Source organism: Lactuca sativa, chromosome 3 (genome assembly GCF_002870075.4).
Source record: "Lactuca sativa cultivar Salinas chromosome 3, Lsat_Salinas_v11, whole genome shotgun sequence".
Lineage (NCBI taxonomy): Eukaryota > Viridiplantae > Streptophyta > Magnoliopsida > Asterales > Asteraceae > Lactuca > Lactuca sativa.
The window spans coordinates 313,715,205-313,859,383 of record NC_056625.2 but is presented as its reverse complement, the minus strand read 5'-3'; the positions used below and the strand labels follow the sequence as shown (position 1 = coordinate 313,859,383).

General features: G+C 40.5%; 1 protein-coding gene across 1 annotated transcript; it reads right to left on the bottom strand.

Annotated features, from left to right (window-relative positions):
- Positions 1–64,129: 64,129 nt before the first annotated feature.
- On the bottom strand, positions 64,130–67,160 carry LOC128132967 (uncharacterized). The gene is made up of 5 exons (XM_052769988.1): positions 66,760–67,160; positions 66,242–66,378; positions 65,130–66,106; positions 64,803–64,996; positions 64,130–64,625 (listed from the first exon to the last, which is right to left on the bottom strand). The coding sequence occupies exons 1-5, from the start codon at positions 67,158–67,160 to the stop codon at positions 64,130–64,132; spliced, it is 2,205 nt and encodes a 734-aa protein (XP_052625948.1).
- Positions 67,161–144,179: the final 77,019 nt, after the last annotated feature.

Genomic DNA, 144,179 nt, shown 5'->3' with positions numbered 1-144,179 from the left:
GCGGGATGAAAAGGAGAGATTGGCTCGGGAGTTCCTTGAGCTAAAGCAGGATTTGGAGTCGGTGACTGAGATCACCAGGATGTTTATTGAGAGGGCGATGTTTTGCCCTGAGTTCGCTTCGGAGCAGGCTCAGATGTCCCGATATCTGAGTATGCTCAAGGGGGATATCAGACAGTTCGTGTCTGCGCAGAGGTGCGAGACCTTGTTGGTGTTGCAGGAGGCCGCCATGCGGCGTGAGTTAGAGGTTGATTTGCAATTGTGTGAGCTGAGGCAGGCTCCGATGCAGTCGCAGCCAGCGCCGAAACGGTCCAGTACCGTCGATGTTAGAGTGGGGGATCGGAGCGGCCACACTTGTGGGAAGTGTGGGAGGGGTCACACCGGAGTTTGCTGGTCCGGTGGTGCATGCCGCAAGTGCGGAAAGGAGAGGCACTATACACGGGATTGTCGGCAGTCAGTGCCGATTCGGGATTTGAGGAATTGTTATCATTGTCGACAGGTTGGACATTTGAGGGTCAACTGTCCACAGCTTTCTGCAGGACCGGTGCAGGCTTTAGCACCGCCACCTTGAGGAGTTCAGGAGGAGGACAGGATGGAGTGGAGCCCCAAGGGCTCAGGGTCGTGCTTATCAGCTTGCGGCAGAGGGAGACGGAGCAGTGCCGGAGGCAGCTGCGGGTATGATGATTTCTTGATGTTTTGATTATCTTGCGTTGATTGTGGCGTATTGTCTGTGCTGGTATCTGGTGTGGATTTCGATGCGGTATTCGTTGTTTCGCAGGTTTGGCATGGTTATGGATTGGTGTTTCAGGTTTTCGCTTTGGCATTCGTTGTTCCCTGATGGTTTGGTATGGTTATAGTTTGGTGTTTTGGTGCCGGTAGCCTTGTGCGGTTTTCGATGCGGTATTCATCCTTTTGCAGGTTGTGGGTTTGGTTACGGGTTATTGTTTGGGAATTCCGTTGGTTATCGTTCGTGAGGGTTGATAGTAGAGATGCGGCACTGGGTTGAATGTCGGGTAGCATCTGCAGTCGTGGAGTGGATAATTGAAAGACCGGATTCTTTTGAGCGGATTGATCAGGGAAGAGATGTGTTCTGCTGAGGGTTGCTTATGCTTGTGGGAAGCAGTCAATGTGTAAATGTTCTCTTTGTGCAGGATTGTTCTGAAAGGTCGTTAATGGCGATCGGTGGCTGTTAGTCAGTGCTTTAAGTGGGGGAGGATTGGAGAATTCTCCGGGAGATCGATGAGTATGTGAGGGTGCTTAGCTGTTGAGATTCAGCAGTGTTCTGTCAGCTCAGAGTATAGGCTGACAAGAGCGAGTGTTGGGTATGCGGGGTAGGATACAGACCTAGGGCATTTGATTATGGAGGCCTGGGAGCAGGCCGGGATCAAGCTTGAGTAAGTAACCGGGGTTACGTGATCAGAGTATTTGTATGCTTGAGGTACGTGACGGGTTGTACTGCATTAATCCAACGGGATTTATGTTGTGCATGTTTCTAGAGTTGGAACCGGAAGGTTCCCAGAGTTAGAACCTGAGGGTTCACAGAGTTTGGGTGTACGGACCCACAGAGATATAGCCCCGAGTGGCTAGTGTGTGTTATGAGAGTCGGTCCAATCATGCTGGGGACTCTGATGGTATTGTTGGATCGGTTTGAGATTTCGGATTGTGTATGTTGCGATGTGATTACATTGGAAGGTCTGGCCCCGGGTTAGTGATCTTGTTTAGCTGAGACAGTGTTTTTGATGAGTGGAGAGAATGCATGAGATTGAGAGCCCCTGCAATGAGAGCCAGAGTATGTGAATAGCGGTTACGCAAAAAGGGTGGTGTCGCTTGGGGTGAGCACCGTGACACTGGTTGGAGTGGCATTATGGCCAAGAGGGTTCCTTGGAAAAAGGAAAAGAGAAAGGTGTGTAACTCCGAAGGGGAGTGCAAGTTCACGAAAGTGAAAGCTGCGGAGCAGAAGTTATGGTTAGAGTATTTCGAGTATGGCTTTGAGCATCGTGTTCGCGGCAGCGAAGTAGGAAACCATCCGGTTTGGGATGTCTGTCGAGGCAGAAGGGATGCAGGGGGAGAGAGAATCTTGAATTCTCTGTGTGATTCCGATCAGGGTATAGGGTGGATATTAGTGGTTCATCCTGGGAGATGTTCGAGGATATCAGCAGTGTATCGGGTCTTCCAACCTACGGGTGTTGGGGGCTAGTTCGGCAGGTGTATGTGATTGCAAGAGGAGAACTCGTGAGAGTTGCTCTGAGAATGAGAATGGGTCCCTCAGTCGGTCCGGAATGGACAAAGTGGGCTTTGGATCGGGGATCCGGTGATTCATGGTTTCCTAACCCTTATGGGTCGAGTGATTGTTGAGATTTAGAGCAGAGTTGCATCTTGGGTAATTCTCGGTTACAGAGAGTGATGGGTAGTACAGAGATCGTGCTTCAGTCGACAAAGCAAATTCAACAGATGAGACAGAGGTTGTTGACCGCGTTTGGAGTTGCGGTATATTGGGCCTTTTCATGTGATGGGCCCCGGTATATTGGGCTTTTCATGTGATTGCGGGGGTAGGCCGGGTGGCCTACCGTTTGGAGTTGCCCACGGATTTGAGACAAATCCACGACATTTTTCATGTGTCGCAGTTGAGAAAGTATATAGCCGATGAGTCGGCAGTGGTCCCATTAGAAGACATTCAGGTGGATGCGAGCCTGAATTATGCCGAGAGACCAGTGGTCATCAGGGATCGGAAGGTCGAGGTTCTGAGGTATAAGGAGATACCTCTGGTGTTAGTTCGGTGGCAGCACCGGAGGGGATCGGAAAATGACCTGTGAACTGGAACATGAGATGTGGGAGCAGCATCCGGGGCTATTTTCAGAGTGAGACTTCGAGGGCGAAGTCTAGTTCTAGTGGGGGAGAGTTGTAACAGCCCGGAATTTCAGATATTGCTATAATTATGATTTTGGGTATTTTAAGAGGGGACTCGGTGAGTCGGAGCTCAGACTCGCCGAGTAGGATCGCAGACCTGGTCGCGGATTCGCGACTGGACTCGATGAGTCCAGATATGGACTCGGCGAGTCTGCGCTGTTTAGCGAAAACCCTAACCGTTCAGGTTTGGGACGTATAAAAGGGACTTATTGGCCGTCATTGTTCATTTTAGCTTTCTGAGAGGAACCCTAAATCGATTGTGTGCATCTGGAGCAAGATCAAAGGCCATCGGTGATTTTGAAGGAGTTGTTGTGTAAGGAAGAGAAGGGCTTGGCTAAAGGAACAGCAAGGGAGTCACATTCTGAGGATTGGGGACACAGAGAGTACATCATCCAGGTAAGAATTCGAGTATACTCTGCTATGTTGATGTGTTTATGGAATTAGGGTTTATGGAACCCTTTTGTGGCAAGATTGAATGTTACCCTAGTCCCCCAAACGATTGTAACCCTGTATTGGGACCTTTGGAGGTCCAGAATGTCCCATGCCTGAGCATTTCGGGAATTGATGGAGGTTTTGGATTGGAATCCTTATGCCTTAGGTCAAAATGTAAATTAGGAGTCATGGGGTGTATTATGAGCACCGAAATGAGGACCTTACATGATGAATCAGATTAGGAAGGCCAGACCTATGAATGGTCGGAGCAGTTCTGACCTTAGGAAGCAGTTTGAGTGGTTGCATGGCATGGACTCGCCGAGTCCGAGGAACAGACTCGGCAAGTAGCTTGAAGAATAACTGGGACTCGTCGAGTTGTTCTTCAGACTCGGCGAGTTGAGTCGGGGTGGCCCCGCGATTCTTCCAGGAGGAACTCGTTGAGTAAAAAGGGGATACTCGACGTGTAGAAAGGGAGTCTTAAGGAATCGGTGAGTTAAGGGCGAGTGGACTCAGAGTCGTTGAACTCGGCGAGTCTTGGGGTGACTCGGCGAGTTAGATCGCGGGTTGAGTGAAGTTCTGAGTATGGGGACTCGGCGAGTCATAGGATTGACTCGGCGAGTAGGGTCAGTCAGGGGTTGACTTTGACCTTGTCCTTGACCAAGGATTGACCAGTGGTTCCAGGGGTATTTTGGTAATTGTTGTTTATTGTTTGAGTTCAGTGCATTGGTGGCTATCCAGAGGTGGAGATCGTATCAGTGATCGGAGCAGCTTGAGCTATCAGTTCAGTCGGCAGTTCGAGGTGAGTTATCCTCACTATATCACTAGGGTTTATGGCACCAATGCCAACCCTTTTATCGGATGGAAATCCGGGTAGTTGTCAGTTGTTATATGTTATGGGCCGGAAGGCAATACATGTTATGGGCCGGAAGGCATTACTATGTGGACCGGAAGGTCATGGCCTGGAAAGGCGTATGTGTGTAATTAGTATATTGACTGATTCCTATGATTATGTTATGTTAGTGACGGGTTAGTCCGATATCTTGATTAGAGTAATGCTACGTTATGTGATTTGTTGACCAATTGCTAACTGTGAACTGTTATATGATCATGTGTTATGCGTATGATTGCTAGATCTGGGGTGTGACCCGGTATGCAGGGTCGTTCTATGATTTGTTATGTTATGTATGCGTTTTATGCTATGGGCCGGAAGGCAATATGTTATGGGCCGGAAGGCAATATGCTATGGGCCGGAAGGCGATATGAATGGACCGGAAGGCCGTGGCCTGGAAGGGCGTATATGTGGTTGGTATTCCGGGGGTATCTCACTAAGCTTTCGGGCTTACAGTTGTGGTTTTATGTTTCAGGTTCTCAAGAGTCTGTGGCAACGCAAAGGCGTGATCGTACTGTTCCTCGCGTTGATGTTTTATGATATGAACCTGGGAAATTACTCTGTTTAACAATGTATTGAAAACCTTTTTGTAACAACGTTAATAAAATGGGTGATTTTGAAAAGTTTTAATTGTTTTGAAATTTTGGACGTTACATGTTGGTGGTGAACTTGGGAAGGTGGAGCCACAAGCAGGAACAACCACCTCCTTACAATGGGGACCGAAGCTTCTACAACATGAATGTGGGAGGATCAACAGACAGAGTCCTTCCTATGATGGTTCGTCGTGTTGATTGCAATGCTGAGCATGGAAGAGCAAACCTCGACCAAGTCATGGAGATCCGTGCTAACTCCGAAGCCAACACAGCTCGCCTTCATTATATGACCGATGACTAGAACTTTGAAAGGTCTCGAACTGATGCCCTATAGGTGGAGCTGAATGCTTGTCGATCTGAAACTAGGGATCTTCATCAAAACCAAGTGGTACTACAAAGGCATGTGTGGGAAACAGAACAATAGCTGGCTGAGTCCAGGGCTTAATCAAGTACCAACCAGAACAACTCCCCTTACGAGTAAAGCATACACTACTCTATATTTTGGATATAAATTAGGTCTATGTATAGACTCTATTATTAATTTCCGGCTTATGTTAAGACCTTGAACTTTCAGTATGTTAGGTCTTTGTGCTGTCAAAATTTTCTCATTTCTGGTATGATGTAAGACCTACTCCAAGGTCATTTTCCCGAACTTGCTACATCTTTAATACCAATGATATTGACAGACATCTAATCTCATGGGGAAATCCTTATCCAAATGCTTTCATCCTTCTATTCTTAGATCTCTGTTGCAATCACACTCTCATATATTTGTTGAACTATGTCGAGTTAGTTCATGGATCACTCTCGTTACTCATACTATTGAATGCTTACTATCATCTACATCTTAGTAGACTTTCAGTTGAAAGATGCCTCCCTATTGATCAAAGAGACACAATCCTCTGATAACTTTAACTCAACCACCACCTCCTCCACAATATGATCTTGCAGCTTTCCAAGTTGCGGTGGATGTGGTTGTTACAACAACCATAGCCCAATTCAGCGGTAGCGGTACTAGCGGGAGTGGAACAGCTGTACATTCTACTCAAGGTGATGCTCCCGTATACTCTAGGGAGTGTTTGTATAAGGAATTCACCAACTGCAAACCCAAAACCTTTAACGGGACTAGGGGAATCATTTCTCTCTCGCAATAGTTTGAGAAAATGTCACACCCCCAAAACAAGGATGGCAGAAACGTCCGGGGGTGGAGGACTTCATGTATAGTATAACAAAAAAGAGTATAATAGTGCTCAAAGTAAAAACAACCAACATAAATATAATTGAAAAAGTTACACCATAGTATGAGTTTACATGTTTCTAAATAAATTACATTATGTTGACAACAATGAAATGTTTAGCACCATAGCATTCCATCCTCAAAAGCCGCTGATTTCCTATTTTATTGATTCCCTGAGAATACAAGTAGTTTTGAAATGGTGTCAACAATTAAGTTGGTGAGTTCATAAGAGTTTTATTTGATAAAGGTGTCATTTTCCTTGTAAAAGCGAATGAATATGGTTCCAGAAAATCCAACATTGTCTTTATAAAATGTGTAATGAAAACTCCTATGTTATACAATAATGTACCCTAGAAAGACCCACAGTTTTCCTCTATAATCACCAAGTGTATATAAGTTATATAAAATTTAAGTTAAATAAACCATCGAATATAATGGGTCTACCCTAAGTCCACAACCAAACAAGGAACAGGAAGTAAGGCGGGCCCACCAATTCTAAGTTGATCGCGACTAAATTCTTATATAACTCAAACATATACACTTAGCAATTATAGCCAGAATCTAACAAATTCTAGATGAATTGTATTTCTAATATCAGAAAACCATTTTGTGTAAACCCGGTACTTTGTAATGTACCCCTTTAGTTATGAAAACCCGGTACTTTGTAATGTACCCCTTTAGTATGAAAACCCGGTACTTTGTAGTGTACTCCTTTAGTATGAACTAGTACTTTGTAATGAACCTATTTAGTTATGAAAACCCGGTACTTTGTAATGTACCCCTTTAGTATGAACATCCGGTACTTTGTGATGTACCCCTTTAGTATGAAAACCCGGTACTTTGTAATGTAGCCTTTTAGTATGGAAACCTTTATGTAATGTTTTCGAGAAGTAAATGAAACAAAAACTATACCTATTATAGTTTATCTTAATTGTGTGTGATGTATAATAGACTCAACCATACTCATTATAATTTATTATAAGTGTTTGTAGTGATAGTACATCTTTATATATGATTCATACCTTTAAAATATGTAAATAATAAGTACTATCAATGATGTGTATTCAAATAAAACTACACACCTTGCTCAGCAAGTTACTGTTAGATATAGTGTCTAAGTCCATAACTATATTTGGTATGTACTTCACCCGACCCGGCATGGTCCATTTGGGTTGCACTTCACCCGAACAATTTATGGATAATCTTTTGAGAATAGTACAAGTTATGATTTATTAATATATTATAAGTTGTAATATATTAATATAAGATCATATTATTTAATTAGTATTGATCTATAATTAATCTAGGATTAATTTAGAGATCAAAGATATTACTAATTAAATATGGGCTTCTATATTTATATAGCGAGGGCTAATGCTTATTTGGAATGGGCTAGGCTTGCATGGAAAGTCCATGGATACTCCATGGAGCTTTAACCCATGGATCTCATGGAAATGAAGAGACATGGGTATTAGGGTTTACATGGATGTAACCCTAATCCACCACACTATATAAAGGAGGCTTTGGTTCTTGAAATAAACTAGTGGACACTAGTTGAGTGATGAAAAACAAGAGGGCCAATTTCATGATAGTAGTGACTATTCTATCAAAGTTCCAAGTTTGTGGTGATTTGTGATTTCCATTTGAGGCATCCACACTATTGGTGCTAGGCTCTAAAACTTCAAGGAATCAACTACTACTTCAAGGTAAGTATTTCTACTAGCTTTATTTGATTCATGTTCCCCATGCCATGCTAGTTAGGATATGAACCTTGGAAAATTAATTATTTGCATGTATCTTAGACAAACATAGATCCAAGGTTTATTAGGGTTGCATGTACACTTAGGAAGTGTTAGAATGCTCAAAACCGTCAGTGGTATCAGAGCCTAGGCTTGTTTGTTTGATACTTGATGCAAGATATTGAAAAAAGTCAAAAAACTTGTTGTCTGCCTGATGAACTCGCCGAGTCCATGGGGGACTCGCCGAGTTCATGTGTATCGTCAACCTACTCGCCGAGTAGGTTCATGCACTCAGCGAGTAGGAGCCACAGAGTGCAGATTTTTGTCTTTAGTTGCTAGAAATGGACTAGAAACATTACCGTAAACTGTTTTGGTAGTTGAAAACTTGTTTTAGATGGTGTAATGTCTTTGCTAATCCATTTACAACAACTTGTTATCAAAATTACAAAGTTTTATGTGTAATTTTTGATTCATGAAAATGTTCATATTCATGTTCTTGATCTTATGATGTTTAGATGATCAGAGGAATTATTTGTAACCTATGTGGTAGATTAATTCATGATCATTATGTGTTTTAATGGAGTCCATAACTTGTCCTCAAGTTATGGAAAACCAAAAGTCACTTGAATTAAAACCATTAAAAGAACACAAGAGTTAGAAAAATGAAGAGTCTTCATTTTTATTACTCTATTAAACTCATAAGTTACAAGAAATGAAAAGTTTTGAAAGTTTACAAAAGTTGCCCTCAAGTTTTGGAACAAGTAAAGTCATATTAAAAACTTAGTTCCAACCCTTAGAATTTTAAAAGTTAAAATTCAACCCTTATACTTATAATATTATAAGTTAATAATATATATATATATATATATATATATATATATATATATATATATATATATATATATATATATATATATATGTATATGATTAAAGTCATCTTACCGCTAGTACGCCTCATTCACGAAGCCGGTCTATAAGGTGGGTATAAGGTTGTTGCCTATAAAATGGCAACTTAATGGGTGTCCACTCTCACCCACAGCTTGCTTGACTGGTGGCGGGTCGTTAGCCGAACGGGTAAGACAAGGACTTATAAATTCTCATTAAAAGTATGATGAATATTATAAAGTAACTAAATGTTTTATTAAATTCCCTATCTTAGTTACTTTAGGAAATATGTGAATAAGGTGCTAATCCATGAAATTACACTTTACACTTTGTCTACGTCGTTAGTGGAGCGTGTATGGTAACCGGCACAATAACTTGGACTTAACAAGGTAGGTAAAGGGTGACTTAATATTTATCATAGTATCGATGGAGCGTGTGTGGTTAACCGGCACATCGATTGAGAGGGGTAATTTATTAAGCGTACCAAGTAATTTGCATGGTTACTTCACACCTCGTTTTGTGATCCTCGGCATCCCAGTCACAAAAATTGGAGGGCACACTCAAGATTGAAACATGCCTTTGAAAAGTTCATTAAATCTCAAAAGAATCTAGGAGTTTCTAAAAACCAAATTAAATATTTTTAATATTTCGACTTTGGTGGAAATTAGTGAATCGTCATTCACCTACCTTTCAAATATGTTATTACTTAGATTATGGCATACCTCTTCTAAGTATAATATATTGTGATTGGGTCCTAGCCTTAATATTACATTTGGGTGTTTTATTAAGGTCTATCTCTATATCTAAACTAATTCTTTCTTTCTTCTCTTACTAGATGTCTGCAAACAACGCTGCTTCTGGCTCTAATCCTAGTGGCTCCTTTTCTCTTATGAACTTGTGTGGGAAAGTCACTTTTGATGGATCCAACTTTAATGAATGGATCAGAAACATCAGAATGATTACTCGCTATGAGGACAAGGAATATGTCCTCGATAAGGAGCTTAAGGAGATTGATGAGACAGTTGCTACTCCTCAAGAGATCGCTAAGTTTAGGTCACATGAAAGGGATGCCAGCAAAGTGGCATGCATCATGAAGGCCACTATGACCGCGGATCTCCAAAAATCCTATGAGGATTTCTACCCCTATGAGATGCATCAAGACTTGATGGAAAGATACCTTCAAAGTGCTCGTCAAGAGAGGTATGAAATCATCTCCTCCATGATAACAACTCGCATGAAGGATGGTGAACCCATCACGGGCCACATGCAGAAAATGCAAAGATTTGTCGACCGTTTGCTGAAGCTTAATGTGAACTTCCTCGAGGAGCTAGCAATAGATATTATTTTGCACTCCTTACCTTTATGTTATGATTAATTCTGCATGACATACCACATGAACAAGGAAGAGGTCACTCTCAGCAAACTTCAAGGACTCTTAAAGACCGTGGAAAGTGGTCTTAAGGGTAAGGCGGTTGTTACTAATCCTACTCCTACCAACTCTGCCCCTGTCTTGGCAATAGGGAAAGGACGAGTGAAGAAGAGAAAGAGTTCTTCGAAGGGTACCAAGGTTAGGACCATTGATGGCTCTTCTTCAAGTGGAACCAAGAAAGGTTTCATCACTGCTTCTTCTGACCCAAAAGAGGCTGAATGCTTCTATTTCCATGAAAAGGCACATTGGAAGCGGAACTGCCCAAAGTACCAGAAAGATGTGAAGAATGGGAAAGTTATACCCAACCATGCAGGTATTTACACTATCTTATCTAATAACTCACCCCATTCTAATTCTTGGGTCCTTGATACCGGTTGTGGTATTCATATCTTTTCTAATTTACAGGGACTAAGAAGAAGTGAGGATGTGGAGCAAGGAAGAATAAACTTGATCATGGGAAACAAGAAAGTTTCACCTGTCACCAAGATTGGAGTTTATACTTTATCACTAAGTAGTGGGTTTAGTTTAGATTTGAATAAGTGTTGTTATTCGCCAGAAATGGCATGAAATATTATTTCCTTTCATGCAATGTATAAACAAGGTTTCACCTTTTCATTTGATAATGAAGTTGGTTCGATTAATGCTTTCTTTAATAATGTTCATTATTTTAAAGAATTACCTTGTGATGGCGTGTATGAAACAGTATCTGTGGTTGATAACTTAGGAAATAATGTATTGTGTATTGATTCTGTTAATAATAATAACTTGGATAAAGCATCATTATGGCATTGTTGACTTGGACATATAAGCAAGAAACGCATAGGCCAACTCCAAAAGGATGGATTATTGGAGTTTGTTTGACCTAAAGTCAGATGATAGTTGCGAATCATGCTTACTTGGAAAAATGACAAGCTCACCCTTCACAGGCTCTTGTGAGAGGGGTGAAGGTTTATTGGACCTTGTACACACGGATGTGTGTAGACCATTCAAACATGCCACAAGGGATGCTAATCATTATTATTTGACTTTTACTGATGATTACTGTAGATATGGATATGTCTACTTAATCAAGCATAAGTCAGAGACTTTCGAAAGGTTTAAGGAATTTAAACCGGAAGTCGAGAATCAATTGGGCAGGAACATTAAGATGCTACGGTCCGATCGAGGTGGTGAGTATCTTAGTTCAGAGTTCCTCGACTATCTTAAGGAATGTGGGATTGTCTCACAATTGACACCTCCCAGGACACCGCAGTTGAACAATGTGGCTGAGAGGCGTAATCGAACCTTGTTTGATATGGTTCGTTCCATGATGAGTCGAGCTTCGCTACCAATCTCATTTTGGGGGTATGCCTTAGAGACCGCCGCCCATATTCTAAATCTAGTCCCTACAAAGAAAGTTGCCAAAACTTATCACGAGATGTGGACTGGTAAACTACCCAACCTAGACCACATCAAGATTTGGGGTTGCGAGGATTTTGTGAGGCATGAGACTCATGATTAGCTAGAACCCCGAAGCGAGAGGTGTATTTTCATCAGCTTCCCACAAAGACCTAGTGATAATGTGGTCTTTGTAGCAAGAAGAGGAGTCTTTTGAGAGAGAGAGAGAGAGAGAGAGAGAGTTTATAAGCCAAGGAGACAGTGGGAGGCAAATTGATCTTGAAGAAATTCAAGAGTCAAGCAGTGAAGGAACTTCAAACCATAGCCCTCAACTTGAGGAGGAAACTCCTGTTGAGCCAATTGACGAGTCTGTACCTATGAGGCGTTCCACGAGAGTTAGGAATGCACCTGAGCATTACTATGGTTTCCATATTACTATGGAAGGTAAGACACTTATTAGTGATGAGATACTAGTAGGTCTGGAAGAACCTAACAGCTACACGGAAGCCATGGCAGGCCCTGAGTCTTCTAAATGGAAAGAGGCTATGGATAGCGAGATACAATCCATGTATGACAATCAAGTTTCGAACTTGGTTGAGAATGTACTAGGTCGTAAGACTGTAGGGTGCAAATGGATCTTCAAGGAGAAGACCGACATGGATGGTAATGTACACACTTATAAGGCTCGGCTAGTTGCAAAGGGATTTTCTCAAATTCCTGGAGTGGATTATGATGAGACCTTTTCTCCGGTAGCCAAGATTAAGTCTATTAGGGTTATGTTAGCCATAGCTGCATTTCATGACTATGAAATTTGGCAAATGGATGTCAAAACCACTTTCCTTAATGAAAAGTTGACTAAAGATGTTTACATGAGTCAGCCAGAAGGTTTTGTCAGCAACGAGTACCCTAATAGAGTGTGTAAGCTTGAGAAATCCATTTATGGATTAAAGCAAGCACGTCGTAGATGGAATCATTGCTTCGATGAAAAGATCAAGGAATTTGGCTTTTCTAGGAGTGAAGATGAATCTTGTGTGTATGTCAAGGCTAGTGGGAGTATAGTTAGCTTTTTGGTGTTGTATGTGGATGACATACTACTCATAGGAAATGACATCCCAACTCTGCACGAAGTTAAGTCCTGGCTTGGGAAGTGTTTTGCTATGAAGGAACTTGGTGAAGCTGCCTATATCCTAGGGATAAGGATTTTGAGAAACAGGAGTAAAAGACTAATTCGACTTATTCAAAGCACGTATGTGCACAAAGTGTTGAAAAGATTCGACATGCATAACTCCAAGAAAGGTGAGTTACCCATTTAGAGTAATGCTAGATTGAGTAAGACACAAAGCCCTAGTACTGAGGTTGAGATAGCAGAAATGAGTCGACTACCTTATGCTTCAGCTATAGGATCGATCATGTATGCTATGACGTGTACTCGACCTGATGTATCCTTTGATTTGAGCATGGTTAGCAGGTACCAGGGGAACCCTAGCAAGGCACACTGGACTGCGGTAAAGAATATCCTCAAGTACCTGCGGAGGACTAAGGACTGGGTCCTTACCCTCGGCGGGAGTGATGATTTGAGAGTTGTAGGGTATATTGATGCTAGCTTCCAGACTGATAGGGATAATTTCCGCTCTCAGTCAGGCTGGGTCTTTACCTTAAACGGAGGAGCGATCACTTGGAAGAGTTCCAAGCAGGAGACAGTGGCTGATTCCACTTGTGAATCAGACTATATAACAGCAAGCGAGGCAGCAAAGGAGGCTATATGGCTAAAGAACTTCATTGGAGACCTTGGAGTTATACTAGCTATAACAGAGCCAATGGAGATTTTCTGTGACAACAATAGTGCGGTTGCCTTAGCCAAGGAACCAGGAGATCATGGGAGATCCAGACACATTGACAGAAAATATCACTTCATCAGACATCGAATAGAAGAAGGAATCCTCGTGGCAAAGAGGGTATCATCGGATGAGAACCCAACAGATCCCCTCACGAAGGGACTGAGTAAGGTTAAGCATCTCCAACATGTTCGGAGCATAGGGTTGAAGGATGAGATAAGTTTTAGTAGTTAGATAAATTATGAAATTTGTAAAGTGTAATTGACATTAGATGATGAATAAAAGGTGTTTTATTTATGAATAAAGTGTTGCTATCTCTTGTCGATCATTTACTATATTTTGTTTGCATGTTTTGACTTGCAGAATAATTATGTTTGGTACATCATATTATTCAAACCTCCAAAGTCGGTCATATGTCGGAAGTAGGTATGAATAAAGACTGTCATGATTGGTTGCATATGTCTAAGGTGTTGGACATGGCTACAACAATCATGAGTGCTCATAAGTTCTGAGCATTGGACTCAACCCACGCTCACTAGAATCACTTCATGGAATTTTATCTCGAGTGATCGTGAGACGGTAATATCATATAAGTCTTCAAACCTAGAGATATGATTTGTTACTTACGAGTTGGTTATGCATTGATTGTATGAAAACGCATTGGTAACTCGATGTTATAAAACGTGCCCTTGTGTATAATTCAATGAGTGGTAGAACAAACATATGAGTCGAAGTTTATGTGTTCCTTCTAGGATTAGAAGCGATATCTGGGCCCCTCGATGATTTTGTTTAGACCTATGTACCGGCCCGGTCAGAACTAAGTTGATGTGTTCAATTAAGTTCTTTGTCAAACAAATCGGAAATCAGGAAACACATGTTGGACAATAAGTAAGACCATGTTCCATATATTTGTCCGGATGATATCTAGAACAGAGGATTATATGATCACTTATCTTAAATGGCGCGTTCTAGTTCAACAGAGTTTAAAGAGCTACGATTGCTGATCGGTTCCTAAATTCATACTTCCAACTATAGTTATTAGACTTATCTAAGTGGGAGACTGTTGGATATAGTGTCTAAATCCATAACTATATTTGGTATGTACTTGACCCGACCCAGCATGGTCCATTTAGGTTGCACTTCACCCGAACAATTTATGGATAACCTTTTGAAAATAGTACATGTTATGATTTATTAATATATTATAAGTTGTAATATATTAATATAAGATCATATTATTTAATTAGTATTGATCTATAATTAATCTAGGATTAATTTAGAGATCAAAGGTATTACTAATTAAATATGGGCTTCTATATTTATATAGCGAGGGCTAATGCTTATTTGGAATGGGCTAGGCTTGCATGGAAAGTCCATGGATACTCCATGGAGCTTTAACCCTTGGATCTTATGGAAATGAATAGACATGGGTATCAGGGTTTACATGGATGTAACCCTAATCCACCACACTATATAAAGGAGGCTTTGGTTCTTGAAATAAACTAGTGGACACTAGTTGAGTGAGGAAAAACAAGAGGGCCAATTTCAAGACAGTAGTGACTATTCTCTCAAAATTCCAAGTTTGTGGTGATTTGTGATTTCCATTTGAGGCATCCACACTATTGGTGCTAGGCTCTAAAACTTCAAGGAATCAACTACTACTACAAGGTAAGTATTTCTACTAGCTTTATTTGATTCATGTTCCCCATGCCATGCTAGTTAGGATATGAACCTTGGAAAATTAATTATTTACATGTATCTTAGACAAACATAGATCCAAGGTATATTAGGGTTTCATGTACACTTAGGAAGTGTTAGAACGCTCAAAACCCATCAATTACAAGGTGTAAATATGATTGTTAAATATTTTATAGTTTTTAAGCTTTCTGATCCTGCTATTGGAAAATTTATAAAAAAATCATCCGAGGTCAAAATTTAGATCCATAAACTCTGAAGGCTTAGAAAAGTTGTCTATTTTATTCATAATTTTTATCATGATTTTTAGTTACCTTAAACTTGTGTAAAAATGTCCAACTTCACAGACTGGTCCGAAGTGGTTGCTGAAATGATAGGTTGTTTTGTAAAAATCGCCATAAATTGTAGAAAAATCTTGTGGAGATGTTCAACTAGTCATTTTAAAGGTATTAACCTTAACTATTTGAATATTAAACAGTTTTGGAAAGTAAAAAGTTTTAGAAGGTCAAAACAGTCTGTGAATGGGACTTAGTTTTCCTATTGAAAGCTGATGATAGAGTTTAAGTTATATTATGGTGATTTAACTTTTATTCACCTCCTAAAACTTGAAGAAAACATGAAAATGTAGGGGTATGAACTCACATTGAGTGATTTTAGAAGATGGATGATGAAGGAAAGGAGTTTCCAAGTCAAGAACACTTGGGAGGTGCTTGAGGATTCGAAGATCCTATGAACAAATATGATGATATTTGTGTAAGGAATCCGTAATTTGAGTGCAAGGATGTAAGATAATCAAGTGTAGGATGAAGTTACTTACCAAACTTGGAGGGAAATTCTCAAGAATAGCATTGAATTTCGAGTTTTAGAGAGAAAAAGTGAGGGAGAAATGGGTTTGATTCTTCTTCAGAAAGAGTGAATAATGTGGGAGGAGAGACAATAATTTCCAGCCTTTAATCAAGATTATGAGCTGGAGAAAGAGAATGAAAGGACAAATAGTTGACTAGGTATGGGTGAATAGTGACTGAGTACGGCCCTGGAGTGGGTGTGGTGGGTTGCTTGTGTCATAACTTAAAGATAAAGTCAACACTCCACCTCAAAATCTCACCCACTAGATTTTATTCTTAAGTAAATATTTCCCTAAAAATATGTTTAAATTATGAATATATAGTTTGTTATATGTCAAATATGAGTTTGGGTGAATGAACCGTGTTAAAATAATCAAAAACGGGCTGAAAACGGAGGTGGGGTAACAAGCCTGGAAGAAAATGGAAAAATATGAAGTCTGGCCGAAGACTTGGTCCTGGGAGGGTTAGAATCGAAGGCCGGTTCAGATGGTGTATTGGAACCGAGAGGGGGAGGTTCGGTCCGAGCAATCTCGCATGCGAACTCATCAGAAGGGACCGAAGGCGAAGTAGGCTAGCAGTTCGGTCCGAAGGGACCTTCGGGTTCGGTTCATAAGAAGCTTCGGGTTCGGCTCAGCAGGAGCTTCGGGTTCGGTTCCAGCCAACTTCGGTCCTGTAGCACTTCGGTCCATGGCAGTTCGGTTCCAAGAGGGTTCAGTTCCAATAGAGATGTTTCGGTCCTTTAAGGCTATTTTTTTGTATAAACTTCGTGTTTTGAGCGGTTTTTCACCAAGTTAAGTGTCGGGATGCCATGAATGATTATAAAAAGTTAAAAGAGATTTTGAGGAAGATTTGGGAGAGATTTAGGAGAGATTAAGATTGATAAAGAGAGATTGAAAGAGACTTTGTTTGTGACCTTTTTGAGTGTTTAACTTCGTAAGGCAATGTTCGTAAACCCCGTTAAGCCATGTTTAAGAGTCTTACATACCCCCAAAGGGTATGTAATTGTGTTTTATCGTTTTGATACCTTACTTATCCCGTTTAGGGTTTAAGAATTTCAATCATATGAACTTTTCAAGTGATAACTTATTATTAAAATAGCGAGTTGTACAATAGATAACATATTGTAAACCCTAATATACCAGGGTTAACGGAGTTGACCGGTTTGACTTGTTGACTTTATTTGACTTTTACTTGACCGGAAATTGACGGTTGTCACATCATCCCCCCGTTAGAAAGAATTTCGTCCTGAAATTAACGTTTTGACTAGGACTTCAAGAATTTGGGGATAACATGGGGGGGGGGGGGTATTTTTTGTAATATATGACATTGATATGGTAAGGACCAAGCTAACTTATGTTTACACTAGCCATCAAAAGCTCACCAATACAAATCTTATGTTTTTATATAAGTGATACGACTTCTTCATATTTTGTCGTGTTCTCTAGACCCATTGTTAGTAAATCCTAGATTGACACTAGTCTTACTAAGGATTTAAAACCTACATGCGGCTGTTAGAAGCACGTACCACTATTCACGGGTGGTTCAGGCGGAGTTTCTCCCGCGGTGATCATAAGCACCCTTCCATCATCATCAAAATTTCTTGCTCTTGAGAAGTCCCTTTTAAATTGTCCCGTTGCGTCGCAATTGTAGCAGGGTGGGCTTACTCCAGTGCCGGGGACCTGAGTGATGGGTTGTGCCGGTGCTATACAGAAACGGACAGTGTGCACCTTCCTGTTGCAATTCTTGCAATGCATCTCCCGACAAACCCCAGTATGATGGAAGTTACACTTGTTGCGTTTCAGAAGGTTTCCAACGTATCGATTTATGGGTGCTGGAGTAGCAATAGTTGTGGCAGAATGAACAACAATAGTCTGTTGCTTCTTGGTGGAGTCCTAGGCTGGTTGGTCCTTCTTGTTGTTCCAGAACTTCCTTTTGTTGCTTCTGATGGGTTTTGGACATAAGATATTTCCTATGTGCAAATACAACCCTATAGCTTGGATCTAGGTTTCTCTAATTGAACATTCAATATATCCAAGACTTTCATGGCTAGATCTAATGTAAACTAACAATTAAAACATATGAAAACAGATCTAGAATAATACCTTGAGTTACTTGCTTGAAACCTTCTTCTTCTTGGAGCTTAGAGTCACAATTGTCACTCCTCTAATGGATTACAAACACCAACTAGCAAGAAGATGATTTGGGAGAGGTAAGGAAGAAGGAAATTGGCTCTAGGGTTACTCTAATAACAAGGGCGGTCGATTTCCACAACCCTAAGTATCTATTTATATTGTGAGCTCCTAGGGTTTCACCCTAAAACCCTAATTCGATAACTTATCCTCAAAGCAATCCAATATCCCTTCTAGATAAGGCCTTGGACGATTTCTAGGTGATCCATATCCCTAAAATCGTCCACCCCATATCCATAAGGATTCTTAGCTCAAAATACAACTATCACACATTTGACAGTTTGTACCCATTTCTTCAATTAATCGCTTTAAGTCACCAAATTAATTCCTAATTAATTTATGACTTATATTAATCAAATAATATTATTATTCCTTTAACATATTATTCTTATAATACATTAATAATAATATCTCTTCTCTCTATATAAATCACCCTTTCAAGTTGCTATGGTGAAGGCAACCCAAAAGGACCCTACACAATCGGGTCAAGTACTTACCAAATATAGTTACATCCTTAGACACTAATCCAACAGTCTCCCACTTGGATAAGTCTAGTAACTATAAACGCAAACACAATTCGATTAGCAATCGTAGCTCTCAAAGATGCTGTCAACTCTGATCGTATCAGTAACTTGTCCTTTAGATAAGGGATCGTACAGTCCTCTGTTTTGATATCGTGCAGACAATTTCATGAAACATTGTCATACTTATTGTCCAGCAACTATTTTCTCGATCTTAGATTTATTTGAAATAGAACTTAATTGAACACATCAATTCAGTCCTGACCGGGCCCAGCACATAAGTCAAATAAAATCATCGAGCGGCCGTGATATCGCTTTTACCATCATAGGATAAAAGTAACAGATAAACTTTGACTTATATGCATTTACTTATCGACTAATCAACTATACACAACAATGCGTTTTATGACATCAATTTACTGATGCGGTTTCGCATTATCAATGTACAACCAATTAGTAAATAATAAACCATATATCTGGGTTTTAAGACCGTATGATATTATCGTCTTGCGATCACCCCAAAGTGATTCCAGCAAGCACGGGTTTATTCCAATGTTCAAAACTTGTTCATAAGCACTCATGAACGTAGTAGCAAACCTTTGCTATGTCTAATACCATTTAGACAATCTACACACCAATTCATGACAATCTTTATTCATACCTACTTCCAACATATGAACGATTGTGGACAGTTTGAATAATTCGATTATTCTTAATAAACTCAATTATTCTGGAAGTCAAAACATCCAAAGTGAAACAATAGCTAAACAATTAACATAAGATAGTCACTTTACTTATAAACAATACTCTTTTATTTAATCATCAAATGCCAATTACATTTACCTATTACATGTTTCTAAAACTAACTAACCTAAACTAATAGCATCCTTCAGCCCAATACTCCTAGCATGCTGCGGGTGCTTAACCCTGCTCAGTCCCTTCGTAAGTAGATCTGCTGGGTTATCTTCTGATGATATCCTCTTAACCATGAGGTGTCGCTGTTCTACTCGATGTCTAATAAAGTGATATTTTCTGTCGATATGCCGAGATCTACCATGATCCCTCGGTTCCTTGGTCAAGGCAACCGCTCCTTCATTATCAAAGAAAATTTCCATGGGCTCCTTTATAGTAGGCACAGCTCCAAGATCGCCAATGAATTTCTTCAACCATATTTCCTCCTTTAACGCTTCACTCGCTCCAATGCGCTCTTCCAGGATTCCCTTGATATCTACTGACCATGCTCAAAGCAAAGGCCACATCAGGACGAGTACAAGTCATAGCATACATGATTGAGCCAACTGCGGAAGCTTAAGGTACTCGGCTCATCTCAGCTATCTCGGCTTCGGTACCTGGACTTTGAGTCTTACTCAACTTTGTATTACTTTGTATCGGTAGTTCTCCCTTCTTCGAGTTCTCCATACTAAAACGTTTTAGTACTTTATCTAAGTAACAATTCTAACTAATTCCTATTAGCCTCTTACTTCTTTCTCTCACTATCCTTATTCCCAAAATATAGGAAGCCTCTCCGAGGTCCTTCATAACGAAGCACTTCCCGAGCCAGGACTTTACCTCCTGCAGAGTTGGGATGTCGTTTCCTATGAGCAGTATGTCATCGACATACAAAACGAGAAAGCTAATTATGCTACCACTGGCTTTGACATATACACATGATTCATCTTTGCTTCGTACAAATCCAAACTCTTTGACTTTCTCATCAAAGCAAAGATTCCGTCTGCGAGATGCTTTCTTAAGTCCATAAACCGACTTCTCAAGCTTGCACACTCTATTTCGATGCTTGGGATCGACAAAACCCTCTGGCTGAGCCATGTAAACATCCTCAGCCAACTTCCAATTAAGGAAAGTGGTCTTGACATCCATTTGCCATATCTCATAATCATGAAATACTACAATGGCTAGCATCACCCTAATAGATTTTATCTTAGCAACTGGTGAGAAGTTCTCATCATAGTCAACTCCGGGAGTTTGAGTAAAGCCCTTCGCCACCAGTCGTGCCTTATACGTGTGCACATTCCCATCCACGCCGGTCTTCTTCTTGAAGATCCATTTGCACCCAATTGTCTTACGTCCGGGCACATTGTCAACCAAATTCCAAACTTGGTTTTCATACATGGATTGAATCTCGTTGTCCATCGCCTCTTTCCATTTTCCAGACTCCGGTCCTGCCATGGCTTCCTTACAGCAATTAGGTTCATCTAGATTTATTAGTGTACTATCACTAATATACATGTCCCTTTCGGTAGTAATATGAAAACCATACAACTAGGGTTGAACTCTAACTCTTTCGGAACGTCTAAGAGGTAATGACTCGTCAATTGGTTCAACCGGAGTCTCCTCCTCGGGTTAAGCGCCAGTGGTAGAGGTTCCTTCATCACTCGACTCTTGAATCTCTTCAAGATCAATCTGCCTCCCACTGTGTCCGTGGTTTATGAGTTCTCGTTCTCGTAAAACCCTTGTTCTAGCTACGAAGACAACATTGTCACTCGGTCTATAGAAGAGATATCCAAAGGATTTCTGTGGGTAGCCAATGAAAATACATCACTCACTACGAGGTTCGAGCTTGTCATGAGTTTCTCGTCTTACGAAAACTTCACAACCCCAAACCTTAATATGTGCCAACGAGGGAGCTTTCCCTGTCCACATCTCGTGAGGTGTTTTGGCAACCTTCTTTGTCGGGAATCGATTAAGGATATGGTCGGGAGTCTGCAAGGCATACCCCCAAAATGAGATAGGTAGTGAAGCACGACTCATCATAGAATGAACCATGTCTAACAAGGTTCGATTGTGCCTTTCTGCCACACCGTTTAACTGCGGTGTCCTAGGTGGCGTCAATTTTGAAACTATTCCGCATTCCTTGAGATAGTCGTGGAATTCAAGACTTAGGTACTCTCCTCCTCGATCGGATCGAAGCATCTTGATCTTCATGCCCAATTGATTCTCCACTTCATTCTTGAACTCTTTGAACTTTTCAAACGTTTCAGACTTGTGCTTGATTAAGTAAATATACCCATATCTACTATAATCATTGGTGAAAGTCACGTAGAAGCGGTTTCCATCCTTTGTGGTGGATCTAAAGGGCCCACATACATCGGTATGTATGAGATCCAATAAACCCTCACCCCTCTCACAAGTGCCAGTGAAGGGTGACTTGGTCATGTTTCCAAGTAAACAAGATTCACACGTGTCATCTTCCCTAAGGTCGAATGACTCCAACACTCCATCCTTTTGGAGTTGGGCTATGCGTTTCTTCTTGACATGTCCAAGACGACAATGTTACAAAGATGCTTTATCCACACTGATGAGTTGAAAAACTCTTTGATCGTTTAGATTCACGCCTCAGCAGAGCTCGATAAAGAACTTCCGCTGTAGAGGCTTTTAGGGTTACAATTGATAAAAAGTATTCGCTGTGAATGATCGACTTCAAAGCTACGTACAAAGATGCATGCAAGCATCTATAAATACAAAACCCTAATAAATAAATCACGGATGGACAGGCCCAATCCAGAAAACAAAATGGACTATAGACCCAGCCGAGGACGCAACACATAATGGACCCTACAATCTCCCCCTTTGCATCAATTGGAGCGAGACTCTACTTGGGCTTGCTGGATCCTACTGCAGTAACTTTTTTTCGTGGTATCGAACAGACAAGGAATGATAGCAAGAATAGTTTGGCTGAAAACAAATGTACCAGTGGATCATATCATTGAATTACTTCTTGTCATCTTTAGAATTCTGTTTGCACCGATTGATGATCCCCAGAACATGCTCCAAACACAAAGTGGTATAAAGATGCTTGTCAGCCAAGGAAAACAGACATTTTTGGCCTTCATTCCTGGTAAACATGATTGAGTTTCGCTTTGGATCAATCCTCCCCATCTGCATTTTATTCAAATCACTTGCAGAATCGACTGGGGAGATGGTGGGCTTCTTCCTGAATACGTTGGCAATTTCCTAATCCATCTTAGCAACCTCCATGATGTAGCAAACCAACATCCTCTTGAAGTGATCTATGATCGACCCAAATTCAGCTTCATTGGTGAGAAGAATGTTATGCAGGATGATCCAATCGTGAGGGTTCAGGTTAGGAAGATCAGTGAGAGAAATGGCATGTTCAGCTTTATCTGACCCCCTCAATACTTTTAACCTGACGTTCGTGAAGTTACCCTCCCGAAAGGGTTTGAGGACCCGAACGTTGACGATCTTCTGTGCACTCCACGTCTGATACTGAGGCTGAGCAATCCTCAGATAGAAATCAATAAGTTCCCTATCGACCTTCAGGTGAGGATGAGGGACTTCAGTAATGTGGGGAAATGCATGAAATATAAAGGCCTTTTGGGTCAAGGGCATGTCGAACTGAGAGTCGACAGAATTAACCCTGTCCAATGAGATCACAGGTTCAAGCCAGAGGATGCTGGGGGACTTGATAGCTTCTTTGATAAGCTTCTCGAGAGTCCATGGAGGGAATAGGGTTTTTCGACTTTCAAGGAGATCATGAGCCTCCTTCATCCTCCTTTCGTTTGTTGCGGCCTCTCTAGCGATCCGAGCACTCATGTCTGAATCTTTATCCCTGGCCTGTTTGTCCAAGAGATCAGCAATGGTTTCTTTGTCATCATCGCCATCACTGTCATCAAGAGCCTTTTTCCCTTTGTCTTGTGCACCTGAACCTGAAGCATGAACAGTTGTTGGTGGTTCGGTTGCTTTAGTTGAAGCTGATGTGGAAGTAGGAGGCGGTTGAGATTGATTTTTCGTCCTTTGAAGCTCCTTCGCGCCCCTTGTTTTGTATGGACCACGTACTCAGGAAGCCCCTCAATTTTGTTGAGGAAGGCAAGGGCAGGAGCAAGTTTCTCAGCAAGAGTCCGCCTCACTGAGTAGTTGAGAATTGGGTCGTGCGCTTCAATAATGTTTGAGAGGGCTCCGTGGATATCCGAAACACAACTCGAAATGACTGCTCTCTTAGAACGAAGAGAATTAACCTCCTTTTCTGATTGGGAAAGCTAAAGAGTCTTGATCTTTAGAGCAGTGGTTTTGCGTGCAAGCGCATCCATCACAGAGTTTTCCGTAGCAAGGTCTTCTTGGAGCTTGGTCAATCACTCCTCAACAACTGCCTGGAAAGATTTATTGTCAGCTTCAAGGGTCTGACGAAGACCGGCAAAGTGTTGTTGTTCAGATTGAAAGGAAGTAGCCAGCTTCTCAACAATTGAATCAACCTTCGCTGCATTAGATTCAGTTGCCCCCTCTAAAGACTGTAAAAGGATGTTAGCATCGTAAAATAGTTTTTCGACTTTTTCGGTCGCCGCAGCACAAGCCTTTGTGGATGCATCTATAGCAGCAGTGGCGAAGTTGATAGAGGCTTCATGTGCCTTGGTGAAATTATCAAACATCCCCTGAATGGCAGCTTCTGAGATATTGGACTGAGAGGAGGAGGAGGAAGCGACGGGACTATCAATTTTCTCATGAAGTTCCTTGATGTTCTTTTTGGTGACAGGAGCATCATTATCATCATCGCTTTGAACCTGGTAGGGACTGTAGTAAACAGAATCAAAGGTCATGTCTTCCCCTCCAAGAAAAGTCTCAGTTTCAGCTGAGTGATTGGGAGATGAAGGCAAAGGTGGAGGTTTGGTTGTGGGAGTAGGTTCAGGTGTGGAAGTATGTTTGGTTGCAGGTGTGTGTTTGGGTGCTGAAGTACGAGCCCCTGTATCAGATACGTTGGTTCGAACTCCAGTGGTTGTTGTTGTTGTAGCGTCTGAGAAAATGGGAGGTGGTAGAGGAATAGAAGTGGGTGGAATATGAGTAGTGGAGGTTATGGGGGGAATGGAAATAGAGATAGTGATTGGGGGAGGAGAGACAGGTTTGGTTGTAATTGGTACCTCATGTTAAGGCGATCGAGAAGGAGAGTCACCTCGAAACGACTCCCTTGAGTCTAAACTTTCATCCTCTGATTCACTAGAGGAAGAAGCAAGAATGAGTTTTCGTCTAGGCTGGGTTTTCCTCTTCTTCGGTGGAGGTGATTGGGCTGCCTTCGTTGGTTTTCTCTTTTTAGGAGAAGGGCCTTTCTCCCCATTGACCACTTTCTTGTCTTTCCCTTTTTTTGGTTTCTTGCCCCTAGGAGCAAGTTTGTCAGCATCGTTGATGGACTGAAGCATCTCTGGGGTCAACTCTGTAGGACCCGAAGGAAGAAACTCCTTGTAAGTCTTGATGATGCGGCTCTCCTCTGATACACAAGCATACATTGACTCTGGAATTGAGCCAACAAATAGGAACTTGGAAGGATCAGTCACAATGATCTTCAAAGTATGGAAGACACCAATAGAGGAGAGTGGAGAAGTGGCCACAATAAGGACATGATACTTGTCCATTGCCCATTTGGTGACGAGCGTCCAGAACCTGGCGTAGGAAATTTCAGAGTGGCGAGAAGTAGAGGCAAGGGTTTGGATTAACTGCTGCCATAGAACTAAGCCATATTCAAGGCTGACCCCATTGTACAACCCATAGAGAATCGTTATGAACAGACGACTGGCCCCATCAGAACCTACACTCCTCTTTGATAATCCTTTGAATAGTACCGTGAAAAAGCCATTCCACTGAGGAGGAAGACATGACTTCTTGAACTTCGTGACATTGGTAAGGATTTTAGTGCAACCCATGTTATAAAACATGGAAAATAATTGGACCACAGGGATGGATTCATGGTTAACCCTCGACTCATCAGGTTCAAACCCTAGAATCGAGCAAAATCGCTGCTTGGAGATGCAGGAGTTGGTATCAAGGATGTCGAAGTAGATGCGATCAATAGATTTATGGTAGTAAGCTGTGGAGAATATCTAGGAAAGACACTCCATAGGTACCGTTTCGACCTTCGTCAGTGCGAGAACCAGTGGAGAGTACTTGAGACACTCCACTATGGGATACATGAAGGCATCATAGGAAATTGGGGTGAGATCAATGATCAAGCTCTGTTGGGTTCTGATTGAGAGAATGTGGGAGGTTTCATGAACAGAGGAGGAATCCGCCATTATTGAGTGCTTCGAAGAAGAAGATAAACAGTAGGAGAAAAGCGTCTTTGTTTGCTCTCAGAAATTTGGGTTCAGTAAAGAGGTAAAACGCCTAGGGTCTAACCCTTTATACCGTGTCTAGAGGTGAGAGAGAAAATTCGCCCCCAAATCCTCTTGAAAAGCGAATCGGTTCCGGAGTTGATTGACGCGTGACAGTTGGCAACCCCTATGATTACGCATGAGAGAGAAAAATGTTTCCATTTTGCACGCCTTCCCATCAAATACCTTTTTGAATTCTTGAAACCTTTAGCCTCCCGGCTGAGTCATCATCTTATCTGTAAAATGAGTTGTCTTCATAAAATCAAACACGTAGATAAACCACAACATTCCTTTAGGAATATAGCATTAAGAATCGGAGCTACATAAAATAGTAGCTTGTAGTGAACCAAACCAGACTCTTGGAAAATCAAAAAGATTTTCGTGCATAGAGTGTCAAAGATGAAGAAATAAAGCAACATATATGAGGGAAATTGTGATGCAATATAGACACGAAATAGTGGATCTCTTCCTTCAAAGTCAAGAGAGACTTTAAAGTGTCTGTGAGGTTTCCCATTGAATTATGATCAAGCACTTGTTAAGAAATGTTGAAAGGTATCTTGTAATAAGGCTTAGAGGGGTGGCTTTCGCTTCAGTTCAGAATTCCAGATCTTGACATAAGATAGAAACCGAATGAAGTACTTGTGAGACCAATGTGGTCTTTTGAACAAGTAGGTTTGGACAGTATTTAGTGACTTGTTAGAAATGTTTAGTGTGAAATCTCAAAAACAATTTAAAAATGGACTCTATGGGAAGAAATGTTATAGTGTGTAACAATTTCATAAGAATCACACAAAAAGAAAAATAGAGATTTCATGGTACAACCACTTGGGTGGATTCGTTAATTCATGAGTGAAAGCTAGAGCAAATTTAATTGTTCACCGTCAATGCTTAGTAGGTATTAAATTATGGGTTTCACTTAGCACGTAGTCACACGAAGCTAAGATCATAAACACAGAGATTGTGTAACCATAAACCTTAGTGGTTATTTCTGAGAGTCTCAAGGGTTACATGTATGAACCGAATATGATGGAGAAAAATGTTTGAGGTGGTGTAAAGAAATCAAAGTACCTCTGCTATAAAAATAGGGACAAAGCAGAAAACTGTTAACTCATATGAGAAAAGAGTAAGGTAGCTCATGATTAGAATAAATTTAGTAGCCTAATTGGGAAGACAAGGTTTGGATATACCTAGTCAATAAGGCTTTATTCAAAATCAGTTAAGGCTTTGGACAACATGCAACAGCATGCTTCTAGGGACACTTAGCTAGTAAAAAGTGTGAGAATGATACCTTCCCCATAGATATTCCATAAACTGTTAACATAAAAAGAAGTAGAGACAAAAAGAAACAATATTTTTGGATTTTTTTTGATATTTTTGTAAAGAGAAAAACAAAACAAACCAATCAAAAATTTTTTGTGAACCGAACCCGAAATGGACCGAACGCTCGGTTCATTTCGGTTCCTTAAAAATATTTATTTTTGGATTTTTGAAAAACAATTATACAAAAGTATACAACCAAAGATATCACCTTTTTGAGATAAGCGAAAACAAGTGCAGTGGGACCGAACCCGAAATAGACCGAGCGTTCGGTTCATTTCGGTTCCCGTGTGAACCGAACCCGAAATAGACCGAGCGTTCGGTTCATTTCGCTTCCAACTTTTAGTTTTGAGAAGGTGTTTTTGGTACTGACTCCGATTCCATCATACCTAGGCCTTGTAGGATTTTATTGAAACTTGCTTCAGGAAGAGCTTTGGTGAAGATGTCGGCCAGTTGATCAGTGGTTCGAACAAAGTGAATTTCGACGTTTCCATCTTCCACATGATCCTTAATAAAGTGATACCTCAGTGCTATATGCTTGGTCTTGAATGTTGCACTGGGTTATGACAGATCCTAATTGCACTTTCTGAGTCACAATATAGTGGAATCTTTTTCATATTCAGTCCATAATCTTGGAGTTGGCTTTGGATCCAAATCACTTGTGATGTGCAGGAGGCGGCTGCAATGTACTCTGCTTCGGCTGTAGATAGAGAAACACATGTTTGTTTCTTCGATTGCCAGCTGACTAACTTCCCATCTAGGAATTGACATCCTCCTGGGGTGCTTTTTCGGTCTAGACCACATCCCCCTAAGTCTGCATCTAAGTAGGCTTGAACGAAGAAACCTAAGTTTGAGTGATACCATAGACCGAGAGAGGTGGTTCACTTCAAGTACCGGAATATATTCTTTACTGCCGTCATGTGTGGTTCACGAGGATTTGCTTGAAACCTGGCACAATAGCATACTGAAAACATTATATCGGGCCTGCTAGCTGTGAGGTACATTAGGGAACCAATCATTTGGCGATATAGCGTTAGGTCGACTGTTGTTTTTTCCAAAGATGGTGTGAGCTTGGTGCCAAACGCCATAGGGACTTTGACCTTTGAGTCTCCCATCATGCCGAATTTGGCAAGGAGGGTCTTCGTATATGCTTCCTGGTTGATAAAGATGCCTTCGGGTCCCTGTCTAATATTTAAGCCAAGGAAAAAGTTAATCGGACCCATTGAGCTCATTTCAAATTTAGTCTCCAACAACTTCCTGAATTCAACTGTTAGGCTAGGATTTGTTGAGCCGAAGATGACATCATCGACATAGATTTGAACTATCATAAGGTGGTTACCTTCCTTTTTACGAAAGAAGGTTGGGTCAACTGAACCTTGTTTGAATTTAGACATCTTTAAAAACTTAGTTAATGTTTCATACCATGCTCTAGGTGCTTGTTTCAGACCATAAACAGCCTTATCCAAGATGTAGCAGTGATCTGGATATTTTCATTTACAAAACTAGGAGGTTGCTCCACGTACACGGTTTCTTCAAGTTCCCCATTCAGAAAGGTGCACTTCACATCCATCTGGTAGACCACAAAGTTTTTGTGTGCAACATAGGCAAGAAATATACGAACGGATTCCAACCTTGCAACTGGAGCGAATGTCTCTTTGTAATCGATTCCTTCTTCCTAGCAATATCCTTTCACCACTAGCCAAGCCTTATTCCGAATCACATTTCCCTCCTTGTCCATTTTGTTTATGAACACCCATTTGAGACCGACAATCGAGGCATCTTTTGGTGTTTGAATGAGTCTCCAGGCCTTGTTTCTTTCAAACTCATTGAGTTCGTCTTGCATTTCCTGAACCCAATCAGAATGATCGAGAGCAATATTTATGGTCTTCAGCTCTATTTTTGAAATGAATGAATTAAACATGCATAATTCTACTTTGGAGAATATAGCAGTTTGCTTCGCCTTCAGTTGAGATCGAGTTAGAACCTCTTCAGATGCATCACCCACTATTTGAGATACAGGATGATCTCTGGTCCATTTGGTGAGAGGAGGATAATTTGGATCATAGGATGGATCCAATTCAGCATTTACCATTTCTTCCAACTCTGATTGAATATCATCATCATAGTGCATATCGGAATTCTCCCCCTCGACAGATGATGAATCATTTGAATGTGAACTAAAAAATTCTTCTTCTACTGGGCTTTCGGGTTGATCCGAACTTTCGGTTGTTACAGGACTTTCGGGTGCAATTGGGCTTTCGGGTGCAACCGGGCTTTCAGGTGCTACAGGACTTTCAGGTGCAATTGGCCTTTCCGGTGCTACAGGACTTTCGGGTGCAATTGGGCTTTTGGGTGCTACATGACTTTCGGGTTGATCTGGACATTGGGTTGTTCCAAAGATTGGATTCTCCCCCTGGATATGTGAGTCCTGTCGATTTGAAGAGAATTGATTCTTTCCCTCGACCGAAGTATCGCTCTGGGGAGGTTCGTTTCGAACTGGTTCTTCTTCTCCCATTTGTTTGGCTGCATCTTCGACAATCATCTTAAGGTGATCAATCTTATTGTCTGCTGTCGTGGCCTCAGAGTGAGTAGCTTTCTCAGGTTCATCAAATAAATCCATGAACTGGTCAAAGAAATTGGCGATTGAGGCTGTCACTTGACCTGTTTGAGAGAAAATCTCTCCAATTGCTTCTTTGGTAGACTTCAACTTCTTGACGTAATTGTCATCAAACGTCACATAATAGGTTTCTTCAATTCGTTTAGAACGCTTATTCAAAACCCTGTACGCCTTTGAAGTAAGAGAATATCCCAGAAAGATACCTTCATCAGCTTTAACATCAAATTTGTTGGGATGCTCTTTGGAGTTGAAGATGAAGCACCTTGAACCGAACACGTGAAAGAACTTGACATTCAACTTCCTGTTGTTAATAATCTCATAAGGAGTGAGAGAGAAACGCTTGTTGAGATATGACCTGTTTTGAGTGAAACAAGCTGCAACAATGGCGTTTACCCAGAAATATAGAGGAATGGAAGCAAAACTCAACATGGTTCGGGCCGCCTCACACAGGGATCGGTTTCGCCTTTCGACAATTCCGTTCTGTTGAGGTGTATAGGGGGCTGAGAAATTGTGACTGGTGCCTTTTTCTGCTAAGAAATCTTCAAATTCTTTGTTCTTGAATTCCAGTCCATTCTCGCTCCTGATGTTTCGAAAGACTTTTCTCAGTTGCACTTCGACTTGTTTGATAAAGATCTTCAGTTTGGGAGTCGCCTCAGATGTGTGCTTTAGAAAGAATACCCAAGTAAATCGTGAGAAGTCATCAACAATAACAAGGATATACTTGTTACCGCCAATGCTCTCGATTGATGATGGACCACATAAGTCGATGTGAAGCAACTCAAGTGGTTCAACAATATTCGTGTTTATGATTGTTGGGTGACTTTGGCGACTTTGTTTCCCCATTTCACATGCAGCACATAAGTGTTCTCGATCGAACTTAAGCAGTGGAAGTCCCCGAACATGACCACCGGTGACTAGCTTGTTGATGTCTTTGAAGTTGAGGTGTAAGAGCCTTCTGTTCCACAACCAACTTTCGTCTGAATAGGCTTTGGACAAAAGACATATGCCTAGATTCTCTTTGATCGGTTTGAGATTCAGAGGGAACATCTCACCTTTTCGTTCAGACTTAAGAATAACTTTGTTGGATTTCTTCTCTATTATCTTTGAACCTTCGTCATCGAACGAGACTTTGAGACCTGTACCTCCCACCAGTTGAGACACACTGATGAGGTTATGTTGCAACCCTTCTACATACGCCACCTTACTGATTGTAAAGCCTACATTGGTTATCATCCCATAACCCTGTGTCGTTCCATAAGAGTTGTTACCAAACATGACGTTGCCACTGTTTTGAAGTGACTGAAACTCCCTTAGCTCTTCCTTCCTTCCTGTCATGTGACGTGAGCAGCCACTGTCTATGTACCATTCTTTGTCGTACTACTTGTCACTTATAACCTGCAAAAATTTAGCAGATTTAGGAACCCAAAGTTTCTTGGGTCCTTGTGAGCCTTTTACAAAAATAGGAATAGTAAGAGAAACATCAACAAGATAAGTTTGTTTTATTAAGGTTGTTTCATCTTTCCTCTTAATAGTAAACACTTTGATTTTATTGGAGTTAGATGCAGGTATTTTGGATTCAGGTTCGGGAGTTTGGACTTTAGCTTGTTTTCGGTCTTCATTTGCTGAGGAAATCTTACTTTTTCCTTTCAAATCCTTCTTCGAGTATGAGCTTGGTGTAGGATGAGAATTAGGCTTAGAAGGAGAATGAAAACGAGAAGAATTAGAGGAATAGAAGTTAGAATGAGAATCTTTCCTGACTTGAGATTCGAAATGACCCTTTCGGTTGTGACCATTTAAGGGACCAAACCTAGACCTTCGGTTGCTGTTTGTTGATGGACCGAAACTGGCTTTTTGGTTGTTGTAGGTTATTGGGCCGAAACTGGGTCTTCTGCTGTAAAAGCTTGATGGACTGAACTTCGGTCTTTGTCTGTTGTTGTTTGGTGGACCGAAACCAGGCTTTCAGTTGTTGTTACTTTTAGGACCGAACCTATCCTTCCAGTTTTGTTCTTCCCATGGCCCGAAAGTCTTTTTCTGGTTCTTTTGATCCATTGGACCGAAGCTCCTTTTACTCTTATTTTCTTCTCCTTTTGGCTTGGAGTTTCTATCAAAGTGAGTATAGTGAGGATTTTGGGAGCGCCAGAATTGCTTTCGCTCTGAGAGATTTTTCTTGTACCTCATATTTCTCTACTGCTTTTGATTTTTCACTTGTTTCGGTTTCCTATGAATATTTGCCTTCTGTTTCGGCTTTTGAACAACTGGTTCACTTTCCATTGAAGAGGTTTCGCTTGTTGAGGAGACGCATTCTACCAGAACCTCTTTTGTGCCACTGGAACTAGGTACGTCGAAGTTGGTAGGTTTATTCAGTGGTTCTGCCACATATCTACCTTTGGCCTTCCTTGATGTTCGCTCCGACAAACCAACTGTTTCATCTGCGTTGTCTATCGGTGAAGACCAGAAAAACTCATCACAACCATCTGCATTATCTTCATTCACCAATGCAGTGAGTTTGGCTGTCTGATGTTCGGTTACTCCTATGACCTTATAAACCTTATTGGGAGTGGTTCTAACATTTTGATATACAACGGCCTTTTCTTTAAGGATTGGGGACTTATTTTTGGACAGACGAGCGAATTCCACAGAATTTTCAGAAATCAGGTTTTTGTGGTTTTTAGGTTCGCTCCAAATAGACTCTAAACAATCAACCTCATCCTCTACAGAGATTTCACTCATGTCATTGTCCTCATTAAGTTTAGATGCATTTTCAACATCAATTTCATTTTCTGAACTTAATTTGGTACTCAACGAGTCAAATTTTTGTATAGTTTCGGCTCTGAGTTCCAACTTATCATTTTCATCCAAAAGTTCTTAAGCATGTCCTTATGGTGTTTGGACTTTATAAAAGATTCAATTTTGTCCAGACCATACATATAAGTGGGATTTACATCATCTGAAGATACAACACTTTCACAGTTGTATGCTTCGGCATCGATTTCATCCTACTTTAACTCAAGGAAGGGCAAAATCATGCGATGTATCTTCTGGCCTATTTCACAGTCAAAATGCAGCTGAGTAATGTTAGTATAAAGTCTTTTTGCAATTAAACATAAAACATTCCTTTGTTTTAACAAATTAACATTGTCTCTTTGCAAATAGATACCTTCATCCCTAGATTTAACCAGCTCCAACTCCTTCTGCTCAATCCACATTCTTCGCTCCTCACTTTTGGATGATACCCTGCTTATTTGGTCAGTTAGATTAGAATTTGTGACACGTGTTTGAGTTAAACAACTATCTAGATTTGAAATTCTTGAATTCAAGTTATTTAATTCTTTTTCATATGTTGTTTGTGGAATTTTAAGCGAAACAAAAATGGATTGTACCTTCTTGATCAGTTCATCTAGTTCATTGATCTGCACACTGAGAGGCTTCGTTGTAAAGCACGCGTCCTCTCGCTGCTTAGCCACTTTGTTTCCACCATCAGTGTTGTATCCCCTCATCTGGGATACATCTGTCACCATCAAACATCTTCCACCAGCATCCCCACTCTTCGCCACATAAGCCTTTTCATGAGAGGGCTATCTCACTTCATCATCTTCTGAGTCGGTTGACCACACCTGTACACCACCGAACTCATCATCATCTACCGAATCCTGCACAACAAGAGCATTCATAGAGGGATTAGCAGTAGCTTTCTTCCTTTTAATCTCCTCAAGTCTTTTCAGGAGACTTGCTTCTTCATCATTCTCCTCATCTTTCTCTGCCATTTTCTTCAACACGCAATCTTTTGCGTTGTGATTTTTCCTTCCACAGTAAAAACAGCTGACACCCGAATCAACTTCACCTTTCGCTTCTTTCTTTGATTCTTCAACCTTCGGCTCCTCTTTCACTTTTTCAAAACTATAGCTTCCCTGCCAATTTCGGTTCTTGTTGGTAGGGAACTTCTTCTTGATGAACTTCCAGGGATTTGACACCATCATTGCATAGTCTTCAGATGTCAGATCGTAGTCTCCCAGATTTAAATCTTCTTCTTCTTCTGCCGCATTCTTACCTTTAGACAGAAGGGCCAAAGACCCCAAGTTTGAAACCATGCTCTTCTCTTGTAGCACAATCTTTTCCTGGGATTTCAGAATCCCCACCAGTTTCTCCAAAGAATATGATTTGAACTGCTCATGCGCTTTAACCGTCAACACAATCGCTTTAAGAAAGTGATCTTTTGTTCGATGAGCTTTCTTTCTATGTCATGTTTGATCATCTTGCTAAGAAGATGATTGAACCGATCAAATGTTTGTGCGACAACCTCCTCCGGTGTAACAACTCAAATTTTCCAACAAATTTTTCATTTTTAAAATATAATTATTTCCATTTAAAACAAGGCATAAATAGTTTTAGTATTCTGTCAAATACAAATATTCAAAATCCCAAGATCATAAAACATTCTTCAGTGTGTATCGATCACGCCGGCGCCTTCCCACGGTTCTCGCTAGTACCTGAAATACATGCACAACAACTGTAAGCATAAATGCTTAGTGAGTTCCCCAATATACACTTACGCACATACGCCTTTCCAGGCCCTAACCTTCCGGTCCTCATTACAACGCCTTCCGGCCCATAACATAATCGCCTTCCGGCCCATAACATATTGCCTTCCGGCCCACATATCATACATAGCACATATAACAATTAACTTACCACATATAGCATACATATCACATAACATATCCGACCTTCCGGTCACACAGTCAAACCCTTCCGGGTACAGTATAGTGAGAAAACTCACCTCGTAAAAGCTGAACGCTAGCAAATCCCGAAATGACTCGTGCACAACCGACGAGCTACAACCTCCCTATAACATTACATATCTCATTAATACTTATATCTTCTAAGTGTGACTATCCCTAAGAAGTCAGACTTAGGTCAACTCTGGTCAACGGCCAACTGTCAACTCGACCGGACTCGGCGAGTACCATGGCGACTCGGCGAGTCTAAACGTCTTCCAACTTTCTGAGATTCCTTATCTACTCGTCGAGTACCCTCCTCGACCCGACGAGTTGCTCCTGGAAGAATCGCGGGGCCACCCCGACTCCACTCGCCGAGTCTGAAGAACAACTCGGCGAGTCCCAGTAAATCTTCAAGCTACTCGCCGAGTCTGTTCATCGGACTCGGCGAGTCCACGCCATGCAGTCGATCAAACTGCTTCCTGAGATAGGCCTCGTCCCGAAATACACATGCATGGGACCTTCTGGACCTCTAAAGGTCCTACTACAAGATTATAGTCGTTGGGTAACAAGGCACTAATTCATCTAATCACTAAATGGGTTCTATAAACCCTAATTTCATAAATACATCAATATAGCAGAGCATACACGAATTCTTACCTGGATGATGTATTCTCTGTATTCCCAATCCTCAGAATGTGACCCCTTGCTGCTCCTTTAGCCAATCCTTTCTCTTCCTTGCACAACCACTCTTCTATAACCAACAATGGCCTAAGATCCTTGCTCCAGCTGCACCCAATCGATTTAGGGTTCTTCTCAGAAGGCTAAAACGAACAATGACGGCCTATGAGTCCCTTTTATACGTCCCAAACCTGAACGGTTAGGGTTTCCGCTAAACAGCGTCGACTCGCCGAGTCCATACTTGGACTCGTCGAGTCCAGTCGCGATCCTGCGACCAAGTCTGCGATCCTACTCGGCGAGTCTAGGCTCCAACTCGCCGAGTCCCCTCTTAAACCACCCAAAAACATAATTAAACAATACCTGAGATCTCGGGCTGTTACAACTCTCCCCCACTTGGATTAGACTTCGCCCTCGAAGTCTCACTCTGCAAATAATTCCGGATACTGCTCCCGCATCTCGCGTTCCGGTTCCCAAGTCATTTCCGATCCCTTACGGTGTTGCCATTGAATCAATACCAGAGGTACCTCCTTGTTCCTCAGAACCTTGATCTTCCGATCTCTGATAGCCACTGGTCTCTCCGCATAATTCAGGCTCGCATCCACCTGAATATCCTCCAATGGAACCACTGCCGACTCATCGGCTATGCCCTTCCTCAACTGCGACACATGAAAAGTGTCATGGATCTGACCCAGCTCCGCTGGCAATTCCAACCGGTAGGCTACCCGACCTATCCTTGCAATCACACGAAATGGCCCAATATACCGGGGCCCCAATTTGCCCCTCTTCCTGAATCGAATCACCCCTTTCCAAGGAGAGACCTTCAGGAGAACGAAGTCGCCGACCTGAAATTCAAGCTCGGATCGGCGCCTGTCTGCATAACTCTTCTGTCGGCTCTGGGCCGTCAATAACCTTTGTCTCACTTGCTGGATCTGCTCTGTCGTCTGTAGCACGATCTCCGTGCTGCCCATCACTCTTTGTCCCACCTCTCCCCAACAAATGGGAGTCCGACACCTCCTACCATACAACAGCTCAAAAGGTGGCATCCCAATGCTCGAATGGTGGCTGTTGTTGTAGGAAAACTCTGCCAATGGCAAATACGCATCCCAACTACCCCCGAAGTCTAACACACACGCCCGGAGCATGTCCTCCAGCGTCTGAATCGTCCGCTCGCTCTGACCATCGGTCTGGGGATGGTATGCGGTACTAAAATGCAATTTAGTACCCAACTCCTCATGGAATTTCTTCCAGAATCTGGAAGTAAGGCACACATCACGGTCTGACACAATCGAGATCGGCACCCCATGCCGAGATACCACCTCTCTCACATATATCTCCGCCAACTTCTCCGCTGAAGAACTCTCACTGATGGCAAGGAAGTGTGCACTCTTCGTCAACCTATCCACGATCACCCAAATTGCGTCAACTCCCCTAGCAGTCCTCGGCAATTTGGTGATAAAATCCATAGTGATCTGTTCCCACTTCCACTCGGGGATCTCCAATGGCTGTAATTTGCCATGCGGTCTCTGGTGCTCAGCCTTAACCCTACGGCAGGTCAAGCACCTCTCAACGAACCATGCCACGTCCCTCTTCATACAGGGCCACCAATATTCCTTCCTCAAATCCAAATACATCTTTGTAGCACCGGGATGAATCGAGAATCTCGATCTATGAGCCTCTTCCATCAAAGTAGTACGCGTGCCGCCCACGAACGGTACCCAAATCCGACCCTGAAACGTCATAAGCCCTCGACTATCCTTGACAAGCTCTGAGATTAACCCCACAACCCGCTCTTTCTTCTGCATTTCTGGTCGCACAGCTTCAGCCTGTGCCCTACGAATATCATCCAATACAGGAGTCATCACAGTCAGTCTCAAGCATACGTCTCGCAATGGAGTGCTCTCCGCCCTGCGGCTCAATGCATCGGCTACCACATTAGCCTTGCCTGGGTGGTACAGGATCTCACAATCATAATCCTTGACCACATCCAACCACTTCCTCTGACGCATATTTAGGTTGGGTTGATCCATCAAATACTTCAAACTCTTATGGTCCGTGTATATCGTACATCGAACCCCATACAAGTAGTGAAGCCAAATTTTGAGAGCGAACACTACTGCCCCCAACTCCAAATCATGCGTGGGATATCTCGCCTCATGAGGCTTCAGCTGCCTCGACGCATAAGCTATCACATGACCCCTCTGCATCAACACTGCACCCAGTCCCGAAATCGACGCGTCGCAATATACCACAAAGTCTTCCATCCCTTATGGGAGGGCTAATACCGGGGCTTCGCACAATCTCTGGCGAAGTGTGTCAAAGGAGGTCTGCTGCTCGGGCCCCCATGAGAATGCAACACCCTTCCGGGTCAATCTGGTGAGTGGCACTGCGATCTTGGAGAAATCCTTGATAAATCTCCGATAATACCCTGCCAACCCAAGGAAACTTCTGATCTCAGAGGGTGACTTCGGCACCTCCCAACTCATCACCGCCTCAACCTTGGCCGGATCGACCAATATTCCTTTCTGATTAACCACATGTCCTAGAAACTGGACCTCCCGCAACCAGAAGTCACATTTGGAGAACTTTGCATAAAGCTTCTCCGACCTCAATACCTCCAGGACCTCCCTCAAATGCTCCTCATGCTGCTCTCTAGATCTCGAATACACCAGAATGTCGTCGATAAATACAATCACTGACCGATCCAACATCGGCCTGCATACCCTGTTCATGAGATCCATGAACACAGCCGGGGCATTGGTGAGTCCAAAAGGCATCACCACAAACTCATAATGCCCATATCGCGTCCTAAACGCTGTCTTCTGGACGTCCTCATTCCGTACTCTCACCTGATGGTATCCTGACCTCAGATCGATCTTGGAAAACCAAGATGCTCCCTGCAACTGATCGAATAAATCATCGATCCTCGGCAACGGGTAACGGTTCTTGACCGTTAGCTTGTTCAACTCCCGGTAATCAATGCACATCCGGTGTGAACCATCCTTCTTCTTGACGAACAGAATAGGTGCTCCCCATGGCGAGCTGCTCGGCCGAATGAATCCCTTCCCAGCAACTCCTGGAGCTGCGAGGACAACTCTTGCATCTCTGGAGGTGCAAGACGATAAGGCACCCTAGCAATGGGCGCAGCCCCCGGAATCAGATCGATACCGAATTCTACTTGCCTCACAGGAGGTACTCCCGGCAGTTCCTCGGGAAAAACATCTGAAAACTCACGCACCACAGGGACCTCCTTAACTGACTTCGGTCTCTCGGAAACCCCCCGCGTATCCATCACATACGCCACAAAACCCTTACAGCCCTGCTGTAGACACTGCCTCGCCCTAGCGGCCGAACAAAAAGCTGATCCTGAACGGGTACCCTCACCGTACACCGAAAGAACTCCCCCTCTATGGTCTCGTATGGTCACCAACTGACGCTCACAGTCGATGACAGCGCCAAATCGGCTCAACCAGTCCATGCCCACGATAACACAGACGTCACCCATCGCAATAGGAATCAGGTCAATCGGGAATTCAACCCCGAAAATCTCTAGCACACATCCTCGAAGAACCTCCGTGGCATAAATGGATTTCTCGTCAGCTATGGAAACTCTCAAAGGTCGACTCAACGACTCACGACTAACGCTGATATGCTGACTAAAGGCTAAGGACACAAAGGACCTACTAGCACCCGAGTCAAATAACACTAAGGCAGGCACAGAGTTCACAAGGAAGGTACCTACGCATATAATAACATAAGCATAACATCTCGACATTAAAATAAATACATGAATTACGACATACCTGCCACAACATCGGGCGCAGCGCGGACCTCCTCCGCAGTCAGCTGAAAGGCTCTCCCACGAGCCCTCGGGGCCTCGACCTTCACCGGTCGAGTCTCAGTAGTCCTGGCAGTAGGTGCAGATCCCTGACGAAGCTGAGGGCACTCGGCCTTCCGATGGCCGGTCTGGTTGCAATGAAAGCAAACCGTTAATCCCTTGGGACACTCCCTAGCAATGTGCCCCTCCTTGCCACACTTGTAGCAAGCACCGGCTCGACACGCCCCATCGTGACCCTTGCCGCACTTTACGCAAATGCGGTTCTTCGAACCTCCCGTCCTCGAATCGGCGGACTTGATCCGCTTGGATGCCGGCTGAGAATGAGTCGGCCGCCGGTCTGCCTGCTGAGATTCGGCCTCCTCCCTGGCCTGAGTCTCTAACTCGATCTCACGCTTCCTGGCATTCGCCTGAAGCTCAGTAAAAGTATGGTAAGTGGAGTTTGACACAAACTCCCGGATCTCCCTCCTCAGAACACCCAAGTACCGGCTCATCCGAGCCTGCTCTGTGGCCACCAGCTCGGGGCAAAACATCGCCCTCTCATGGAACTTCCGCGTGATCGCCGCCACTGAGTCAGTACCCTGCTTGAGGGTTAAGAACTCCTGAACCAATCGTTCCCGCTCCACCGGGGGAACGTACTCCTCCCTGAACATAGTAGTGAACCCCTCCCATGTCACTGCCGCAGTCTCTGCCAAAGTGAAGTTCGCCGTCACGAACTTCCACCAGTCCTTTGCTCCCAGACGGAGCTGGTTCAAAGCGAACCGTACCCTCAGGTGCTCCGGGCATGAACAAGTGTAGAAGCACCCCTCTATATCTGCGATCCACCTCATCGCAGCAATCGGATCCTGCGTCCCATCGAACTCTGGTGGCTTCGTGTTGCTGAACTCTCGGAACAGCAATGAGTCACCCCCCTGTGGCCTAGCAGCGGCCACAGCTGCGGTAGCTGCAGCGGTTGCAGCCTCAGTCAATGCGGCGTACCGCTCGTCGAACGTCTCCATCAGGGTGGTCTTGATAGACCCAAACATCTCCGGGATCTCAGCCCGGATCGCCGCCGCCACCTCCTCGTGAATCAACTGACGAATATCCTCGTCACTCACACCGCTCGTACTCGCTCCGTGGCGTGGTCTAACCATGATGTCTCTGAAATACAACATAAAACTATCAGAGACTCCATCAAGTGTAATAGCACTCGATAACGCAACCCTACCCCGTCCCCGATATCCAGGGATTCTTACTTGGGTCTCCCACTGACCTGGTGTCCTCGGTAGTATGGGCCCAATACTACCGACCACACCGCATCAGTGTTCATCCCAAGTCCTCCTCCCCAGACTTCGGATAGTGAGTACTCTACTTCTGTTATGCACCATCTACCCGCATACTAGCAACGCATCTCATATAGGCAAACTCCCCTAGACTAAGGCATCACAAATCAGGCCACTCTAGTCCTATCATGAATACCTAGTCTTCTAGCATACATAACAATTCATATCATATAATATTGTAAGGTATTTTGGGGATCTTTACCGTTCGGGCGCTGACTGATCGTACACACTGCTTCTTTCTTGCTTACCACAAAACCATTTACAAAAGTTTATGCCTTTATTTGAAAAGTTTCCTCAAATCCTCGGTTTGAGTTCAGTTACCCCCGAAGGTGCACCCGAATCTCTCAAACCAAGGCTCTGATACCAATTGTAACAACTCAAATTTTCCAACAAATTTTTCATTTTTAAAATATAATTATTTCCATTTAAAACAAGGCATAAATAGTTTTAGTATTCTGTCAAATACAAATATTCAAAATCCCAAGATCATAAAACATTCTTCAGTGTGTATCGATCACGCCGGCGCCTTCCCACGGTTCTCGCTAGTACCTGAAATACATGCACAACAACTGTAAGCATAAATGCTTAGTGAGTTCCCCAATATACACTTACGCACATACGCCTTTCCAGGCCCTGACCTTCCAGTCCTCATTACAACGCCTTCCGGCCCATAACATAATCGCCTTCCGGCCCACATATCATACATAGCACATATAACAATTAACTTACCACATATAGCATACATATCACATAACATATCCGACCTTCCGGTCACACAGTCAAACCCTTTCGGGTACAGTATAGTGAGAAAACTCACCTCGTAAAAGCTGAACGCTAGCAAATCCCGAAATGACTCGTGCACAACCGACGAGCTACAACCTCCCTATAACATTACATATCTCATTAATACTTATATCTTCTAAGTGTGACTATCCCTAAGAAGTCAGACTTAGGTCAACTCTGGTCAACGGTCAACTGTCAACTCGACCGGACTCGGCGAGTACCATGGCGACTCGGCGAGTCTAGACGTCTTCCAACTTTCTGACATTCCTTATCTACTCGTCGAGTACCCTCCTCGACCCGACGAGTTGCTCCTGGAAGAATCGCGGGGCCACCCCGACTCCACTCGCCGAGTCTGAAGAACAACTCGGCGAGTCCCAGTAAATCTTCAAGCTACTCGCCGAGTCTGTTCATCGGACTCGGCGAGTCCACGCCATGCAGTCGATCAAACTGCTTCCTGAGATAGGCCTCGTCCCGAAATACACATGCATGGGACCTTCTGGACCTCTAAAGGTCCTACTACAAGATTATAGTCGTTGGGTAACAAGGCACTAATTCATCTAATCACTAAATGGGTTCTATAAACCCTAATTTCATAAATACATCAATATAGCAGAGCATACACGAATTCTTACCTGGATGATGTATTCTCTGTATTCCCAATCCTCAGAATGTGACCCCTTGCTGCTCCTTTAGCCAATCCTTTCTCTTCCTTGCACAACCACTCTTCTATAACCAACAATGGCCTAAGATCCTTGCTCCAGCTGCACCCAATCGATTTAGGGTTCTTCTCAGAAGGCTAAAACGAACAATGATGGCCTATGAGTCCCTTTTATACGTCCCAAACCTGAACGGTTAGGGTTTCCGCTAAACAGCGTCGACTCGCCGAGTCCATACCTAGACTCGTCGAGTCCAGTCGCGATCTTGCGACCAAGTCTGCGATCCTACTCGGCGAGTCTAGGCTCCAACTCGCCGAGTCCCCTCTTAAACCACCCAAAAACATAATTAAACAATACCTGAGATCTCGGGCTGTTACATCCGGCTTCTGGTTGAACTCTCCAAATTCAGAGAGAAGTAGGGTCTGAATCGAGTGCTCTAGATCTTCATCTGTGGAATACAGCTCTCGCAGCCGATCCCAGATTTCGTTTGTTGTACCACAAGAACTTACTAATCGAAATGTGTCGGATTGAAGGGCAAATCGAATTAGTCTCAATGCCTTAATGGGCATTGGAACTTCTCCTTTTCGTCCTGAGCGACGTCCTTCACATCTTTTAATAGGTCATTGTACTTCTTTTGAGTTTTAATGATTCTTGAAGTGCTTGAGTGAGCGAAGGGGCCAGCTGTGATAGCTTCCCATATCAGATACTCATTATCTTCCGATCCAATAACGTAGTCATCAAAATGGTGCGTCCACACCTCATAATCTTGAGTGTAGAGGATTGGGATCTCGGTTGTTGATCCGATGTTGTTAGAGATGTTGATTGGATTGGATTGAGAATCGTCCATGCTTGATCGTTTAACCTGTTATAGGATCAGACTTTGTAATACGTAATATTATGGCAAGATGAATAATTAATGAGATACGTCAATTATGGAGTGACGGCTCAATAAATATCAACGAATGCAGAATGAACCATAATCGCTTCTTTCACAGAAGAGATGTATATGAATTACACAGTCTCCCGCTCTGATACCAACTGATGAGTTGAAAAACTCTTTGATCATTTAGATCTTACACAGGTTAATCAGAATAATGCAAACAAAAATATCAAACAAGAGAATGAATCAAAATAAGCTGAATGATTCAATAGATTGACGCCTCAGCAGAGCTCGATAAAGAACTTCTGCTGTAGAGGATTTTAGGGTTACAATTGATAAAAAGTATTCGTTGTGAATGATCGACTTCAAAGCTACGTACAAAGATACATGCAAGCATCTATAAATACCAAACCCTAATAAATAAATCACGAATGGACAGGCCCAATCCGGAAAACAAAATGGACTATGGACCGAGCCCAAGACGCAACACATAATGGACCCTACACACACTATTGGAAGAATCCATACACAACACATCATTTCTTAGGTTATCTACAACCATAAGAGTTTCATAAATTCCATTACAAGGCATTGCTTTAAAGTATAAAACACCATTTAGATAAGTATAAATAGAAGAATTCATATTATTAAACGAATATCTAAATCCTTGTCTAAACAAACCATGAAATGAAATGATGTTTCTTGCTATATCTGGCGAGTAGCAACAATTATTTAAATCTAAACCTAATCCATTACTAAGCACTAAATAATACACTCCAATCTTGGTGACAGGCGACGATCTTCTGTTTCCCATGATTAGATTTATTCTTCCTTGCTCCACATCTCTATCTCTTCTTAGTCCCTGCAAATCAGAACAAATGTGGTAACCACATCCTGTATCAAGAATCCAAGAAATAGTATGAGATGAATCATTAGATTTAATTGTGTATATACCTGCAAAAGACGGCTTGATCTTTCCATCCTTGATGGCTTGCATATATACCGGGCAACTTCTCTTCCAATGCCCTATTTTGTGGCAATGATGGTGCTCTGCCTCCTTCGGGTTAGGGTTGGGATTAGCAGGATCAACCTTGGTCCCACTAGAAGAGCAACCATCTTGGGACTTTCCCTTGAGGTGGCTCTTTGACGGAGCCTTCCTCTTCTTGCCCCTTCCCTGCCCTATAGCCAAACCAGGAGGAACGGTTGGTGCGGGAGTTGGTGCAACAGACTTGTCCTTTAGGTTGCTCTCAGCAGTCCTTAGGAGTCCTTGGAGTTTGCTTAGGGTGACCTCTTCCTTGTTCATGTGGTAGGTCATCCTAAATTGGTTGTAGCATGAAGGCAAGGAGTGAAGAACAATGTAGATGGCCAAATCCTCCCCAAAGTTACATTTAACTTGTGAAGACGATCAACATATCTTTGCATCTTTTGCAATTGCACGGTTAATGATTCTCCACTTTCCATCTTGGCGGTGATCATGTTGGTGATGATCTCGTAGCGCTCTTGCCTCGCGCTTTGGTGGTATCTCTCCATCAAGTCTTGATGCATTTCATAGGGATACATGTCCTCATAGGACTTTTGGAATTCTTGGTTCATAGTGGCTATCATGATGCAATGGACTTTCGTTGCATCACGTTCGTGTGTCTCAAAGACAGCCATCTCTTCGTGAGTAGCGATTTCCGGGTTGACCTTCTCGAGCTTTTCGTCGAGGACATACTCTTTGTCCTCGTAGCGTGCAATGGTGCGAATGTATCTTATCTATTCGCTAAATTTCGTACCATCGAAGTGTTGGGTTATGAGCATTCTAACACTTCCTAAGTGTACATGCTACCCGAATAACCTTGGATCTATGTTTGTCTAATTATCATGCAAAGTTGATTTCCAAGTCTATGATCCTATCTAGCATACATGGGGAACAATTCTAACTTGAATTACATACCTTGTTGTTGTACGTGTTACTTGAAACCTTGTGAGCCTAGCACCTCAAGTGTGATGCCTCAAATTCTTCACACAACACCAAATGCAAAGTATAAACTTGAGAGAATACTCTAACACACTCAAAATCGGCCAAGCCCTCTTGTTTCTATAGTGTATCACTAGTGTAACTGATTTTGGGTAGAGACATGGTCCTTATATAGTGTGTTGCATTAGGTAAAACCCTAATGTAACATGACTCTTCATTTCTCAATCCATGGGTTAACTCCATGGAGCATCCATGGAGCATCCTATGGGTGGAACCCAACTTTATAATCCATGGAGCCTTTTAGCCCACTATATAAGATATGGAAGATCTACATAATCTACCCATATATTTAATTAGTTATTATTTTGATCACTTAATTAATTCTAAATTAATTCTTGATCAAAACTAATTAAATAATATTATTAATATATTAGAACCTATAATATATTAATAAACCATATGTGTTATTTCTCTCATTTAGTTTATCCAATTGCTTGGTGTCATGCAACCCAAATGGACCATGCCGGGTCGGGTCAAGTATTTACCAGAAATAGTTATGGACTTAGACACCTTATCCAACAGTCTCCCACTTGGATAAGTCTAATAACTATAAATGCAATACTTTAGGAACTGATCGACAATCGTAGCTCTTTCAAGGTCTTTCGGAACTGAGAAGATGTTGATACGCCATTTAAGATAAGTGATCATATAATCCTCTGTTCTAGATATCAACAAGACAAATACATGGAATAATGTCTTACTTATTGTCCAGCAGTTTGTTTCCCAATTTTCAATTTGTTTGACAAAGAACTTAATTGAACACATCAACTTAGTTCTGACCGGGCCGGTACATAGGTCTAAACAAAATCATCGAGGGGCCCAGATATCAGCTTCTAATCCAAGAAGGAACATATAAACTTTGACTCATATGTTTGTTCTACCACTCATTGAATTACACACAAAAGCACGTTTTATAACATCGAGTTACCAATGCGTTTTCGTACAATCAATGCATAACCAACTCGTAAGTAACAAATCATATCTCTAGGTTTGAAGACTTATATGATATTACCGTCTCACGATCACTCGAGATAAAATTCCATGAAGTGATTTCAGTGAGCATGGGTTGTGTCCAATGCTCAGAACTTATGAGCACTCATGATTGTTGTAGCCATGTCCAACACCTTAGACCTCTACAACCAATCATGACAGTCTTGATTCATACCTACTTCCGACATATGAATGAGTGTGGAGGTTTGAATAATATGATATACCAGCCATAATTATTGTGGAAGTCAAAACATGCAAAAGAAATTATAGTAAACGATTGACAAAAGATAGTAACACTTTACTCATAAATAAACACAACTTTTATTCATCATCAAATGTCAATTACACTTTACAAATTTAATAATTTATCTAACTACTAAAACTTATATCATCCTTCAGCCCTATGCTCCGAGCATGCTGGAAATGCTTAACCCTACTCAGTCCCTTAGTGAGGGAATCTGCTGGGTTCTCATCCGATGATACCCTCTTTGCCACGAGGATTCCTTCTTCTATGTGATGTCTGATAAAATGATATTTTCTGTCGATGTGGCTGGATCTCCCATGATCCCTTGGTTCCTTGGCTAAGGCAACCGCACTTGCACTATCACAGAAAATTTCCATGGGCTCCTTTATAGCTTGTACAACGCCAAGGTCTCCAATGAAGTTCTTTAGCCATATTGCCTCCTTTGCTGCCTCACTCGCTGCTATATACTCCGATTCACATGTGGAATCAGCCTTTGTCTCCTGCTTGGAACTCTTCCAAGTGATTGCTCCTCCGTTTACGGTAAAGACCCAGCCCGACTGAGAGCGGAAATTATCCCTCGCATCACTATACCCTACAACTCTCAAGTCATCACTCTCGCCGAGGGTAAGGACCCAGTCCTTAGTCTTCCGTAGGTACTTGAGGATATTCTTTACCGCAGTCCAGTGTGCCTTGACAGGATTCCCCTGATGCCTGCTAACCATGCTCAAAGCAAAGGCTACATCAGGTCGAGTACACATCATAGCATACATGATCGAGCCTACTGCCGAAGCATTAGGTACTTGACTCATTTCTGCTATCTCAGCCTCGATACTTGGGCTTTGTGTCTTACTCAATCCGGAGTTACTCTGGATGGGTAACTCTCCTTTCTTGGAGTTCTGCATGCTGAATCTTTTCAACACCTTGTCCAAGTAGGTACTTTGGCTAAGTCCAATTAGTCTTTTACTCCGGTTTCTCAAAATCCTTATCCCTAGAATATAGGCAGCTTCTCCTAGGTCCTTCATAGAGAAACACATCCCAAGCTAGAACTTAACTTCCTACAGAGTTGGGATGTCATTTCCTATGAGTAGTATGTCATCCACATACAATACCAAAAAGCTAACTATACTCCCACTAGCCTTGACATAAACACAAGATTCATGTTCACTTCTAGAAAAGCCAAATTCCTTGACCTTTTCATCAAAGCAAAGATTCCATCTGCGAGGTGCTTGCTTTAATCCATAAATGGATTTCTCAAGCTTACACACTCTATTAGGGTACTCGTTGCTGACAAAACCTTCTGCATGACTCATGTAAACATCTTCAGTCAACTTTCCATTAAGGAAAGCGGTTTTGACATCCATTTGCCAAATTTCATAGTCATGAAATGCAGTTATGGCTAACATAACCCTAATAGACTTAATCAGGGCTACTGGAGAAAAGATCTCATCATAGTCCACTCCAGGAATTTGAGAGAAGCCCTTTGCAACCAGTCGAGCCTTATAAGTGTGTACATTACCATCCATGTCGGTCTTCTTCTTGAAGATCCATTTGCACCCTACAGTCTTACGACCTGGTACATTCTCAACCAAGTTACAAACTTTATTGTCATACATGGATTGTATCTTGCTATCTATAGCCTCTTTCCATTTCGCAAACTCGGGGCCTGCCATGGCTTCCACGTAGCTATTAGGTTCATCCAGACCTACTAGTGACTCATCACTAATAAGTGTCTCATCACCTTCCGCAGTAACATGGAAACCATAGTAATGCTCAGGTGCATTCCTAACTCTTGTCGAACGCCTCAGAGGTACAGATTCGTCAATTGGCTCAACAGGAGTTTCCTCCTCAAGTTGAGGGCTAGGGTTTGAATTTCCTTCATCACTTGACTCTTGAAGTTCTTCAAGGTCAATTTGCCTCCCAGTCTTGAATTTCCTTCATCACTTTACTTATCCTTTTGGAAAAAAATTTCTTTTTCAAAATCTTTTAAACCCTCGATTTGAGTTCAGACACCCCCGAAGGTATGTCTGAATCCCTTAAACCAGGGCTCTGATACCAACTTGAGACGACCCAATTTTCACGTCTAAAAATTTTGTTTTTAAAACATTACTTTAGAAAACATTAATAATTAAAAACATTGTTTGATCAAACCACATCACAACGTAAACCATGTCTAAACACCAAATCATACAACCAACGGAAACCAGTGTGTGTGCATGATGTGCCGCTACCGCGCCAGCTCCTTCCCCTTTGATGAAGAGGTACCTGAAACCAAAACTGTATACTGTAAGCACAAAGCTTAGTGAATTCCCCCATCGTACCACATACCATACAAACACATAACATACATACTGCCAGGCTATTCTGGGATGCCTGACTACCCGGTACGGCCATTTTGGGATGCCGACTACCCGTGCGGCCATTCTGGGGTGCCGTCCTACCCGTGTCAAGCCATTCTGGGGTGCAGACTACCCGTGTCAAGCTATTCGGGGGTGCTGACTACCTGTCGGTCCTGACAACCGATCCTCGGGGACTGTTTCACCCCCTACTGCTACTTACATATATATCATACATAACATATTATCAGACACAAATGGGGTGTCTGGGCTACCCTTCGGTCCTAACAACCGAACTCGGCGACTGGTCCCCTCCTACTACCTCTATCGCATATAACATAACAAGCCAGCATGCAAACATATCGTCACATACTGTCAGACATTTCTGGGGTGTCTGAACTACCCTTCGGTCCTAACAAACGATCTCTACTTCTATCACATATAACATATCATGCTAGCATATAACATATCAGGTAGTAGCAAACCTAGATGATATCACAAAGACAATCATCTAACATACGACTCCTACTGGTTGGCCGGCATTGTGGCCGTAGACCCACCGCTACTGGAAGGTAACTCACCTCGAAGTAGCTGCTGATCTGATCGGGAAGCGACTGTCTACTACTGCTGCTGTTGCTCCGGAAATCCTCCGGCTGTAATTCCCACAACATACTCAATCAAACACTGCTAACTGTCCTTTGGGTAAAATGACCATTTTACCCCTGATCATGCCCTAAGTCAAAGTCAGAGTCAACTTTCAATTGACCCGACTCGCCGAGTTGGCTCGCCAACTCGCCGAGTCCCTGTCCTATCGACTGACCTGGATCTTGTCTCTACTCGTCGAGTTAGGCGTTGACTCGACGAGTTCTCCTTCCAAACTGATGTTCATGTCCTTCATCCTACTCGCCGAGTTGTATGAACAACTCGCCGAGTTCATCTTCATCCGATGAACACTTATGCTGCGACTCGCTGAGTTGCATGAACAACTCGCCGAGTCTGATTTTGATCTAAGGAAATTGCCTTGAACTCGCCGAGTCATGGCAATGACTCGTTGAGTTTCTTCATGGATGAGTTCGGCTTCCAAATCACTGAGTCACACCCCGTGAGTCGCTACTCTACTCGAACAACGAAAAGGGGACAAACTCGGAGACTCGCAAGCAGACTCGCCGAGTCAGATGAACGACTCGCCGAGTCGCTACCATGCAGTCTCTATATGGTCGATTTTGCTTGAATCCAGCTTATGCTATCCACAGATCTGGGTTCCTAGAGCATGAATAACACGTAAAGTTTCCAACTTTACGTGTAGATACTCACTAATGAGGGTTTTAGGGCTCAAAATGCACCAAAAAGGGTATATCTAGGGTGTACATGCAACATGGGTCCATAAAGGCAGTTGATCCAAGCTGTTGGAGCTCGATCTCAACTAGATCTAGAAGTTACCCAGCTTATTACAAGTCCACAAGCATACATAAGCTTGGAAACGGATCAAAAAGGGCTTTAATGGAGCCATAAGTATGAAAACATAGGGGAGACGAGCCATACCTTAGTGAACACTCTGAGATTGCTCAAAGGTGATTGACCTCCTCTTCTTCTTCTTGATCTCCTCTCCTTCTCACTCCAATGCTTCAAAAAAGGCTTCAAATCCACAAGAAACAAGGCTTGAATGAGGTGTAGGGCTCTGAGGGTGAATGGGGGCTGGCTTGGGGCGGAAATGATTGCTTAAATAGGGTGCAAATCCCTGAAAATTAGGCTTTCATCCAACAGCGGTGACTCGCCGAGTCCAGGATATGGAATCGCCAACTCGCCTACTTAAACGTGTCACGGGTCCCGTCTTTACTCGGCGAGTCGGACCTATGACTTGTCGAGTCCAAGGCTAAAAATGGAAAACACTCAAATAAGATTAATGTACCAGGAACCAGGTGCTACAAATATCCCCCACTTATTTTAGACTTCGTTCCCGAAGTCTACCGCTTGACCCTGAAACAGCTCGGGGTAATGCTCCATCATTTCTTCTTCCGGCTCCCAAGTCCATTCCGAACCCTTGCGGTGCTGCCTTTGCACCTTTACTAGCTCCACCCTCTTGTTCCTCAAATCCTTCGACTTCCTGTCGAGGATTGCGACTGGGCGCTCAATGTAATTCAGGTTGTCATCAACCTGTATATCCTCTAACGGCACTACTACTGAATCGTCCACGAGGCACTTTCGCAGCTGATAAACATGAAAAGTGCTGTGGATCTAGCTGAGCTCGACTGGCAGATCTAGCCTATACGCCACCTTCCCCACCCGGGCTACAACTCTGAACGGTCTGGTGAATCTCGGGCCCAACTTGACCCGCTTCCTGAATCGAGTGATTCCTTTCCAAGGCGACACCTTCAGGAGAACCATATCCCCGACTTGGAACTCCAAGTCGGATCGACGCTTGTCGGCGTAACTTTTCTGCCAACTCAGCGCGGTCTGAAGCCTGCTCCGAACCTACTGAGTCCTCTCGGTTGTCTTGAGCACCACCTCGATGCTCTCCATGACTCTCTGGCCAACTTCACCCCAGCATATCGAGATCCTACACCTCCGACCGTACAACATCTCGAATGGGGGACGGTCAATACTCGCGTGGTAGCTGTTGTTGTATGAGAACTCAACCAAGGGAAGATAAGTATCCCAGCTACCACCGAAGTCTAGCATGCACGCCCGCAACATATCTTCCAGAGTCTGGATGGTCCGCTCGGTCTGACCATCTGTCTGCCGGTGAAAGGCGGTACTAAAATGCAAACGAGTGCCCAACTTGTCATGAAACCTCTTCCAAAACCTGGAAGTAAAACGCACATCCCTGTCCTAGATAACCGATACTGGCACCCCGTGCCGCGCCACAATCTCCCTAATATAGATGTCGGCCAATTTCTCGGCCGATATGCTCCCCTGAATCGGAATAAAATGAGCACTCTTGGTCAATCGATCCACGATGACCCAAATCGAATCTACCCCACGCGCGGTCCTGGAAAGCTTCGTGATGAAATCCATCGTGATATCTTCCCATTTCCACAACGGGATGTCGAACGGCTGCATCTTGCCATGCGGTCTCTAATGTTCGGCCTTGACCTTCCTGCAGGTCAAGCACCGCTCGACGTACCAAGCCACATCCCGCTTCATGCAGGGCCACCAATAATCTAGAAGAAGATCCCTATACTTCTTCGTCTCCCCTAGATAAATATAGATTCAGGATTTATGCGCCTCCTCCATCAAGATCTGGCGCACGCCTCCGTGATACAGCACCCACACCCTACGGTGTAGTGTCAATAGTCCTTGGCTATCATAATCGATGGAGGAAAGCTGACCCACCACACGCTCGCTCTTCCGATGCTCCTCCTTGATAGCCTCCTGTTGAGCCCACCGAATTTGCTCCAACAGGGGAATCACTACAGTCATCCTCATGCAAATATTCCTGATCGGCGCCGCCTTGCGGCTAAGTTCATCGGCCACCACGTTGGCCTTCCCCGGGTGGTAGAGGATCTCGCAATCATAATCCTTCACCACGTCCAACCACTGACGCTGCCTCATGTTCAGATTCGGCTGATCCATGAGGTACCTCAAACTCTTGTGGTCCGTGTAGATGGTACATCGAACCCCGTAGAGGTAATGCCGCCAAATCTTGAAGGAAAAAACCACCACCCCCAAATCCAAATCATGCGTCGGGTAGATCGTCTCGTTAGGCTTGAGCTGCCTCGAAGCGTAGGCAATGACATGCCCCGTCTGCATCAGTACCGCGCCCAACCCTGAAATGGACGCGTCATAGTAAATCACAAAATCCTCTATGCCCTCTGGCAGGGCTAAGATTGGCGCCTCGCACAATCTCTGTCTCAGTGTCTCAAACGCAGCCTGCTTCTCGGGTCCCCACCGAAAGACTACGGCTTTCTTCGTCAGCCGCGTCACGGGTACGACTATCTTGGAGAAATCCTGAATGAATCTCCGATAGTAGCCTGCCAATCCTAGGAAACTCCGAATCTCAGATGGAGACTTCGGAACCTCCCACCTCATCAAGGCCTCGACCTTAGCCGGATTGAACAGAATCCTATTCTGGTTGACAAGGTGTCCGAGAAATTGCACCTCGCGCAACCAAATCTCACACTTGGATAAACTGGCATACAAGCTCTCCTTCCTCAGGGTCTCCAATACCTCTCTCAGATGCTCCTCACGCTCCTCCTGTGTCTTGGAATAAACCAAGATGTCGTCAATGAAAACTATCACAGACCGATCCAGCATCGGTCTGCATAGGCGGTTCATGAGGTCCATGAACGCGGCAGGAGCATTGGTGAGCCCAAACGGCATCACCACGAACTCATAATGGCCATAGCGCGTCCGAAACACAGTCTTCTGCGTATCCTCCTCCCTGACCCTCATCTGATGATAACCCGAACGCAAATCAAACATGGAGAACCAAGATGCTCCCTGAAGCTGGTCAAAGAGATCATCAATCCTCGGGAGTGGGTAACGGTTCTTCACCGTTACCTTGTTCAGCTCCCGGTAATCTATACACATCCTCTGCGACCCGTCCTTCTTTTTCACTAACAGAATCGGGGCTACCTAGGGTGAACTGCTCGGTCGAATGAATCCCTTGTCTAACATCTCCTGCAGCTGTGTAGACAACTCCTGCATCTCAGGAGGAGCCAACCGATACGGTGCCTTGGTTATCGGAGCCGCACCAGGAACGAGGTCAATCCTGAACTCAACCTGTCGCTCCGAAGGTATCCCAGGAAGCTCCTCTGGAAATACATCTGCGAAATCTCGCACCACCGGAACCTCGCTAATGGTCGCCTTACCCGCCTCCCGGGTATCCATCATGTACGCAATATACCCTGCGCATCCCTGCTGAAGGTATTGTCTAGCCCTCGCTGCCGAACAGACTGTGGGTCCACACTGTGGCCTCTCACCATGTATCACTAACTCTCCCCCACCTGGGGTCCTAACCCATACTAGCTGCTGTGCGCAATCTATCACTGCCCCATTAGGGCTCAACCAATCCATGCCTATAATCACTTTGTTCCCACGCAACGGAATGGGAACCAAATCCACCAAAAAGCGCTCCTCGAATAACCTCAAAACACAATCCCTGAACATTGATGACGCTCGCACCGATCGTTCGTCAGCAATCTCTACCTCCAAAGGGCAATCCAACACGCCTGAAGACTCAGTGAACTTCTTGCTAAGCGCAAGAGAAACAAACGATCGGGTAGCACCCGAGTCGAACAACACCTGAACTGGGATACCGTTCACATGGAATGATCCTAACACATACATGTATACCGATCACATATCAATATCATAACATCATAAAATAAAATAGAGGGAAAGAATCATACCCATCACCACATCGGGTGCGGCGCGTGCCTCCTCGGTAGTTAGCTGAAATGCCCGACTCCTCACCAATGGAGCCTCTGCCTTGCCCTGCCGGCCATCAATAATCCGTAGGGTCGCTGGTGCTGGCGCCTTCACTGACATTGTAGTTGTCAACTGGGGACAATTGGCCTTCTTGTGGCCTCTCTGGTTGTAGTGGAAACAGAGCAACTCCGATGTCTGTAACACAGGTGCAGGGGTGGTACAATCCCTGCTAAAATGCCCCGTCTTGCCGCACTTATAGCAGCCTGACGATCCCAGTCTACATGCCCCCTCATGAGGCCTGCCGCATTTCCTGCAGCAGCTCGGTCCTGACTGGCCATTCGGCCTACCATCTGACCCCTTGGGCTTCTTCCCCGAAGCCCCTCCTATATGTCCCTCCTCTGACTTCCGTTTCCGGATATGCTCCAAATCTATCTCCCTCTCCCTCGCCCTGGCAATCATGGAGTCCAAGGTGGGGCAAGCTGAAAAGCTAACGTGCTCCCGGATATCAGCTCGGAGCATGTCATGATAGCGGGTCCTCCTCATGTCCTCATCGCCCGCATACTGGGGCACCAACAGTGGCCTCTCCCGGAACTTGGCGGTGATCTTCGGCACAGTCTTCGTCGTCTGTCTCATGTCTGAAAACTCCCTGGCCAGCTGCTGAAGCTAGACAGCCGGCACAAACTCTTCCCTGAACCTGGTCACAAAGTCCGACTAGGTCATAGCCTCGATAGCTGAGGCTCCCAACGAGTCACCCACTGACTCCCACCAATCTCGAGCTCGGTCTCGTAAACACCCTGCTGCATACCTCACCTTCGAACCCTCGGGGCAGAAGCTAGTCAACTGTGCAGACTCGATGTCCGCAATCCATCGCCTGGCAGCAATGGGGTCTTTCACCCCGTGGAAATCCGACGCACCACTGCCCCTAAAGTCCTTAAAGGACAGCGTGCGATATCCCGACTGGCCAGATGCCATGTCACTCCTGAACGCCTTGAGGCGATCCTCCATCAACTCGATGATCCCTTCCTTGATCGACCCGAAGATAATGGGGGTCGACTCAAGGATACCCCTGGTGATCTCTGACGCGATGAACTCGCGTAGTCCCTCATCTACCGGCTCGGAACCTGATCCCGAACCTGACCCCTCTCCTGAACTGCCATCTACCGGCCTCGATCAAAGTACCACCATTCTGCAATACATAAATAACAATCGTTAGTGATACTGATACCTCTTGAGGGATGACAACTAATTCAAGTTCCCTGGTCTTATCTTGGCCTCCCTTTGTTTGGGTACGGATCCTCTGCTTTCAGTAGTACGGGCCCATACTACCTTCCACATCTATCCGTACCTTCTTCAAGTACTGCCTCGACTCCACCAGATCCCTTCCACTACGGCTGATCACTGCTATACTCATCCTACGCTTGCCCTAGGGAAATCTCAGGCTCCACCCTACCAGGTCCTTAGCTGCAGAAGGCCTCTTAGTAGTGCCAATTAACCATTACCTGGATACCATCACATGTGGTGAGGCTCGGATAATCCTTCGAGTAATAGGCTCATCCCTACAACGGTTAGACTCAAACGAGAGTTGCGCAATAGGGCCAAATCCAGCACTCTAAGATTATTCAACCCTGATCACATGTGACGTGACGTATTCACCTAATGGCTAACTCCCACCACACAGAGTCCCACAAGGCACAAAGCAAGCAGCATTTGAACTCAGGGAACACTCTCAAACAAATCCGCTCTCATAGAGTGAAACAGATCTAGCATACAGAGCTAAACTCATACTATTAGGCATAACCTAACAAGCTATCCTACTGCTGTCTACTCAATTCTAGCATGCAATTTTCATACACTAAAGCACATAAAGCAGGCACATAAGGCATCACTCCTAGATCCTTAGTCCTATTCTAGCATGTTGTTCTACTGAAACTGATAAACACAACATAAGCTTGTATGGGTACTTTGGGGAATACTTACTTGAGCTCGGCCGGTCGCACACATCACACACTTCGTTCCTTCTTAAAACACTTTACTTATCCTTTTGGAAAACATTTTCTTTTTCAAAATCTTTTAATCCCTCGGTTTCAGTTCAGACACCCCCGAAGGTGTGTCCGAATCCCTCAAACCAGGGCTCTGATACCAACTTGAGACGACCCAATTTTCACGTCCAAAAATTTCGTTTTTAAAACATTACTTTAGAAAACACTAATATATAAAAACATTGTTTGATCAAACCACATCACAACGTAAACCATGTCTAAAAGCCAAATCATACAACCAATCAAAATATCAGAGTATAAATCCCAGAGAAATCTCGTAAATGCGGAAACCAGTGTGTGTGCATGATGTGCCGCTACCGCGCCAAGCTCCTTCCCCTTTGATGAAGACGTACATGAAGCCAAAACTGTAAATTGTAAGCACAAAGCTTAGTGAGTTCCCCCATCGTACCACATACCATACAAACACATAACATACATACAGTCAGGCTATTATGCGGTGCCTGACTACCCGGTACGGTCATTCTGGGGTGCCGACTACCCGTGCGGCTATTCCGAGGTGTCGTCCTACCCGTGTCAAGCCATTTTGGGGTGTAGACTACCCGTGTCAAGCTATTTTGGGGTGCTGACTACCTGTCGGTCCTGACAACCGATCCTCGGGGATTGTTTCACCCCTTACTGCTACTTACACATATATCATACATAACATATTATCAGACATATCTGGGGTGTCTAGGCTACCCTTCGGTCATAACAACCGAACTCAGGGACTGGTCCCCTCCTACTACCTCTTTCATATATAACATAACAAGCCAACATGAAAACATATCATCACATACTGTCAGACATTTCTGGGGTGTCTGAACTACCCTTCGGTCCTAACAACCGATCTCTACTTCTATCACATATAACATATCATGCTAGCGTATAACATATCAGGTAGTAGCAAACCAAGATGATATCACAAAGACAATCATCTAACATACGACTCCTACTGGTGGGCCGGCATTGTGGCTGTAGACCAACCGCTACTGGAAGGTAACTCACCTCGAAGTAGCTGCTGATCTGATCGGGACTCAGCTGTAATGTCCACAACATACTCAATCAAACACTGCTAACTGTCCTTTGGGTAAAATGACCATTTTACCCCTGATCATGCCCGAAGTCAAAGTCAGAGTCAACTTTCAGTTGACCCAACTCGCTGAGTTGGCTCGCCAACTCGCCGAGTCCCTGTCCTATTGACTGACCTGGATCCTGTCTCTACTCGTCGAGTTAGGTGTTGACTCGACGAGTTCTCCTTCCAAACTGATGTTCAAGTCCTTCATCCTACTCGCCGAGTTGTATGAACAACTCGCCGAGTTCATCTTCATCCGATGAACACTTATGCTGCGACTCGCCGAGTTGCATGAACAACTCGCCGAGTCTGATCTTGATCTAAGGAGATTGCCTTGAACTCGCCGAGTCATGGCAATGACTCGCCGAGTTCCTTCATGGATGAGTTCGGCTTCCAACTCACTGAGTCACACCCCGTGACTCACTACTCTACTCGACACAACGAAAAGGGGACAAACTCGGAGACTCGCGAGCAGACTCGCCGAGTCAGATGAACGACTCGCCGAGTCGCTACCATGCAGTCTCTATATGGTCGATTTTGCTTGAATCCAGCTTATGCTATCAACAGATCTGGGTTCCTAGAGCATGAATAACACATAAAGTTTCTAACTTTACATGTAGATACTCACTAATGAGGGTTTTAGGGTTCAAAATGCACCAAAAAGGGTAGATCTAGGGTGTACATGCAACATGGGTCCATAAAGGCAGTACATCCAAGCTTCTGGAGCTCGATCTCACCTAGATCTAGAAGTTACCCAGCTTATTACGAGTTTACAAGCATACATATGCCTGGAAACGGATCAAAAAGGGATTTAATGGAGCCATAAGTATGAAAACATGGGGGAAACGAGCCGTACCTTAGTGAACACTCTGAGATTGCTCAAAGGTGCTTGACCTCCTCTTCTTCTTCTTGATCTCCTCTGCTTCTCACTCCAAAGCTTCAAAAAAGGCTTCAAATCCACAAGAAACAAGGCTTGAACGAGGTATAGGGCTCTAAGGGTGAATGGGGGCTGGCTTGGGGCGGAAATGAGTGCTTAAATAGGGTGCAAACCCCTGAAACTTAGGGTTTCATCCAACAGCGGTGACTCGCCGATTCGCCTACTTAAACGTGTCCCGGGTCCCGTCTCTACTCGGCGAGTCGGACCTATGACTCGCCGATTCCAAGGCTAAAAATGGAAAATACACAAATAAGATTAACGTACCAGGAACCAGTTGCTACATAGTGTGCCGGTTAACCACACAGGCTCAACTAACGACTTAGACAAAGTGTAAAGTGTAATTTCATGGATTAGCACCTTATTCACATTTTTCCTAAAGTATCTAAGATTGGGAATTTAATAAAACATTTAGTTACTTTATAATATTCATCATACTTTTAATGAGAATTTATAAGTCCTTGTCTTACCCGTTCAGCTAACGACCCTCCACCAGTCAAGCAAGCGGTGGGTGAGAGTGGACACCTATTAAGTTGCCATTTTATAGGCAACAACCTGATACCCACCTTATAGACCGGCTTCGTGAATGAGGCGTACTAGCGGTATGACGACTTTAATCTTATATATATATATATATATATATATATATATATATATATATATATATATATATATATATATATATATATATATATATATATATTATTAACTTATAATATTATAAGTACAAGGGTTGAATTTTAACTTTTAAAAATCTAAGGGTTGGAACCAATGTTTTAATCAAGACTTTACTTGTTCCAAAACTTGATGGCAAGTTTTGTAAACTTTCAAAACTTTTCATTTCTTGTAACTTATGAGTTTATTGGGGTATTAAAAATGAAGACTCTTCATTTTTATAACCCATGTGTTCTTTTAATGGTTTTTAAACAAAGTAACTTTTGGTTTTCCATAACTTGAGGACAAGTTATGGACTCCATCAAAACACATAATGATCAAGAATTAATCAACCGCATAGGTTACAAACAGTTCCTATGATCATCTAAACATCATATGATCAAGAACATGAATATGAACACTTTCATGAATCAAAAATTACATTTTAAAACTTGTAATTTCGATATCTAGTTGTTGTAAATGGATTAGCAAAGACATTACACCATCTAAAACAAGTTTTCAAGTACCAAAACAGTTTAGGGTAATGTTCCTAGTCCATTTCTAGCAACTAAAGTCGAAAATCTGAATTCTGAGGCTCCTACTCGCCGAGTGCATGAACCTACTCGGCGAGTAGGTTGAAGATTCACATGAACTCGGCGATTCCCCCCATGGACTCGGCGAGTTTATCAGGCAGAATGTGAAAATATCGACTTTTTCAACTATTTAGCACAAATAACAAAAAAACAAGCCTAGGCTCTGATACCACTATTGGTTTATGAGCATTCTAACACTTCCTAAGTGTACATGTAACCCTAATAGCCTTGGATCTATGATTGTCTAATTATCATGCAAAGTCGATTTCCAAGGCTATGATCCTATCTAGCACACATGGGGAACAATTCTAACTTGAATAATAGATAGAATTACATACTGGTGGTTGTCGAGGCCAACACAAATAATAACCCTAAATATTACACACTAAAATAGTGTATAGTGGTAAAGGGATCGAATCCACGGAGATTGGTTCAATTTATAACTCTATGAAAAATCTCTTTGTAAAAATACTTGAAAATGACAATAAAAATAAAATGGGGGGTTTTGGTGTTTTGAAATACTTGAAACAACTAGAATTAACTATGATTTAAATAGACAAATGCAACAAAAATAAGAGTTTGATGTAAAACCAATGAGGGAGAGATGGTTGACTTAAAGTTTCCTCACTTTGACTTTTGATGAACATATCATTAGAATCCAATGGTGCAATACTTTGATTTAAATCCTTAATTTGGCTATAGTAATCCAAGGAGCTTGAGATTACCTAGACTTTTCTTAATTGTTGAAATGGCTAGAGAAGCTCATAACAATTTCCTTAGTCAAAGTCACTAATTCCAAATAGCATGTAATTAGTGAAAGTCAACTAGCATTAAGAACCAAAAAGTCACCAAATCCAAGAGGGGTCAAATGCTTTCACCACCATGCTGGAGGAAATGTTTTTATGATTGTGTGAAGCAAAAACAACACAAAAATCATTTGTTGCTTGCTAATTTGAAGATCCTTTACTTAATCAAGAAATTAGCCAACTAATCACCACAAACATATTTAAACTCATGAACTAAAACATACAAGTAGTGATAAGATGTTAAAACACAAAACATTCCCATAAAGATTTAAGAACATGTTCATGGATTCTTCAACATTCAACAAAAGTTCAAAGGATTAACCGAAAGTCAACCAAAATTAGTTTAGCCAAGCATGGCTAAACACAAAGAAACAAAGTTAGAGAAATTTGTACCAAACATTAAGCAAGAATCAAGAGGTAAAAATATGATGTTCTTCAAGGGTTCTTGGCCTTCAAAAGTCTCCAAAACTCCAGAGAGAATCTTCAAAAATCGGATGTCCAAGAGTATGCAAAAGATGGGCACCAACCTTCCTCAAATAGCTCAAAAGAAGGATTCCCGAAATTGCCCCTGCAGGGCCTTGCGCGACCCGCGTGCTGCTGCGCGGGTGGGTTGCGCGGGTGGTACCTGACATGGGTTCCTTTGAGATTTTGGGCCTCTAAAGCATATCCCACTAGCCCAGATCGAATCCAATCACCTCCTAGCCCATTTTCTTCAAGTTTTTCTTCATTTAAAGCCCAATTTGACCTCTCTAAATCCTCCAAAGCTCGTGAACTCGCCCGATTAATAATTTTCATACGCTTGAATGTTCCCCCGCATCTTTCAAATTTAAAGCTCAATTCTTCCAAGCCTTCAAGCAATTGACAAGTCCACCCCATGAATCACCTTCATAGCCATCAAGCATGAAATCTCCAATTCCCTTCAAGCCCAATCGCCTCGCAAGAGTGCCGCCCCGCTAGTTTCCAAGAAAATCTGCAATAATGCTCAAGAAACTAGAAAGTACCCCGAAATGGTCATAAAAATAACAAAAGGGAAAATATGCATGAAAGTTAACTAAAATGCGAATGAAATGTACTAAAATAAACTATAAAAATAAGTAAATAAAATGAAGCTATCAAATCACCCCAAGCTTAAACCTTACTTGTCCTCAAGTAAGACAAGACTAAATGAACTTGGGATGAACTACCCTAGAAATAAAAAGAATGGATAGAACCATGGAACCTGTTCGACGTTAGTCAACATGGTCAGAATTGATTTCGCTGCTATCTCACAACTTTTTCATCCGATGACAATGGAACCATAAACCACAGCCAGGACAACTCCTTTAGGTGAGTAAGGAGTGATGAGCAGTCGCAGCCTCAATGGAACATGTATACAATGAAGAACATCTGTAGTAGGGAGAAAGCGACTGGATGGGCTCGGGTGGAGCTCTTCTTTAAGTGTACACTCTGATCTCACATTTGCCGGTTTCTCTCATGTGTAACTAGGTTTAATCGCTCGGGCACCGTTGTAGGAATCAGTTCACTTAGTGTTGGCCCAAACCTCCCGTAGTATCCGACTCGACAGTCTCCTAACATCACCAATTTGCGAAAAACAACTTGATCTATATACACTAAAACATACCTAAATAAATGAATATCAAACGCCGGGTGACCAAAATGTTGGAAGATTTAGTTCAATAATTGAACCGGTCACCCTTCTCAGATTTCTGCAGCTGGGAATTTGTCCACCATTTTTTTTTTATTTTTTTTTATTTTTTTTATTTTTATTTTTTTTTTATTTTTTTTTATTAATTTTTTTTTTTTTAGTGATAAAACCCTTTGACTCAAAATTTGGTTCCCAAAGGTGTGTAGGTGGAACCGAAAGGGTAATGATATAATCCGAATGGCCTAAGTGTGAAAATTACCATGTGTGGAGCATAAAGATGTAATGTAAGCTCCTCTTCAAATTTGTGATTTTTTTTTTCAAAAATAATGAAAATGTCCACATGCGGACTAAAAGACTTCTCTAAAATCCTAAGAAAATCGCAAAAAGATATGGTGATGTAAAGGGACCGGATATAGATTCTACTCGGGGACAAGCACCAATGCTTCATCCTAACAGTTCAAACATGATCAAGTGTGATCCTCTCCGCGGTAGTGACCGCAAGGCTAAGAACACCCATTGCTATAGTATATCCTACAGTTGTTAGTATTGTATGCATAATTCTTCATGAAAACTACCTGTCCATGATCACTTACCCCTTTAAGCTACCAGCATCTGATCCCAAGTATGAAATCCCAAACTGCAGCTAGTGGTCCCGGTTCGATGGGTGAGATAGCAACAAGATCCTGGACCAATAATGATACAATAACTATGAACCTGTTCCATGGCATCCAAGAGAGGTGGGAATAAACAGACAACAAAAATGCATGAATGCTAATGTCTTAAGCTAAATGTTATGCAAAAATAAAAAGTAGAAAAGAAGAAAATAAAATCTTTTTAAAATTTAATAAAATAAAAAAAGAATGAATGCAAATTAACTTAAACTAATATGTTTTGCAACCTAACTAAAAATGCATGAAAAAGAGTAAGAAAAAAAAGGGAAATGCCCCACCCCAAGCTTAAGAACAAGCATTGTCCTCAATGCTTAAGGAAAGGGCAGAAAGGACCTAGATCGGGGGGTCGGGCGGCGGGAAATGCCCGTGGCGATGGTGGTAGTCCCACAGATCCTGGAGCTGGCGGGAAGTGTGAGAGGAGGACTGCTCCAATCGATCAACACGGCTTGCCACATCTAGAATGGCTCTCGAATTCTCTTGCATTTGGGCGTCGATACGCTGCACCGTGGAGAACATTGTGGCAAATTGGTCAAAGAACGTGGGGGGGAAATATGGTGGGACTTCGTGTCCCTCCTGCTGATGCGGCTGGTCAAAATGATGTGGAGGGGCCTGGAATTGATTATGCTGAAACATCGGCTGCTGCATCGAAGGCTGGTCAAAATGGTCCTCAGCTTTGGGCATCTCATCGTCCTCTTCTTCATCTTCTTCCTCTTGTTCATCTGCATCGTCACTGAATTCTGGGAATACACCTGCTTGGGTCAACTGATCTGGAGGAAGCCAAGTGTCGGGGTCGTCTGTATCGAATGAAGAACCGATCCAACTTGGCAGGATGTAAACCGGGGCTTTGTCAGAGTCTAACCAATTGTACGTGCGTGTTCCCCGATCGAGCAACATCTCCATCCGGATGAGAGTATCACAATCTAGCAGGAAGTTCGGTGGGGTGTCGACAGGTATGTACTCGGGGGTCGGGAAGTCTAGGCCGACGGCTCGACCTATGATCGTGATGAGTCCCCCGATGAAAATTTCCCCCGAGGAACGTTGGCGTATGGAGTCACATTTGTCTGAAAAGAAGCCTGAAAAACTGAGGGAGAGTGCATGCCTCATGCTTCGGAGGAAAAATAGCTCACATCTGTTGATTTAACCGGGCTCGAGACGCCCGAAGATACTCGTCGTAAGGACTCGGTGAGCAATTCGCCAACAGGGGTGAACGATGTGCTTGGCTCGCTGTCGGCTTGGGTTGAAGGTTGGGAGACCGGAAATTTGCATCCAGAAGTTTGCATCAGGGCAACGCAGAAAATCTTGGTACTCTTGACTTTGGGGGTTGATGCGGAACGGATCGTCTATACCCATGATAGAATCAAGCTCTGCGTATGTGAGTCTATGATGCTCCCCTTTCAACTGGAATGTGAGGACTTCCGTGTCATCATCTCGTGCATATGTGCTAAGAAATTCCATTGTGGGTTCCTCGTAAGTTCTGTCACAAAGTCGAAGAAAACCACGCCAACCGAGTTTTATGAACAAATGGTATACACCATCATGCACCCCAAGCTTTTTCATGGACTTTTTATGGTAGAATTTTGTCGGCCGGATTGCGCGACCCCGAAGATTGGAGCGATAGGTTTTGATCTCAGCATTTGTAAGGGAAGGATCGCTTCCCTCTTCTCCTCTTTTTTTCCGTTTACCGGCTGCTTTGCGTGATGGACCGGCGGTATCTTTTTGCGGGTTAGGATCGATCGATGATCCATGGGTGCGTGTCCGAGCCGTGGTTTTACCCATTTTCGAAACCTACAATATCAAAAACAACTTCACCAACGTAACCCCTCACCTCACCACTCTCAAATTAATGCAACTATCTTTAGACTGAACACAAAAAAAATCCAAGAAATAATGACACCCAACTTTGACAATGTAAAATTGTTCCAACAACAACACTCGGTTAATTTGATAATCCCAACAAAAATTCGGCAGCAATACGAGACAAAATGAGGAAATCCCAACCAAAGTTTAAACAATTTTTGAACAAATTTCCAAACAAATTAACCAATCTCAACCTTTCTCAAATCAATGTTTCCAAATAAACCGGGCAACAACTAACGATCTTAGGCAATTTCCAAAGCATAATTGAATGCAATTACTGAATTGAAACAAAGCAAGGTAATAAAAACCAAGGAAAGAGAATACCCGTTTTATCCCAAAATTGAACTTGAACCCGGAATCCGCTACCGTGCACCCCAAGCTTTGGTTATTCGTGGGCGCCTAAATGCAAGAGTTGTTCATTGAACGGATATTTTCAACTTGATTTGTGTGAAAAATCCGGCGGCGGCGCGTGGTGGCTCAAAAATTATGGAAAATTTTTTTGTGAGATTTTGAGGTTTTGTTTGGTTAGATGTAAAGATCCCCGAAAAAGAAACACTTTGGTGGTGTCGGATTTGCGAGAGGTGGTGGGAGTTGGCCGGAAAATGGCCGGAAAGCGGCGAGTTGGGTGGTGGTGGCGCCCCTAGACCCGGCGATGGATCGGAGTAAACTTCAGGTGGGGTTTGTAGAGCACGGAAAATGGTGAAGAATGGTGGTGGTCTCGTCGTATTCCGACCGGTGGAACTCCGGGAAATCAATTTTTTGTGAAAAGTGGGTGTATGTGTTCTTGAGAGTTTGAGAGAGAATGAGAGGGTTTTGAGAGAATGAAATGAAGAAGGAGAGTTGCTAGAGGTTTTCAATCCATATTCAAGTGTGGTCAACACCCGGTCAATGTTGGTCAACTCATTAAACCACCTGGTCAACGAAAGTCAAAGTTGGTCAACAAAATAGGGGATATTCGTCAAAACAGCACGCGGGTCGCGCAGAGGGGGCGCGCGGGTCGCGCACATGTTGCAGTTTGGATTTGATCTTTGTTGCATGTTGGAGACCGGCCGCGCACACCAGCCGCGCACCTATGCACGGGTCGCGCACATGTTGCAGTTTGGGATTTCGATCTTTGTCGCGAGTTGAAGACCGGCCGCGCACACCAGCCGCGCACCTATGCGCGGGTCGCGCAGATCCCTGCTCCCGGAAATCGATTTTTCTCTGTTTTCTTCTGTTTCTTCACTAGTTCTTGATCCCAAATGCCCCAAACACCTAGGAACTCTTGGTTTCTTCAAAAATGACTTCAAAAGACACATCAAAACATTTTCAAAACTTCTTTATTCGGATGTAGAAACACGAAAGCATAAAGCTTTTCCAAAAATGCCCCTTTTTAACGTCTTAGGCGAGACGTCCTTCTAGCTTGGTTCAACACACCGGGACATCCAAGTGGATGATTTCAATAACACTTGCATTAAAACCTTCATAGAATGGCTTTAATCGGTGCCCATTGACTTTGAAAATTTGTCCCGTTTCTTCACTTTGGATTTCGACCGCTCCATGGTCAAAAGTCTTTATTACAACAAATGGGCCAATCCACCTTGATCTTAATTTGCCCGGGAATAACTTCAACCGTGAATGGTAAAGTAAGACCCTATGTCCCGGTTCAAAATTCTTCCGGGTGATGGACTTGTCGTGGAAGAGCTTCGTTTTCTCCTTATAAATCCTTGCGTTTTCATAGGATTCGTTTCTCAATTCTTCTAGCTCTTGGAGTTGAAGTTTCCTATGCCTTCCAGCCTCGTCAATGTCGAAATTGCATTTCTTGACCGCCCAAAATGCTCGGTGCTCTAACTCGACGGGAAGATGACAAGGTTTTCCGAAAACCAATCTGAAGGGCGACATTCCAATCGGGGTCTTATAAGCGGTCCGATACGCCCATAAGGCATCGTCAAGTCTCAAACTCCAATCCTTCCTTGTCGGGTTCACCGTTTTTTCTAGAATAGACTTCACTTCACGATTCGAGACCTCCGCTTGACCATTCGTTTGAGGGTGATAGGCAGTAGAGACACGATGAGTCACGTGATACTTCTTCAATAGAGCCTCCATCATTTTGTTGCAAAAGTGCGTCCCTCTATCACTAATCAAAGCCCTAGGCACACCAAATCTCGCAAAAACATTAGACTTTAAAAACTCAATAACCGTTTTGGCATCGTCCGATCTTGTGGCTTTGGCTTCAACCCATTTAGAAACATAGTCAACCGCGAGTAAAATATAAGCATTGCCAAATGAGACGGGAAATGGGCCCATGAAATCAATCCCCCATACGTCAAAAATTTCACAAACAAGGATTGGGTTTTGGGGCATTTGGTTCTTTTGCGAAATGTTTCCCGTCCTTTGGCACCGCTCACAACTTTTGCAAAACATATAACAATCGCGTGACATGGTTGGCCAAAATAATCCACACTCAAGGACCTTTCTCAAAGTCCGGCTAGGTCCGAAGTGTCCCCCACAAGCAAATTCATGACAGAATTGCAAAATGGATTGGTGCTCTTGTTGGGGCACACATCGCCTAATGATTTGATCGGGACAATGTTTCCACAAATAAGGTTCATCCCACACATAGTATTTTGCATCACTTTTCAACTTGTCTTTTTGAGCACGTGTGAATGTGTCGGGATAGCTTTTTGTGACCAAAAAGTTAACGATATCGGCATACCAAGGAATAGATTGAGTAAGGGAAAAGAGATGCTCATCCGGAAACTCGTCCCACAATGGGAGAGGAGTTTCATTTGAAATGATCCGGCTTAGATGATCGGCAACGAGGTTCTCGCATCCACTCTTGTCTCGGATTTCCAAGTCAAATTCTTGTAACAGTAGGATCCACCGGATGAGTCTCGGCTTTGCATCTTTCTTCGTCATCAAGTACTTAAGTGCTGCGTGATCCGAATACACTATCACCTTGGTACCAAGTAGGTATTGTCTAAATTTCTCCAAGGCGAACACTATGGCCAATAGCTCCTTCTCCGTGGTAGAGTAGTTGCTTTGAGCATTGTCTAGTGTCCTTGATGCATAATAGATCACGTGGGAGGCCCTCCCATTCTTTTGACCCAAAACGGCGCCTATCGCATAGTTGCTTGCATCACACATGATCTCAAAAGGGAGATCCCAATTTGGTGCTTGCATGATGGGAGCGGATGTAAGCAACTCTTTGAGCTTGTCAAAAGCTTCTTTGCACGCCTCATTGAACTCGAAATCGACCTCCTTTTGCAAGAGTTGGCACATTGGTCTTGTTATCTTTGAAAAATCCTTGATGAACCTTCGGTAGAAACCTGCATGGCCCAAAAAAGAATGAACTTCCCGAACACAAGTCGGATAAGGTAAGCTTTGAATAACATCAATTTTTGCCTTATCTACCTCAATTCCTTTTTTAGACACAATGTGACCCAAAATGAGACCTTGACTCACCATGAAATGACATTTCTCAAAATTCAAAACCAAGTTTGTTTCGATGCATCTTTTTAAAATTTTTGTGAGGTTAATCAAACATTCTTGAAAGGAGTTGCCATATACCGTGAAATCATCCATAAAAACCTCAATTATGTTTTCAACATATTCCGAAAAGATACTAACCATACAACGTTGGAAAGTGGCCGGGGCGTTACACAATCCAAATGGCATTCTCCGGTAGGCAAAAGTACAAAATGGACATGTAAATGTCGTCTTTTCTTGGTCTTCCGGTGCCACCGGGATTTGGTGAAAACCGGAATACCCGTCGAGACAACAATAATGAGATTTCCCGGCCAACCTTTCTAACATTTGGTCAATGAAAGGCAATGGGAAATGATCTTTTCTTGTGCTTGCATTGAGTTTGCGGTAGTCAATACATACTCTCCACCCGTTTTGCACACGAGTGGGGACCATCATACCTTTGTTGTTCTCGACCACCGTGATTCCCGTCTTCTTTGGAACGACTTGCACCGGGCTCACCCACTTGCTATCCGAGATTGGATAGATCATCCCCGCATCAAGAAGCTTTAATATCTCTTTCTTCACAACTTCCATCATTGGCGGATTTAACCTTCTTTGCGCGTCTCTACTTGGCTTGCATTCATCCTCCATTAAGATCTTGTGCATACAAGTGGAGGGGCTCAAACCCTTGATATCCGCAATCGTCCAACCCATGGCTTCTTTATGCTCCTTCAACACCTTGAGGAGTTGCTCTTCTTCGAATTCGGTTAAATGAGTTGAAATGATAACCGGAAGGGTTTCATTCTTTCCCAAGTAAGCATACTTCAAATGTTGAGGTAAGACCTTCAATTCCAATTCGGGTGGTTGAACAAGGGATGGCGGCAATTTTGTGTGAGTTGGGGGCAATTCAATTTGCTTGACATCTAATCTTGTGAATTTTTTCATCTCCATTTTACTTACCAACTTCTCAACTTCCGGATCCAAAGAATAAAGCTTTAATTGTTCGGCTAGCTTCCCACAATCGAATCCTTTGCTCAAGATCATTTTCAACATATCACCGTTAGACAACTCAAACAATTCTTGAGTAATTGGCTCAACAACATCAACAAAGTACAAAGATGACACGTCACTAGGATATCTCATGGCATCACAAATATTAAAACTTATTGTTTCACCATCAAACTCCATTGTCAAACTTCCCGCATACACATCGATCTTTGTCCTAGCCGTCTTCAAAAACGGTCTCCCAAGCAAGATTAGAGCCGATTTGGAGGACACTTGCTCATCTAGATCAATCACATAGAAATCCGCCGGGAAGACTAATTGGTTCACTTGCACTAGGACATCTTCTAAAACACCTCTAGGAAAGACACTCGATTTATCCGCAAGAGAGATTATGACACCGGTTTCACTTAAGGGTCCGACATTTAATGATTCATATACCGAATAGGGCATGACATTGATAGAAGCACCAAGATCAAGCATAGCACTACTAAAAGTGATATCCCCAATCTTGCAAGGAACCGTGAACATTCCGGGATCTTTGCATTTGGGTGGAAGTTTCCTTTGTAAAACCGCGGATGCGTTTTCATTCATCAAAATTTTCTCATTTCCCTTCAACTTCCTCTTGTTGGTACAAAGTTCTTTCAAGAACTTTGCATATCTCGGGATTTGCTTGATTGCGTCAAGTAGAGGGATGTTTACTTCCACCTTTCGGAAGGTGTCCAAAATCTCTTTCTCCTCCATATTCTTCTTTGAAGTTGAAAGTCGGGAGGGGAACGGTGGTTGAGTGACTATTGGTGTTACTAGAGGGGCAGCCTTCTTTGGAACTCCGGCTTGTGCATCATTCTTGATCATAGGTACTTCAACGGGAATAACTTCTATCTCTTCCTCTTCTTCCCTCGACTTCTTCTTTGAACTACTTTCTCCGGCTTGTTTGCCACTTCTCAATGTCACTACATTGACATTTGGGTTCTTTTCGGTTTGAGAAGGGAGTTTACCACGGGATTCCAACTTGCTTATGGATGTAACTATATCTCCCATTTGTGCTTCAAGGTTGGAGATACTAGTCCTTGTTTCTTTTTGGAATTGGTGGGTACTAGTGGCTAGAGATTTGACAATGTCTTCAAGAGACATTCCGGAGCTACTTGGTTGGGATTGAGGAGGTTGTTGATGATGATGTGGAGGGTGCGGTTTGGGTTGATAGTGTGGTTGTTGATGTTGGTAATGAGGTTGTGGTGGTGGATAGGATGGTCTAACCAATGCATTTTGAGGCAATGGTCTTGGGTTGTAGCTCATATTGGGATTTGGCTTCCAACTTGAGTTATATGCATTTTGGTAACCGGATGGTTTGTTGTGGTAGTTTTGGAACTCTCCCGTGGCATTCACATGCTCCGCATCTTCTTGAAGGATGGGACACATATCCGTAGGATGTCCCATTGTTGCACATATTCCACAAACCATCACTTGTGGAGTTTGTCCCATGGCTAGCTTTTGGACAACGGAGGTTAGATCTTTGATTTGAGACTCGAGATTTGATGTTCCCACTTCATTGACTTTGTGTTGTGTGTCTCTTTTCATATCTTGGCGAGGGCCAAAATGTTGTGAATTCGCGGCTATGGTGTTGAAAAGTTGTCTTGTTTGTTGTGGGGTTTTACTAAAGACATCTCCACCACTTGAGGCATCAACTAGTCTTCTCTCCATTGGCAACAATCCCTCGTAGAAGTGTTGAATGAGGAGTTGTTCCGGAATTTGATGTTGTGGTCAACTATAACACAAGTTGTTGAACCTCTCCCAATAATCATGGAAAGTCTCATTTTGACCTTGGCGGATTCCACAAATCTCATTTCGAAGACTTGAGACTCTTGAGGCGGGATAGAACTTATCAAGGAAAGCTCTTGCCATGTCGGTCCATGAGTTGATCGACCCCGGTGGAAGATAGAATAACCAATCTTTTGCTCTATCGGCCAATGAAAAGGGGAATGCCCTTAGCTTGATTTGGTCATCGGTTGACCCTTGTGGCTTCATGCTAGTGCAAATAATGTGGAACATCTTCAAGTGCTTATGAGGGTCTTCGTTCTCCAATCCATGAAAAGTTGGTAGGTGGTGGACTAAACTTGACTTCAATTCCGAACCTCCTTCCAAAACCGGGTAATTGATACCGGTTGGAGTTTGTGTAACATCGGTCTCCATCATTTGCCTCAAGGTTCTCTCGGGAACTTCTCCTCCGTCCGCCATTACAATTGGTTCAATAATGGGTGGATTTTGTTGTAGGGGTGGTGTTTCGGGAATTTCTTGGCGAGGGTCGGGACTAGAATCGGGTTCTATATCACTTAATGAAGCGGTTTCAACCTCCGGGTCCCCGTGGGGGTTAGAAGTTTGACCACGTTCAACTCGTTTTTCCTTAGCCAAACGCCTTGCTTCTTTTTCGATTTCGGGGTTGTAAATCAAGTCACCTGTACGCTGAGATCTGGGCATAGAGAAACAAATTGATTAAAAATAAACCAATCCCCGGCAACGGCGCCAAAAATTTGGTGGTTGTCGAGGCCAACACAAATAATAACCCTAACTATTACACACTAAAATAGTGTATAGTGGTAAAGGGATCGAATCCACGGAGATTGGTTCAATTTATAACTCTATGAAAAATCTCTTTGTAAAAATACTTGAAAATGACAATAAAAATAAAATGGGGGGTTTTGGTGTTTTGAAATACTTGAAACAACTAGAATTAACTATGATTTAAATAGACAAATGCAACAAAAATAAGAGTTTGATGTAAAACCAATGAGGGAGAGATGGTTGACTTAAAGTTTCCTCACTTTGACTTTTGATGAACATATCATTAGAATCCAATGGTGCAATACTTTGATTTAAATCCTTAATTTGGCTATAGTAATCCAAGGAGCTTGAGATTACCTAGACTTTTCTTAATTGTTGAAATGGCTAGAGAAGCTCATAACAATTTCCTTAGTCAAAGTCACTAATTCCAAATAGCATGTAATTAGTGAAAGTCAACTAGCATTAAGAACCAAAAAGTCACCAAATCCAAGAGGGGTCAAATGCTTTCACCACCATGCTGGAGGAAATGTTTTTATGATTGTGTGAAGCAAAAACAACACAAAAATCATTTGTTGCTTGCTAATTTGAAGATCCTTTACTTAATCAAGAAATTAGCCAACTAATCACCACAAACATATTTAAACTCATGAACTAAAACATACAAGTAGTGATAAGATGTTAAAACACAAAACATTCCCATAAAGATTTAAGAACATGTTCATGGATTCTTCAACATTCAACAAAAGTTCAAAGGATTAACCGAAAGTCAACCAAAATTAGTTTAGCCAAGCATGGCTAAACACAAAGAAACAAAGTTAGAGAAATTTGTACCAAACATTAAGCAAGAATCAAGAGGTAAAAATATGATGTTCTTCAAGGGTTCTTGGCCTTCAAAAGTCTCCAAAACTCCAGAGAGAATCTTCAAAAATCGGATGTCCAAGAGTATGCAAAAGATGGGCACCAACCTTCCTCAAATAGCTCAAAAGAAGGATTCCCGAAATTGCCCCTGCAGGGCCTTGCGCGACCCGCGTGCTGCTGCGCGGGTGGGTTGCGCGGGTGGTACCTGACATGGGCTCCTTTGAGATTTTGGGCCTCTAAAGCATATCCCACTAGCCCAGATCGAATCCAATCACCTCCTATCCCATTTTCTTCAAGTTTTTCTTCATTTAAAGCCCAATTTGACCTCTCTAAATCCTCCAAAGCTCGTGAACTCGCCCGATTAATAATTTTCATACGCTTGAATGTTCCCCCGCATCTTTCAAATTTAAAGCTCAATTCTTCCAAGCCTTCAAGCAATTGACAAGTCCACCCCATGAATCACCTTCATAGCCATCAAGCATGAAATCTCCAATTCCCTTCAAGCCCAATCGCCTCGCAAGAGTGCCGCCCCGCTAGTTTCCAAGAAAATCTGCAATAATGCTCAAGAAACTAGAAAGTACCCCGAAATGGTCATAAAAATAACAAAAGGGAAAATATGCATGAAAGTTAACTAAAATGCGAATGAAATGTACTAAAATAAACTATAAAAATAAGTAAATAAAATGAAGCTATCACATACCTTGTTGTTGTAAGTGTTCCTTGAAACCTTGTGAGCCTAGCACCTCAAGTGTGATCCCTCAAATGCTTCACACAACACCAAATGCAAAGTATAAACTTGAGAGAATACTCTAACACACTCAAAATCGGCCAAGCCCTCTTGTTTCTCTAGTGTATCACTAGTGTAACCGATTTTGGGTAGAGACATGGTCCTTATATAGTGTGTTGCATTTGGTAAAACCCTAATGTAGCATGACTCTTCATTTCTCAATCCATGGGTTAACTCCATGGAGCATCGATGGAGCATCCTATGGGTGGAACCCAACTTGATAATCCATGGAGCCTTTTAGCCCACTATATAAGATATTGAAGATTTACATAATCTACCCATATATTTAATTAGTTATTCTTTTGATCACTTAATTAATTCTAAATTAATTCTTGATCAAAACTAATTAAATAATATTATTAACATATTAGAACTTATAATATATTAATAAACCATATGTGTTATTTCTCTCATTTAGTTTATCCAATTTCATGGTGCCATGCAACCCAAATGGACCATGTCGGGTCGGGTCAAGTATTTACCAGAAATAATTATGGCTTAGACACCTTATCCGACATGAAGGTCACCTTTTGGCAAAGACTCGTTAACGTGAATGAGTTAGCAGCAACGTTGTTTGCGTTCGACATCTATAATTAGAAAGGACAAAGTTTGATTAGAATTGGATCCCTAATTAAACACCCAAAATGAAAAATTAAGGCTAGGAGCCAACAACATTATTTACATATTAAAAAAGTGATGCCGTAATCCAACATGCAAATAATATGGAGGTAAGTGAATGACGATTCACTAATTCTTCACCTTGAAAACATAACCTTAAGTTTTTATTGAGAATTCCTATATTTGGTTTGAGATTCACTGAAGCTTTCAATGGCATGTTTAAATATCGATATGCCCCTCTAGTTTGTGACTAGGATACCGAGGATCACAAAGTGGGTGTGAATAACCATCCAAATCTACACGGGGCCTTCATTGTTACAATCACCCATTCAATGTGTCGGTAAACCACACACGCTCCATCGAACCATGATAAACAATGAATCACCCTTTGTCACCTTTGCTTAGAACCAATTAGTGTGTTGGTAAACCACACACGCTCCACTAACTTCTTTGCAAGGGTTCAAGTACTTACCAAATATAGTTACAGCGTTAGACACTAATCCAACAGCTTCTCCCTCCGTCTTGCTCATCGGTGGTTGTTACAGTGTCGTGGCCGGCCATATGGTCGATGAGTTGTTGTGCCGACTCCTTAGCACTGTCAAAGGTAGTTGGTCTTGAGGCCAACACGCTATTCTAAATTTGGGAAGACAATCCCCAAAGGTATCGTTCCACCTTTTTGTCTTCCGGGGTGACCATAGCGGGACACAGGAGTGCTAGATCACATAATCGGGCGGTATAAGTTGCAAGGTTAGAGTCTTTCATCTTGAGGTACCACAGTTCTTGCTCCAGATTTTGCACTTCGCCCCTTGGGTAATACTCCTTCAACATCATTGCCTTCAAATCCTCCCAGCTCATCGAGTTAGACACTGTAAGCGTCAGTAACTTAATGTGGTTGTTCCACCAAGTAAGGGTCTGGCCGGAGAAAGTACAAGCTGCAAATTTGACCTTGCTTGCTTCGGGGCATGCACAAATTTCGAAGACCAATTCGATCTTTTCGAACCATTGCATCAGTGTGATGACTCCCCCGCTTCCATTGAAAGAATCGGGTTCGCCACTAGTAAAATCCTTGTAGGAACATTCCTTCGTACGTCCCATACTATCCGAATGGTTGGAGTTTCTGGCACTAGATCCAGCACCACCGTTACCATTCATACCAATTTGTGACATTGCGGAAGCTATTGCTGCAGTTACGACAACTTGGAACATGGTGGGATCAAACTGCGAAGGTGGTGGTGTTGCACTACTAGAAGGTCTGGACTTTTTCTTTGGCGGCATGGTTTTGTCATAAGTTTGTAGAGACGAACAGACATTAAGTCTCCAATAGTAGAGACAAGTTAGATGTTATTGAACTAGATTTTTCTGTATTATGTCCCGACTCAAGGGTAATTTGAAAGCAATTCATAATGAAAGTCCATATAGATAACTTATGAATTTAGCAGTAATGACTCGAATGTATTCTTGTGATTTGTCCCATGTCTGATTCACTCTAAGATCACCCGATGTATACCAACTGTGTGTAATTAAGGTTTAATAGGCCATTAAGCATAATGAGTCTGCCCTAGGCCCACAACCAAACAAGGAATAGGACATAATGTAGACTCACCATTTCTAAGTCGATCGTCTCTTAATTACACCTAACCTTGAGGTATACATTAAGAATTCTTAGAGTTACCATAAGCAAATCGTTGGTAATACCAAGTTATGAAATATTTGGTAAACTCCAAATGAAATAAAATGTGTGCTAATTTCATTGATATAATCTAGTACATAAAGTTCTGGAAAGTTTGACCTTATAGAAGGTCCACATTACATTATGGTACGGAAAATTTCGACAGTGACACGACCCTTTGAATGGCATAGTCTCTAAATTTGAAGGTTCAAATTCATGCATGTGAGGGGTAGTGTTTAAATGTATTCTAGTAGTTTGAGTCTTTATCAATTTGTCAGTAGTGTACACATTACTCGCGGTGGGTGATGTTTCGTGGGCCATAGAATGAAGACATGAAAGTCTGCATTGACCTAATCTCTGCCCTGGCTTCTGTCATTTGATGTTCTGCTTTTATCACGCGTTTTCTCTAATGTTGTTTGACGTTCCTGATACTCTCTAATCTCGGATCGAGTTTCGGTCACTCCCCTTTGAAGGTTTTAATGTGGTTTTTGATCTGTTCCTAGCCTCCATCCAGGTGACTAAGGCGAAATGCGGTGATCTTGGTGGTAGTGCCAACCTCCTTGATTAGGGTGGCCGATGCTTGCATTTGCACCCTCTAGTGAGTGATGCGGCGTACTATGACAAGGAGAGCCTTGTCTACAAATCCTCCTCTATTGAGGTCGTAGAAGCCTCATTCATGCCATACGAAGGGTGTTGACCTTGTTCCTAACTCTGTCTTTGTAAATCTACGGCTCATCGAGATGTCTGACCATGGAAGTACCGTCGTGGTCTTCCTCTATTATTTCTTTAGTATCCTCTTCGAAGTTCTATCCGTTTCTAACTACCATTTTCCTAGTTAAGAAGAGTAGGGCCTCCTGGTAGTTGAGTTTCTGCCATGTTGTTCGTGCGAGAATAGGGGTAGAGGAGATAATTAATAGACGTCAAATCCTACAATTATTTATAGGGGGTGATCCTCATTAGTGTTGGATAAGGTGTCTAAGTCCATAACTTATTTGGTATATACATCACCCGACCCGGCATGGTCCATTTGGGTTGCACTTCACCCGAACTATTTATGGATAATTTTATGAAAGTTATACACATATGTTTATTAATATATTATAAGTTATAATACATTAATATGAAGTCATGTTATTTAATTAGTCTTAGTCTTAAATTAATTATGAATTAATTTAGAGATTAAAAGGAAGACTAATTAGATTATGGGCTATTGGTTTTATATGGTGTGGGCTAACACTCATTTGTTAAAGGGCTAGGCTTATATGGAAGTCCATGGATGATCCATGGATCTTTTAACCCATGGATCCTTGGAAAAGGAAAGGTCATGGGTTATTAGGGTTTCACCCTAACCATGTACACTATATAAGCATGCTTATGTTGCATGAAATAGCCACTAGTGTGTGTGCTTGTGTGTGGCCGAAAATTACAAGTGTGTGTACACTCTCTAAAGGTTTCCAAGTGTTTGTGGTGATTTGTGATTTCCATTTGAGGCATTCACACTATTGGTGCTTGGCTCTCAAACTCCAAGGAATCAATCTCATTAGAAGGTATGTAATCTCATCTAACTCTTTTATGTTTAAAAGTTCCCCATGCCATGTTAGATAAGTTATGAACCTTGGAAAATTATTATTTTGCATCTATTAGACTAACATAGATCCAAGGTTTATTAGGGTTGCATGCAGAATTTTGACTTTTGTTGCTGGAAATGGACTAGAAACATTACCCTAACCTGTTTTGGTGTTTTAAAACTTGTTTTAGTTGGTGTAATGGTTTTTCTTATCCATTTACAATAGCATATATCAAAATTCCATGATTTTTATATGTTCATATAATTCTTGAAATTTTGATGATCATGTTCATGTTCTTATGAATTTAGAAGATGATAGGAATTATTTGCTGAATTGTTTAGAATTAATTCTTGATCATTTATGTGTATTAATGGAGTCCATAATTTGTCCTCAAGTTATGGAAATGAAGAGTCTTCATTTTTATGAACCTTTAATTCATAAGTTATGAAATGAAAAGTTTTGGATAGTTACAAAACTTGCCCTCAAGTTTTGGAATTTGTAAAGTTTCACACACTTTAATAAACTTTAATTCCAACCCTTAGAGTTTTAATAGTTAAAATTCAACCCTTATACTATTTATAACATTAAAGGTTAATAATTATATATATATATACGTATATATATATATATATATATATATATATATATATATATATATATATATATGTATAAGAATAATTCGCTCTACTGTTAGTAGGCCTCATTCACGAAGCCGGTCTATAAGGGGGGTATAAGGTTGTTGCCTATAAAATGGCAGCTTAATGGGTGTCCACTCTCACCCACCGCTTCCTTGATCGGTGGAGGGTCGTTAGCCAAATGGGTAGGACAATGACTTTAAATCCTCATTAAAAGATAATGATTATTATAAAGTAACTAAACATTTTTTTAATTCTCAATCTTAGTTACTTTAGGAAAATGTGAACATGGTGCTAGTCCATGGAATTCACACATTGTACCTTACAAAGTCGTTGGTGGAGCGTGTGTGGTTAACCGACACACTAACTTGGACTAGTAAGGATCACGAAGGGTGACTTAATGTTTGTCATAGATCAATGGAGCGTGTGTGGTTAACCGGCACATTGATTAGGTGATAATATTAAGGGCACCAAGTGAATTAGCATGGTTATTCACACCTTGTTTTGTGATCCTCGGCATCCCAGTCACAAAACTTGAAGGGCACAATCGAGATTGAAACATGCCATTGAAAAGTTCAATGAATCTCAAAAGAATCTAGGAATTTCAAATCCAATTAAAACCTAATAATTCATTTTGTTTTTCATGGTGGAAATTGGTGAATCATCATTCACCTACCTTTCAAATATATTATTACTTAGATTACGGCATCCCTGTTCTAAGTGTAATATATTGTGATTGGATCCTAGCCTTAATATTACATTTGGGTGTCTTATTAAGGATTATATATATCTAATCTAAACTTGCTTTCTTCTTTCAGATGTCTTCCAACACTAATGCTTCAGACTCTAACCCAGCTGGTTCTTTCTCTCTCATGAATCTTTGTGGGAGAGTCATCTTTGATGGTTCCAACTTCATGGATTGGATTAGGAACATCAGGATGGTTACTCGTTATGAGGACAAGGAATATGTCCTTGATAAGGAGTTAAAAGAGCTTGATGAGTCTGCTGCTACTCCTGAGGAGATCGCTGAATTTAGGACACATGAGAGAGATGCTACTAAGATGGCATGCATCATGATGGCCACGATGACAGCCGAGCTCCAAAAGTCCTATGAGGACTTCTACCCTTTTGAGATGCACCAAGACCTGATGTAAAGGTACCATCAGAGTGCTCGTCAGGAGCGGTATGAAATAATCTCCTCCATAATAACTACCCGCATGAAGGACGGTGAATCCGTCACGACCCACATGCAAAAGATGCAAAGGTATGTGGACCGTTTGCTGAAGCTGAATGTGAACTTCCCTGAGGAGTTGGCAATTGACATCATTTTGCACTCCTTACCTTCTTGTTATGACCATTTTCGTATGACATATCATATGAACAAGGAGGAAGTTACCCTCAGTAAGCTTCAAGGACTCTTGAAGACCGCTGAAACCGGTCTTAAGGGCAACGCGGTTGTTACCTCTACTACTCCTACTCCAACATCTACCCCTGTTTTGGCTATCGGGCAAGGCAAAGGGAAAAAGAGGAAGCACCCTTCGAAGGGTACCAAGGGAAAGTCTCTTGAAGGCTCCTCATCGAAGACCAAGAGCGGTTCTGTCACTCCTTCTGCCATTCCCAAGGATGCTGATTGCTACTATTGCTTGGACAAGGGGCATTGGAAGCGAAACTGCCCTAAGTACTTGCAGGATCTAAAGGATGGGAAAGTGAAACCCACCCATGCAGGTATTTACACAATATTGTCTAATTACTCATCATATTCTAACTCTTGGGTGCTTGATATAGGATGTGGTAATCACATATGTTTTGATTTGCAGGGCCTAAGAAGAAGTGAGGATGTGGAGCACGGGAAGATAAACTTGATCATGGGGAATAGGAAGGCTTCACCTGTTTCCAAGATTGGAGTTTATACTTTGTTGCTTAATAATGGGTTTAAATTAGATTTGAATAAATGTGTGTACTCTTCTGAAATGGCAAGGAATATTATTTCTTTTCATGCTTTGTACAAACAAGGTTTTACCTTTTCGTTTGATAATGAGTGTGGTGGTATTAATGCTTTCTTTAAAAATATGTTTTATTTTAAAGCATTACCTTGTGATGGTGTGTATGAAACTGTGTCGATTGTAGACAACTTAGGAAATAATGTGTTGTATATTGATTCTTCTACTAGCCTAGATAAAGCATCATTGTGGCATTATCGTCTTGGACATATAAAGAAGAAAAGCAGAGGCCAACTCCAAAAGAGTGCAGTCTTGGAGTCATTCGACCTTAAATCGGATGATAGTTGTGAATGTTGTCTACTTGGAAAGATGACAAAATCACCCTTCATTGGAACTTGTGAATGGGGTGAGGGTTTGTTGGAAATTAATACATACTGATGTATGTGGGCCATTCAAAACCGCCATAAGGGATGCTAATCGGTATTATGTGACTTTTATTGATGATTTTAGTAGATATGGGTATGTCTACTTAATCAAACATAAGTCAGAAACCTTTGAAAGGTTTAAGGAATTCAAACAGGAAGTAGAAAATCAATTGGGCAGGAACATTAAGAGGCTTCGATCCGATCGAGGTGGTAAGTATCTTAGTACCGCGTTCCTTGACTATCTTAAGGGGTGTGGGATTGTCTCACAATTGACTCCTCCCAGCACACCACAGCTAAATGGTGTGGCTGAGAGGCGTAATCGAACCTTGTTAGACATGGTTCACTCTATGATGAGTCGAGCTTCGCTACCAATCTCTTTTTGGGGGTATGCCTTAGAGACTGCCGCCCATATCCTTAATCTAGTCCCTACAAAGAAGGTAACCAAAACACCTCATGAGATGTGGACTGGGAAGGTTCCCAATTTAGACCACATCAAGATTTGGGGTTGCGAGGCTTTCGTGAGGCGTGAGACTCATGATAAGCTCAAACCCTGAAGTGAAAGGTGTATTTTCATCGGCTACCCACAGAAATCTTTCGGTTACCTCTTCTACAGACCTAGTGAGAATGTGGTCTTTGTAGCAAGAAGAGGGGTCTTTCGTGAGAGGGAGTTTATAAGCCAAGGAGACAGTGGGATGCAAATTGATCTTGAAGAAATTCAAGAAGCAATTGGTGAAGGAACCTCAGACACTAGCAATCAACCTGAGGAGGAAACTCCTGTTGAGCAAGCTGACAAGTCTGTACCTCTGAGGCGTTCCACACGGGTTAGGAACACACCTTCGTTTTATTATGGCTTCCATATTACTACGGAAGGTGATACGTTTATCAGCGATAGTATACTGGTAAATTTGGATGAACCTAGCAGTGTTAAGGAAGCCATGGCAGGCCCGGAGTCTGCTAAATGGAAGGAGGCTATGGACAGCGAGATACAGTCCATGTATGACAATCAAGTTTGGAACTTGGTTGACAATGTACCAGGCCGTAAAACAGTCGGGTGCAAATGGATCTTCAAGAAGAAGACCGACATGGAAGCAAAAGTGCATACTTATAAGGCTCGACTGGTTGCGAAGGGTTTTACTCAGACTCAAGGTATTGATTATGATGAAACTTTCTCATCGGTAGCAAAGATTAAGTCTATTAGGGTTATGCTAGCCATTGCTGCGTTTCATGATTATGAAATATGGCAAATGGATGTCAAAACCGCTTTTCTTAATGGAAAGTTGGCTGAGGATGTGTACATGAATCAGCCAGAGGGTTTTGTCAGTGCAGAGTACCCTAATAGAGTATGCAAGCTTGAGAAATCCATTTATGGATTAAAACAAGCATTTCGTAGTTGGAATCTTTGTTTTGATGAGAAGGTCAAAGAGTTTGGCTTCTCGAGAAGTGAATATGAGTCTTGCGTGTATGTCAAAGCTAGTGGGAGTATAGTTAGCTTCTTGGTACTGTATGTGGATGACATACTACTTATAGGAAACGACATCCCAACCTTGCAGGAGGTTAAGTCCTGGCTTGGGAAGTGCTTTGCTATGAAGGACCTAGGGGAGGCTGCCTATATCCTAGGGATAAGGATATTAAGAGAAAGGAGTAAAAGACTAGTTGGACTTCATCAGAGTACCTACTTGGATAAGGTCTTGAAAAGGTTCAACATGCAGAATTCCAAGAAAGGAGATTTAGCGATCCAAAGCAATGCCAAACTGAGTAAGACTCAGAGCCCGAGTACAGAGGCAGAGATAGCTGAGATGAGCAATTACCATATGCTTCCGCTGTTGGCTCGATCATGTATGCTATGACTTGTACCCTCCCCGATGTGGCCTTTGCTTTGAGCATGGTCAGCAGGTATCAAGGGAACCCTGGCAAGGCTCATTGGACCACGGTAAAGAACATTCTCAAGTACCTACGGAGGACTAAGGATTGGATCCTTACCCTTGGTGGGAGTGATGACTTGAGAGTATTAGGGTATAGTGATGCTAGTTTTCAGACTGATAGGGATAACTTCCGCTCTCAGTCGGGCTGGGTCTTTACCTTAAATGGAGGGGCAATTTCTTGGAAGAGTTCCAAGTAGGAGACGGTGGCTGATTCGACATGTGAATCAGAGTATATAGCAGCGAGTGAAGCAGCGAAGGAGGCGATATGGCTGAAGAACTTCATCGGAGACCTTGGAGTTGTACCAGCTATTAAAGAACCTATGGAGATTTGCTGTGACAGGAATAGTGCGGTTGCCTTAGCCAAAGAACCAACAGATCATGGCAGATCCCGAATCATTGATAGAAAATGTCACTTCATAAGACACAAGATTGAAGAAGGACTCCTCGTGGCAAAGAGGGTAACGTCATATGAGAATCCTACAGATCCCCTTACGAAGGGACTGACGAGGGTTAAGCATTTTCAGCATGCGAGGCGCATCGAGCTGAGGGACGATATTAGTTTTACAGATTAGATAGTTTTCCTGAAACTTGTAAAATGTAATCGACATTTGATGTTGAATAAAATTTGTGATTTATTTATGAGTAAGGTGTTACTGTCATTGTCAATTATTTACTATTGTTTCAGTTTTGCATGTTTTGACTTCCAGAATAATTAATTTATTCAAACCTCCACAATCGGTCATACGTCGGAAGTAGGTATGAATCAAGATTGTCATGAATTGGGATTGTAGATGGCTAAAGGTGTTTAGACATGGAAATGGTTGCTGCAACGTACATGAGTACTCATAAGTTATGAGTATTGGTATAAACCCACGCTCACTTGTATCACTTCATGGAATTTATCTCGAGTGATCGTGAGACGATAATATCATATAAGTCTTCAAAACTAGAAATATGAGTTGTTACCTATGAGTTGGTTGTGCATTGATTGCACGTAAACGCATCAGTAACTTGATGTTATAAAACGTGCCTTTGTGTACAATTCAACAAGTAGTAGAACAAGCATACGAGTCGAAGTTTATCTGTTCCTTCTAGAAATAGAAGCGATATCTGGGCCCCTCGATGATTTTGTGTTGACCCACGCACCGGGCCCGGTCAGAACTAAACTGATGTGTTCAGTAAAGTTCTTTGTCAAACAAATCGGAGATCGAGAAACAACTGCCAGACAATAAGCAAGACATAGTTCCATGTGTTTGTCCGGCTGATATCATGAGAACAGAGGATTATATGATCACTTGTCTTAAAACGGCGCTTCATAGTTCAACAGAGTTTTTGAGAGCTACGATTGTTGGTTGGTTCCTGAAGTTATATAGGGAAATACAGTTATTAGACTTATCCAAGTGGGAGACTGTTGGATAAGGTGTCTAAGTCCATAAATTATTTGGTATATACTTGACCCGACCTGGCATGGTCCATTTGGGTTGCACTTCACCCGAACTATTTATGGATAATTTTATGAGAGTTATACACATATGTTTATTAATATATTATAAGTTATAATATATTAATATGAAATCATGTTATTTAATTAGTCTTAGTCTTAAATTAATTATGAATTAATTTAGAGATTAAAAGGAAGACTAATTAGATTACGAGCTATTGGTTTTATATGGTGTGGGCTAACACTCATTTGTTAATGGGCTAGGCTTATATGGAAGTCCATGGATGATCCATGGAGCTTTTAACCCATGGATCCTTGGAAAAGGAAAGAGCATGGGTTATTAGGGTTTCACCCTAACCATGTACATTATATAAGCATGCTTATGTTGCATGAAATAGCCACTAGTGTGTGTGCTTGTGTGTGGCCGAAAATTACAAGTGTGTGTACACTCTCTAAAGGTTTCCAAGTGTTTTTGGTGATTTGTGATTTCTATTTGAGGCATTCACACTATTGGTGCTTAGCTCTCAAACTCCAAGGAATCAATCTCATCAAAAGGTATGTAATCTCATCTAACTCTTTTGTGTTTAAAAGTTCCCCATGCCATGTTAGATAAGTTATGAACCTTGGAAAATTATTATTTTTCATGTATTAGACAAACATAGATACAAGGTTTATTAGGGTTGCATGCACACTTAGGAAGTGTTAGATTGCTCAAAACCCAACAATTAGTCACTTCTATAATCACATAGTGCACACCAGTTATACATAATCTGAGATAAAATAGACCTTCGAATAATTGAATCTACTCTAAATCCACAACCTAACAAGGAACAGGAAGTAGAGCAATAGTTATAGATTCTGAGCCTATAATATCTATAATTATATATAACCTTAGCGTATACACTCAATCATTATAGACCTACTTAACAGGGATGTTTAGTTTTCACATAAGTTGGTTATAGTATCACAAAATACTTCTATAATATTTTAATGTTTATCTTATGTTCTCAATGTTTCCTTGTAGATAATGTTGGTAAGTTTTTAGACTAGTTGCAACACCACAACCATTCCCGGGCATATGCTAATCACGTCTGGGATAGACATAGTTGATCAAGCTATGTCATTCCCAGACCTGACCATACATCCCCAAGACTACTTGTGCCGTTCAACAATCACCACTTTTGTTCTATTCTGGCAGGATACTGACCTTTGTATGTATGCATGCATGTACTCACACCTTAAATAAAGAAACTATTTCATTTCTAAAAGTATATTTATTTGAACAACATTTAATTACAGACTTTTAGTCCTAATGCATTTATTGTTTGTATATCTTATGTGGTTCGATATACTTAGTTCACTATAAACAATGCTCTAATACCAATCTCTCACACCGCCGAACCAAGGATGGCGGAAACATCCGGGGGTGGAGGATTTCATGTATAGTATCACAACAATGAGTATAATAGTGCTCAAAGTAAAAACAACCAACATAAATATAATTGAAAAAGTTACACCATAGTATGTGTTTACATGTTTCTAAATCGATTACATTATGTTGACAACAATGAAATGTTTAACACCTTAGCGTTCCATCCTCAAAAGCCACTGATTTCATGTTTTACTGATTCCCTGAGAATACAAGTAGTTTTCAAAAAGTGTCAATAGTTAATTTGGTGAGTTCATAAGAGTTTTATTTGATAAAGATGTCATTTTCCTTGTAAAAGCGAATGCATATGATTCCAGAAAATCCAACATTTTCTTTATAAAATGTGTAATGAAAGCTCCTATGTTATGCAATAATGTACCCTAGGAAGACCCATATATTTCCTCTATAATAACCAAGTGTATGTAAGTTATATAAAACCGTCGAATATAATGGGTCTGCCCTAAGTCCACAACCATACAAGGAACAGGAAGTAATGCGGGCCCACCAATTCTAAGTTGATCGCGATCAAATTCTTATATAACTCAAACATATACACTTAGCAATTATAGCCAGAAACTAACAAATTCTAGATGAATTGTAGTTCTAATATCATAAAACCATTTTGTGTAAACCCGGTACTTTGTAATGTACCCCTTTAGTTATGAAAACCAGTACTTTGTAATGTACCCCTTTAGTATGAAAACCCGGTACTTAGTAATGTACTCCTTTAGTATGAACCAATACTTTGTAATGTACCCCTTTAGTTATGAAAACACAGTACTTTGTAATGTAGCCCTTTAGTATGAAAATTCGGTACTTTGTAATGTACCCCTTTAGTATGAAAACCCGGTACTTTGTAATGTACCTTTTTAGTATGGAAACCTTTTTGTAATGTGTTTGAGAAGTAAATGAACTATAAAGTATACCTATTATAGTTTATCAAAATGTTTGTATTGTATATGCAACCTAACTATGCCTATTATAGTTTATCTTATAGTTTATCTTAATTGTTTGTGATGTATAACTCATTATAATTTATTATAAGTGTTTGTAGTGATAGTACATCTTTATATATGATTCATACCTTTAGGGTTAAGTGTTTTTAGTGATAGTACATCTTTGTATTGTATATGCAACCTAACGATTAGGGTTAAGTTCCCTAATTAACCCATTAAGAACTTAATCCTCTGAGGACTTAACTCATCAAGTCCCATATCGCTTAGCTAAACCTTGCCCATGATTATTATTCATGTTTCAAGTTATTAATAATTCCCGAGTGTGTGTGTGTGTCCCAATTTATTCTCAAATTAGGGTTTTATTGGCATTAGGGTTTTCCAAACCCTAATTAGGGTTTCTAACCCAAATACTAGTCCATTTATTAGCTTGTCGGACTTTTAGATCAATTAGGGCTTTATTGGGCCTATTAAGTCCACTAGAATATTATTAAGCCCATTAGGGTTCTCATTAACCCCATTAGGCTTCATTGGGCCCATTAGGGCTTCCTTGGGCCAATTAGGGTTTCTAGCACCCCAAACTAGTCAACACAACCATGCAAAGTACACCGCCACCCGACACGGCGGCCGGTGGCGGCAGGAGGTGCCAACCACCACCCTAAGGTGGTGGTTTTCAATTTCTTTTATTATTCTTGGCTCTTACAACTTTTAAAGTGAATTCCTAAAACAAACACACACACTACACTAATACCAACACACACATGTGGTGGTCCTTGGCGGCAGCCACCACTCACGGTGGTGGCAGCGGCGGCTCTTGTGATTTCCGGTCAAACAAATCATACTCATAAACAAAAACACGCACACCATCATGTCCTTTGCTTGAAAAGAGAAACCATCCACCCGATAATGGCGTATGGGGGCGACATCGATGGTTTCATGCCGGCCGGATAGAGATAGTGGTTCAGCAGCAACGAACCTAGCAGAGGGGGGTTCCATAACAACAACATAACAATGGCGATTAGTGGCTCCCAGCCTCATTGTCGACTGATCTTGTGGCTCCATCGATGGCCCCGCTTCTTTGGATTCACAGATGAGGAGGAGGAGGCGGCGTAGGTGGCTACGACTTGTCTTTCGCTGCTTCCGACTGAATGATGCTCCATCATCGTCCTCTGCCTCCAGCAGCAACAGAAACGACGGCGGAGGTCTGGTGGTTCATAACAGCAACAGACCATCCAACCACCGTACTCACTTTCCGATGTAGAAGATATGGACTCCGACGACTGCCTTCAGCGGTGGCGAGGAGGTAAGCATGCGGCGGTTGCGGATCGCTCATGGCGGCTGGAGAAGTCTCTTCCTGCTTAGGGTTTAGTGGCTGGGTGCTAGGGTTTGACTGATAAGGAAACTTATATACCTGGCTCCATTTATGAATTTGCCATAATGGCAATAACGACCCCTCCCTTCCCTTTTTGTTTTAAAACAAGCGAATAATTACCATGCAGCCCCTAAGCTTCCAAAATCCATTCAATTGAGTCCTATAATTAACCAAGTAATCCCTGCCTTCTTAAATACTTACCAATTAAGTCTGGATTTCACACTTTTAACCCCAATCTCTTAAAGTGTGACAATTAGCTCTATGGGACCATCATTTGATATATAATTATTTATTTTAGGGCTACTGTATATTCATCAATTTATTTATTTAATTAATAAATAAACAGGGTGTTACAGTGGGAGCCAAATCTATAGATTAGTGAAGCATATCAGACCTCAGGAGGTCAGATGAGTGTTGTCATGGGAGCAACTCGCCGAGTTCATAAGTGGACTCGACGAGTCGAGTCAGGTTGCCCCGCGATTCGCGACCTGTGATAACCCGTTGAGTTTATGGTTGACTTAATGAGTAGAGTGAGGACTAGGGGCGAAGAGGACATGCATGTACTCTCTGAGTCACACGAGTGCATTCGACGAATTTGGTCAAAGTTTGACCGTTGACTTTTGTTGACTTTTAGGGTTTGGTCAATGTTAGGGTCTTTGAGCCATGAGAGGGGTAAAAAGGTCTTTTACCCTTCTGAGAGTACTAAGAGAGGGATTAGTCTAGCCTTGAGGGTTTTATTGATTAGATTGCTTATTCCATGGGATTAGGAGGTGGCTAGACCAGATTTTACCGAGTTACCCAAGGTGAGTCTTCTCACTATACTTTACCTAGATTTGTAATTAGAGTTATATGAAAAAGTATCTTGTATGCTATTCATGTGATTGTGATACAATACATTATTTCTATGTGATTCATGCCGTGTATGTTCCAGAGTTTATAGAGTTAGAACCGGAAGGTTCACCGAGTTAGGACCAGAGGGTCCATAGAGTTAGGACCGGAGGGTTCACAAAGTTATGGCCTCGAGTGGCTAATATGTGTTATATGTGGTATTTTGGGGAACTCACTAAGCATTTATGTTTACAATGTTGTGTTATGTGTTTCAGGTACCAGTGAGGATCGCGGGAAGGTGTCGGCATGATCAGTACACATAAGAGGAGTTTTTATACATTATGATCTTGGGGTTGTGTTTCTATGGATTGATATGTGACACAACGTTATTTTTGTAATATTTATGAATGAAAGTATGTTTTGAAAATGTGAAAAATTGTTTGAAAAATTACGGTGCTACAAGTTGGTATCAGGGCCTTGGTTTGAGGGATTCGGATGCTCCTTCGAGCGCATTTGAACTTAAACTGAGGATTTGAGGAATTTTTCGAAATAAAGCAAAATTTTTTCTAAATAAGTAAAAAGGTTTTGAAAAGAGCAGAGCAGAGCAGTGTGTACGATCAGCCAGCGCCCGAACGGTGATTTCCCAAAATACCCTTATATTATGTGTTATGATATATGAGATGATATGTTATGCATGCTAGAGTAGGCTAGGTATTCTTATTAGGACTAGAGTGGCTTGATTTGTGATACCTTAGCCTAGGGGTTTTGCTGCTAGGAGATGCTTGAGAGTGAGTAGTTAGTAGCAAGGAGCTTATGAGAGATATGCTAGAGAGTAGACTATGCATAGTGAGAATAGAGTACTTGGGAATTAGGATCCTAGGAGGAGGACTTGGGGTGAATACTTCTGCGGTGTGGACGGTAGTATTGGGCCCGTACTTCCGAAGACACCGGATCAGTGCGCAGCCCAAGTAAGAATACTTAGGGTACCAGGGATCAAGTAGGAATGGGATATCGAGTTTGTGTACCCTCGAGCGAGTCTCTGATATTTTGTGTTGTATTTCAGAGAGACATCATGGTTGGGACACGCCACACACCTGAGAGCAGTGGTGTTAGTGATGAGGAGATCTGTAGGTTGATTCATGAGGAGGTGGTTGCTGCCATCTGAGCCGAGATGCCAGAAATGTTTGGGTCTATCAAGACCACACTGATCGAGATTTTGACGAGCGTTACGCTGCTCTTACTGATGCTGATGTTGCTGCTGCCACAACAACCATCACTGTTGCGAGGCCGTACGGGGGTGACTTGTTGTTGTACCGAGAGTTCAGCAACACGAAACCACCAGAGTTTGAGGGGACGCATGATCCAATCGCTGCGATGAGATGGATTTCGGATATTGAGGGATGCTTCTATACGTGTTCTTGTCCGAAGCATTTGAAAGTTCGGTTCACGCTGAACCAGCTTCGCTTGGGAGCGAAGGACTGGTGGAAGTTTGTGACAGCGCACTACTCTTCTGCACAACATGCCACGGTGACCTGGGAGAGGTTCACCGCTATGATTCGTGATGAGTACGTTCCCCCGGTGGAAAGCGAACATTTTGTTCGATTAATGTCTATGTCCATAACTATAGTTGGTAAGACTTGACCCGACCCGGCATGGTCCATTTGGGTTGCATGGCATGATGCATTTGGATAGACTATAATGAGAGAAATAACACTTAAGGTTTGTTAATATATTATAAGTTCTAATATATTAATAAGATCATTTAATTAGTATTGATCAAGAATTAACCTAGGATTAATTAAGTGATCAAAAGAAGACTAATTAAATATATGGGTTGATTGTGTAAATCATCCATACTTATATAGTGAGCTAATGCTCCATTGATTATCAAGTTGGGCTAAAACCCATAAAATGCTCCATGGATGCTCCATGGTATATTTGAACCCATGGATCCAAGGAAATGGAAAGCCAAGACAATTAGGGTTCACCCTAATTGTCACTAACTATATAAGCATCTTATTGTTGACAAAATCGGGACTAGAGAATATATGAAAGGGCTATCTGATTTTCATGAATTGTGGATTTCTCTCTAATCTATTCCAAGTGTATTTGGTGTTGTGTGAACCATTTGAGGTGTCACACTTGGGGCACTAGGCACCCAAGCTTCATGCAGACATTATACATCAAAGAGGTATGTAATTCTAACATGAGATATTCATATGAATCAATGTTGTTATGCTAGTAAGGATGAATACCTTGGAAAGTTCATATTTGTATGTATAATAGAGAAAACATAGATCCAAGGTATTTAGGGTTGCATGTACAATTAGGAGTGTTAGAATGCTTAAAACCCAACAGTGGTATTAGAGACTAGGCTTGTTTTCAATTATACTTGATGCAACGTGCTGAAAAATGCTGAAAAAATCAATTTTCTGGCTTTCAGGGCACGGGACTCGCCGATTCGATGAAGAAAATCATCCTACTCATCGAGTAGGTTGATACACTCTACGAGTATGAGCCCCACACATCATATTTTCGAGTTTTTTGGATAAAAATGGACTAGGAACATTACCCTAAGCTGTTTTTGAACTTACAAACTTGTTTTTTTATCTTGTAATGTTCATACTAATCCAATTTCAAAGATCATTGTCAATAGATTCTTGTTTTGTATTAGTTTAAGTGTTATGCTAATTACATGAAAAAATTTGATTTCAATTATTTTGTTCATATGAGTTGCTTAGATTAATAGAAAAGGTTGATTGATTATGTGTCTTTGATCCATTTTAATCTAAGAATTGATCCTAAAATGTGTTTGTGTAACTTGTCCTCAAGTTACATGAAAAGTCACATTAAAGTTTCTTAAAACTCATAAAAGTTGGCAATGGTTACAAAATGAAGAGTCTTGTCCTCATTAAATGGTTTTATGACTCCATAACTTGTACTCAAATTATGGAGGTTCAAGAGTCACTTCATTAAATCATTAAAATATGCAACCTTAATTAGTTCCATAAGTTACAAAGAAAAAGAGTTACATTCTTTAATAGGTTAAAGTCTTCCATAACATGTCCTCAAGTTATGCAACTTGAAGAGTTTTTTTATTTAAAACTACTTTAAACACATAAGCTATGGAATTAATTAGTTTTGAATATTTTCAAAACTTGCCCTCATGTTTTGGAATTTGAAAAGTTTTCTCTTTTGAATACTTTAATTTCAAGTTAATCCCTTAGAATTTTAAAAGTTAAAATTCAACCCTTATAGTTTATAATATTATAAATTAATAATATATATATATATATATATATATATATATATATATATATATATATATACATGTATGTGTGTGTGTGTGTCTGTATGTGTGTATGTACAAGAGCAAGTCAGTCTTACTATTAGTAGGCCACATTCACGAAGCCAGTCTATAAGGGGGGTATAAGGTTATTGCCTACAAAATGGCAGTTTAATGGGTGTCCACTCTCACCGACCACTTCCTTGACTGGTGGAGGGTCGTTAGCCGAACAGGTAGGACAAGGACTATAATTCTCCCTTCATAAAAAGTATTAATGATAAATACTAAGTAACTAAACTCTTATCAATTATCAATCTTAGTTACTTAGGAAAATGTGAATTTGGTGCTAACTTATGAAATTACACTTTGCACTTTGCTTAAGTCGTTAGTGGAGCATGTGTGGTTAACCGGCAGACTAACCTGGATTTAACAAGATAGGCAAATGGTAACTTAATGTTTATCATAGTATCGGTGGAGCGCCTGTGGTTAACCAGCACACCGAGTGAGGGGTAAATATTAAGGGTACCAAGTAATTTGCATTGTTACTTCACACCTTGTTTTGTGATCCTCGGCATCCCAGTCGCAAAGCCTGAAGGGCACACACGAGATTGAAACATGCCATTGAAAAGTTCAATGAATCTTTAAAGAATCTAGGAGTTTCAAAACCATTTAAAACCTAATAATACATTTCGTTTATCTTGGTGGAAATAGGTGAATCGTCATTCACTTACATTCAAATATTTTATAGCTTGGATTACGGCATCCCTCTTCCAAGTTATAAAAGTATTGTGTTGGGTCCTAGCCTGAAAATTTCATATTGGGTGTTATATTAAGGAATTTAAATCAGATATCTTGAATATCTCCCAAAAGATGTGTGGTTTAGACATTTATGATCTTCCCAAATCTCTTGAAACAAGTTTTCCTAAATGAAGATGATGTCCCATGGAAATCATACTTCCTCCACCTCCTCTAATTGTTCTCCGTAACCCACAAGTTCTTGAAAAGTTCAAGGTCACTGAAGCCCTATTGGCAAGGTAAGGTCTAGGTGTGATCACATCTTGGAGTTGAAGTCTCATATTGACAACCCGGGAGAGTTGGGTGTCAAAGTCTTGAGAAAGTTGGTGGTTCAATCACTTTTTAACTCACATAGTGAGTTCCTTTGGGACTCCTATGAAACAGACTATGACAAGACCCTTAATGATCTTATCTATTTGCTAAGACCAACTTCCTAAAACTTTATGGACATTGACAATGATGACATTGGGTATCTAGTAAAGCTCTCTCTTCCCAATGGAAAGGGATAGACCATAGTCAACTCGGTTGACCAAATGGTAAAGAGAGAGGCTAAGTCTGAGATAGTCCCATGTACCATTACCAAAAGGTCCATTTGTTAGAATTGCCAAAGCAAAGGGCACTGTTTGCGAAGCTGCCAAATTTACCTAAGGATGTTAAAGTCAATAAGTTTGACCCTACTTCAGGTAAAGTCCATAGTCTAACTCTGTTAAGCTCTAATTTGGAGATTCTTATTACATAATGTGACAGAGTCACACAGTGATGTTATAAGAATCAAAGAAAAGAGAGAGAGAGAGCTTAAAGGAAGTATATGTTGCTTCTGATCGCGAAAATGGATTTCGATCGCATCAGAATTTTGAAGTTGTTACTTAGGAGTTATGACAGATTGCTTAGGAATAGATAACAACCAGGTTTTCATATGGATTGTAAGGATAAGTTTTTCCGCAAGTTTTAAAAAATAATACGAAATTTTTGATTTTATTTATTTTAAGTATCCTTACAATAGCATTTGTGAAAAATTGTTGTTTGTGTGATTCCATTGCTAGTAATATAGGAAAATGGTTTTGATTTTTTCATTTGTGGTAGGGTCTAAATTTACCAATTAAGGAAAGTTTCTCATCACCCAAGTTTCAATTGGACCAAAACTTGGAATCACGCAAGTTGTATAGTATGATGAATGAGAACATTCAAACATTGGAAAATTAAGACTAATTACTTGTCCACATCGATGTGTGAGTCAAGTAAAGGACTAAGGGATCGAGTACACATTCTTGTGCACTGATTAAGTCCACCACAAAAGATCGATAAGACTATTCGTCATTATTTACTAAAGTGTAGTAAATATGGTTATACTTACAAGCTTAAGTATAACTCTGAAGCATTGGAAAATTTTCAGTCTATGGCAGAACGAATGAGGAGAATCAAATTAGGCAGAAGGATAAAAGTTTCTCAAATCTGAAAAGATGGGAGAGTACTTTAGTATCATGTTATATAATCATCTTAATGATTAAGAGACCTTATCACAATTCATCCTCTAAGTGCATTCTGATAGCTAAGAAGAGGAGATATGAATTGTTGAAGTGGTTAAATCAAGAAGACGATTCATACTCCGTTCCAAAAACAATTCTTAGAGTTATACTCTAAGATTGTAAATTGAGTGACATGTCTTAAAGAAGGTTTAAAACACTTGTCAAATGTAAGAGTACAAGTTTTCTACTCTTACATTAGAAATTGGTCAGTTGTGATGTTTTGGATAAAACAAAGACCAACTAAGGCCAATTGTGTGAAGTGTTTGTCTTGATTAGAATCCACACTATCTCTTGAATATCTGACAAGAAAGTCTTATATGTCAAGAGGACAGTGGGAGTCTTAAAGTCTTGAATGTCTCAAGAACTAATCAAGAATAAAACTTGAAGTTCTTCACTAGTGCACCACTTGAGGTTAATAACCTATCGTGTTGACATATTCTGTGCCCATTCCAATTAAAGTTGGCTTTGCATATGAGTTCTTAGAGTTCTCAATTGGTTTCACAACAACTTGGAAGCAATGGCAGGCCCTTAAACTGTCAGATGGCAAAAAATTAAGATTGAGTTTAGTCCATATGAGTTTGGATTTGTCATTATCTTTGTCGTGTGACTATGGTTTTGACAATTTACATGGATAAGAGCACATACACCATTACATCTAAGCGTCATAAGGTTTCTCTCCTATTCATGAAAATGATGGTGAGGAAACACTTTCACTAAGTAGGTTTTAGCTAGATAGCAATTGTGATATTTGCATTCTCAAATTCATTATTGGAGCATGTGTGCTTAACCGGTACACTAACATGGACTTGTGAAAAGTGGCAAAGGTCTAAACAATCGAGACTATGATTACGACATACCTTTTCATAGTTCTTAAAATTGTTTAGACACACCTGTGAGCTATCTAAGATAAGGTGTATGATATTGATAAAGTTTTATCAACGCAATCTAGTATCAGAAATCTGAACTTTGGTAAGAAAGTCAATAAAGTATTGTTTTCTAGAAGTTCAGCTGATTTCTGAGTACATGTCAAAGCTAGTGGGAGCATAAGTGTTATGATAATAATCATCATGTTAGTAGGAGCATGATAATTATGATAAAGGTTGCAAGGTAGCAATGTTAATTCTAGAAAACAAAAGGTTTCAAATTGGAAAAAGTTGTTTTCCCATAATTAAGGGAGAGGAAATTATACTTCATCTCAAATCTAAATGCTTAGATTGAGGTTTTAATCGTATTTAGTCAACGATATATATATATATATATATATATATATATATATATATATATATATATATATATATATATATATATATATATATATATATATATATATATATATATATATGAATTTCATGTTGGAATGGCTCAACATAAGGAAATTCTATATATGGGTCTATTATTTGCGTTCTAAAATTCTATGATTACGACATCCCTTTTCATAATATGAAATTATGAGAACTTGGCAAATAGAAATATTGTAGAAAAAGGATTGGTCTAGTATCATGTCTTTATGTGAGACATCATGAATCGTGTCCCATATGCTTCGGATATAGGATCGATTGCATGTGCTATAATATTCATCCTTTCTAGAATTTTTCAAATGCCCGGGGCATTAAGAAGGAAAAAAGGTCTAGAATTGGATATGACTAAGAGGATTAAGCAATTGTTGAGGACAATCTAAGGTTTACCAAAGATTGGTTGCTTAGGGACAGTTGGAAGTACATTGTTAATTGTTGAAAGGACCATAATGACATAATCTGTAAGGAGGCAACTCTTGTTCAGAAGTGATAGTCAAAATGAAATATGGAAATGTTTCAAATTTAGAAATTATTCAATCTATGTAAGATTAGGAAACTTAATGCAAGAAGGATGTTTCCAAGGAGTTGATCTCCTTTGGAATGCTCTGTAATGTTTGTTGTCAAGTCTTTGTGAGTTTGTGCATAATCATTACAAGAGGATCAATGCATATAAGTTTAGAATATAACAGATTTCGGAAAATGATAGGAATTTAGAATTCTTACATTTTCGATAAGGATTTGGGATTGTGAATCATTGAAGTTATGTTCAATCGATATAATTCACAAAGTAAAGATCATAGATAAACTTAGTATGCATACTTGGTGTATGGCATGAGTATTGTTTAGAAAAAAACATAGTGTACATGCTTGGAGCATGGGACAACTAGTGTTTTTAATTTAAGTATAAAGTTGATAAAACCGAAACAATGAATAATGACTAATCAGTATGGTGATAAATAAAAGTGGTCTATTTATTTTCATAGGGTTTAATACCATATTTGATTCATTTATTCTTGTGTTTCATTTTGCATGTTTTGACTTCCAGAATAAACTAGGTTACTCTTCTCGAATGACTAAGTTATTCAAACCATCCATAGTCGATAATACGTTGGAAGTAGGTATTAAGGCAAGACTGTCATGAATTGGGTTTGTTGATGTCCAAGGTATGGGACATAGCCAAGAGGTGCTACAACATTCATGAGTGATCCTAAGTTCTGAGTATTGGATTCAACCCCCGCTTATTTGAATCACTTCATGGATTTTATCACGAGTAATCATGAGATGATAATATCTTATATTCTTCAAACCTGGAGATATGAGTTGTTACTATATGTTGGTTATACATTGATTCCACGAAAACGCATTGGTAACTCAATGTTATAAAACGTGCCTTTGTGTATGATTCAACAAGCAATAGAACAAGCCATATGATTCGAAGTTTATCCACTCCTTTTACCTTCGGGATAAAAGCGATATCTGTAGGCCCCTCGATAATTTGGTGATGACAAATATAAGTACTCGGTCGGGCCTGGACTAATTTGATTTGTTCAATCAGTTAGTCGTCATAAATCGGAAATCGGGAAACAACAAATGGACACAGAGAATGATTAGAATCCATGCCGCGGTCCATATGATATCTAGAATGGAGGAATATATGATCCCTTATCTAATGGACAAGTCATTGACAAAAGTTAGAGTTCATCTACAAGGTCAGAGTTCGACATAAGCTTTTGAGAACTACGATTGCCAGTCGGTTCTTAAAGTCATACTTGCAATAATAGTTTTAGAATTATCCAAGTGGGAGACTGTTGGATTAATGTCTAAGTCCATAACTATAATTGGTAAGACTTGACCCGACCCGACATGATCCATTTGGGTTGCATAGCATCATGCATTTGGATAGACTATAATGAGAGAAATAACACTTAAGGTTTGATAATATATTATTAGTTCTAATATATTTATAAGATCATTTAACTAGTATTGATCCAGAATTAATCTAGGATTAATTAAGTGATCAAAAGAAGACTAATTAAATATATGGGTTGATTGTGTAAATCATCCATACCTTTATAGTGGGCTAATGCTCCATGGATTATCAAGATGGGCTAAAACCCATAAGATGCTCCATGGTATATTTGAACCCAAGGAAATGGAAAGCCATGAAAATTAGGGTTCACCATGTTGGGGTGCAAAGTTATTCATTCATGACTTTGTAAATGTTTGACTTTTGTAAAACCCACTTGCATGTGGTGCTTTAGCCTTTAGACCCATTTGATTGTTAGAGTGATAGAGAGACATGTAAACACCTCTATAAATAGAGGTGTGCTTGAGAGATGTAGAAGTGAGTGTGTAAGTGTGTGTTAATTATGTAGTTTAGATCTAGATCCTTTTTTTGTAAACACCATATACATTCAATATATCACTTAAATACCCAAATCACCATGTTCAATTGTGCAAGCTTTAATTCCGCATGTCAAACCATGTTCTTTGTCACTACAATTGGTATCAGAGCTTGGTTTTCACGATCAACGTGACTTTTGAAGAACGATTCTCGGTTTGGAAACTATTGTCGCAATTTGAACAATTTTGGTGAGTCTCTCTCTATGATCTCTCGTAATATTTGATTCGTGTGTTACGTTCTTGATTTTTGATCATTTTGATTCATTGGATCTAGTTCGTTTCAAATCTCATTGTTGATCCAATAATTTTTCATTGATCAAAGCCCGATCCAATCATATTTGTTTGTTTGAATCGAGATTTATGCCCAAAATTCTTTTATGATCTACAATTTTCGAATCTTGTACTGTTCATAAACATTTTAATTGCTACCAAAAGAAACTCGTTACTGTTTCATGTCCGATCATTGAGCACAAGAAATTTTCAAATCATTTAATATCCGATATACTTCCAGTTTGAGCCCAATTTCTATTCATTGTTCGCATATTCAAAGGTTAAGCCCAATCCATAATCTAAAGAGTTGTAATCGGATCACATCAAATCCATTCTCAAGTTCATTCTCATGTATATGGATCCGATACACACAAGCTTTAGGTGGTTGTACATTCTAGTCAAACATCTATAATTTTTCCTCAGTTGATCATCTACGAATCGATTGTTCTGTGTGATCTGAATGTATATCATCGTTTTTAACAATCATTTGTTGTTGATTGTTAATCTGAATTTAGAAATCGATTTCAGTCGATTTGTTGTATGATGATATCGATGTTTGACTCAAAAATCTGTAAATGATTCATTGATTTTTTTATAAAATTGATCATGAAATTTGAAACTGTTGGGAAGAACAATTGATTGAACACCTTTTGATCTGAAATCGGACCTCAAAACCATTGATTTAGTGTTTATGATTCGTTGACTTTGAAAAGTCAAACTATGAAACACTCAAATGTGACATTCTGGAGCTGATTCAGTGGATTGGAGATTGATTTTGCTCAATATAAGTTGGTTTGGGGATATAGATCTTGAAATCAAGTCCAATTTGGAGATTAATTTCGAAATCTGTTGGATTTATGATCTTATTGACGAACGATGGATGGGAACGAACTGAGAACTGATATGCTCGATCAATTGTTGTTTGCAAAATCGGTGTTATTTTCAAAGATGATTTGGTTGATTGTGTGAGTTTGCAAGTTTGGAATTGAAAAATGATGTTGATGGAACGAAGTCATGAAAAGTGTTTACAGATAATCGACTGGGAAATTGATGTTTACAAAAGAACGAAAATTCGATTTTGAATCCTTACAAGGTGATGGTCGATACTTGTGATTTTGATTGTTGATTTGGAGTCGGGAACTCGATGATGTTTAGTTGTCGTTGTTGAAGAACTGGAAGAACTGGATTTGCATGTGTGAATCAAAATTGGGTTCGCATATAAAAATGTTTGCATCTGTGATATGGAGGTCAAAAATGTTTGCATCTAAAAAGGGTTCGCATTTGAGATCAGTTTGCATATGAGTGACTTAAATTGTATTCGCATCTGGATTTCAAACATAAATTCGCATTTGGTGAGAAAAATGTGTGGTTAATGGTAACACAAGATTTGCACATAAGGTTGTAATACTGTTCGCATTTGGGAGCAGTTCCATATAAAAGCAAAATCAGGTTCGCATTTGTGTGAATGGAATTTGCATTTGGTGATTTGTTCGCATTTGGAGTCAAAATGAGAAGTCATCTCATCCATGATTCGCATTCATGAAATTTTCTTATACATCGTTCGCATTCATGATTCACAAATGTGCGAAGAGTCAAAATGCGAAGTTAAAATGTGCGAAGTCTTTACTGTGAAACATTGGTGAATTGGGGAAGACAATAGAAGTTTCAAAAAGCATCCCTAAAATTTCACATTTTTGGCAACAAGTACCCAACTTCGCATATGGGTAATAAAAGCTGAAAAAATGCAGAATTTTCAGTTTTGGTCCTTGCAGTTTGTGCGAATTTACGCTTTATGCCCGGTTTCGCAAATGGGCTAGAGTTTCGCATATTTGACTGTTTTTGGGGCAAAGGGTCACTACAGAATTTTGAAATTGACAATTTCTACCCATTTTAAGAAATTTTGTCAAAGGCGATCCGTGAACGAAGCTAAAAAAAATTCAATATTTTTTGGATTTTCCGGATTGAAGCATAATGTTTATGCCACATGTTAAGGGGGAGTTTTGAAATGAAAAATTCCGAATAGAGCACGTTCTTTTTCCTTTGGAGTTTTATAATCAAATTTTGATTATAAAAAGGGGGAGAAGTTTTATATGGAAATTCGAACTTGAATTTTTCATATTACACGGATTTGAAGACCGAAGTGATCTTGAAGTTTTGAAGCCTACGAGATGATGCAATTGGAAGTTTGGAAGTGATGTATTCGAAATGGGTTTGGAATTATTGAAGATTTTTGGGGTGTGTTTTTATGCACAACTTTAGGGTGATTATTTGGAGTTAATCATTCGTTGCTGCTCGGATTGTATGGTCTCACATCCTAGAGCCCAAATTGAAGAGTCATGGAAGATTTGAAGATTGAAGTTCGTTTCGACATGTGTCACCTTTGAGGCTCGAACCGCGTAGTGCTTGATTTTGGAAGATTTGAAGTGGGTCATTCATTCCTAACTTTAAGGGGGAGAATGTTGGGGTGCAAAGTTATTCATTCATGACTTTGTAAATGTTTGACTTTTGTAAAACCCACTTGCATGTGGTGCTTTAGCCTTTAGACCCATTTGATTGTTAGAGTGAGAGAGAGACATGTAAACACCTCTATAAATAGTGGGTTTGTCCACTTGTAAAGGTGTGCTTGAGAGATGTAGAAGTGAGTGTGTAAGTGTGTGTTAATTATGTAGTCTAGATCTAGATCCTTTTTTTGTAAACACCATATACATTCAATATATCTCTTAAACACCCAAATCACCATGTTCAATTATGCAAGCTTTAATTCTGCATCCCAAACCATGTTCTTTGTCACTACACACCCTAATTGTCACTAACTATATAAGCATCTTATTGTTGACAAAATTGGGAATAGAGTATATGTGAAAGGGCTATCCGATTTTCATGAAGTGTGGATTTCTCTCTAATCTATTCCAAGTGTATTTGGTGTTGTGTGAACCATTTGAGGTGTCACACTAGGAGCACTAGGCACTTAAGCTTCATGAAGACATTCTACATCAAAGAGGTATGTAATTCTAACTTGAGATATTCATATGAATCAATGTTGTTATGCTAGTTAGGATGAATACCTTGGAAAATTCATATTTTCATGTATAATAGAGAAAACATAGATCCAAGGTATTTAGGGTTGCATGTACACTTAGGAGTGTTAGAATGCTCAAAACCCAACACGTTTGGCCCAGGATTTCTTGACCCTCAAGTAGGGTACCGAGCCTGTTACAGTGATCACCAAGATGTTCCATGAGAGGGCGATGTTATGCCCTGAGCATGTGCCTTCCGAGCAGGCATGCATGAGTCAGTATTTGAGCATTTTCAGGAGAGACATCCGCGAGTTCGTGGCGAACTCATTGTACCGGACGTTTGCCGATCTTCAAGAAAATGCCCAGAAGAGGGAGATTGAGCTCGAGACTCAGGCTAGGGAGGAGGCGGAGTCTCAAGGGAGGGGTCGGTGACCGACACAGTCCCAGCCGGCAGCCAAGCAGGCCAAGCCCGCCGATTCGAGATCAAGGAAACAGAAGAGTCACACTTGTGGCAAGTGCGACAAGAGTCGTGAGGGGGTTTGTAGAGCAGGGTCTTGCTACTAGTGTGGAAAGGAGGGGCACATGGCCAAGGATTGCCCCAAGGGGTTTGCAGTCTGTTTTCACTGCAACCAGATCGGACACCGGAAGACCGAGTGTCCGCAGTTGCGGGGGTCAGCCCAGGGAGCGTCACAGGGATCTGCCCCTGATGCCTTTCGGGCTGTAGAGAGTCGGCCAGTGAAGGCCGAGGCTCCAAAGGATCGCGGGAGAGTCTTCCAGTAGACAGCGGAGGAGGTCCGCGCAGCGCCAGATGTTGTGGCTGGTATGTATTCTTGCATCTATTTATTTTGAGTTGTGGTGTTATGCTTTTATTATGATATGCGTAGGTACATTTCTTGTGAGTTCTGTACCTGCTTTGGTGTTATTTGACTCGGTTGCGAGTCGGTTGTTTGTGTCGTTAGCCTTTAGTTGGCACATCAGTATCTATCGAGAGACGTTGAGTCGACCTTTGTGAGTTTCGATAGTTGACGAGAGAGCAGTGTATGCCACTGATGTGATTCGAGGATGTGTACTCGAGATCTTCGGCATTGAGTTTCCGATTGATTTGGTCCCGATTGCGATGGGAGATGTCTGTGTTATCGTGGACATGGACTGGTTGAGCAGTTTTGGAGCGGTTATCGACTGGTAGCGATAGTTGGTGACCATACGAAACCTTAGTGGGGGATTTCTTACGATTTATGGTGAGGGTACCCGTTCTGGGTCAGCATTTTGTTCGGCCCCTAGAGCGAGGCAAAGCCTACAGCAGGGCTGTAATGGGTTAGTAGCTTATGTGGTGGATACGAGAGTAGATGCAGAGAGACCGAGGTCGGTCGATGAGGTCCCGATAGTGTATGAGTTCCCGTATGTTTTCCCCGAGGAGTTGTCGGGTGTGCCTCCTGAGAGGCAGGTAGAGTTCCGTATCGATTTGGTTCCGGGGGCAGCGCCTATCGCCAAGGCGCCCTATCGCCTTGCGGCACCAAAGATGCAAGAGTTATCCTCACAGTTGTAGGAGCTCCTGGGGAGGGGGTTTATTCGGCCGAGTAGCTAGCCGTGGGGAGTGCCAATCCTTTTTGTCAAGAAAAAGGATGGTTCACACCGGATGTGCATTGATTACCAGAAGTTGAACAAGTTGACGGTCCAGAACCGTTACCCCGTACCGAGGATCGACGATTTGTTCGATTAGTTGCAGGGAGCGTCTTGGTTCTCCAAGATTGATCTGAGGTCTGAATATCATCATATGAGAGTGCGTGAAGAGGATTTCTAGAAGACAACATTTAGGACTCATTATGGGCATTACGAGTTCGTGGTGATGCCTTTCGAACTTACCAATGCACCAGCGGCGTTCATGGATCTCATGTACATAGTGTGTAGGCCGATGTTGGATCGTTCAGTGATTGTGTTCATCGATGACATATTGGTGTATTCGAGATCGAGAGAGCAGCATGAGGAGCATTTAAGGGAGATCCTCGGAGTTCTGAGATCGGAGAGGCCTTACGCCAAATTCTCCAAGTGCGATTTCTGGTTACGAGAGGTCCAGTTCTTAGGACACCTTGTCAACCAGAATGGGATATTGGTCGATCCGGCCAAGATTAACAAGGTTACGAGTTGGGAGGTACCGAGATCCCTTTCAGAGATCAAGAGATTTCTCCAAGATTGTTGTTCCTCTCACCAGGTTGACCCAGAAGGGCGTGGCATTCAATTGGGGCCCAAAGCAGCAGGACTCATTCGAGACACTTCGCTAGAGATTATACGAAGCCCTAGTATTAGCCCTTCCGGAGGGGATGGAGGATTTTGTGGTGTATTGTGACGTGTCGATATCAGGATTGGGTGCGGTGTTGATGCAGAGAGGCCATGTGATAGCATACGCATCGAGGCAGTTGAAGCCTCATGAGATGAGATATCCCACCCACGATCTGAAGTTGGGGGCTATGGTGTTCACCCTCAAGATCTGGCGTCACTATTTTTATGGGGCCTGGTGTACCATATACATGGATCACAAGAGCTTGAAGTATCTGATGGAACAGCCCAACCTGAATATGCGCCATAGGAGATGGTTGGATGTGGTAAAGGATTATGAGTGTGAGATCCTGTACCACCCGGGCAAGGCCAATGTTGTAGCCGATGCCCTAAGTCGCAGGTTGGAGAGTGCCCCGATGCGAGATGTTTGTTTGAGATTGACCGTGATGACTCCAGTGTTGGACACCATTCGGGAGGCCCAGGTAGAGGCCATGAGACCGGAGAACCGCAAAAGAGAGCGGGTGATCGGGCAGATATCTGAGTTCGTTGCTGATAGCCGTGGGCTTATGACCTTTCAGGGTCGGATTTGGGAGCTGTTCGGAGGCAGGTCACATACCATTCTGATGGAGGAGGCGCATAGATCGAGGTTCTCGATCCATCCTAGGGCCACTAAGATATATTTGGACTCGAAGAGGGAGTATTGGTGGCCATATATGAGGAGGGATGTCGCGTGGTTCATAGAGAGGTGCTTGACCTTTCGCAGGGTGAAGGCCGAGCACCAGCGTCCGCATGGCAATTTGCAGCCACTTGAGGTTCCCGAGTGGAAGTTGGAACATATTTCCATGGATTTTATCACCAAATTGCCGAGAACTGCGAGGGGTGTCGATGCAGTTTGGGTGATTGTTGACCGGATGACGAAGAGCACTCACTTTCTTGCTATCAGTGAAAGCTCTTTTGCTGAGAGGCTAGCAGAGTCATATGTGAGAGAGGTGGTATCGCGGCATGAAGTACCGATCTCGATCATGTCAGGTCGAGATGTGCGTTTCACTTCCAGATTCTGGAAGAAATTCCATGAGGAGCTGGGTACGAGGCTGCATTTTAGTACCGCATACCACCCACAGACGGACGGACAGAGTGAGCGGACGATTCAGACGCTCGAAGACATGCTGCGAGCACGTGTGTTGGACTTCGGACAAAGTTGGGACACGTATTTGCCGTTGGCTGAGTTTTCTTATAACAACAGCCACCATTCAAGTATCAGCATGCCTCCCTTTGAGTTGTTGTATGGGAGGTGTCGGACTCCCATATGCTGTGGAGAGGTCGGGAAGCGAGTAATGGGTAGCACTGAGTTAGTGCTTCAGATGACTGGCCAGATACAATAGGTCAGACAGAGGTTGTTGACAGCTCAGAGCCGCCAGAAAAGTTATGCGAATAGGCGCTGATCTGAGCTTGATTTCCAGGTGGGGGATTCAGTACTCCTAAAGGTGTCTCCTTGGAAAGGAGTGATTCGATTCAGGAAGAGGGGCAAGCTGGGGGCCCGGTACATCGGTTCGTTCAGGGTGACTGCGAGGGTAGGCAGGGTAGCATATCGTCTGGAGCTACCTATGGAGTTGAGTCAGATCCATGATACCTTCCATGTGTCTCAGTTGAGGAAGTGTATATCCGACAAGATGACGGTGGTACCGTTGGAGGATATTCAGGTGGATACCATCCTGAATTATGTTGAGAGGCCAGTTGCGAATGTGAATTGGAAGACCAAGGTTCTGAGGAACAAGGAGGTGCCTCTAGTACAGGTCCAGTGGCAATATCGGAGAGGGTTCGAGCTGACTTGGGAGCCAAAGTTGGAGATGCGTGGGCAACATCCAAGGTTGTTTGCGGAGTAAAACTTCGAGGGCGAAGTCTGATTCTAGGAGGGGAGATTTGTAACATCCAGATTTCCTGGTATTATATATTACCATTTATTTTTCAGTAAAAGAGAGGGACTCGACGAGTTGAGTCGTAGACTCGTTGAGTAGGACCGCAATTGTTGACTGGATTAATGAACGAACTCGACGAGTCGGAGAGGGAGCACTCGACGAGTCCGCGCTTTGGATTGAAACCCTAATTCTCGGGCTTTGTGCCCTATTTAAAGGCCTTTATGGCGTCCATTTGTGGATACCAGTCCTGAGAGAGAAACCCTAGAGAGATTGAGCGAGTTGTGAGAGAGATTGAGCTATTTTGATCATTTTTGGTGTGATTTTGCAAAGGAGAAAGTGTTTCCAGCATGGGGAAGTCAAGAGGATTGCATTTCAGTGGGCTTTCAGCTTGGATCTTCAATTTTGAGGTAGCTATTCGATCCTATCCTTCTGTTTTGCTTAAGGGCATTGAATTTAGGGTTTTCTATACCCTTTTATGGCTTGTTTAGTTGAGTATAGCATCCCATTGAGTGCTAAACTCTAGATCTGGACCTTTTGAGGTCCAGAGAGCCTGAAACATTCTGCTTTTTGTTGTTATATGGAGGAAATGTACATAGGTTTCCATGTTAGAAGGGATTTCACCAAAATAAGCGTTGGGAGCAATGCATGTGTAGCAAGATTCAACCTTTACGTGATTATTACTCATTGGGAAGCCAGATCTATAGATTAGTGAAGCAGATCTGACCTCAGGAGGTCAGATGAGTGTTGTCATGGGAGCAACTCGTCAAGTTCATAAGTGGACTCGACATGTTGAGTCGGGTTGCCCCGTGATTCACGACCTGTGATAACTCGTTGAGTGTAGGGTTGACTCAGCGAGTCGAGTGAGGACTAGGGGTGAAGAGGACATGCATGTACTCACCGAGTCACACGAGTACACTCGACGAGTCTGGTCAAAGTTTGACCGTTGACTTTTGTTGAGTTTTAGGGTTTGGTCAATGTTAGGGTCTTTGAGCCATGAGAGGAGTAAAATGGTCTTTTACCCTTCTAAGAGTACTAAGAGATGGATTAGTCTATCCTTGAGGGTTGTATTCATTAGATTGCTTATTCCATGTGATTAGGCGGGGGCTAGACCAGATTTTACCGAGTCTGATATTTACCAAGTTACCCGAGGTGAGTCTTCTCACTATACTTTACCTAGAGTGGTAATTAGAGTTATATGACAGATTATCTTGTATGCTATTCATGTGATTGTGATACACTGCATTATTTCTATGTGATTCATGTCGTGTATGTTCCAGAGTTCAAAGAGTTAGAACTGCAAGGTTCATAGAGTTAGAACCGGAAGGTTCACCGAGTTAGTGTAACAACCTAAAATTCAGGTTTAACCATTTAACCCTTCATCTTTTCCAAGTTTTCATATTCGGCCCTTTGTGTTGAGTGTTAAGCTTGTGAGTACGCTGGGCATACAAGGAGTACGCTGCGCGTACTCGCATGCTTATTTTGTACGCGGTTCCAACCGGGTATATTAGGCGTACCAAAGGTGACGCCGGGTGTAACCGGCACATATTCAAAACCCTAATATGACTTGAGGGCTATAAAAGGAATGAGATGGTCTTGTCCCTCAGCCACCATCTTTCAAAAAGAAACCCTAAGAGAGCATTTCCTTCGTTTTTAGCTTGGGTGTGAGTGTTCTAAGCTTCAAGTGTTTTTTCAAGGTGGTGAAAGAGAAGAGGAAACCATTGTGGAGGCTAGAAGTTTGTGGACAAGTGTAGATCTGAGGGCTATAAAGGTTGGAGCTTCTTCTCGAGGTAAAGAGTTCAGATCTTGCCTTGTAGTTTACATGGTGTGCTTCTTGGACCAATTTCTAGGGTTTTTTTGGTCCCAAGATGGAGACTTTATGAGCAAGTAGTCTCCATAGGGCTAGATCTATCATATTCCAGAACTATATGAGTTATATGTTCATAAAAATGCAATCTTGGACGTGAATGTTGAGCCATGCATGAGATCTAGACTTTTGGAGGAGAAAGGAAAGGTGTTAGAAGGTGTGGGGAACATTTATAGCCATGCAAAGGCTTAAAGGTTTCGACTTTATGGATTAAGAACTATTAAAATGGCCAGATCTGGAATATGGGGTTATGTCTTAATCGTTTAAGACATTAGAATAGGAAAGTAAGAAACTAGGATGTACGCTGGGCGTAATCCCAGTACACGCCGCGTACTGGGTCACGTCCCCCGTTTCTGGAATGCAAGGGTACGCCCCGTGTACAGGAGCTGGTACGCCCCGCGTACTGCTTGCTGTTGACTTTTGTTGACTTTTAGGGTTTTGGTCAACATGTAGACTTTCGAGTCAGTGAGGGGTGAAATGGTCTTTTACCCTTCTGTGGGATAGTGGGAAAAGGGTGTAGCATAGCCTTGGAAGCCGTTAATAATTAGAATGATTATTTGTTGTGATTAGACGAGGCTAGGTCATCGTTTCGAGATTCAGAGATATCGAGCACGTGAGATTCTAGACATCATACGAGGTGAGTCTTCTCACTATACTGTACCTGGAAAGGTACCTATGTGTGACCAGAAGGTCTTGTATGCTATGAGATGCATGTTTTGTATGCTATGCATTGCATGTTCTGTATGCGTTATGTATGTGATATGTATGCTATGTATGATATGGGCCGGAAGGCATTATGACGTGGACCAGAAGGACAGGGAGTCATGGACCAGAAGGTCGATACGAGTTGGATCGGATGGTCTACTGGGACGGAAGTCCCCTGAGACACATGGACCGGAAGGTCGTGTAGAGTATGGCCTGGAAAGGCGTATGTGTGTAAGGGTATTTTGGGGAACTCACTAAGCATTTATGCTTACAGTTGTTGTGTTATGTGCTTCAGGTACTAGCGAGGACCGTGGGAAGGCGCCAACGTGACTCGTACAGACTAGAGAGAGGATTTGATTTTGTGATCTTGGGATACGATATGTTTTGATAACTATTGTTGGATATTTTTGAAAATATTTTATGTGAAAATGGTTGTGACGAAATGAAATTTTTTTTTTGAAGAATTACGTTGTTACAAGTTGGTATCAGAGCTTTGGTTTGAGGGATTCGGATGCACTTTCGGGCGTAACTAAATTCAAACCGAGGATTTGAGAAAAAAATTTGAATGATAAAAGCATTAATTTTTTTTACAAGAGGTTTTGAGACAACCAAAGCGGAGAAGTGTGTACGGTCAGCCAGCACCCGAACGGTGAATCCCCAAAATGCCTTTACATTTTGTGATATGACATGTTATATTATGCATGCTAGAGTTGGTTAGGTATTCGTATTAGGACTAGAGTGGCCTGATTTTGTGATGCCTTAGCCTAGGAAGGATTGTGCTGCTATGTGATGCTTGTGAGCGAGTAGGTAGCCGTGAGGGGCTTATGAGAGGTCTATCGAGGAGTAGCCTATGCCAATGAGATATAGAGTACTTGTGACTTGGACCCAAGGATGAGGACTTAGGGTAAATACTGATGCTGTGTAGACGGTAGTATAAGTGCCCGTACTACCGAAGACACCGGAGCAGTGCACACTCTAGGTAAGAATCCTTTAGGCACTAAGGAACAAGTAGGGTCGAGATTTTGAGTGTGAGCATGCTCGAATGAGTCTTTGATATTATTATTATTATTATATTATATTTCAGAGAAACAGACCTGAGGCGAGCGGTGTCAGTGACGAGGAGGTTCGTCAGATGATCCACGATGAGGTGGTTGCGGCGATCAGGGTCGAGATTCCGGAGATGTTTGGGTCTATGAAGACCACACTGTTGGAGACTTTTGATGAGCAGTACGCCGCGGTGACTGAGGCCACAGCTGCTGCAGCTACAACAGCTATGGCTGCTGCCAGGCCTTAGGGAGGTGACTCGTTGTTGTTCCGGGAGTTCAGCAACACGAAGCCACCCGAGTTTGATGGGACGCAGGATCTGATCGCTGCGATGAGATGGATTGCTGACATCGAGGGATGCTTCTATACATGTTCATGTCCGGAGCATCTGAGGGTACGGTTCGCTTTGAACCAGCTTCGCTTGGGAGCGAAGGATTGGTGGAAGTTCGTGACAGCGAACTTCACTCTTGCAGAGATTTTAGCGGTGACCTGGGAGAGGTTCACCACCATGTTCAGAGACGAGTATGTTCCCCCAGTGGAGAGGGAACGGCTGGTTCATGATTTCTTGACCCTCAAGCAGGGTAATGATTCGGTTACTGTGGTCACCCAAAAGTTTCATGAGAGGGCGATGTTCTGCCCTGAGCAAGTGTCTACTGAGCATGCATGGATGAGCCGGTATTTGGGCGTTCTGAGGAGGGACATTCGGGAGTTCGTGTCGAACTCGACATACCGGACATTTGCTGAGCTCCAAGAAAATGTCCGGAAGAGGGAGATTGAGTTGGAGACTCAGGCCAGGGAGGAGGCTGAGTCTCAGAGGATGGATCGGCGGCCAGCTCAGTCTCAGCCGGCAACCAAGCGGACCAAGTCCGTCGATTCGAGGACTGGAGGCCAGAAGGGCCGCACTTACGGGAAGTTTGGCAAGGGTCACAAGGGGGCCTGTTGATCAGGTGCTTGCTACAAATGTGGCAAGGAGGGGCATATCGTCAGGGATTGCCCCAAGGGATTTATAGTTTTTTTCCATTGCAACTAGACCGGCCATCGGAAGGCAGAGTGCCCTTAGCTACACCAGGGATCAGCACAGGGATCTGCGCCTACTAGTAGGGTTTTCGAGGTTCGACCGGTGAAGGCCAAGGCTCCGAAGGCTCGTTGGAGAGTTTTCCAGTTGAATGCGGAGGAGGTCCGCACGGTGCCCGATGTTGTGGCTGGTATGCCTTCTGTATTTTATCTTTTGTTTGTGATATTGTGCTTATATGATGATATGCGCAGGTACTTTTCGTGTGAGTTTTGTACCTGTTTTGGTATTATTTGACTCGGGAGCGAGTCGGTCATTTGTTTCCTTGGCATTTAGTTAGCACATTAGTATCCGTCGAGAGGCGTTGAGTCGACCTCTGCGAGTTTCCCTAGCTAATGAGCGAGCAATGTATGCTTCGGAGGTGATTCGAGGGTGTATCCTTGAGATCTTCGGTGTGGAGTTCCCGACACTGAAGATCTGGTCCCGATTGCGATGGGGGACATGTATGTTATAGTGGGCATTGATTGGTTGAGCCGATTTGGAGCTGTTATAGACTACGAGTGTCAGTTGGTGACGATACGAGACCCTAGTGGGGGATTGCTTACGGTGTATGGCGAGGGGACCCGGTGTGGGTTAGCGTTTTGTTTGGCTGCCAGGGCGAGACAGAGTTTGCAGCAAGGCTATAGTGGATTCGTAGCCTATGTGATGGACACACGAGTGGCCGCGGGGATGCCAAGTTCGATTGATTAGGTTCCAATAGTGTGCGAGTTTCTGTATGTTTTTGTTGGTATATAAGCATTCTAACACTCCTATGGTGTACATGCAACCCTATAAACCTTGGATCTATGTTTTCTCTATTATATAGGCAAATAAGAACTTTCCAAGGCTTTAATCCCAACTAGCATACTGTGAGGTAACTATACTACAAACACTAGTTAGATGACATACCTTTTGGTGTAGCTTGATGTCTTCAAGCTTTAAGAGCTTATGCCCAATAGTGTGGAAGCCTCAAATGGAATCACAAATCACCAAAACACCTTGGAAGACTTTAGAGAATATGGATACTTGGTTCTCTCTAGTGAAATTGGCTAGCCCTCTTAGTGTACCCACACTAGTGCCCATTTCACCAACTAAGGACATCTTTATATAGTGTGGACGATTAGGGTTAAACCCTAATACCCATGACCTTTCATTTCCTAGGATCCATGGGTTAAAGCTCCATGGAATATCCATTAAGACTTAGCCCAACTTAAATGAACTTGGCCCACTACACATATATATCTAAGAGTCCATATTTAATTAGTTCATTTTGATCACTTAATTAATTATAAATTAATTCTTGATCAATACTAATTAAATAATATGATTATATTAATATATTAGAACTTATAATATATTAATATAAATCATAAATATACTATTCTCAAAATACTATCCATATAAATTGTGCCGGTGAAGTGCAACCCAAATGGACCATGCCGGGTTGGGTCAAGTACATACCAAATGTAGTTGTGGACTTAGACATTAATCCAACAGTCTCCCACTTGGATAAGTCTAAAACTATTATTGAGTATGACTTCAAAACCTAACTGGCAATCGTAGCTCTTAAAGCCGCTATCGAACTCTGATCTTGTCTATTAGATAAGGGATCATATATTCCTCCATTCTAGATATCATATGGACTGAGACATGGATTATAATCATTCTCTCTGTCCATTTGTTGTTTCCCGATTTCCGATTCATGATGACTGATTGATTGAACAAATCAAATCAGTCCTGGCTTGGCCAAGCACTCACATGTATCATCATTAAATCATCGAGGGGCCCATAGATATCACTTTTATCCCGAAGGTAAAAGGAATGGATAAACTTTGACTCATATGGCTTGTTCTAATACTTGTTTAATCATACACAAAGGCACGTTTTATAACACCGAGTTACCGAATGCGTTTTCGTGCAATCAATGTACAACCAACTTATAGTAACAACTCATGTCTCTAGGTTTGAAGAATATAATATATTATCTTCTCATGATCACTCGTGATAAAATCCATGAAGTGATTCCAATGAGCGCGGGTTGAATCCAATACTCAGAATTTATGAGCACTCATGAGTGTTGTAGCTCTTTGTCCAACAACTTAGACCTCTACAAGCCCAACCCATGACAGTCTTAATTCATATCTACTTCCAACATATGACCGACTGTGGATGGTTTGAATAACTTAGTCATTCCAGAAGAATAACCTAGTTTATTCTGGAAGTCAAAACATGCAAAGTGAAACACAAGAATAAATGAATCAAATATGGTATCAAACCCTATGAATATAAATAAACACTTTTATTTATTACCATATTGATTACTCATTATTCATTGTTTCGGTGTTATCAACTTTATACTTGAATTTAAAACAATAGTTGTCCCATGCTCCAAGCATGTACACTATGTTTTCTAAACACTAGTCATGCCATACACAAAGTATGCATACTATGTTTGTCTATGATCTTTACTTTGTGAAGTAGATCAATTGAGCATAACTCCAATGATCATCTTTTCACAGTCCCAAACCCTTACTGCAAATGCAAGAATTCCAAATTCATGCCATTTACTGAAATCTGTTAGATTCTAAACTTATATGCATTGATCCTCTTGTAATGATTATGCACAAATTCAACTAGACTTGGCAACAATCATTACAGATTATTCCAATGGAGATCAACTCCTTGGAAACATCCTTCTTTCATTAAGTTTCCTAATCTTACAGATTGAATACTTTCCATATTCCATTTTGACTATCACTTCCGAACAAGAGTTGCCTCTTTTCAGACTATGTCAATATGGTCCTTCCAAAGTCAACACGATACTTCCAACTGTCCTTGAGCAACCAATCCTTGGTAAACCTTAGATTGTCCTTAACAATTGCTTAATCATTTTAGTCATATCCAATTCTAGACCTTTTCCCTTCTTAATGCCCTAGGCATTTGGAAAATTTTAGAAAGGATGAATATAGCACATGTAATCGATCCTATATCCGAAGCATATGGGACACGATTCATGATATCTCACATGAAGACTAAACCAGTCTTTTGCTATAATATTTCCATTTCTATTTGCCAAGTTATCATAATTCAGATTATGAAAAGGAAATGCCGTAATCATAATCGAATTTTAGAACACAAATAATAAACCCATACATAGAATTTCCTTATGTTGAGCCATTCCAACATGAATTTCATATACATATTCTTGACTTAATACGATTAAGACCTCAATCTAAGCTTTTAGACTTGAGATGAAGTATAATTTCCTCTCCCTTAATTATAGTAAAACAACTTTTCCCAATTGAGACCTTTTGTTTTCTATAATTAACATTGCTAACTTGCAACCTTTATCATGCTCCACCTAACATGATGATTAATAGCATAATACTTATGCTCCCACTAGCTTCGACATGTACCCAAAAATCAACTGGACTTCTAGAAATCAATACTCTATTGACTTTCTTACCAAAGTTCAGATTTCTGATACTAGATTGCCTTGATAAGACTTTATGAATATCATACACCTCTCTTAGATAGCTCACATGTGTGTCTAAACAATTTCAGAACTATGAAAAGGGATGCCGTAATCATAGTCTAAATTATTTAGACGTTTTGCCATTTCTCATAAGTCAATATTAGTGTGTCGGTTAACCACGCACGCTCCACTAACGACTTTGAGAACTGCAAATATCATAATTGCTATCTACTTAAAATCTACTTAGTGAAAGAGTTTCCTTACCATCATTTTCATGAATCGAAGAGAAACCTGATGACACTTAGATTTTATGGTGTAAGAGTTCCTATCCATGTGAATTTGTCAAAACCATAACCACATGACTAGGTTAGTGACAAATACTAACTCATATGGATTGAACTTGTGCAATCTTAACTTCTTGCCACCTGGCAGCTCAAGGGCCTTCCATTGCTTCCAAGTAGTTATCGAAACAATTGAGAACATGTAGAACTCAAATGTATAGCCAATTTAACTGGAATGGGCACAGAAATGTCAACACGATAGGTTATAAACCTCTAGTTGTGTGCTAGTGATGAAATACAGGTTTTTGTTCTTGATTACTTCTTGAAACCCTTTCAGGATCTTTTAGACTCCCACTTTCTCCTTGACCTATAAGACATTCTTGCCAAATATTCAAGAGATAGTGTGTGGATTCTAATCAAGACAGACACTTAACACAATTAGCCTTAGTTGACTTTGTTTTATCCAAAACATCACAACTTACCAATTTCAAATGTACAAGAGTAGAAAACTTTTACTCTTACATTTGACAAGTGTTTTAAACCTTCTTTAAGACATGTCACTCAAGTTACAATCTTAGAGTATAACTCTATGAACTGTTTTCGAATGAAGTATGAATCATCTTCTTGATTTAACCACTTCAACAATTCATAACTCCTCTTCTTAACTCTCAGAATGTACTTAGAGGATGAATTGTGATAAGGTCTCAAAATCATTAAGATGATCTTAAAACATGATACTAAAGGACTCCCCCATCTTTTCAGATTTGAGAAACTTTTATCCTTCTGCCTAATTTGATTCTTCTTATTCGTTCTGTCATACATTGAAAATTTTTCCAATGCTTCAGAATTATACTTAAGCTTGTAAGTATAATCATATTTACTAAACCTTAGTAAATCATGACAAATAGTCTTATCCTTTTGTTGTGGTGGACTTTGACAAGTGCACAAGAAAGTGTACTTGATCCCTTAGTCCTTCTCTTGACTCACACATCCATGTGTACAAGCAGTTAGTCTTAATTTTCCAATGCTCGAAAGTTCTCATTCATCATACTATACAACTTGCATGATTCCAAGTTTCTATCCAACTGAAACTTGGGTGATGAGAATCTTTCGTTATTTGGTAAATTTAGACGCTACCACAAATGAAAGACTTAAAATCATATTTCCAATATTGCTATAAATGGAATCATATAAACAACATCTTTTTTCCCAAATGCCATTGTAAGGATATTTTTTTAAAATAAATAAAATTAAAAACTTTTCTTTTATTTTAAAACTTTGCGGAAAAGCTAATCCTTACAATGCAGATGTATATGACAACTTGTTGTCATCTATTCCTAAGCAATCTATCATAACTCTTAAGCACGTGCTCAAAATTCTGATCACCGAACCATGCAATCGAAATCCATCTTCGCGATCATAATCAGCATATACTTCCTTTAATTTTCTTTACTTTTCTTTGATTCTTAAAACATCAACATGTGACCCAGCCACATCATGTAATAAGAATCTCCAAGTAGGAACTTAATAGAGTTAGACCATGGACTTTACCTGAAATAAAGTCAAACTTATTGACTTTATCATCCTTAGGTAAGTTTGGCAGCTTCATAACCAAAGCCCCTTCCTTTGGCAATAGAAATATATCGATCCTTAGGTAATAGTACATGGGACTATCTCAGACTTATCCTTTCTCTTTACCATTTGGTCAACCAAGTTGACTATGGCCAATCCCTTTCCATTGGGAAGAGAATGCATTTCTGGATTTCCTATGTCACTATTGTCCATGTACATAATGTTTTTGGAAGTTGATCTCCTAATCAAATTTGCTTTACTAGTACACTAAATCATTTCTGATTTAGCAGAACAAAGCAAATAGATAAGATCATTAAGGGTCTTGTCATAGTCTATCTCATAGGAGTCCCAAAGGAACTCACTATGTGTCTTAGAAAGTGATTGAACCACTAACCTTCTCAATACTTTGACACCCAACTCTCCCGGCTTGTCAATATGTGACTTCATCTCCAATATGTGATCACACCTAGACCTTGCCTTGCCAATAGGGCTTGAGTGACCTTGAACTTGTGGGTTAGGGAGAATAATTGGAGGATGTGGAGGAAGTGAAGTTCCAAGATATTTGGGAAGATCATAGATGTATGAACTAGACATCTTTTTGGAGATATTCAAGATAGTTGATTTAAAGTCGTTAATATAACACCCAATATGAAATATTAAGGCTAGGACCCAACAAACTATTTTATAACTTGGAAGAGGGATGCCGTAATCCAAGCTATAGAATATTTGAAGGTAGGTGAATGACGATTCACCAACTTCCACCATGAAAAACGAGATAATTAATTAGGTTTTAATTGAATTTGAAATTCCTAGATCTTTGAGATTCATTGAACTTTCAATGGCATGTTTCAATCTCGAGTGTGCCCTTCAGGTTTTGTGACTGGGATACCGAGGATCACCAAACAAGGTGTGAAGTAACCATGCAAATTACTTGGTACCCTTAAGTGTTTACCCCTCAATCGATGTGCCGGTTAACCACACACGCTCCATCGATACTATGATAAGCATTAAGTTACCCTTTGCCTACCTTGTTAAATACGAGTTAGTGTGCCGGTTAACCACACACGCTCCACTAACCGACTTAAACAAAGTGCAAAGTGTAATTTCATGGATTAGCACCTTATTCACATTTTCCTAACGAACTAAGATTGGGTATTATTAAGAGTTTAGTTACTTAGTATTTATCATTAATACTTTTAATGAAGGGAGAACTATAGTCCTGTCAATCCCGTTCGGCTAACGACCCTCCACCAGTCAAGGAAGCGGTGGGTGAGAGTGGACACCCATTAAACTGCCATTTTATAGGCAGTAACCTTATACCCCCCCTTATACACCGGCTTCGTGAATGAGGCCTACTAACGGTAAGACTGACTTTACTCTTATACATATATATATATATATATATATATATATATATATATATATATATATATATATATATATATATATATATATATATATAAATATTATTAACTTATAATATTATAAAGTATAAGTGTTGAATTCTAACTCTTTAAAATTCTAAGGGATTAACTTGGAATTAAAGTATTCATAAAAGAAAACTTTTCAAATTCCAAAACTTGAGGGCATGTTTTGAAAATATTCAAAACTCTTGGATTTTCATAACTTATGAGTTTTAATTAAAGTATTAAAACTTTTAATGAAGAGACTCTTGGACATCTATAACTTGAGGACAAGTTATGGAGCCATAAAACTATTTATAAGAAAAGACTCTTCATTTTTTTTATAACCTAAGGCATTTTTATGAGTTTTTAAGATTCATAAATGTGAATTTTCATATAACTTGAGGACAAGTTACAAAAACACATTTTATGAACAACTTTTAGATTAATTTGGATTGAAACATCTAACACATATTTTTCATTAATCTAAAAAATAACTCATAAAACAAGGAAACATAAAAGTTTTGGTAATCCATAACTTATGGAGTTAAATGTTTGTTTTATGATGAAACTTTTCATGTACCATAACTTTAGAATAAGTTATGGAATTCTTTAAAACATTAACACCAAATTTTGTAACTCCATAAAAACTTTCAATCAATTTTTTTTAAACCTTTTCATATCCATAACTTATGGAGGTTTCAAAAAACTCTTTAGATCAAACTTTTAAAACCAATAAAATAATCATATCATTTTATCTTTTACTAAATTTGACATAATTCAACTCATATAGCAAATGATTCAAATTTTACAAATAATTAGTTTTTCACAAAAAAAAAAAGTAATTATCTTAAAATTTGACAAACGTCATGTTTTTTTTTTCCTTTTTTTTTCAACTTTGAAAATAAAACATTTGCATCAATATAACTGAAAACAACCCATGGCTCTGATACCACTGTTGGGTTTTGAGCATTCTAACACTCCTATGGTGTACATGCAACCTTATAAACCTTGGATCTATGTTTTCTCTATTATACATGCAAATAAGAACTTTCCAAGGCTTTAATCCTAACTAGCATACTGTGAGGTAACTATACTACAAAGACTAGTTAGATGACATACCTTTTGGTGTAGCTTGATGTCTTCAAGCTTTAAGAGCTTAGCCCCAATAGTGTGGAAGCCTCAAATGGAATCACAAATCACCAAAACACCTTGGAAGACTTTAGAGAATATGGATACTTGGTTCTCTCTAGTGAAATTGGCTATCCCTCTTAGTGTACCCACACTAGTGCCCATTTCACCAACCAAGGACATCTTTATATAGTGTGGAGGATTAGGGTTAAACCCTAATACCCATGACCTTTCCTTTCCTAGGATCCATGGGTTAAAGCTCCATAGACTATCCATGAAGACTTAGCCCAACCTAAATTAACTTGGCCCACTACACACATATATCTAAGAGTCCATATTTAATTAGTTCATTTTGATCACTTAATTAATTATAAATTAATTCTTGATCAATACTAATTAAATAATATGATTATATTAATATATTAGAACTTATACTATATTAATATAAATCATAAATATACTATTCTCAAAATACTATCCATATAAATTGTGCCGGTGAAGTGCAACCCAAATGGACCATGCTGGGTCGGGTCAAGTACATACCAAATATAGTTATGGACTTAGAAATTAATCCAATAGTTTTTCCCGAGGAACTACCGTTCGTGCCTCCGGAGAGGCAAGTGGAGTTCCGTATCGATTTGGTTCCGGGAGCAGCACCTATCGCCAAGGAACCTTATCGCCTCGCGCCGCCAGAGATGCAAGAGTTATCCTCGCAGCTTCAGGAGCTGTTAGGGAAGAGATTTATTCGACCGAGTAGCTCACCTTGGGGAGCGCCGATCCTTTTTGTCAAGAAAAAGGATGGTTCACACCGGATGTGTATCTGTTGGATAAGGTGTCTAAGTCCATAACTTATTTGGTACATACTTGACCCGACCCGACATGGTCCATTTGGGTTGCACTTCACCCAAATGATTTATGGATAATTTTATGAGAATTGTATACTTACGATTTATTAATATATTATAAGTTATAATATATTAATATGAAGTCATGTTATTTAATTAGTTTTAGTCTTAAATTGATTATGAATTAATTTAGAGATTAAAAAGAAGACTGATTAAATTATGGGCTATTATATTTTATGTAGTGTGGGCTAATACTCATTTGTTAATGGGCTAAGCTAATATGGAAGTCCATGGATGGTCCATGGAGCTTTTAACCCATGGATGCTTGGAAAGGAAAAGACATGGGTTATTAGGGTTTCACCCTAACCATGCGCACTATATAAAGAAGCATATGATGCAAGAAATGAGATACTAGTAGTGTGAGACTTAGTGGTGGCCGATTTCAAAAGAAAGTATACTACTCTCTCAAAGCTTTCCAAGTGTTTGTGGTAATTTGTTATTCCATTTGAGGCATTCACACTATTGGTGCTTGGCTCTCAAACTCCAAACAATCAACCATCATCAAAAGGTATGTATTTCTACTAGTACTTTTATGATTCATAATCCTTATGCTATGCTAGTTAGGAAGAAACCTTGGAAGTTATTATTTGCATGTATTTTTGAAGAAAACATAGATCCAAGGTTTATTAGGGTTGCATGCACACTTAGGAAGTGTTAGATTGCTCAAAACCCAACAGTGGTATCAGAGCCAAGGCTTGTTTTCTTGAATACTTGATGCAAATTGTTGAAAAATGTCGAAAAACTGCATTCTGCACAGCATACTCGCCGAGTCCATTCATGGTACTCACCGAGTCCATGTGTATATTCAACCAACTCGCCGAGTCAGTTCATGCACTCGACGAGTTGGCTCGCCTGAGTGCAGATTTTCGAGTTTTGGTGTTGGAATTGGTCTAGAATCATTACCTTAAACTGTTTTGATCTTATAAAACCTGTTTTTGATGTGGTAATGATGATGGTGGACCAATTTAAAAGTTATAATCAAAATTTCAAGTTTATATGTGTTCATATGATTCTTGAACTTGTTGATGTGGATGTTCATGTTCATATGAGTTTTGTTAGATCATAGGAATTATTTGCAAAATTGTTTGTTAGTTAATTCTTGATCTTAATGTGTTTTAATGGAATTCATAATTTGTCCTCAAGTTATGGAATTCCAAAAGTTTTTTCTTTTAAATGTTTTTTAAGAAGTCATAAGTTACACTTTTTAAGAGTTTTCTAATAAATGCTTTTATGGACTTCATAACTTGTCCTCAATTTATGGATTTCGAAGAGACTCTTCATTAAAAGTTTTAAACACTTAATTAAAAATCATAAGTTATGAATATCCAAAAGTTTATGAATTGATCAAAACTTGCCCTCAAATTTTGGAATTTGTAAAGTCTCACACAAACTTTAAATCCATACCCTAGAAGTTTTCAAAGTCGTCTTACCGCTAGTACGCCTCATTCACGAAGCCGGTCTATAAGGTGGGTATAAGGTTGTTGCCTATAAAATGGCAACTTAATGGGTGTCCACTCTCACCCACCGCTTGCTTGACTGGTGGAGGGTCGTTAGCCGAACGGGTAGGACAATGACTTTAAATTCTCATTAAAAGTATAATGATTATTATAAAGTAACTAAATATTTTTTTTATTTTATTCCCAATCTTATTTACTTTAGGAAAAATGTGAATTTGGTGCTAGCCCCTGGAATTCACACTTTGTACCTTACCAAGTCGTTGGTGGAGCGTGTGTGGTTAACCGACACACTAACTTGGACTAGTAAGGATCACGAAGGGTGACTTAATGTTTCTCATAGATCAATGGAGCATTTGTGGTTAACCGGCACATTGATTAGGTGATAATATTAAGGGTACCAAGTGAATTGGTATGGTTATTCACATTCGGGTCTTAGGCCATTCAAGAAAGTGACCTTCTGTTCGATAAGCTTCCTTTCAATGTCATGTTTGATCATCTTGCTGAGAAGATGATTGAACCGATCAAATGTATGTGTAACAACCTCCTCTGGCTTCTGCTTGAACTCTCCAAATTCAGAGAGAAATAGGGTCTGAATTGAGTGCTCTAGATCTTCATCTGTACAGTACAGCTCTCGTAACCGATCCCAGATTTCCTTTGCTGTACCACAAGAACTTACTAACTGAAATGTGTCGGATTGAAGAGCGAATCGGATTAGTCTCAATGCCTTAATGTTGCACTGGAACTTCTCCTTTTCATCCTGAGCGACGTCTTTCACATCTTTTAACAGATGATTACACTACTAGAAAACAAGCCTTTAATGACGCGCAAACAATGACACTCGCAGATAGAGGATGTGCATTTGTGCGTGCCCTAAAAAATAATGTCAGTTTTGCAAAATTTGAAGGATAGTGGACACGCATTTGTGTGTGCCCTAAAATTAGTGTCCAACAAAAAAAATTAAAAACACGGAGGGCACCTATCATAAAAAAGTGTGTCGTCGAAAACTGTCGCTTTATATTTTTCTTTATGAACACGCGTTCCCCAAATTTTTTAATTGCCAAGGAGGGAATGAAATCCAAAAATAAAAAACCCCGCCTTGATACTCTCTTTCCTTCTTATTTGTATGTTGTAAAATCCTCGACCAACACTTCATCCACCATCACCATTTGCAGTTCTCTCACCTCATCCTCAAAGAAACCGACTCGCTAACGCTCACGAAAACGAAAATGGAAATGACCTATGATTAGGATTACTCGACCGGTTTTGTGGTCAAGAAATCGATTTGCTATCGCCGCCACCTCTCACCCCCTCGCCATTTCTGTCACTATTAACTCTCTCGCGATTTAAAGGATTACTATTTAGGGTTTATCTTACACAGGTATATTATTTTTCTCCCTAAGTAGGTTAATTCGAATGATCTGAAAGTCAATCGACACATTAAATTAGGTATTTCTATGCTAAATATGTTCATTGATCAACCATTTCTCCCCGGTCTATTTTATTTTTCAGTTCCTGACGTACAATCTATCCCCGGTTTTCTTTGAGTCTTCTTTTGGTGTTGGTGTCGTTTAATCCTTTTTGAAGGTCGGATAATGCTTCAGACTGTAGATGCTATTTCATGATCGAAGGTTTATTAAATTATTTGTCTTTAGATCATTTGATTTTTTTTAATACAGTTGTCACATCATCTTGTTATTTGATTTTGAGTTATTTTTTTATTATGGCCTAGTCAACCTCATCCTGGGAAGCTCGATCCCAAAATCAGTAAATACTATAAATGCAAATCACTTTAGTAGTGGGAAGGATAGAAAAATCATTTGGAGTAATAGTAAATGTCTTTTATAATGGACTTTAATGGATTTATCTTACCTTGTACGTTGCTCTGTGTTTGAAGTAAGTTTCTTAGCAAGCATTAAGCTTAATGGCTCGTTGCTGCAACAATTACAGGGAACACAACCATTCTTTGTGTTAGCTGGCCCCAATGTGATTGAATCTTAAGAACATATTACATAATCTAACATTTGACAAAATGTTGACACTATTGGTAAGAGCACATCACGCTACACGGAAAATTTAAGGGCATTTAAGGTATTATACTACTTATGTACTAATGTACTTGCAGTATCGGTTGAAATTGTAAGTAAATTGATTTGAGATCCTCTTTACTATGAATGCCCCTAATACTTTCTTGTTTTCATGCAGAAACATGTGTGAGGGATAAAGTTGTTGAGTCACTTTGCAGGATTGGATCACAGATGAAGGACACCAATTTGGTTGAGTTTTTTTTTTCCTTTTGGTTAAGGCTGATACTGATTGTTTATAAGTGGTCTGATACCGGTCTTGTATTTGTATTGGATTTGATATTCACTCCGGCCGGTCCGGTACCTTTGAATTTCCTAATTCTCCCGATTAAGAACCGAACATTGTTTTCAGGATTTGCTGCATCCTCTTCCACCAACTGAGAAAAGCATGGATGATATACTTATTTTCTTCAAGCTTTATGATCCCGTGAAGGAAGAACTCAGGTACTTTCAACAAGTTAGTTATATCCTTCAGTAGCCTAATGGGATGGGGTTATTGTGTAATCATATCATATGTTATATTATTTTTGGAGATATGTTGGTAGGTTTTTTGTCAAGAGTTCTGGTAAACCAACTGAAATTACATAAAAATTAAATGAGAGGGCTGGATTTAGTCTGGATGAAGAAATCGAACTCTATGAGGTATGTTTTCTGGTGTTCTTGCATTGCATTGCATGTTTGTTTGTTTGTGAAATCATATTTATGTGTTCATGATTTATCAGGAGATAAAATTTGAGCCATGCATGTGTGATGTGTGAACGTCTTGAAAAGAGAAGCCCATTTAGATCTAGCCATGTATTACTAGTCTCAACCCTCTTCTTCTTCTATAATGAAAAAGTTGCTTTCCTATATATATATATATATATATATATATATATATATATATATATATATATATATATATATATATATATATATATATGTATGTATGTATATATATATATATATATATATATGTATGTATGTATGTATGTATATATATATATGTGTGTGTATATATATATATATATCTGCATATATATATATATATATATATATATATATATATATATATATATATATATATATATATATATATATATATATATATATATGAACAAAATCCTTTATTTTATGTGTTTCTATCAATTCACCTTTTGAAGGACATGGCACGTGTCTATATTGCAGAACTTATAAGTTTTTTTCCCTTTCTTTTCTGGGTAAACTATAGGAAATAACCTCATACTTTATTACTTTGTATAGGCAATATCTGTAACAATTCTTTACCCATGATAACAATGTACTTACACTAAAGTAGATATTCGTCCAAAGAAGTGATATGATTTCATTGATTGTTTTCAGGTTCTTGCACTAGAGTATTTACATTCTTTAAATATCATTCACCGAGACCTGAAACTAGACAACTTGATAATTGGTCCAGATGGCCATATCAAGGTAAAAAAATTGAATATCTAAATAAGCAAGCACTAACTAATAAATATAAAATGATTATTTGTTACAGCTGTCAGATTTTGGGCTATCGAAGGTAGGTCTAATTAACAGTACAGAGGACTTATCAGGGGGTGCATCAGAAAACAGTAGCTTTATTTATGGGGAATGGTTGGAATTTATAGTTATACCCTTTACCCTTTAGCCTTTATTCAAATGTCTTTCTGCTTATTGCTTATATAGTTGAAAGTTGAAACACTTAATTTCGTTGTTGTAGGTGCAACAGTTGATTTGTGGTCTGTTGGCGTTATTCTTTTTGAGTTGCTTTTAGGGATACCACCTTTAATGCAGAATTTCCACAGGTACTCACTCACTCACTCTCATAAAATCAAAATCCACTTCTGATGCCTTTTTTATGTATGTCGATTGCATTGCATAAAAAGGTAATGAACGTCTTCTCATTTTCTAAATTCGGGTTGTAGCAAGTTTTTGCCAACATTATGAACAGAGATATACCATGGCCAATGATCCCCGAGGAGATGAGCTATGAAGCATATGACTTGATTAACAAGTAAGTTTCTATTTGTTTATTAATCAATTCAATCATATCACATATTCATACATGATACATAATTTTGTTTATGTTTATTTCAGGTTGCTAACAGAAAATCCATCTCAACGCCTTGGCGTGATAGGGGCTGTACAGGTAACATTTTCTCTCTCTCTCTCTCTCTCTCTCTCTCTCTCTATATATATATATATATATATATATATATATATATATATATATATATATATATATATATATATATATATATATATATCAAACAATAAAAAGAGAGAAGGAAAAGAGGTACGAAGTTAATTGATAAATAATGTGCGTCGACATTGATTCTCTTAATTCTTCTATTCATTCCATTATTTTGTTCTTAAATGAACCATTATTTGTGTCTGGGTTTACGAAAAGCAAAGTTGCTACTGTGTTTTCTTATTAGTGACTGGGTTTAAGAAAAGCAAAGGTGCAGTCATTAATTAAGAAATCTCGTATTTGATAAGTGGGTGAAAGGGTGAAAGGGATAGAAAGATATTCGATATGTTTTTTAAATGAGTAAAAAAATGAAATATTAGTCCCTCCACTCCCACAATATTTGCTTCCTTTAAGAAACTATCCTAGTTTGTTTATTTTTTAAAAGCCAAAACGTGAGGTATGCCATATTCTAGTATTACTCAAGGACACTATTTTTCTTGTAATTTGTTGATGTATATTTTGGGCTAAATGCTACTTTCATTTTTTAGGAGGGAAAAAGATAAAGACCTGACGTTACAGGTAGTAACCACTGAAAGCCAGGCTGCCAAGAAATTGGTATGTAACTTAACATAGTTGGTTCTAATCCTTTTATTATAAGAAAATGTATATTTTTATGATTTAGTTAGAAGGTTTGTTACTTTATTTTGGGGTATTTGTGGGCAAAACAAAGGGAAGATGAGATACAAGGATTGGAATTGAGATTAAGGTTTCATGAGGTTGCAGTAAAGAGGCTTGAGGGTGTGGACAAAGTGAGAGAAGTTGAAGGAAACCCTGATTTTTCCAACAAGGATGTCGGGTGAACTCAACAACCACCAATGGTTGCAGAAGTGAGTTGAAGAGCTGACATGGATATTAGACTTTGAAAAACATTTGAGGGTATATTTTTTTATATTTCTTGTATCTAGTTAGTTTGTAAATTTTTGTTACAACTTTTATTGATTTGTTTTATCATTCCATGGAACGATTATTTGTATGACATTAAATTTATGCAATGGATTCTATTTTTTGTATATGATATTTTATTTTCTATTATGAAACATTAAATACAAATTTAATTTGAAAATAAGTAAATTTATAAAAAATATTTTTTTTAAACATTTAAAATTATGATACGCAAAAATGTGTGTCATCTTCATTTATGACATGGCCTTTCTTGACAGGGGCTTTCTTAATACGCATTGCGTGTCATTAACACGCGCGTCGTAAGGTTACGACACACGAATGTGTGTCGTCTTCCTTTATGATAGGGCCTTCCTTAATACGCATTGCGTGTCGTAAACGTGCGTCGTAATTGCGCGTCGTAAATGAGCGTCGTAAATGCGCGTCGTCTCTCTTTATGACAGGGCCTTCCTTGATGCGCATTTGCGCGTCGTCTGAGCCTTTTACGACGCGCAATGAGCGTCGTAAAAGGTTGTTTTTCTAGTAGTGTTATACTCCTTTTGAGTTTTAATGATTCTTGAAGTGCTTGAATGAGCGAAAGGGCCAGACGTGATAGCTTCCCATATCAGATACCCTTTATCTTCCGATCCAATAACATAATCTTAAAAGTGGTGCGTCCACACTCCATAGTCTTGAGTGTAGAGGATTGGAATCTTAGTTGTTGATCTGATGCTGTTAGATATGTTGATGGGATTGGATTGAGAATCATCCATGCTTGATTGTTTAACCTGATATAAGATCAGACTTTGTAATACGTAATATTAGGGCAAGATGAATAATTAATGAGATACGTCAATTATGGAGTGATGGCTCAATAAATATCAATGAATGCAGAATAAACCCTAATCACTTCTTTCACATAAGGGATGTGTATGAATTACACAATCTCCCGCTCTAATACCAATTGATGAGTTGAAAAACTTTTTGATCGTTTAGATCTTTAAACAGGTTAATCACAATAATGCAAACAGAAATATCAAACAAGTGAATGAATCAAAATATGCTGAATGGTTCAATAGATTCACGCCTCAGCAGAGCTCGATAAAGAACTTCCGTTGTAGAGGCTGTTTAGGGTTACAATCGATAAAAGTATTCGTTGTGAATGATTGACTCCAAAATCTTACGTACAAAGATGCATGCGGGCATCTATAAATACTAAACCCTAATAAATAAATCACGGATGGACAGGCCCAATCCGGATACAAAATTAGACTATGAACCGAGCCCAAGACGCAACACCTAATGGACCCTACAACTACCAACAAACCGAATTCTGATGATATGCCTCCATAGTTGCTCTGACACAGAGCGAGATTAATTGGTCTTTGGAACCCAGTCCATTTTGAAACTGGGTTGACCTTTTTCATCCTTGCATGGTACTCTCTCCCATGACATGTCCTACTTATCACAAACAGAAGATGTAGAAACGTTAGAAGCATTAAAAGATTAGGGAGATTGAGCCTTCGGAACCCATTTGTAGTTGGGTTTAACCCATTTCTTTTTCGATCTGATGGGGGGCTCAGTGCTTGCTTTTGATCTTGATGTCGGCCATTGAGAGACTTTGACCTAACCGATCTTTGTTTTACTGGATCATCTCTTGGATTGGGCTTGTTGGTCGACATTTCCTTCTTGCCCTTGGGATTAAGATTCTTTGCCTTGTGGGTTTGATTCTTGGCATTCTGCGCGTTCCAGTCACCATTGTCTGAACGTGACCTGGAAGGGTTTCTTTTGAAGTATCTCCCACTTGGCGCGTTTTTCCATCCTTGTGTATAGTAGGGAACGTATGCACTTTTAGGGCAATTTTTGGCAATGTGTCCAGGTGTTCCACAGTGAAAACATGTCTTTTTCTTTACTATGAAGTTGTTTCTTCCTGCCCCTGGTGGCGTATCCTTGCCTCGTTTCTTGTTGTTCCCACATGCACACTTGCAACAAGCACTCTGTTGCGTTGGAATTGGAGGCCTGTATTTCTCAATGGCAGGTTTGTTAGGAGTAACAGAATTCGAAGCAACATATTTTGAGTTCAAGGTGTCATTGGTTTGTTCAGTAATGCTCTCCTTGTTCTCATCTTCTGCTACTTTACCTGCACATGAAGTAGAAACATTAGTATTTTCAACATTAATAACTCTTCCTGACACAAATCCAGCTTGTTGGCCATATCAAAGATGTGGCTCCCTGTCAGTTTCGTCCTGTGTCATAGATTTGGATGTGTAGTTATAATTGAAAGGTGGAAGAGCACTATCATACCCTATACCCTTGTTTTGATTTTATCTGAATTTTAATTGGGTTTCATATAAGGACTCGACTGTCTGACTTGACACAGTATAATTTTTAAAACTAACGTCTGTTTTTCCACACTTAATTTTTAAAGCGTTAAGTTCTTCAGTTACAGCAACAACTTATCTCTTAATATAGTCATAATTTTCACACTTGTTGCTATACTCTTCTTGAAGCTTCCTAAAGTCCTTGGTTTTTGCTTCTAATTCAACCTTCAGGGGTTTCTGTCCTTTCCTGAGTTGATATCCTTCATATCTCAGGTCCTTAACTTCCCTTTTAAATAAATCAATTTGTTGCCGAAGAAATTTAATCGTAGCTTCACAAGCTGGAGTATATGTAACTTCAGTAACCGGAATCTTTTCTGAACTCATTCTTTCTCTACACTTAAAAGCATCAAGTTCTTGAATTACATCAGCAAGACTAAGATGATTGAGATCTTTTGTCTTCTTGGTGATAGCCACGTTCATATCCCATAATTTCGAAAGTGAATTTAGCAGCTTTTTGTTTATCTCGGACTTAGTCAAGAAGATCCCGGCTATATTCATCTCAGTAGTAAGTGTAGTAAATCGCTGCAACCGAGTTTCAAGGGTTTCTCCAGGGACAAAATCAAAAAAGTTGACATTTTGTCTTAACATATCCTGACGACTCTCTTTCATGTTTCAACTCCCTCGTAGACCTTAAAATCAATTAAAAAGCACAATTAGACCCAAAATCAAACTTAAAAGTCAAACCCTTTGATTATAAACCTCAAAAGTCAACCTTAAAAGTCAAATTTAAAAAGTTCAACTCAAAAGTGAAACTTAAAAGTCAAACCGAAAAACTAAATTTGAAAATTCAAAAGTTAAACGAATAAGTCAAAGTTTAAAATCAAGGTTCAAACTTGGAAGTCAAAGTCAATATTTAAGGTCAAAAGTTAAAAAAGAAAATTAAAATATAAAGTGATTTAGTTAAAATCCGATTTACTGTCGTATAAATAGTTCACTGCCAAAAGGGGTTTGCGGCCGTAAACTCAGAGTTTGCGGCCGTAAACTTCAAATTTCCGGTTGAGAGGAGAATATAGTTCTTTGATTTAAATGGACTTGACTTTAAGATTCCATTTTTGAGAATTAATTAAAATTAATTAAGATTCAAAAATAAAATAAAATTAACTGCTGAAAACTAGATTTTCTGTTGAATATAGTTTACTTCCGGAAAATATAGTTTACTGCCAAAAGGAGTTTGCGGCCGTAAACTTCAATTTTTCGATTAATATTTTTCAGTTCAATTGTTAACAAAAATTCACGAGATTAATTTAATTCACGGTCCACGTTTTAACGTGATTTAGAATACAGTCTTCAAATTAACAAACTTGCACCAAAAATCAGTTCACGACCAAAGAACTACGATTCACGGTTGAAGAACTTGATTGGTTTGCGGCCGAGTATCGGAGTTTACGGTCGTAAGCTCGAACCGGAAACACTAATTATTCAGATTCCGGATGAAACAACAAAACCTTTTTACTAATACAACCAGGCTCTGTTACCAATTGTAAGTCCCTAATTTGCCTGTGTATCAATCAGATCCGTTTGATGGTGCGGAATCCCAATCAAACGGATGATGTCAGATCAAATAGAAGAGAAGGAGACGAAGAATAATATGAATCTTGAATGTATTGATAATATGAATTAAATTCTTTACACAAGATTCACACACACAAATGCTCCTTTCTCTCTAGACCGTAAACTCTCTTCGTGTTCATCAATCTCTACTCCTCACCCTAACACCTATATATATATATATATATATATATATATATATATATATATATATATATATATACACTAGGGAACATGGGCCGGATAACATGAGCTGTAAATGAGTTTACGGTCGTAAGGTGTTTACGGCTATAAACACAACCATAAACATGACCGTAAACTCCAGAAATATTACAGAAAAATATAATTGCCCAGAAAAGCAAAGTATAAACCATATTTTGACCCAACATGTTCCCATGTCTAAAGTCAGCTGAAGATGGAGCTTTAAATAAAGAAGATCAACCTCGCGACTACTATCCCAAGGGAGTTTGTTCCAATTCCCTCTTTATTTAATTATTCTTTATCATGCATTATATGCAATGGGGACATTGCATAAATTAAGAGTGAGGTAGGGGGTTGGTTATATTAGTTAAAAATTTTACATTAGTTAAAATTTTAGTTAAATTTTGAAATTTTTGAAATTTTTGCATTAAAATTGCTAGGGCTAATTTAGAAAATTTTGGTAAAGCAATTAGGGATCATGCTAGTATTATATTTGATGATTCTATGAAGACCCAAATGTTTATTTCAGCCTATATACGTTATAGTGCATTTGTGACCCCCTTTTATTCTAGTGAAATCATGGGACAAAAACACAACCTCACTTAGTTTGAGGATCACAATATGTTTAGCGTCGTGTACCAGAAATGTATCCAGGAAAATATTTATCTTTAATCAATAAAGGTTGAAGTTGAGCGCCCTTGCTTAAGCATGTAGGTTTTGAGTGAAAAAAAAGTGAGTTACATGTAAAAAAAAAAGAGAGAGAGAGAGAGAGAGAGAGAGAGAGAGAGAGAGAATTACAAGAAAAATTGTAAGAATTTTGGAGCAGTTAAAGTGAAGAACAAAAGATCAAAAATCCGAAGAATAAAAAATTAGAAGATGCTAAAAAGATCAAACGAGTAGGTGGTGAATTCAAAGAAACCAAAGATCAAATTATCAAAGAAGTGAAGAATTTCAATAGCTCCATAGTGGTATCAAAAAGTTGTAATTTTCTAGATTATGTATGCTTGGGTTGCTTGACCAAAAATACCTTGGGGTTAAAAAAGTTTTCTAGGGATGGATTCGGAGGGATGCATAAAATGCGCGTTGTTCAAAAGAAGTGGGCGAGTGTTTATGAGGATTGTAATTATTTAGGATTAAGGGGGGTCCTTAGGAAAAAATTAGACACAAATGCATGCGTTGCGGTCTTGGAATAATGACTGGGTTCGATTGGGATTATCATATGTGGTATTAGTATGTTAAAATTTAGTTTTCTTGGGGGCAAGCAAAAGTCAAGTGTGGGGTATTTTGATATGAGCATATTTAGTTATAAAATTCATGCATTATCTTAATACTTTATGTTGTTTTTCTCTCATTTAATGAAAAAAGGTGCATAATTAGTTTAGAATTTCATTTTTCAGCAATAATGACATGCTCGGAAGGAAAAGGAAGAGGAACTAGCGATTGGAGGCTTGGATATTGGATTTTAAAGAAAGAAGGATGTTGTTGGACACCTTCACCCCTCGTCATTGTTTTCGCGATACCTCATGAATCGTAACTCCGATTGACGATATTCAAAATGTTCTGAAAACTAGACACATTTTCGGACGACTTTCATGTTTTGAGAAAATGTTGATTCTAAATGGACTCGACGAGTAGACCATTAACTCGACGAGTTGGTCAGAAGTTTCGCAATTCCTGACTTTGCCTTGCCATACATGGGATTTTAAGTGATGGAATCGTCGAGTAGGTCACTGGACTCGCCGAATAGCCCCTTTTTTAAGCATATATATATATATATATATATATATATATATATATATATATACATATATATATATATATATATATATATATATATATATATAAATGCTTCTCATTCGAACCCTTACGAATGAGGGAACTCTTGGGGGTTAATTTGCGACTGGAGGTGCACCTAGAAGCCCGGGAACTTGTAGAACAACCCTAGCTTGAAATTTTGAGAAGATAAAAGGCAATTTAGGTTTACTGTTTACTTAATCTTTTGTTTGAACTATGTGTAAACTATTAGATTTCGTTTTTGATAAACTTTCTACTCTAATCATGAGCTAAAACTCATATCTTCTGTTTAGCGTAGATGAATTTATGACTATGTGTTGATTTTTGTGGTTGGATTAATTGAAATTGATGAATTTGTTTTGTTATGCTTGTTAAAGATCCTCATGTGTTAACAACAACTATTTTCTGTTAATTAGCTAAGTAATTAAGCTGCATGAACATCTCTTAACTGCTTATCTCATGTGAACACATTGTTATGTGCCTAGGAATAATGAATGTGAAACTAGGGTTAACTAGAAAATAGGTAAATTAATGTGTGATCCTTGTGTGACGAACCATCAACAAGAGGGTAATTGAATTAGTAATTTGATTAGCTAATTACAAGCCTTACTTAACCCGAATCAATAGTCTAGAAAACTCATTAGTTTAACCAATTGGCCAATGTTTGAATTAATTTGTTTTCTAAGGATTAGTAACCTGAACCTAATCACACTAATCGGTAGCCAATAACGAATAATCCATTGCACTTACCATAAAATCAACCATAGGAGTAACTGAGTCGAACCTAAACAGAAGTCTTCTCCATTATTGAATTTAGTGACTGTCTATTTGCTTTAGCTGTTAGTTGCTTACTTTGAGTTTTATTTCATTGTTAAGTTTCTAGTCTTGCAAAAACTAGAGAAACCCCCATTTCTATTACTTGTTTTATTTAGATAATATTATCATTTATTTTAATTGTTTACCGTTCCCTGTGTTCGATACCCTACTTGCTTGAACTATATTACTAATCGATAGGTACACTGCCTTTTGTGTGTTTATTTTGTGTCCAAGTTAGTAGTATTAAAACTAGTTCGTTTCATACACATCAAATTTTTGGCCCCGTTGCCGGGAAACGGTTCTAAATAGTTAATTTTATTTTCTAATTGTTATCATATTTTTTTTATTTTATTTGTTGATTAATTTTTTTATTTAGTTTAATTTTTATTTTTATTTTTATTTATTATGTATATTCCAAATCTTGATGCTCTTGATGCTTTTCTTGAGGAAGTAGTATAGGAAATTGAGCAAGAAGATGAGGAGTATGACTCAGATGAAGATTTGAAGAAATTTGGAAGATGGTTAGATAACATCTTGCCCAAGACACAAGGGACATCTGAGTCACAAGAGCTAGAAGATGAGGAGTATGACTCAGATGATGATTTGAAGGAATTTAGAAGATGGTTAGATAGCATCTTGCCCAACACACAAGAGCAATCTGAGTTACAAGTGCTAGAGTTACAAGATGAAGAATTTAACCAAGAAAAAGATTTGGAGGAGCTGGAAAGGTTGTTAGCAGAGAGGTCGGACGAAGAACAAGAACAAGCTGAATTGCAGGAACCAAGTTATGGTTTGACCATTTCCACGACATGGTCCCCTGTTCTTCCGGTTTGTGTTTCGAAGCATGGGGTGACGATTCCAACTTTGGAGAAAGTTGTGAAGCACGATCCATTTCTGATTAGTACCCGACCGGACCCAACCCTTGTCAGAATTCTTGGGTTTTATGTATTCAAGCTCGTTTGGCCAATTTTAGAAGAAAAGAGCCAAATTTTACAAATTGGTCCAAAGAAAGTATTTAATGCAACGGATGGATTGACATTGAGTTTATTGGAAGTTTATTAAGTTGCGAGTCCAGCTCAAGACTCGCACAAAAAGAAGCGCTTGCAGGAGGCAACCCATCATTAGAGTTTGCTTTTCTTTTTCTTTTTAAACTTCTAGTTTATTAGGGTAATTTAGGAATTTAATTTTTATGTTTGTTTTCCTTTTTCTATTACTTGTGTGTTGTTGTGATCTTTTCAGTTTGAAGCATAGGATTGCATATGAGGATCTAGAGTCAAGGTTGACGATGCAAGAAATCGAGTCTAGGCGAGAGAGGAAACGAAGTTTTGAGTCAAGCTATGAGTCCAATTGATAGAAGGGTTATAGAGTGTTTATTCCCTGAAGAAAAATGAGGGAATTTATTAGGTTAAAAAACCCCCATACATCAGAAACGGACTTGGGCATAATAAAATTTTTGTCACACAGCGGTCTACTCGCCGAGTGCATCTTATGGACTCGCTGAGTCCATGTGAAAATTCACGATTCTTCTGCCATTTACACATCAACTCGGCGAGTCTACATACTTACTCGACGATTCACTCATTCTTCGTACTTTTGAGCTGAAGATTTCATGACATTTGATATGGGCTTTGGTTCTATTCTTTGAAGATCATTTTCCGAGCATTTCCAAGAGTTTTTCTCTTATATTTGGAGCTTTTATAAAGACTGTACTACACGAGATGTTTGACACCCAAGGCATGGATGAGCTGTTCCATGTCTAAAGTCAGCTGAAGATGGAGCTTTAAATAAAGAAGATCAACCTCGCAACTACTATCCCAGGGGAGTTTCACCCAATTCCCTCTTTATTTTATTGTTCTTTATCATGCATTATATGCAATGGGGACATTGCATAAATTAAGTGTGGGGTAGGGGGTTGGTTACATTAGTTAAAAGTTTTACATTAGTTAAAAATTTTAGTTAAATTTTGAAAAATTTGAAAATTCTGCATTAAAATTGCTAGGGCTAATTTAGAAAATTTTGGTAAAGCAATTAGGGATCATGCTAGTATTATATTTGATGATTCTATGAATACCCAAATGTTTAGTTGGGCCTATATACGTTATAGTGCATTTGTGGCCCCCTTTATTCTAGTGAAATCATGGGACAAAAACACAAGCTCGCTTAGTTTGAGGAGCGCAATATTTTTAGCATCATGTACCAGAAATGTATCCAAGAAAATATTTATCTTTAATCAATAATGGTTGAAGTTGAGCGCCCTTGCTTAAGCATGTAGGTTTTGAGTGAAAAAAAAGTGAGTTACTTGTAAAAAAAAGAGAGAGAGAGAAAATTACAAGAAAAGTTGTAAGAATTTTGGAGCAGTTAAAGTGAAGATCAAAAGATCAAAAATCCGAAGAATCAAAAGTTTGAAGATGCCAAAAAGATCAAACGAGAAGGTGGTGATTTAAAGAAATTAAAGATCAAATTATCAAAGAAGTGAAGAATTTCAATAGCTCCATAGTGGTATCGAAAAGTTGTAATTTTCTAGATTATGTATGCTTGGGTTGCTTGACCAAAAATACCTTGGGGTTAAAAAAGTTTTCTAGGGATGGTTTCGGAGGGATGCATAAAATGAGCGTTGTTCAAAAGAAGTGGGCGACTGTTTACGAGGATTGTCAGTATTTAGGATTAATGGGGGGTCCTTAGAAAACGATTTAGACACAAATGCATGCGTTGCGGTCTTGGCATAATGGCTGGGTTCGATTGAGATTATCTTATGTGGTATTAGTATGTTAAAATTCAGTTTTGCTTGGGGGCAAGCAAAAGTCAAGTGTGGGTATTTTGATATGAGCATATTTAGTTACAAAATTTATGCATTATCTTAATACTTTGTGTTGTTTTTGTCTGATTTCATGAACAAAAGGTGCTTAATTAGTTTAGAATTTCATTTTTCAGCAATAATGACATGCTCGGAAGGAAAACGAAGCAGAACTAGCGATTGGAGGCTTGGTTCTTGGATTTTGAAGAAAGAAGGATGTTGTTGGACAGCTTGACCCCTCGTCAGTGTTTTGGCGATATCTCATGAACCGTAACTCCGATTGACGATATTCAAAATGTTCTGAAAACTAGACACATTTTCGGACGACTTTCATGTTTTGACAAAATGTTGATGCCAAATGGACTCGACTAGTAGGCCATCAACTCCACGAGTCGGTCAGAAGTTTCGCGATTCCTGACTATGCCTTGCCATACACGGGATTTTAAGTGATGGAATCGTCGAGTAGGTCACTGGACTCGCTGCCCTGTTTTAAGAATATATATATATATATATATATATATATATATATATATATATATATATATATATATATTTATATATATACATATATATATATATATATATATATATATATATATATATATATATATATATATATATATATATATATATATATATATATAGAAAAGCTTCTCATTGAACCCGTACGAATGGGGGAACCCTTGGGGGTTAATTTGCGACTGGAGGTGCAGCTAGAAGCCCTGGAAGTCATGGAACAACCCTAGCTTTCAATTTGGAGAAGATAAAAGGCAATTTAGGTTTACTCTTTACTTAATCTTTTGTTTGAACTATTTGTAAACTATTAGATTTCAGTTTTGATAAACTTTCTACAGTAATAATGAGCTAAAACTCATATCTTCTGTTTAGGGTAGATGAATGTATGACTATGTGTTGATTTTTGTGGTTGGATTATGTGCCTAGGAATAATGAATGTGAAACTAGGGGTAACTAGAAAATATGTAAATTAATGTGTGAGCCTTGTGTGACGAACCATCAACAAGAGGTTAATTGAATTATTAATTTGATTAGCTAATTACAAGTCTTACTTAAGCCGAATCAATAGTCTAGGAAACTCATTAGTTTAACCAATTGGCCAATGTTTTAATTAATTTGTTTTCTAAGGATTAGTAATAGCGAACGTGAACCTAATCACACTAATCGGTAGCCAATAACGAATAATCCATTCCACTTACCATAAAATCAACCATAGGAGTAAATGAGTCGAACCTAAACAAAAGTCTTCTCCATTATTGAATTTAGTGATTGTTTATTTCCTTTAGCTGTTAGTTGCTTAGTTTGAGTTTTATTTCATTGTTAAGTTTCTAGTCTTGCAAAAACTAGAGAAACCCCCTTTTCTATTACTTGTTTGATTTAGATAATGTTAGCATTTATTTTAATTGTTTACCGTTCCTTGTGTTCGATACCCTACTTGCTTGAACTATATTACTAATCGATAGGTACATAGCCTTCCGTGTGTTTATTTTGTGTCTAAGTTAGTAGGATTAAAACTAGTTCTATTCACACACATCAGTCATTACCACTTGGGTTTAGTCTAACATTCACCGAGACTAATTAATAGTCTAGTTATTATTATTATTATTATATAAGCGTTAAACAATACTCTTTGCCCACTATGTACAGACAAGGGCTAGACATAAAACACCGGAAGGCATGCCCATTTTGGCATATAGCACTTCTGAAATCCAACAATCCTATGCGGCCATTTAAACCAAATTCCCCGTACCACGAGTGGTTAAAAAGATATTATAACGACACTTTTATAACTCAAAATAATAGCCTAAATAGTTATAAGGTCCTAATAATGTTACTATAAGTAATTAAAAGTTATATTAAAAATAGCGCAGGCGTAGCTCATTTACAGCGTGTTTATAGAAAATCGGGCTTCGCTTGGAGCAGCGTTTCCAAACCGAAAGACTCTTTTTCTCAGGACTCCGGGAGCCTCGGGGCTTCCTTCGGGTGCTAGGGGGTTTACATAGGCTTTAGCGGCTTAAGGGAAGTTAGAGAGAGAATGTAGTGAGAGAAAGAAGTGAGAAATGAGTGAAGAAAATGGTTACCTTCGCTGCCCTTTATATCCTGCGAGGCCTCGGTACGCGGGGCGTACCTCAGACCTACACTGGGCGTAGTGCCTTGCTCGTACAACACACGTCGGGCATAGGTTGGGGTGACGTGGGTCAAGGTGGACCGAGGAAACCAGTTGTACATGGTGCATTCCGAGCTCGGATGTTGGGCATACTGAGGTGCGATGTGTGTCCATCCGAAGCGAGTTCTGAGATCAGCAACGGACGGATGGGATCTTGCCACGTCATCCTTCTTGCAACAGACTTCACAATTTCTCATCCCGAATTCAAAAATTCGTATCTTTCGCATACAAGCTCCATTTTCGACGTTCTTTATATCCACGCGTAGGTGGGAACGTACTCTATAACTTACAATTAGACTCCGTCAGCTATTTTTTGACTTTATTGTAAATTTATATTTTTACCAGGCGCGTACACGATTGGTCCGTTAAAATTCCATAACTTCTTCATCTGACTTCCATTTTCATCTGTCTTTTTATCGTTATGCTACTATTAACGAGATCTTCGACTCTCGTTTAGGTTGTGTCGGCTAAAAACCGCTCGATCTAATATTCGAACTTTGGGTTGTACAATGTTAAGTCGAAACTTCGAAAAATCATAACTTCCACATACGAAGTCAGATTTGGGCGTTCTTTTTATGGATGCTCTCGGTTTAACATATTCTACGACTTTTGTTTAGATTGCTAAGGATAAAAATCGCTATATCATAAATTCACTATTTACCCTTCCTGGTGTCGTGTCGGTTCTGTCGTGAAACTTCGACGGGTCATAACTTCTTCGTTGTAACTCGGATTTCGGCATTGTTTATATGTATGAAACCCTTGTGATATATTATACAATTTGGAAAATATTAATCCTTCTAAATAATCTTCCATCAAAAACTCATTTTTTAATGCTTATTGTCTCTAAATTGACTAGCCCGAATTTACGGGCGTTACAGATGATGCTGCAAAAGATCTCGAATCCAAACTACAAATTCCGAAGGATCCAGAAGTGAACAATGATATTCAAAAGATGTCTGAAGGTCCACCCCGAACACAACCTACTTCTCCTACATTCCAGGGGGAGAGTTCCACATCAACCTCCACACTTGATACATATTTTGAAAGGGAGAATTCAAATCCTGAATTTAGTACTGATATTTCGATCTAGGGGTGTGCCATCCCCTAATTTCTCGGCCAGAAAAGACCGATTTAATTTACGCTTTTCAATATAAAATTAGAGAAATCTTTTTAAAAGATGTTGCGGAATTGGTCCCCAAACAACATATGATAAAAGTTTATCAAAACCCTTCATTAAGAAGGTATATATTTTCCATATATATCAAAACCTCGGGATGTCATGTTCCGATACAGATCAAAAGCATAAACAAGACATTATAAGCCTTTCAACAGTTATTTACAACTACTGGCCTTTAATCCAAAAATCTCTCATCGTCCTCCGACTATGCTCGGGGTCCACTACCTATAATCATAAAACTGAGTGGGTTAGGTTTGGGAGCCTGGTGAGCATATATGGTTTTCAACCCACAATAATAATATACGTATTGAGTTCACCAATCAACAATAACCCTGATTACCCATTCCCGTTGTCCTCACTTTACGTCCATAAACACCTATCACAAGGGACCTAGCCTAAGGATTATCATCGGGATGGACAGTACTGCTAAGGGGTTTCCTCAGCCATACATGTCCTAAAGGCAACCATGAGGGGGATGGAGTACGCCAATGAACATTTAATTCATCAACACATACAAGTTGCGAACCTACAAGTGTTCCACTGGACTATCTAGAAACTGGGCTTTGTAAAAGTCGGGCTTCGAAACCGAAAAGATAAATTTTTCGGGCTTCTCAGGCACTTCGTGGATTATTCCGGGATTTACAATCGATACTGGGGCTTTGGGGGATGTTAAGATGAAAGAAATATGAGTTTAGGGGTTAAAATTGATAATTTTTCAAAGTTACCCGGGAGGTCTCACACCCTTCTATATATAGGGGCGAGGCATATGATCAGACGGTCAAAAAGAAGACATGCTTCGCAGATCCAAAGCTCGCAGTGGAGGTGGCTCGCATGTGGCTGCGCATGGCTCGCACATGGGTCGCACCTGCGAGAGCTCGCTGGCAGCTTCTAAGTGGACCGGAGTCTAGGTCCGAGGTTCGGACCCGAAGCAGGAGGGAAGGGAGACAGCTGGTGCGCAGGTTGGACACGCGGCAGGCATTGCGAGGCTCGGACTAGGCTGCACACACGTCGCTCCTCGGATGTGCCACGGCTTCAGATAACTCAGCAGCTCGGTGACTCAGCAGGAAATGTGTCACATTCTAAGCGAGGGTGACGTGGCAAAGTGTGACTATGCGAATTTTCTCGATTTTCGCGCCAAAACTTCTAAAATCCATAACTTTCGCATACGAGCTCTGTTTTTTACGTTCTTTATATGCACGCGTAGCTAAAATTACGCTCTACGACTTCTGTTTAGACTTCGTTGGCTAATTTGGACTTTAATTTTTTTATTATTATTTTTAACAGACCGAGACATGAAATCCGTTAAAAATTCATAACTTCTTCATCCGACGTCCATTTTCGTCAGACTTTTTACCGTTGTGCTACTAATGATGAGACCTTCAATTCTCGTTTAGCTTGTGTCAGCTAAAAATCGCTCGATCTAAAATTCGAGTTTTTACATGTTTACTGCTAAGCTGAAACTTCGAAAAATCATAACTTCCTCATACGAAGTCAGATTTCAGCGTTCTTTTTATCAAACTTCTCAGTTTAACGAATACTACAACTTTCATTTAGATTACTAAGTCTAAAAAGTAGTTTATCAAAAACTCACTTTTTACGACATTCAGCGTCATGCTGGTTTTGTCGCGAAACTTCGATAGGTCATAACTTCTTCGTTATAAGTCGAATTTTGTTATTCTTTATATCCCCGAAATCCTTGTTTCGACCACTACAACTTTATGTAAAGACATCGGGCTTGTCTCACACATTAATTTTGACGCTTATTTTTATTCTTAATTAATTAAGCCCTAATAATTAAGAATAAAACACACAATTTATATAATATTCACATAATTCCTTTTCATTTCTTCAAAATGAGTTACAAAGATTAACCTAGACTATCAACTCAAAATAAATGCCTAGTCTAGAAACACGAGTGTTACAACTCTCTCCCCTTAGGATGATTCCGTCCCCGGAATCACATATCACCAAACAACTGCGGGTAGCGACTCATCATGTCACTCTCCGTTCCCAAGTGAGATTTGGTCCATTCGTATGTTTCCAGTGTACAAGCACTAAATCAACCATCTTGCGTCATAACTTCAGAGTCTTACGGTCAACGATTGCCTCAGGTTCTTCGATCGACCTCTTGTTTTCATCCAACCTTAACTCAGAAATCGGAATTATCTCGGGCACATCTCCTGTGAACTTTCTCAAATAACACACATGAAACGTATTATGAATACCTTCCAGTTCTTCCGGTAACTCTAGCTTGTAAGCTTGATTCTCAATCCTCTGAATAACTTTAAATGGTCCAATAAATCTTGGACTCAATTCATGGATTTTGAGCATTCTAACACTTCCTAAGTGTACTTACAACCCTAATAAACCTTGGATCTATGTTTGTCTAAGATAAATGCAAATAATTATTTTTCCAAGGTTTATATCCAAACTAGCATGGCATGGGGAACATGAATCAAATAAAGCTAGTAGAAATACTTACCTTGTAGTAGTAGTTGATTGCTTGGAGTTTTAGAGCCTCGCATCAATAGTGTAGATGCCTCAAACGGAAATCACAAATCACCACAAACTTGGAACTTTGAGAGAATAGTCACTACTATCTTGAAATCGGCCCTCTTGCTTTACTCACCTCAACTAGCATGATTTCAAGAGCCAAAGCCTCCTTTATATAGTGTGGTGGATTAGGGTTACATCCATGTAAACCCTGATACCCATGTCTCTTCATTTCCATGAGATCCATGGGTTAAAGCTCCTTGGAGTATCCATGGACTTTACATGCAAGCCTAGCCCATTCCAAATAAGCATTAGCCCACACTATATAAATATAGAAGCCCATATATAATTAGTAATATCTTTGATCTCTAAATTAATCCTAGATTAATTATAGATCAATACTAATTAAATAATATGATCTTATATTAATATATTAGAACTTATAATATATTAATAAATCATAACTTGTACTATTCTCAAAAGATTATCCATAAATTGTTCGGGTGAAGTGCAACCCAAATGGACCATGCCGGGTTGGGTCAAGTACATACCAAATATAGTCATGGACTTAGACACTATATCCAATAGTCTCCCAGTTGGATAAGTCTAATAACTATAGTTGCTAGTATGACTTCTGGAACCGATCAGCAATCGTAGCTCTTTAAACTCTGTTGAACTAGAACGCGTCATTTTAGATAAGTGATCATATAATCCTCTGTTCTAGATATCAGCCGGACAAATACATGGAACATGGTCTTACTTATTGTCCAACATTTGTTTCCCGATTTCCGATTTGTTTGACAGAGAACTTAACTGAACACAACAATTTAGTTCTGACCGGGCCCGATACATAGGTCAAAACAAAATCATCGAGGGGCCCAAATATCGTTTCTAATCCTAGAAGGAACATATAAACTTCGACTCATATGTTTGTTCTACCACTCATTGAATTATACACAAAGGCACGTTTTATAACATCGAGTTACTAATGCGTTTTCGTACAATCAATGCATAACCAACTCGTAAGTAACAAATCATATCTCTAGGTTTGAAGACTTATATGATATTAGCGTCTCACGATCACTCGAGATGAATTCCATCAAGTGATTCCAGTGAGCGTGGGTTGAGTCCAATGCTTAGAACTTATGAGCACTCATGATTGTTGTAGCCATGTCTAACACCTTGGACCTCTGCAACCAATCATGACAGTCTTGATTCATACCTACTTCCGACATATGACCGACTGTGGAGGTTTGAATAATATGATAAACCAAACATAATTATTCTGGAAGTCAAAACATGCAAAAGAAATATAGTAAACGATCGACAAGAGATAGGAACACTTTGCTCATAAATAAAAAAACCTTTTATTCATCATCTAATGTCAATTACACTTTACAAATTTCGAGATTATCTAACTACTAAAACTAATATCATCCTTCAGCCCTATGCTCCGAGCATGCTGGAGATGCTTGGCCCGAGTCAGTCCCTTCGTGAGGGGATCTGTTGGGTTCTCATCCGATGATACCCTCTTTGCCACGAGGATTCCTTCTTCTATTCGATGTCTGATGAAGTGATATTTTTTTGTCAATGTGTCTAGATCTTCCATGATCTCTTAGTTCCTTGGCTAAGGCAACCGCACTATTGCTGTCACAGAAAATCTCCATTGGCTCCTTGATAGCTGGTACAGCTCCAAGATCTCCGATGAAGTTCTTTAGCCATATAGCCTCCTTTGCAGCCTCGCTTGCTGCTATATACTCTGATTCACAAGTGGAATCAGCCACTGTGTCCTGCTTGGAACTTTTCCAAGTAAATGCCCCTCCGTTTAGGGTAAAGACCCAGCCCGACTGAGAGCGGAAATTATACCTGTCAGTCTGAAAGCTAGCATCACTGTACCCTACAACTCTCAAGTCATCACTCCCACCAACGGTAAGGACCCAGTCCTTAGTCCTTCGCAGGTACTTGAGGATATTCTTTACAGCAGTCAGTTGTGCCTTGCCAGGGTTCCCCTGATACCTGCTAACCATGTTCAAAGCAAAGGCGACATCAGGTCGAGTACACGTCATAGCATACATGATCGATCCTACAGCTGAAGCATAAGGTAGTCAACTCATTTCTGCTATCTCAGCCTCAGTACTAGGGCTTTGTGTCTTACTCAATCTGACATTACTCTGAATTGGTAACTCACCTTTCTTGGAGTTATGCATGTTGAATCTTTTCAACACTTTGTCCACATAGGTGCTTTGACTAAGTCCAATTAGTCTTTTACTCTTGTTTCTCAAAATCCTTATCCCTAGGATATAGGCAGCTTCACCAAGGTCCTTCATAGCGAAACACTTCCCAAGTCAGGAATTTACTTCCTGTAGGGTTGGAATGTCATTTCCTATGAGTAGTATGTCATCCACATACAATACCAAAAAACTGAATATGCTCCCACTAGCCTTGATATAGACACAAGATTCATCTTCACTCCTTGAAAAGCCAAAATTCCTTGACTTTCTCATCAAAGCAAAGATTCCATCTGTGAGGTGCATGTTTCAATCCATAAATGAATTTCTCGAGTTTACACACTCTATTGGGGTACTCTGTACTGACAAAACCCTTTGGCTGAATCATGTAAACATCTTCAGCCAACTTTCCATTAAGGAAAGCGGTTTTGACATCCATTTGCCATATTTCATAGTCATGAAATGCAGCAATGACTAACTGAACCCTAATAGACTTAATCTTGGCTACTGGTGAAAAGGTCTCATCATAATCAACTCCCGGAGTTTGAGAATAACCCTTTGCAACCCGTCGTGCCTTATAAGTGTGTATATTACAATCCATTTCGGTCTTCTTCTTGAAGATCCATTCGCACCCAACTACCTTTCGATCAGGTACATTGTCAACCAAGTTCCAAACTTGATTGTGATACATGGACCGTATCTCGCTATCCATAGCCTCTTTCCATTTAGCAGCCTCAGAGCCTGCCATGGCTTCTGTGTATCTATTAGGCTCATCCAGATTTACCAGTGTGTTATCACTGATAAGTTTCTCACCTTCTGCAGTAATATGGAAACCATAATAATGCTCAGGTGCATTCCTAACTCTGGTGGAACGCCTTAGAGGTATAGATTCTTCAGTTGGTTCAACAGGAGTTTCCTCCTCAGGTTGAGGGCTTGGGTTTCAGGTTCCTTCATCACTTGACTCTTGAAGTTCCTCAAGGTAAATTTCCCTGCCACTGTCTTCTTGACTAATGAATTCTCTCTCTCGAAAGAATCCTCTTCTTGCTACAAAGACCACATTATCACTGGGTCCGTAGAAGATGTAGCTAAAGGATTTTTGTGTATAGCCGATGAAAATACACCTTTCGCTTCGGGGTTCGAGCTTATCGTGAGTCTCACGTCTCACGAAAGCCTCACAACCCTAAATCTTGATGTGGTTTAGATTGGGAACTTTTCCAGTCCACATTTTGTGAGGTGTTTTGGAAACCTTCTTTGTAGGGACTAGATTAAGGATATGGGCAGCAGTCTCTAGGGCATACCCCCACAATGATATTGGTAGCGAAGCTTGACTCATCATGGAACGAACCATGTCCAGCAAGGTCCGATTACGCCTCTCGGCTACACCATTCAACTGTGGTGTCCTAGGAGGTGTCAATTGTGAGATAATCCCACATTCCTTAAGATAGTCAAGGAACTCAGTACTAAGATACTCACCACCACGATCGGATCAAAGCATCTTAATGTTCCTGCCCAACTGATTCTCCACTTCTTGCTTAAACTCTTTGAATTTCTCAAAGGTTTCTAAATTATGCTTGATTAAGTAGACATATCCATATCTACTAAAATCATCAGTGAAAGTCACATAAAACCGATTAGCATCTCTTGTGGCAGTTCTGAAGGGTCCACACACATCCGTCTGTAAGAGTTCCAACAAACCTTCACCCCTAGCACAAGTGCAAGTAAAAGGTGACTTTGTCATTTTACCAAGCAAACAAGATTCACAACTATCATCTGACTTTAGGTTAAATGACTCCAAGACTCCATCCTTTTGGAGTTGGCCTATGCGTTTCTTGGTTACATGTCCAAGACGACAATGCCATAAAGATGCTTTATCTAAGTTACTGGAAGAGTCAATATACAATACATTATTTCCTCGATTATCTACAACAAATACAGTTTCATACACGCCATCACAAGGTAATGCCTTAAAATAATGAACATTATTAAAGAAAGCATCAATACTACCGTTATTATTATCAAAATAGAAGGTAAAACCTTGTTTATATAATGCATGAAAGGAATAACATTTCTTTCCATTTCTAGCGAATAATAACACTTACTCAAATCTAATGTAAACCCACTATGTAGCACTAAGGAATAAACTCCTATCTTGGTGACAGGTGAAGCTTTCCTGTTTCCCATGATCAAGTTTATCTTTCCTTGCTCCACATTCTCACTTCTTCTTAGTCCCTGCAAATCACAACATATGTGAATACCACAACCGATATCAAGGACCCAAGACTTAGAATGAGGTGAGTTATTAGACTATATAGTGTATATACCTGCATGGTTGGGTTTTACTTTCCCATCCTTCACATCTTGTTGGTACTTTCGGCAGTTTCGCTTCCAGTGCGACTTTTCATGACAATAGAAGCATTCAGCCTCATTAGGGTTAGCAGAAGGAGTGACAAAACCTTTCTTGGTTTTGCTTGAAGAGGATCCTTCAAGGGTCTTACCCTTGGTACCCTTAGAGGGGTTCTTTTTCTTCTTCCCT

Bases quoted from the DNA above. Each gene is read 5' to 3' on its own strand.
- LOC128132967 (XM_052769988.1), bottom strand. From the start codon at position 67,160: ATGGTGAGTCAAGGTCTCATTTTGGGTCACATTGTGTCTAAAAAAGGA. The intron at 66,379-66,759 runs ATCAAGGACACT...CTTTTTGGTCAC, and splicing joins TCCCACGTGATCTATTATGC to AAAAAGCTATCCCGACACAT. The intron at 66,107-66,241 runs AGCACCAATCCA...ATATGTTTTGCA, and splicing joins GCGATGTGTGCCCCAACAAG to AAAGTTGTGAGCGGTGCCAA.